Source organism: Microtus oregoni, unplaced genomic scaffold (assembly GCF_018167655.1).
Source record: "Microtus oregoni isolate MIOR12 unplaced genomic scaffold, Mior012 000004F_ref0000308, whole genome shotgun sequence".
NCBI lineage: Eukaryota > Metazoa > Chordata > Mammalia > Rodentia > Cricetidae > Microtus > Microtus oregoni.
Genome location: NW_024543063.1, coordinates 5,213,498 through 5,335,301, shown reverse-complemented (window position 1 = coordinate 5,335,301; position 121,804 = coordinate 5,213,498). Strand labels below are relative to the sequence as shown.

At 47.9% G+C, this 121,804-nt stretch overlaps 3 protein-coding genes across 7 annotated transcripts; all 3 read left to right on the top strand.

Moving 5' to 3' along the window:
• Positions 1 to 14,233: 14,233 nt before the first annotated feature.
• Positions 14,234 to 70,431, top strand: Ube2f (ubiquitin conjugating enzyme E2 F (putative)). Of its 5 annotated transcripts, XR_005974143.1 has the most exons (11): positions 14,234 to 14,379; positions 18,636 to 18,769; positions 34,521 to 34,550; positions 39,681 to 39,746; positions 50,908 to 50,975; positions 52,119 to 52,189; positions 53,860 to 53,917; positions 55,363 to 55,395; positions 57,944 to 58,006; positions 61,290 to 61,847; positions 69,275 to 70,431. XR_005974143.1 is itself a non-coding variant. In XM_041649716.1 (10 exons), the coding sequence occupies exons 2-10, from the start codon at positions 18,652 to 18,654 to the stop codon at positions 61,338 to 61,340; spliced, it is 558 nt and encodes a 185-aa protein (XP_041505650.1). In that variant the 5' UTR covers positions 14,234 to 14,379; positions 18,636 to 18,651; the 3' UTR covers positions 61,341 to 61,866. The 5 variants fall into 5 exon arrangements, 4 of the variants coding, with proteins under 4 accessions (XP_041505650.1, XP_041505652.1, XP_041505651.1 ...); XM_041649716.1 differs by lacking the exon at positions 69,275 to 70,431 and having other exon boundaries at positions 61,290 to 61,866; XM_041649717.1 differs by lacking the exon at positions 69,275 to 70,431 and having other exon boundaries at positions 14,241 to 14,379; positions 18,639 to 18,769; positions 61,290 to 61,866.
• Positions 70,432 to 72,480: 2,049 nt separating this feature from the next.
• Scly (selenocysteine lyase) lies at positions 72,481 to 94,704 on the top strand. The gene is made up of 12 exons (XM_041650987.1): positions 72,481 to 72,599; positions 74,745 to 74,857; positions 77,941 to 78,041; positions 81,107 to 81,287; positions 83,798 to 83,925; positions 84,129 to 84,293; positions 85,220 to 85,326; positions 89,480 to 89,516; positions 91,143 to 91,226; positions 91,649 to 91,748; positions 93,153 to 93,228; positions 93,977 to 94,704. The coding sequence occupies exons 1-12, from the start codon at positions 72,547 to 72,549 to the stop codon at positions 94,122 to 94,124; spliced, it is 1,293 nt and encodes a 430-aa protein (XP_041506921.1). The 5' UTR covers positions 72,481 to 72,546; the 3' UTR covers positions 94,125 to 94,704.
• A 1,497-nt stretch (positions 94,705 to 96,201) lies between these two features.
• On the top strand, positions 96,202 to 121,073 carry Espnl (espin like). The gene is made up of 9 exons (XM_041649412.1): positions 96,202 to 96,495; positions 97,595 to 97,785; positions 99,108 to 99,294; positions 103,028 to 103,210; positions 110,167 to 110,298; positions 116,180 to 116,297; positions 117,568 to 117,671; positions 118,252 to 118,446; positions 119,460 to 121,073. The coding sequence occupies exons 1-9, from the start codon at positions 96,202 to 96,204 to the stop codon at positions 121,071 to 121,073; spliced, it is 3,018 nt and encodes a 1,005-aa protein (XP_041505346.1).
• Positions 121,074 to 121,804: the final 731 nt, after the last annotated feature.

Genomic DNA, 121,804 nt, shown 5'->3' with positions numbered 1-121,804 from the left:
TACTGCTTTTCCTTTCGTTAAAATAAAAAGACTTGCCGGGCAGTGGTGGTGCAGCCTTTAATCCCAACACTCGGGAAGCAGAGACAAGCAAATCTCTGTATAGTACGAGGCCAGCATAGTCTACAGAGAAAATTCCAGAACAGGCTCCAAAACTACAGAGAAACCCTGTCTCAAGAAACCAAAAATAAAATAATAAAAAGACATTTCATGTATATGTGTGTTTGCTTGCATGCATGTCTGTGCACCATGTGAGTGTAGTACACACAGAGGTCAGAAAAAGACACTGGATCCCCTGGAAGAGGACCCAGCCCTGCGCTGTGAAGAGCAGCTTGTCAATCCCTACAAAGCTAAAATGCCTTTTCCCCGCCACCCAACCATTCTGTTGTAGGGACAGACTCCAGGAGGCTTCCAGCCTGCAAGTACAGCCATTTGTTACTGCGGACAATTAATGCAACCAACATATAACATACACAACAACAGTCTACAGGGAGTCTAAAGGCCAAGCTGTGAGTCCATTGCACTTGCCCACAAGTGGAACCGCTGGGCTGTCAAGGAAGCACTTGCTGGCCTTCGCTGGTAGCAGCGGTCTGTTTTCCAAAGCTGAAGACCCAATTTGCACCACCATTGGTAGTTAGCATAGCTACCCTTTTTGGCCTCCTGGTTATGCAAGAAGCGTGTCAACTTGTCCTTCCTTGTGACTAGTGAGGAGGTGCGTATGTCATGGTAAGCTTTTGTGATGTGCCCAGTACCATCTGCTGCTGGTTTTCTTTGGGAATTTGCCTGATAATTCATGGTCTCCCTAAGACCCAGTGGGGGCTATGCTCCGTACATAAATTCTTTTTTTTTTTTTTTTTTTAGTTTTTCGAGACAGGGTTTCACTGTGGTTTTGGAGCCTGTCCTGGAACTAGCTCTTGTAGACCATGCTGGCCTCGAACTCACAGAGATCCGCCTGCCTCTGCCTCCCAAGTGCTGGGATTAAAGGAGTGCGCCACCACCGCCTGGCTTCATAAATTCTTTCTACATGTATGTCATAGGCATCTCCTTCCACTCTGTCTTCTCTTTTAGTTTTCTTTCATCTGTTTTTTTTTTGAAGAAAAGACGTATTATTTTCATCTGTAGGCATGCTTTTTTATTAAGTGTGTGTGTGTGTGTGTGTGTGTGTGTGTGTGTGTGTGCATTGTGTGTGTGTGTGCTTAGTGCCCATGGAGCTCAGAAGAGGTCATTGGATCCCTGGAACTGGAGTTACAGTGGTTGTGAGTCACCATGTGGATGCTGAGAACTGAACTCCCAGACCTCAGCAAGAGCAACAAGTGCTCTTAATTTGCTGAGCCATTTCTCCAGACTCCTTTCATTTTCCAAACAATGTCATTTGGTCAAAAGAAGTTTTCTTTTTTTCTCTCTTTTTCCTTTTCTTTCTTCTTTCTTCCTTCTTCTTTTACTTCTCCTTCCTCTTCCTCCTCTTCTTCATCTTCATTTTTGGTTTCTGTTTGTTGCTTAAACAGAATCTCAGTGTCTCACCCTGACTTCAGCCTTCAACTTCTGATCCTCCTGTTTCCATCTGCCTGCTGAGTGCCAGTGTTATAGGCCTGTTCATGCCTGCATCATATATACTACAGATCAAGCCCAGGATGCTAGGCAAGCAGTCTCAATAAGCCACAACCCTAGCTCCAGAAGAGAAGTTTAAATTCAGTGTCCATGGTGTCCTTGTGCCGTGTGTGTGTGTGTGTGTGTGTGTGTGTGTGAGAGAGAGAGAGAGAGACAGAGAGAGAGAGAGAGAGACAGAGAGAGAGAGAGAGAGAGAGAGAGAGAGAGAGACAGAGAGAGAGAGAGAGAGAGAGAGAGAGAGAGAGAGAATATTTCTCTGGGGAATTCTCCGAGAGGTGAGAAACCTTGCTGTTTTAGGTTTCCTGCTTAGGTCTACAAACCACTTGGAAACTAAACTCTTTCCCCTTTCATAATCTCTCCCTTGAAGTGGTGAGCACAGAGAGTCTGGGCTGGGGGTTGAGGTTCAGACCGACAGAGCTCCACTGGCAACTTTAACTCCTCTACAAGTGAGTCGGTCCTGAGCTTTGCTTGGTATGCGTCCTTAGGATGCCCCCTGGAGGCGGGAGTTGTGTAGCCAGATCCTTTAACCTCAGAGGCATAGCGGGTCACACCTCTCCTTGGGACCCTGCAGGCTTTAAGAACCGCGGCCTGGGCAGCAGCTAGCCCTACAGGACCTAGGGACCAGGTAGACTCAGAGAATTTATTCTGTGCACCTCCTCCACACGAGCGCAATCCCCTCACTCCCGCGTTCTAGCCTGAATCCGGGCGAGGCCACCAAGATTCACCATCCAGAGGTAGAGAGAGGAAAGGGGGCCTCGAGCATCGGGCACACGGCAAAGTACGTCCTGCTTCAATCCAGTAAACCCAGCGATGTCCAGATCCTGGGCCACATGTGACTCACGTGATAACCTTGTTCCGGACAGCCACTAACTGTTTATACCCGCTGGTGGTCCCTTGCAACAGCGGGGTTGGGAGATGGGGTGAGAAACCTGTTTAACCACCTTTTCAGTCCTGCCCTTGTGACTGTAACTGTCTGCCCTTTGCAGCTATGCATTGTCCCAGGGAAGGATAGTCTGCAGGGTGAACTCGAGCCCCTCGGAACATCTCGAAGCAGAGCAGCGAGCTTGAAAGGGGCTCCTTTCCAGTTGAAGTGGAGAGGGAGGACCCAGAAGAAACAGTCACTTTTCACAGCACAGTGCAGGGCCAAACCTGCCTGCGCACTTGTAGAGATCTGAAATCTCTAACGCACCTGTGACACCTGGAGGCCGCCATCTTGATGAAGTCCCCTCCTGGTCCTGGCCTGCAGGTGTCTCTATGGGATGAGACGAGGTAGGGGATGACCATGTCCAGCTGGAGCTAGGGGTGATGGCTTCTCCATACTAAGGGTAGATGCAGCCAAACGTGAAGATCCTCCCCACAGGGCTAATCTGGCATGCTGCTTACTCTGTTTGTCCTCCATCCTGGTGGAGACTCTATAAAAGTCTCAGAATGAACAGACACCAACATGCAGGAGACAGAGGAAAGGGATGCCCACCCTAGGACCTTTGGTATCCCTGACCTCTTCCAGAGGCTTCTGTGAGATACCCACAGGATCAGGGAGTAGTGTAGCCAGCAGCCCCTACCTTTCTTGGAGTCCCACAGCTCTGCCATTTACACCTATGTCTCCCACTGGAGACTTGGAACTGGAGACGGGCAGAGGAGCCTCAGAAAGGTTCTTTGGCTGGGTGAGCCCCATCGACTTCTATCAGTCTTGATAGGTGTGACCAAACTTTGAAGGAGGTCCTTGGCACCTATCAATCACTCTTGCAAGCAAATCAGAATTATTCAGGGTTCTCCAAGGTAAAGAGACTGCTATTCTCCTCTCTCCCCTTACTGTTGCCTGAGGAATGGTTAGCAAAGGAAGATTCCACACATGGCTTATGATTTGAACTGTAGCCCCCACTCTCCATTTGTATGTAGAGGCCCTCGCTCACAGAACCTTGGGAGGTAATCTTACTTATAGGGTATAAGGTCTCTGCAAAGGTAATCAGTTAAGTTGAGGCCAAAAGTCTCATCTGCAAAGTGTATTTAAAAACTAGAGGATTTAAAAAAAAAATTGAGGGTATGCTAGGACCAGTGCTCAACTACAGTCTTAAGCTCCTAAACTAAGGCGACCCACCCAGAGCGGTGAGTGCCTGCCAGCCAGGCAGGCCTCAGGGTCCCCTGTAAGGGAGCTGGGCACCTCCAGCTCCGGCGCCAGGCTTCCTGCGCGCTCCTGGATACCCCCCCCCCCCCACTTGCTCCATTCATCCTGTTGGCCCTGGATCATTGGGCTACTGGCGGCCCTGCTTAGTTGCTGAGGAATCCCATCAGGACGGTTGCTGAGGAATCCCATCTGGACGGGAACGGTTCCTGCTTCTACACTGAAGAGATATACCCTGAGAGTCAATCACAGCAAAGTCTGGACCAAGAGACCAGGCCTCTCCTGGCTCCATTTGAAGGAAGAGATGGGAAGGCGCCAATACAAGAATTCCTCCAACAATCTGAAAGGCAACATGACACCACCAGAAACCAGGGATCCCGAAATAAGAAGAATTGTACACCCTACCCCTGAAGAAATAGAAGAAATCGACTCAAAAGTGAACTATATGAAAATAATAGAGGACCTTAAACAGGAGGTGAAAAACTGCCATAAACAATTAGAGATTACAAACAAAAAGGTAGAGGAAATGAATAAATCGCTCAAAGACACGCAAGAAAACCAAGAGAAACAAGAAAAAGCAATCAAACAGGTTAGGGAAGCGGTTCAAGACATGAAGAATGAAATGGAAGCAATGAAGAAAGCACAAACCGAGGGAAGAATGGAGATGGAAAATCTGGGTAAACGAACAGGAATGACAGAAACAAGTACTAACAACAGATTACAAGAGATAGAAGAGAGAATATCAGACACTGAAGATACCATAGAAAAAATAAACACACTGATCAAAGAAAACAGCAAAACCAACAAATTCTCATCACAAAACATTCAGGAAATCTGGGAACAATAAAAAGACCAAACCTAAGAATAATTGGAGTAGAAGAAGGAGAAGAAGTGCAGCTCAACGGTACAGAAAATATACTTAATAAAATTATAGAAGAAAACTTTCCCAACCTGAAGAAAGAGGTACCTATGAAGGTTCAAGAAGCATACAGAACACCAAATAGGCTGGATCAAAAAAAAACATCCCCTCGCCATATAATAATCAAAACACAAAATACACAGAATAAAGAAAGAATATTAAGAGCCACAAAGGAAAAAGGCCAAGTTACTTATAAAGGTAAACCTATCAGACTTACACCTGACTTCTCTATGGAAACCTTGAAAGCCAGAAGGTCCTGGATAGATGTACTGCAAAAACTAAGAGATCATGGATGCAAGCCCAGACTACTATATCCAGCCAAGCTTTCGTTCACTATAAATGGAGAAAACAAAATTTTCCAGGATAAAAACAAATTCAAACAGTACGTAGCCACAAATCCAGCCTTACAGAAAATTATAGAAGGAAAATCACTAACCAAGGAGTCCAACAATGCCCACAATAACTCAGTCATCTAGAGACCTTTCACCAGCGCAACTCAAAGAAGGGAAACACACAAACCCTACAACTAAAAAAGTGACCGGAGTTAACAACCACTGGTCATTAATATCACTTAATGTCAATGGGCTCAACTCACCTATCAAAAGGCACAGGCTAAGGGATTGGATACGAAAACAGGATCCAACGTTCTGCTGTCTACAAGAAACACACCTCAACCACAAAGACAGGCACCTACTCAGAGTAAAGGGCTGGGAAAAGGCTTATCAAGCAAATGGTCCTAAGAAACAAGCAGGTGTGGCCATACTAATTTCTAACAAAGTTGACTTCAAACTTAAATCAATCAGAAGAGATGGAGAGGGACATTTTATACTCATAACAGGAACAATTCATCAGGATGAAGTCTCAATCCTGAATATCTATGCCCCGAATATAAAAGCGCCCACGTATGTAAAAGAAACATTACTAAAACTCAAGGCAGCCATCAAACCACACACACTAATAGTAGGAGACTTCAACACTCCTCTCTCACCAATGGACAGGTCAATCAAACAGAAACCTAACAGAGAAATTAGAGAATTAATGGAGGTAATGAAGCAAATGGACTTAACAGACATCTATAGATTATTCCACCCGAAGAGGAAAGAATATACCTTCTTCTCTGCAGCTCATGGAACCTTCTCGAAAATTGACCACATACTCGGTAACAAAGCTAACTTACACAGTTACAAAAAAATATTAGTAACCACCTGTGTCTTATCAGATCACCATGGATTAAAGTTAGAATTCAACAACAATGCTACCCCCAGAAAGCCTACAAACTCATGGAAACTGAACAGTCAACTTCTGAACCATACCTGGATTAAGGAAGAGATAAAGAAAGAAATTAAAGTCTTCCTTGAATTCAATGAAAATAAAGAAACAACATACTCGAACTTATGGGACACTATGAAAGCAGTGCTAAGAGGAAAGTTCATCGCACTAAGTGCCCACTTAAAGAAAACAGAGAAAGCACATATTGAAGACTTAACAGCCCACCTGAAAGCTCTAGAAAAAAAAGAAGCAGACTCACCTAGGAGGAGTAGAAGATTGGAAATAATCAAACTGAGGGCTGAAATCAACAAAATAGAAACACAGAAAACAATCCAAAGAATCAATGAAACAAAAAGCTGGTTCCTGGAGAAAATCAATAAGATTGATAAACCCCTATCCAAACTAATCAAAAGGCAGAGAGAGAATACGCAAATTAATAAGATCAGAAATGAAAAGGGGGACATAACCACAGACACAGAGGAAATTCAGAGAATCATCAGATCATATTACAAAAGCCTGTATAACACAAAACTGGAAAATGTAAAAGAAATGGACACTTTTTTAGATAAATACCATATACCAAAGTTACACCAGGACCAGGTGAACAATCTAAACAGACCTGTTGGTCGCGAAGAATTAGAAGCTGTCATCAAAAACCTCCCTACCAAAAAAAGCCCAGGACCAGATGGTTTCAATGCGGAATTCTACCAGAACTTCCAAGAAGAGCTAATACCCATACTCCTTAATGTATTCCACAATATAGAAACAGAAGGGTCATTACCTAATTCCTTTTATGAAGCTACAGTTACTCTGATACCAAAACCACACAAAGACTCAACCAGGAAAGAGAATTACAGGCCAATCTCACTCATGAACATCGACGCAAAAATCCTCAACAAAATACTGGCAAACCGAATCCAAGAACACATTAGGAAAATTATCCATTATGATCAAGTAGGCTTCATTCCTGAGATGCAGGGCTGGTTCAACATACGAAAATCTATCAATGTAATCCAGCATATAAATAAACTGAAGGAAAATAACCATATGATCATCTCATTAGATGCTGAAAAAGCATTCGACAAAATTCAACATCCATTTATGTTAAAAGTCTTGGAGAGATTAGGGATACAAGGGTCATACCTAAATATAATAAAAGCTATATACAGCAAGCCGACAGCTAACATCAAATTAAACGGAGAGAAACTCAAAGCCATCCTGCTTAACTCAGGAACACGACAAGGATGTCCACTCTCTCCATACCTCTTCAATATAGTACTTGAAGTTCTAGCAATAGCAATAAGACAACATAATGGGATCAAGGGGATTCGAATTGGAAAGGAAGAAGTTAAACTTTCGTTATTCGCAGATGATATGATAGTGTACTTAAGCGACCCCCAAAACTCCACCAAAGAACTTTTACAGCTGATAAACAGCTTTAGTAATGTGGCAGGATACAAGATCAACTCCAAAAAATCAGTCGCCCTCTTATACACAAAGGATAGGGAAGCAGAGAGGGAAATCAGAGAAGCTTCACCATTCACGATAGCCACAAACAGCATTAAATATCTTGGGGTAAATCTAACCAAGGAAGTGAAAGATCTATTTGACAAGAACTTTAAGGCATTGAAGAAAGAAATTGAAGAGGATACCAAAAAATGGATGGATCTACCTTGCTCTTGGATTGGGAGGATCAACATAGTAAAAATGGCAATTCTACCTAAGGCAATTTATAGATTCAATGCAATCCCCATCAAGATCCCATCAAAATTCTTCACAGATCTGGAGAGGACAATAATCAACTTTATATGGAAAAACAAAAAACCCAGGATAGCCAAAACAATCCACGTCCAGCTTTCCGGGTGGAATGCAGGTATTTTGTTTCCTCCATTGAGGAGACACCCAGTGTGTGTTTAACATCCTGATTTCCCTGGTGCTCATCTGTGAAGACAAGAGCCTGGTGCCCTCTACTATGTTTCAGATGCCTGGGGAAACCAGAGAAAACACTGGGTGTCAGCATTCCTCAGGGACTGTCTCTTTTCGTTCGTTTGTTTTTCAGGATCTTTCACTGATCTGGAATTCAGCAAAATAGGTTAAGCTGGCAGCCAGTGAGCCTAAAGGAGCCATCTACCTCTGCCTCCCCAATGATAGGATATTATGCATGAGTGGGTGCTAGCATGTGTGGCTCTTTTTATTTTTTCTTAAATAGATTCTGAGATTGAACTTTTGCCCTCATGCTGGCAAGGCAAACACTTTACCAACTGAGCTATCTCTCCGGCCTTCCATCTTTCTTCTTAATGAGACAGAGTCTCAGTATATGTAGCCCGTGGTAACCTTAAACAACCTAATGCCTCAGCCTTCCAAGTACTGGGATTACAGGTAAACATCACAGCACTGAAATTCTACTTCTTGTTGTTGTTGTTGCTGCCGCTGCTGCTGCTTCGAGACATTGTTTCTCTGTGTATCCTGGGCTGTCTTGGAATTCACTTTGTAGACCAGGCTGGACGCAAGCCACAGAGATTGGCCACCTGCCTCTGCCTCCCAAGTGCTGGGATTAAAGGTGTATACCATTAAAGGTGGGGCATGAAATTGTGCTTGTCACGAGAACTGTGCTCTGCTCCTGGTTAAAGATTGGCCTTTTTTTTTTCCATAACAAGCCCCCCCCCTTTTTTTTTGACAGGATTTCACTGTAGTTTCGCTAGAACTAGCTCCTGTAGACCAGGCTGGCCTCAAACTCACAGAGATCCGCCTGCCTCTGCCTCGCAAGAGCTAGGATTAAAGGCGTGCGCCACCACTGCCCAGCTCCTTTTTTGTTTTGTTTTGAACCCAGAGCCTCTTCCCAGCTAGGCGAAGGGCCCTACCACTGAGCTATATTCTCAGCTCCGTCACACTTTATTTGTTTAATGTTTTCTGAGGTCAGACTGGTCTGGAACTCACAGAGGTCCTCCTGCCTTTGCCTTTGAATGCTGGGATAAAGATGTGTGCTACCAGTGCTGTTTAAAATGAACCCTAAGTGTCTTTATGAAGACAATATAAATAAAAGTTTAAAAGAATACAACTTTGGTTCCTAGAACCCATGTCAGCCCCAACTGTCTGTAACTCCAGTTCCAGGAAAGGCCTGGTCTACATAGTTCCAGGACAGCCTACCTCAAACAAAAATCTGCGCCAGACCCGTGGATATTGGGCAATGGTAGGTGGTGACACATACCTTTAATCACTGCACTCAGGAGGTAGAGGCAGGCGATGTAATGATTCCTGCGCGAAATGGACCAAGCCACGGGTGGGTTCAAACCACGACCACTGAGAGCCCAGGCGATTCTGCGAGCAAGAGACCTTGGCAGGTTGAGAGCCAGAGGCCTCACGGTCTGCAGACAGAGTTTAGCTCCTGTAGACCAGGCTGGCCTCAAACTCACAGAGATCCGCCTGCCTCTGCCTCGCAGATTGGAGATTGACTGCCTCCGGCCTCCATGGGCACCTGAATTCATGTGAACATATCCATATATACACCTATGGAACTGGGGGTTTCTCTCTGACCAGCTAGCTCCCGAATAACCACTCTAAGGCTTAATATTAATTATAAATGTTTGGCTGATGGCTCAGGCCTATTACTAGCTAGCTATTACATTTAAATTAACCCATTTCTATTAATCTAAGTATTTCCACATGGCCGTGGCATTTTCTGTCTGCTGACATGTTGTTCCTTGAGTGGCCAGATGGTGTCTCTCAGGCTCCACCTTCTTCTCCCGTGTCTCTGCTTGGATTTCCTGCCTGCCTCTATCTTGCCTTGCCATAGGCCAAAGCAGCTTTATTGATCAGCCAATGAGAGCAACACATATTCATAGCATACAAAAAAAATTCCCACAGCACACCAACATATAACACATATTAGAAATAATTTTTTAATGAAAAGAGAAAATTCACCCCAAATGTCCCTGCCCTACACAAAAACTGAATTCATTTTTGCTCATTGTCTTCTAGTCTCTGATTTGCATTTGTCTTTTTTAAGTTCTAGTCATTGTATGCAGTTTGAACGGTGCTGTTTCATTTAATAAGCAAGTCTGTGGCTCCACACAGTCTGCATAACCATCGAGGCGCATGGCTCAGCAGTGCTACCACAAGGAAACTTGAGGTGGCTTAGTTAACTATTCCCAGTGCTCCACGAGGCAGCTTCCAAGTTGTCAGCATTACACAATGGGCACCTTCCCACCAGGGTTGTCCCTGTCATCGGACTACTTCCTCAGGATAAGAGTGAAATCACTGGACCAAAATTTCAAAGGGTCTGTGTGTGTGTGTGTGTGTGTGTGTATATTGTGTGTTTGTGTATGTATGTGTGTGCATTGTGGATATGTATATGTAAGTGTGGATTGTATGTGTTGTATGTGTGTATTGTGTGTATGTGTTGTGGGTATATGTGTGTATTGCATGTATGTGTATGTATATGTATGTGTGTGTTGTATATGTATGTGAGTATTGTGTGTGTTGTATATGTGTATTGTGTGTATGTGTTGTGGGTGTATGTGTGTATTGTATGTGTGTGTTGTGTATGTGTGTATTGTGTGTGCTGTATGTGTGTATTGTGTGTATATGTTGTGGATGTATGTGTGTATATTGTATGTATGTGTGTTGTATATGTGTATATATGTATGTGTCATGTGTGTACTTGTGCGTGTGTGCATGGCTTGCATGTGGAAGTCAGAACAACTTTCCGAAGTGAGCGCTTTCCTCTCCCCATGGGTCCTGGGAATCAAATTCAGGTCATCGTGCTTGGTGGCAAGCACCTTCAGTTATGGAACCATTTCATCCTCCCTTTTAAAATTTGGACTTATTTTTTTAATGTGTTTTGTGTCGGTTCATGTGCACGCCATGGTTTGAAGACAACTTGCAGTGGTCAGCTCTCTCCTTCCTCCATTTGGGCTCCAGGTACTGAACTGGGTCACCAGGGCAAGTGCTCATTCCTGCTGAGTCATCTTTCCGGCCCCTCCCTCATTCTGTGGCAGACATTTTGTTTCTGCTTCAGGAAGCTGAGTAGCAATCTCCTAAGGGACTGGACAGAGTCTCCTGCTGCTCACACATGCTCGAAGAGAGGGCCCCTCCTCCTCACGGAGGCCACCTGAGCGGTACTCCATTCTCAGTCAATTGACTTGTGACTGTCAGAGTCACTTCACCTGGGCTGTCACTTCTTCCCCCATCTCCAGTGACAACAGCAAGTTCTTTATGGACTATGTGAGGGAGTTTCACACACTCAGGACCAGGGATGGGCATTCATGTTCCTCTTTTGTTCACTGAAGTGTTTCTCTCCCACCTCAACCCCAACGACCCTACCTCCAAAGGAAATCCAAAGCAAAGTCCCATTCTGATAGAGAAGACACAATTCAGGCCACAGCAACAGAGTCAAGTTCCTTCTGAGGCTCAAGAAACTCTGGTTTAACTTTCAGAGGCTACCTGCACTCCCCTTAAACTGCCCACCACTGTTGTATCTTCATATCAGCTCCCCACCTCCACCTCCGTCACACTGACTGACCACTCACCTGCCTCACACAAGAACCCTAGAGGTGACATTGGACCCACTTGGATACTCAAGACAAACACTTATTTATACAAACACACAACACGCATATATACACATACACCATACACACACAACAAATATATATGAGAGAGGTTCATTCTATAAGTTCTGCTACTCTAGAGAACCCTGACTAACAGTCATGCAGAGATTTGCCAGCTCCATTCCGAGCCTGGTCTGATATGCAACCTGAGAGGAGCAAGAACCTCCATGCAAGCTATCATGTCTCTTCCAGCCCTCATGAAAAGGTATCCTTTGTCCTTTAAGGTACATGATGACATTCTCAGTCCCAGCATGTTCAAAACATCACCCTGATTCAGTCTGTGTCCAAGAAAGAGTCCTTTGTCCCTTTTCTTGCTGTTGGCATTAGCAGCCTGTCTAGGACAGCATGCCAGAGACAGATGAGCTGGATTCATATTCCTGTTCTGCCACGCTGTGCAACTACGTAACTCTGTGCTTTGGGGCTCTTCCAAGCTGGAGGGGACAGAATTCCGTCCACTAGGATTGCTGTGGGCACCTGTATAAACTAACAACACAGTAGGCTCTCGGTAAGTCTTCGGGGACACATGAGCTAGAAGTGACTCACTTCCATGCACTGTAGAGGCTCAGGTCTATTGGTGAGACGCTGGGTCAAGCCACTCCAGTCTTGTCTGCCTTTGTACATGTTCATGTAGCACTTGCTCAGCAAATGGGTTCTGAACACCTGGCATGGGCCCCAGATGTATCTGAGTTCAGTCAGGGAAATAGGTAAAGACTTCTACAGTAGAATACCAGGAAGGAGGAAGTGCAGGGCTCAGAAAAGGTGGGGCAATTAAGGAGGGGGGCAGGAGTTAGCTGAGCAAGGAACAGATGTTACTGCTCATGAAGAGTTCTCTTGAAGAAAACCACCGCCTGGAGTGTTTTTGGTTTTTTTTAAAATTTATTTTGAAACAGGGTTTCTCTGTAGCCTTAGCTGTCTTGAAACTCTAGAAAGACTGGCCTCGAACTCACATATCTGCCTGTTAGGATTCAGACTTTAGGCTGGCCGGCCTTGTCACCTGGCAGGATGCACTCAGGCAGTACACTGGCCAGTCCAGGGTCCTAAGGCTGCTATGTCCCTAAGAAGTCTGTACGCAGGTGCAAAAGGTCCCTTTAAGAGATAAACTCCAGGCCAGGCGGTGGTGACACAGACCTTTAATCCCAGCACTCTGGAGGCAGAGGCAGAGGCAGAGGCAGAGGCAGGGGGATCTCTGTGAGTTTGAGGCCAGCCTGGTCTATAGCACGAGTTCCAGGACTGGTTCCATAGCTACTGAGAAATCCTGTCTTGAAACCTGACCACCCCACCCCCCCAAAAAAAGAGAGACAAGTGTTTAATTGGGGGCCTTCACCCCAGCCCCTGGCACCCGTTTTTTTGTTGGGTGGAAAACTCCATTCCAAGTCTCCTCCCCTGGGAGTGGCCACAGTCCAGACTCCACCTCCAAGAAAGCTCTCCAAACAGTGATCCCTCCCCAGGGAGGGTCAAGACCACTCCCACAGGCTATTTAAATTGCCCCCCAGGGAGTGAACACGTGGTCTTCTGTTTTTCTCTGGTCTTTCGTTTCTCTGTTCATCTCTCCCTGTTTTCAGGACGGGGGTGGGAGGGGCATCCGGGATTGCTGGCACCCATTAAACCTGGACATCTTCTAATTTGGTCTGATTGGGATTATTGCATTGGCAGAGAGGGTTGTCGGCCAAAGAAAAATACTTAACAACAAGCTCCACCTGTCCCCGCTTTCTTCCCTCTTTTTCTGAAGAAGCAAGCAGGTCTCTGTCTCTCTCTTCCCTTTACCCTTTACTCAATAAACTCCTCACTTAAGCTCTGTCTGCAGATTGTGAGGCCTCTGGCTCTCAACCTGCCAAGGTCTCTTGCTCGCAGAATCTCCTGGGCTCTCAGTGGTCGTGGTTTGAACCCACCCGTGGCTTGGTCCATTTCGTGCAGGAATCATTACATCGCCTGCCTCTACCTCCTGAGTGCAGTGATTAAAGGTATGTGTCACCACCTACCATTGCCCAATATCCACGGGTCTGGCGCAGATTTTTGTTTGAGGTAGGCTGTCCTGGAACTATGTAGACCAGGCCTTTCTCTGTCCTAGAGGACTGAGATTTAAGCCGGCCTGAAGCATATTTTTTTTAAAGATTTATTTATTTTTATATACATTGGTGTATTGCCTGCTTGTGTGTCAGTGTGAAGGTGTCCTCAGATCCTCTGGAGCTGGAGTTACAGACAGTTGTGAGCTGCCATGTGGGTGCTGGGTATTGAACCTGGGTCCTTTGGAAGAATAGCCAGTGCTCTTAACTCCTGAGCCATCTCTCCAGCCCCTGAAGCATATTTTTACAGCATCAAATAAAAGACATTTTAAAAAATTAGGAGCAGGAAGAGTGCCTCTAAGTCCATTGGCCACGTGGTGTAATCTACACCTCTAACTACCCGAAAGCCCTAGTGCATGCAGCAGGCAGGTCGGGTCATTTACATTCCGTCACGGTGCAGGGAATAGGCACCGCGCACTAGTACTTCTGACCCTCAAGTGCCCAAATGAACGGAAACAATCCGGTTGGCCGCGCGCCAGACCCGGGACACAGACCTCTCTTGGCCCGCCCTCAGGTCGTCGTCTCCCCCCCCCCCGCCAATGAGCGACGGCCGCCCAGTCTGGCCCGTGCGCTCGACTGTATGCACATGGGGCTGCCAATAAAGTTCTCCGCGGCTTTGAATTTTTTTTTTCTTAAAGAGCCCGCTACGGTCACGGCGCAGGCCCCGCCCCGCCCCTTCCGGTGCCGCCGCCGGGAGCCGGTGCGGCTGTGAAGGCTGGAGCTTCTTGCTGCCGCCGCTCCTCGGGCATGGTGTTGGATGCCGGCCCGCCTCGCCTGACTCGCGGTGCTCAGGTGAGCCGGTCGCGCGGGCAGAGCTGCGACCGCGGCTCCTCTCGCCGGGCGCCGGGCGGGGGCCGCGAGGTCGGCGGCTGACGGGAAGCTCTGGGCGGGCAGCGAGCCCCCGCGGCTCTGCGGGCCGGGGCGGACCCCGTGCCGCCGCCGGCAAGGTCACGGTGCCGAACTCAGGCCCCACCGGGAGCCCGAGGCCGCGCCGGGCAGGCCGCTGCTCCCGGAGGAAGGCGGACGCGGCTGGCGACCGCGGCAGCGGGGAGGAGGGGCGGCCGGTCCCGCCTGGTCCGGTTCGGTCCTTGACCCGGTTCCGCGGTGTGTTGTCTCGGGTGTGGCCTTCTCTCTGGCGGGCTCAGTTTCCTCTGTCTCGGGTGGGCACTGGACCCTCCCATCGGCCCTGCTGGTGGGTCAGAGAGGGCTTCGCTTGGCCTGTAGGTAGAAATCGGCTCTCCATGGGCACCTTGGTAGGGCTAGATGGTGAAGTGAAGGAGGGCATCCCACGACCTGGTTGTCAGGTTAAGCAGAGGTTCCAGAAATGAGCAGGGTGGTGCTGTACAGTGAGGCAGCTGTTGGGCCTGCTACCCGGGCTTCCTAGCTGGTGGGGCAGGAGCTCGGCAGTGGGAGAGAGAGTCGGTGAAAATGAAGAGCGCTACTAGTGATGGGGGAGCTTCAGGAACCTCACCTGGCCGGAACTACCAGGCATTCGGTATCCGAGATCAGAGATGGGCTCCAGAGGTGCTCAGTCAATAAATCTGGTAGGCGAGAGACCCCTGGGCACTGCCATGCTATACTGTACGGTACTGGGGTGTGGATCTTTTGATCTCCTCGTCTGTCCTTAGGCTGAGGAGGTTAAATAAGTGTCCTAGTGACCTGTAGTTCTCACTTAAATGCCTGCATTGGGACTTGGATTGGAACGGTCAGTGAGGAGTTAGCCTCACCTTGAGCTGACTAGCCCCGTGCAGGTGACAGGGGCCTGATTTCACCAGAGCACGTGCAAATGCTGAGTAAACAGGACTTGATGAGACTGGTAAATAACAGGCTGGAGTCTTCTTTGGTGGAGAGCCTGAAAGCCGGTCCCACCCAGAGGAGGAACTAACCAGGCTCATTACAACTTGTGGAATTTGGAGACAGAGCACGCTGTTCAGAATAGCTGGTCTGTTCCCAGAATACTGCCTTAGTCACAGTGGGATTTTTTCGAGAAACGGGAAGTTTGGGTAAAACTCAGGTTTTACCCAGAGGTGCGACATATTGAGGAGAGAAAGAATTCCGGGGCCACTGCAGGTAGTCTGCCAGCTTTTAGGTGGTATGAGTAATTATTCTTGTTTTAACTTTCTGATTATGGGAAGATTTCCGAATTGAGCCTGGTTGTTCTCCCTGTGGCATGTGAAAGTGATACAGATCCTAGAAAAATTGGTGGCTGCTCTAGTCTTATGGGCCTTAGACTATCAGAAAGCATGCTGTGTTATCTACCCTGCATGGCCTTGGCACGGGTTTTATTATAAGTCTACAGTGACTGAGGATTACACCTTGCAGAGCAGAGCATACCCACCCTCTGCCTCAGAGAAGGCCTCAGTGTAGCAGAGGGGTATGGAAGCGTCAAGCACGGTAGCCCTGTGTGGGGAAGGCCTGCCTCTTGCCAGGCCTCTGAGCAGTGCAGCTCCTCCGTGTGGGGTGGCTTGTGCTCTGGCTTCATTTTCCACAATTCTCTTGTGACTATTAGGGGACTGCCTACTAAACTATTGATTGCTACTTTTAGTTTTCCCTTTTCACCGTTGGCCTTACTGACACTGAGGTGAGGATCTGCTGATCCACATGGGGTGCTTCCCGCACCCCTCCCTGACCCCCAGGGGTAGGTAGGCCTATAATCCTGACATTGTCAGGCACCCCTAATGTCCCCAGGGCTGAACACATCGCTATAGTGATTTCACTTGTATTTTAATAACTAAAGCTTGCCTGAAGATCAGAGAGTAAAACAGCTGCAGTGGTAGCGCACACCTTTAGTCCCAGTAGCCACACTAGTATGTCATAGAAACCGGGCGGTGCACGCCTTTAATCCCAGCCCTAGAGAGAAATATAAGATGGGAGGAGACAGCTCACAAACACAGGCTCTTTTTGAGATTCCTGGAGGCAGGATTGCCATTTTCAGACTGAAGTCGAGGTTAGAGCCAGTGGGTGGCTGTTTAGCTTTTCTGACCTTCAGATTGAACCCCAATTTCTGTCTCTGAGTTTTTATTAAGACAAAAGGGTGTCTTTTAATAAATGAGACTTGCCTGAGGATCAGAAAAGTAAAACAACCACACTGGCTAGCCTTACTGATCAGACAGCAATGGCATACACTTTTAATCCCAGTAGCCACACTAGTTTGCCATAGAAACCAGGCAATAGTTGTGCACACCTTTAATCCCAGGGTCATAAAACGGGAGGAGACAGCTCTCAGGCTCAGTCTCATTCCGAGATTCCTGGAGGCAGTATCTCCATTTTCTGACTAAGGCTAAGGTAAGAGTCAGTGGCCAGCTGCTTTGCTTTTCTGGTTTTCAGGTTGAACCCTAGTTTCTTTCTCTTGAGTTATTATTAATCTTGCTTCACATAATGATAGACTTGGACTTGGCCAGGGTGGCGAACACTATCTCATGACCCTGTTTAAGAAATTCCTGACAAGTTCATTCCAACTGGGGGCCAAGGTAGCAAAGCATTGCTATGTTCAGCTGTTTGGTAGCTTGTGGGCTGAATGAAGTCTCCCTGGGGGAAGTGACTTAGCGGTTGAGCCATAGCTCTATGCCTGAAGTAAAAACTTGAAGATGCCTGTGTTCATAGTAGGCTCATCTCTTCATGTAGGTAACCCTGAGAAGGCATCCTGTGTTCATAGTAGGCTCATCTCTTCATGTAGATAACCCTGAGAAGGCATCCTGTGTTCATAGTAGGCTCATCTCTTCATGTAGATAACCCTGAGAAGGCATTGTAGAGTGGGGCTGAAGAAACGGGTGCTAATGTGCTTTCAGATGTCTGCCAGCTCTGTTGAGGTGTGGCTGAACTGCCCCTGCCCCTTCACTTCATGGTTGATCAGTGTGTAAACCTGACACCATGTCCACACTTAGCACATCTTCCGGAGGTTACTGTGGTGAGTGCTTCTTGTAGCTTAGTGACTTGGACACTCACCCTCCACACCTGTTGTTCCAGGGTCCATGTGGGCATGCACCTGTGTGGGGGGAAGATAGCGTGAGAACGAGCAACCTGTGTTAGGAATCTTTCCCAGATTTCAATGCTATGAGTTTATGCATATTAACATGCAATACAAGAATTGTTTGGTGCATTTAGACAAATATTACTTTTTGTTTTAGTATTTTAGTATTTAGTATTTTTGTTTTAGTATTCCTCTCTGAATGAGGAATTCTGACTGCTGGAAGTGTGTGATAGAAACAGAAGGCAGACTCTGGAGGTAGGAGTTGCTGACATCTTAGTGTGAATTGTGCTCTGGGTGAAGCCTTTACACAGGTTCAACAGTTAGAACACATAAAGCCTCTTAAAGGGAATGCTGGTCATGGCAATGGGAAGAGGAGTGCATGGGAAGTGCCTGTACCTTCTGCCCGACAATTCTGTTGCTCCAGTGCTGCTTTTAGAATAAACAATTGAAGGCTTAGGGAGTGGGTGGCAGTTCTTTCATCGTTTATGCAGGCAGTCGGGAGCATTACCTCACCTGCCTTTGGATTTTGCTGTCCTTCCTAGGGAGTTTGCAGCAGGAGAACCTGAAAGTCACAGGGGCTGGAAGCAGCCACTAAAGACAGTCCAGTTTGGGGTATTATAATTTTCACTTCATGTTGACATTGCAAAGCAGTAAATGCAACAGTCCTTTGAAGGCTCTGTACACGTCCCTCTAAGGGAGGAGGAAAGCAAAGCATCAGATGTCACTTCTGCCCTAGAGACTTCTGCTCCCAGGCTACACCTGGATCCCATTGCCGCGGGGACAGTTACTTCATTTGACACAGTGGGGTTAGTGAATGAGTGCCAGCTGGGAAGCTTGGAGATGGGTGGGGCTAGATTGTGATTGAACTCTGTGCCTAGTGAGTATGAAACTCGTGGCTTCCCTAAACTTACAAAGAATCACATGGCTTATTCAGATTTATTGTGGAGGAATCCAGTTTTGTTAATCTGTAGAAATTTTCTGCACATTTTAGAGAAAATAAACACCTGTCTATCTCTCCTGTCTAGTTGTTGTCTGGAGACATGGTCCTTACTTAGCCCTACTCTTGCCTGTCTTCCAGAAGAAAGGTGGCAGTAATGCTAACGCTGGCAAGCAAGCTGAAGCGGGATGATGGTCTCAAAGGATCCCGGACATCTGCCTCCACATCTGACTCTACTCGACGGATCTCTGTGAGAGACAAGTTGCTTGTAAAAGGTAAATCATCCTCCATGGAAGCTGGCTTTATACCCTGGAACAAAGCAAAGCTTGCCCAGAGGCTCTTTAAGGATGGATATAAAATAGCCTGTTAAATGGAAATATTTCTTTAAAATGATTTGAACATATGAGTATCAGGTATGTTTTTAATCCCAGGACTCTGGAGGAAGAGGCAGGTAGATCTTTGAGTTTAAGGCCAACCTGGTCTATAAAATGAGTTTCAAGACAGCCAGAGTTGTATGGAGAGACCCTGTTCCAAAAAAAATAAATTAAAATGAAATTGTCACTTATAGAGGCAGGATGTAAACCAGACAAAGGATAGGATTGTGATCGCAAGGAGATGGTGTTAGAACTGTGGTGTCTGACACACCAGGAATATTCTTTGTTGGCATTGCTGCTGTGCTGTGGAAAGAAGACACAGTAGAAGTTGGCAGGCCTGAGGCATGTGGGTGCTGCTGGTACTTTCCTCTACTGTCCTCTTTCCTGTGGAATGCACAGCAGTTTCCATCCTGGAACAGGTAATGTCTTGAGATCCTTTCCTGGTTCATAGAGCACAGCCTAAAGAGTCTTGTGAAAAGCTGGTGTCTTCACAGAATTATCATCGTGCACCTGCACACCAACACACACAAGTATTGTATGAACTGGTAATAATGCATATTGTAATTTTGTTATTAGAATTCACAGAATTGTTATTAAAATTGTGTCTATGTTTGTAAAGGAAAACTGTATGATAAAGGGTTTCCTTTTGTGTTTGTGGGGGGGGAGGGGCGGTATCCGTATAGCTTGCATGTTCCTGTGTGCATGGGAGGGGCAAGGAGTTGTGCACTTAAATGGAGGTGCTGAGGTTGAAGGCCGTGGGTTTGTGCAGGTTTAACAGAGTCGCTTATGTACTTCCTGGACTTAAATCTTGAATTAGCTTAAATCATGACCAGCTATGGATGATTGGTTAAAAATGTTTTAAAAGTAAAAATGTTTACATCTCATTCTTGTCTCTAAGTCTGGAACAACCTAGATTGCAAGTAAGGTGTCCTGGGGCACCTTACTTACTTGGGTGAGCCTGATGACATTTGACTTTTCAGAACCCTCGAGGTTCCATCTGTAGAGGCAGCCCAGAGATGGGAGAGCCAGGTTGAGGAGTTTGGGGGTGTAGTTGCAGTACAAGCAGAGTTTTTTATTGCAGTAAAGAAGTCTTGACTTACCTTCTAAGATTAAACTGTCCCTTCTTCACATTGCCACCATCATGGTTAATAGCAGCTGTAGTACACCAAGCACTTGAGGCCAGACCCTGATTGTGCTGTTATAGCAAGATTCTATATTCCTTGTAGGCAATAGCATCTTTCTCATGATCTGGAGTCTGGAAGACTAAGGTTAAGAAAGCAGTGTTGGCTCACTGATAAAGGCACTTGTCTCAATGTACCAGGCCCTGGGTTCCATCCCCACTGTCACTAAAAGAAAAAAAAAAAAAGAATAGAAAAAAAAAGTTAAGTATTGGTTTCTGGTGAGGATTCTTCTCAGCTTCCAACTGAGGTTGTAACCAGGTTGCTATATCCTAGGAAGGAAGGACACTGGTCTCTTCAGGAAGAGACAAGAGTTTAAATGGCACTAAATCATTTATGTGAATAGAGTCGTCATAACTTATTCACTCCAAGACACCACCTCTTAATACTGCTACATTGTGGATTAGGTTTTAATACGAATTTTGGGCACCTCTGGACCATAGCAGGTATTGTGAGTCAAACCATAGCAAGTACTTTAGGGATAATTGCCAGGATGGTGCTTCATTTTCCACCTGAAGAGCTGAGATTTAGGCTAAGAAGTCTGCAATAGTTGCAGCAGGATGGCCAGACCCACATCTTAGGGGTGAGGCAGGCTCTAGGATAACAAATTAAACACTGTGGTTCAAAGAGCAGAAATGCAAGTTAACATTGAGAAAAGAGAGTGTTGGCAGTCTCCACCCATCCAGTGTCTAGAGACTCACCTGGGAGTTTTCAAATAGCTCTAGGGTGATCACAGTGAAAAACCTTTCCAGACAAAAATCCCATTAGGACTTTGAAAGTGTCTGAGTTTAGCAAGATTGCTCTAATTGGGATTGTTGTCCTAGGTCATAAAGTAGAATTCTGTGAAGATGTCTTTCATGAGTATGGACAGGTCCTAGGAAACTGATTGTGTCTAGGACTTGATACTAAGTATCTGGCAACTAAAACTGCCTTGAGACAATACAGTAGAGGGAAGTGAAGAAAGCAGGCTGAGGGATAGTCACACTTGAAGGAGAATGTCCCAGTATAGTCTTTGCTCAGTTCTTAGAGCTGTCACCAGGCTGGCAAAAGGTCAGGTGGGGGCTGTCTTAGAAGGTATGTAGCCTTTGGCAACAGTCTGTACAGCCATAAAATCTAGAACAAAGGCCATATGTCCGTAGCCGCAGTGAGAGGGCGCCTGGGCAGTGTATCACAGAAGACTGTCCTACACTGGCATCCCAAAGAGCCAAGAGAAAGATTGTAGAAACTAACAGGACAAAAATAGGTGCTTTTATAAATAGGGGAGGGACTCATGGGGTCCTGCCACTTACTGGTAAACTATAGGCTGGGTGTCCACTCCTGCCCTCCTTGAGCCCACCAGGCATCTTAGAGCATCTTAGGGATAATGTGTCTATGTGTGATTGGGCTCTCACGACCCACCAAGACTCCCACGTGCCCCTGTGCTAATGTGGCTCCTGATGGGGAGAGAGGTCCCCAACTCTGTTCCCAGTGCTAGCCTTCTATTCTAATCTCTGGTGAGTAGGTCAGGGTTCAACTTGCCACATTGCCAAGGTTGTCACAGCCTTTGACAGCATGTGAATATGTGGGGTAACCTAACAAGGAGTCCTGCTAACAGTCGACTAGGGGGGCAGCTATCTAAGCACATATCGCCTTATGTGTTCTGTTGAAGGGTAAACACCAGTAAGGCTATTCAGGGAACCTGGATAGCCATCACAAGTATATCAAACAGCCTAACGGGGCAAGAGGGCCCGTTGAAGCCATAGATAGGTGCTCAGCTTTTATTTTCTGTGCTCATGTCAAAAGTAGGTGGTATGAAGTCCAGAGCTACATTCTTAGCAATACTAGGCCTTTGTTAGAGGAACTGTTTTTTCAGAGTTGTAGCTTGCATTTTAGAGTGGCTCTAGAACACCTTTGGTTAGCTATATCTGTGCTCTCTAGGGCCTGAGACCCATGTCCTGGGAATGAAAGGCTCAGCTTCCTATACTTGCTGAAGTCTGAAACTGAAACTCAGTTCTGCTAAGAAGCATGTGCGTCTGACTAGACTGGCTGTTTATCTTAACTTAGGCCGCTATAACAAACCATTGCAGATTGGGTAACATAAGCCACACATTTCTCATAGTTCTAGAGGCTGATTTGATGCCCAAGATCAAGTCTTAGTGAGGTCTTCTTGGTTTGTAAACAAATGGCTCCTTGCTTGTGTCCTCACCCAACAGAGAAATGAAGGAAGTGCCTGGGGAGAATGCTTCTACTGAGGACACTGACCTCATGTGGGAGGTCTGCCAAGACGGCCTAATGACTTCCAAGTGCCACTTCATTAGAGCATAGAGCTTCAGTATATGAAGGGAAAAGGGACACAAATTTAGGCCATAGTATCTTTGGGATTCTTTCTCAGTCACAGGCCACATGAGGAGAAAAGTTCTCAATATCTCAAGATATTCACATACAGCGGGGGCCCTGCAAGTGTGTTTACATGCACCACGTGAAGGTAGCAGATCTGGAGGATACAACTAGAGTTCAATGTTGTGAGCTGCCCAATGCAAGAGAAGGTGAGTGTGTGAGGTATGGGGGCCATTGTGGTAACTGTGAATTTTGTAATCTGGTTATGATCATACTTCCAGGGGACTCTGGTTTGATCCTTACATAGAGAGGAAAAGAATTTAATTTCTCAGAAGGAAGTTATGCAGCCACTGAGTTACGTAAGGTGCTAGTTGCCTCCCAGAAATGCTAAGCCACCTAGCAAAAGAGGTGTTGTTACCTTGTTAAAGCACTGTGCAGATTTGAAGGGGTGTTTTATCTTCTGCACTGGCCTAGACAAAGTGCCAGGCGTCTTTATTGAAATCCTATGTCCCAAGGATTCTATTCCTTTGCCTGCTCTGAGAGGTAGGACAGAGAATTCCTGATATGGTCAGGAGACTGTGTTTGGGGCTCTCTTCAGCCCTCTTACTTTCTTGGGTGAGTTACACTGAACATGATGAAATAAGCAGAACCTTAAATTTGTTGATGTCATGTAAAATTAGAACTTTTTACTAAGTTTGTATAATGATATTAGATCATCTTTTTATGGGCAGTAGTCTAAAAGCAGTCTGAATGACTTGACCTCAAGATTCATATATTCAAATCTAAACATTTGGGTGATATTAGGAGAAAAATTATTTTTGGAGGTAATTCATGGAGGTGGAGTTGCTACAAATGGAGATCCTTTCCTACCATTTGCACATACAACAAGAATATACTATCTATGAGGGCCCTGAGCCCTCACCTGATTCAGAATCTGCTGCTGCTTTTGGTCTTGGCAGCCAGCTTTCAGAATTATGAAAAATAAGTGTCTGTTTACAAACCACCCACGCATAAGATATTTTTGTTATAAAACAGACCAAGAGTTAGAGAACAACACTAATTTAGGAACCTGGGCCTACTTAGGATTTTTTTTTTTTTTGATTTTTCGAGACAGGGTTTCTCCGTAGCTTTTGGTTCCTGTCCTGGAACTAGCTCTTGTAGACCAGGCTGGCCTCGAACTCCCAGAGATCCGCCTGCCTCTGCCTCCCAAGTGCTGGGATTAAAGGCGTGCGCCACCACCGCCCGGCCTACTTAGGATTTTTAATGGTACTGGAATGATTGAGTGTAGTAATAAGAGCGGCGGGGCTGCATCCCCAGCACCCTGGCAGCTTGGCTAGCTTATGCCCCGAAATAACAACACACAAATTGTATTCATTTAAACACTGCTTGGCCCTTTAGCTCTAGCCTTTACTGGCTAATTCTGATATCCGGATCAACCCATCTCTAATAATCTGTGAGCACAGGTCTTACCGGGAAGATTCTAGCTTATGTCCATCCTGGGTCGGAGCTTCATTGCATGTGTCTGCCCGGGAGCGGGGCATGGCGTCTCTTCTGAGGCATCTGCTCCCAAGAGGAGAGCTGTGGAATCTGAGCTCACTTCCTCTTCCTCCCAGCGTTCTGTTCTGTTTACTCCTCCCACCTATCTTCTAACCAATGAGGGCCAAACAGTTTCTTTTTATTTAACCAATGACCTTCCTCCATCAATTGAGGACTGGGGCATCCAGTGTTTTAGAATCCCTATAGCTACTGGATTGTGGGGATAATATATAGAACTCAGATTATTTAAAAAATCGCTAAATCCTTTACACAGCAGTCTTTACAGACTAATAATGGACAACTATTTGAGAAGATCAATGTTATGGAGAGGGATAACATCAATTTGACAAAATTATCTGAAAGGATTTGTGCTGTTGAATTTAATAATCAGAATCTGAAAAGTTATGATAGATTAATGTATAAGATATCTCTCCAGGAAGGTAATATGCACACAATCAAAATTATGTCCAAGGATGAGACGTTGTCTTTATTGGACAAGTTTCATACCTTGGAATCCTCAGTGAACATTAGAACAGAACACTGGACAGGAGATTTGGACTCTAAAAAAGGCAGTAGTAAAAAGATACCCCTGGATGACTTACATAGAGTTTCAACTGCATATTCAGTAATTTCCTCAGAAAGACCATCTGGCACAAAGTACCCTAAGGTAGTCAAAGAATATGCATGGGAACCAATACATATGAGTGATCTAAAAGAAATAAAACAAGCAATAGTTTCTTATTGACTACATTCATCTTTTGTCTGGAAAATGGTGAAAAACGTGGGCTTCAGGCTACCCTAAATGATGAACTTCAGTTAATCTCAGTGGTCCTAGAAGAGGGACCTCGGCTGCTTTGGAAGTGTTATTGGAGAGAAGAGGCAAAATTTTTAGAGCAACAGAGGAAAGCAAAAAGATTTGAGACTTCCCAAGATCAAATTCTTGGTGAGGGTCATTACTCTGATCCTCAGGAACAGGCTCACTATGACAAATGCACCCTGTCCCTATATAGCACAGCAGCTTTAGATGCTTGATACAGGATTCAGTAACTAAGAAAGAGGATTGAGTCATATATTAGGGTTAAACAGGGCCAGAGAGAATCCTTTAGTGACTTCTTACAAAGATTAACTGAGGTTGTACAAGTAGGAATGACAGACCCTGGAGCTAGACATGTACTAATTGAATCTTTGGCTTTTGAAAATGCCAACTTAACCTGGATGGAGGTGGGCGGTCCTTGGACTTCCCACAGGTCAGGGAACCCTGATTGCTCTTGGAGTTGATGAGGGAGAGGGACTTGATCGGGGGAGGGGGGGAAATGGGAGGCGGTGGCGGGGAGGAGGCAGAAATCCTTAATAAATAAATAAATTTAAAAAAAAAGAAAATGCCAACTTAGAATGTAAGACGATCCTTTGGCCTTTAAAGGTTATCAGCACCCATAGATGAATGGATCTTGTATACAATGAATGTTGAACTATTTGACTATAGTACTGAAGCTTGGGTAGGAGAAACAATTTCCAGTGGTAATGATGAGGAGACATCAAAATGCCAAATGTTTTAATTGTGGTAGAATGGGATATCTATGAAGGGACTGTAGACAAGGAATTTCTAGAATCATGTCTCTAGGAATGGCAAGAATAGGAGGACTCAGCCTTCTGGTATATGTAGGAAGTGTGGCAAAGACTGACATTAGGCTAATAAATGTAGGTTGACAAGAGACAGACAAGACCACCTGATACCACTGGGAAATTCTTTTAGGGGCCTCTCGCAGGCCCCCATGTCAAACAAGGTCCAATCATTCCCAGCCACTGTGGAGAACATGTCTCACCAGGAAAATTAAACAATCCAGTGCCTACTGGAAAAAAAACATACTGTTCTAGATGATAGAATAGACATGGAGGATAAATCAAAACTCCAGTAGGAAATAGGAAACGTATATTTTGGCAGACTTCTATAAAATGATCAAAGACCAAAGCTGCTAGTGCGTATAAGTGACACATGGTAATTGAAGGATTACTAGGCATGGGTGCAGACACGAGTATCATTACTCCAGAATCTTGGCATCCAGATTGGCCTCTTCGAGAGGCAGATATTTAATTCCTGGGAATTGGAACCCTATCTCAAGTGAAAAAAAAAAAAAGCACGAGGTGGGTTAAATACATAAGGCCAGAAGGACAGAAAGGAAGGCTGAGGCCATATGAAGCTAATATAGCAGTGAATTAATGGGGTCATGACCTATTGCAGCAATGGAATGCTCAGGTTAACATTCCTGCAGTCCCCAAAACTCATATTTCCGGGAAGGATATTATAAGATATTATAAACAAAGGTCACCAACCATTCAGGCTGTACAAGAACACAAAGCAACTAGCAAACCTTCAGAGGTACTACTGGCCTTGCCTTTAAAATGGTTAACTGAGAAACCCATGTGGGTTAAACAATGGCCTTTAATGGAAGACAAACTTTAGAACAGCTGGTACAGGAGCAACTAGATGCTTACCATATTATAGAATCAACCAGCCCTTGGAATTCTCCTGTGTTTGTTGTTAAAATGAAATCTGGAAAATGAAGAATGGTGACAGATCTAAGAGCTGTCAAGAAGGTTATTCAACCTAAGGGCCCTTTACAATCTGGAATTCCTCTGCCTTCTCTATTACCAAAAGGATAGCCTCTTGTAGTTATTGATTTAAAAGATTTTTTTTTCTTCACTATACTTTTACAAGAAAAGTACATAGAAAAATTTGCTTTCACAATGCCTATGCAGCCTACTAGGAGATACTGGTGGACTGTCTTCCCACAGGGAATGTTCAGTCATCGCACCCTGTGCCAATACTTTGTAAATCGGCCATTGGAAATAATATGCAAGCAATTTCCTAAGTCTATAATTTACCATTACATGGACGATATTTTGTTATCTGAGTCAGATGCAGATACTTTAAAAAGAGTGTTTGAAGAAGTAAAGAAAGTTTTGCCTAAATGGTGATTATAGATTGCCCTGAAAAAAATACAAAGAGGAGATTCTGTCACTTACCCAGGTTACAAAATAGGTTTACAGAAAATCAGAACACAAAAGGCACAAATCGGGAGAGACTAATTGCATACTCTTAATGACTTTCAAACGTTGTTAGGAGACGAAATCAGTCTACGACTTACTGTTGGGATAACATCTGATCTAATAGTTCACTTAAGCAAAACCTTAGATGGTGAAAAAGACTTAAATAGTTTCAGAGAATTAACAGCTAAAGCAGAAAAGGAATTTATGGTTGTTGTAGAGAAATTACAGGAGGCACATGTAGATGGAATGAATCCAAATCTTAATTGTGTTATAATCATATTGCCTTCCAGAATTTCCCCTACAGGAATTTTAATGCAGAGGGAAGATATTTTTGATTGGATTGTTTTACTGCATAAACCAAGTAAAAAATTAAAAACTTATGTGGAAAAAGTCTCTGAATTAACTATAAAAGGAAAATTGAGACTTGGTCACCAAGCAGGGATTATATAGTTCCTTTTACTGCTGATGAAGACAATGAACCATGGCAAAGAGCTTGTGCTATTTTTGGGGGCTGGGGATTAATAGCAATTATCCCCAAAGTGATAGAATTAACCTTATAAAGAGAAATACTTAAATTCTTTCTCAAATTGTACGTGATGCACCAATAACTGGAGCCTGTACATTTTATACTGATGCAAATAAATCATAAAGGCAGGTTACAAATCAGAAAAATTAAGTAAGGTAGAACAAATTTATAATTCTATCCAAAAGGCAGACTTATGTGCTATTCTCATAGTACATAACCAAGGGATTTTAAAGAACCTCTCAATAGAGTTACTGATTTGCAATATGCAAAAAAGAGTTATCTTGTATATTGAAACTGATGAATTTATTCCAGATGATACAGAATTGACTTCATTATTCATTCAGGTTCGAGACATAATCAGAAATAGATTTTTGTCCCATATACATAACACACATCTGATCCCATACAGGTCTGCCAGGTCCTCTAGCACATGGTAATGCATAAATTGATCGATTATTGATTGGAAGTGTGCTGAAGACCTCAAAATTTTATAAGAAATATGTCATTAGCAAAGGTTTAAAGAAAGAGATTTCTATTACATGGCAAGAAGCTAAGGAGATTATAAAGAGATGTCCTACTTGCTTTTTCTATAACCAAACACCATACCTGCAGGGAGTAACCCAAAGGGTACTCAAAGGAATGAGATCTGGCAGATGGATGTGTTCCACTTTACAGAATTTGGAAAATTAAAATATGTACATCACACCATTGACACTTATTCAGGTTTTCAATGGGCGATTGCTTTGAGCTCAGAAAAGGCTGATTTGGGTAATCATGCATTTATTAGAAGTTATGGCCATCATGGGTATACCTACACAAATAAAGACAGACAATGGTTCGTCATATGTATCTAAGAAAATGAAATAGGTTTTTTTTTTTGCTATTATAATATAAAGCATATTACAAGTATACTAACAATGCTACAGGTCAGGCAGTTATAGAAAGATCAAATTGAACTATAAAAGATATGCTAAACAAACAGCAAGGGATGGAAAATATTCTCAGAAGTAGATTGCATAATCCCTTATTAACCTTGAGTTTTCATATTGCTAATGAAAAACGAACTGTGGCAGCAGAGAGATTCAATAATAGGAAAAAAAAATGTCTGAATTAAATCAGCTGGTGTATTTCAAGAATATGTTGACCTCACAATGGAAAACAGGAGATGTGCTTCATTGGGAAACAAGTTTCACTCTTGTTTCCACAGGAGAAGAAAAGCTATGGATACCATCAAAATCATTAAAGATTTGGTTTGAGAAAGAAAAACCTCTTGACAGAGGGTAAAAGGTTCGCTTGTTGGTTCCTGGCCTCCCATCTACTCAGCCCTGAAATACAGAAACTATATTAATTATATCACTGTTTGGTCCAATTTCTTATTGGCTAACTCTTACATATTAATTTAACCCATCTCCATTAATCTGTGTGTAATCACGAGGTCCCGGCCTACCAGGAAAGTTTCAGCACATCTATCTCTCCCTAATCCTGCCTTTCTTTCTCCCAGCATTCAGTCCAGTCTTCCCCACCTACCCTAAGTTCTGCCCTATCAACAGGTCAAAGCAGTTTCTTTATTCATTAACGGTACTTACAGCACACAGAGGGGACTCCCACATCACCTCTTCTTTATTGTTTAAACAAAAAAGGTTTTAACTTTAATATAGCAAAATTACATATAACAAAACAGGTATCAAGCAAGAATTACAGTTACAATATTTTTATTTACTTTATCTTTTATCATAACTAAGGAAAACTATAACTATTCTTTAACTCCATTAAAGACTGAAGAAAGAAATATTACCTAAGTAAACACTAAGTGCATTGTAAGCAACTTCCAAAACTCTAGAAATGATAGAGACATCTCGCCACCTGGACAGTCACCCAAAGTTCTTCTGTACTGTTGGGGCATCTATCTTCAGCACCATTGGGGCATCCATCTTCAGCCTACAGGCCCATCGTATCCAGCAGACTTTCCATGAAGCAGGAAATTTCAAAGACAATTCGGTCACTTTCTTTTGTGTCCTGCAGAATGTCTTGCAGACTCTCATGAAACAGGAACCCCAAAGGACCATCTCACCTTTAGGCAAGTTCAGCAGTCATTTCTTTGCAAGTCCTACATGTCCAGTGAAGCAGTCCAGGCAAGAGCAGTTTCTTGCCCAAATGGCTAAGGAGCCTCTCCTATGCCCATCCTCCTCTCGAAGTAATTGGTGCTGCCAGGAACAGACGTGTCTCATTGTCATGAAAAGTCCTAAGTTATGAAAACATTTAGAAGCCATATTCTGAAGGGATCTGAAAGATTTGAAGACTATTTATCTAATTGAATTACATATCTAGAAAAATCTAACTAACATGACTACAAGCTTGACTATTATAGATGTTTATCTACTAACTTATATTTCTTAATTATACATTACATTTTTAAATGAACTATAGTCACAATACCTTAATCAAGAGCAGAAATATATATATATATATATCACAAGATTGACCTTAAATTTGTATCAATAAAACAAGATTCATACCAATTCAAATCTCGATAGCTTATCCCCTGTTAAATGTAAACAATTATAAACAATATTTGGGAATATGGGCATAGTTCTGTCCATACTATTTCCTGTTGTTTGGGGATGCTGTTAATCAGGTCTTTCATGGTGTATCCTGTATGCTAGGTTCATCTCAGTCAGCAGTTGGGCAACATATTTTCTTTGTGGGGGTGTTCACAGCAACCTTTCAGGGAGTCTTGTTCATTGAAACCATATTGATCTGGAGGCAGTCCACAGGTTCTCATCTTCTATGGAAACAAGAGAAGAATGTCTTTTCCAAAGCAACATATCCTGAGACCCAAATTTGGAAGTCATGATCCCTTTATAATGTATATGCTGCTTTAGCTTAGCAGCCCATACAATGAAATGTCTCTCTGTACTTAGCTGCTTCACAGTCAAAAAATTCAAGGAAAACACTATAATATACACAATCCAGACTCTGTGTATAGTCCATCTTTATGTGGCTTATTTTTCTTTACTCCTTATAATCTGACTGTACTCTGAGGTAAGCCAGACCCAAAAAGAGGAACATGGGATGTACTCACTCATATTTGGTTTCTAGCCATAAATAAAGGACAATGAGCCTATAATTAGTGATCCTAGAGAAGCTAAATAAGAAGGAGAACCCAAAGAAAAACATATAGGCATCCTCCTGAATATTAACCTTCATCAGGCGATGAAAGGAGACAGAGACAGAGACCCACATTGGAGCACCGGACAGAAATCTCAAGGTCCAAATCAGTAGCAGAAAGAGAGAGAGCACGAGCAAGGAACTCAGGACCGCAAGGGGGTGCACCCACACACTGAGACAATGGGGATGTTCTATCGGGAACTCACCAAGGCCAACTGGCCTGGGTCTGAAAAAGCCTGGGATAAAACTGGACTCGCTGAACATAGCGGACAATAAAGACTTTTTTTAATGATTTACTTTTCCAACTGTCTGTACTCTTTTTCTTCTTGTTCCCAAGCCTATGTACATTTATCCAGCACTGACCCATGTAGAGTTCTTTTATGTCTGAATCTGTCTTTATTGCATTTTCTGTAATTCTCTACTGTCTTGAAGAGCTTTTAAAATGATAAGCAGCTTGGTTGCAGCAGCTCTGGTTGCTGGCTCCGCCTCTCGCCAGTTTTAAAATGGTGGGGGTACCTACCATTACGGCCAGGTAGGAGCTGCACTCAGCACTCTGAGAGGGAGCATGCAGCATATTTTTATCTGAGTAACAGCGAAATCTGCTATGCAGATCACTGTGCAGCCTGGAAACATCTCTGTGTATGGAAGCGGGAATCCACTGTGCTCCCCTGCCAGTGCAAACCTAGTAGACCTGATCCTGCCACCTACCCAGGCAGAGAGCACCAAGCCACAAGCACGGTCTCAGCCAATTTTCTCCTGACCCCGAGTGGGTACACGAACACCCAAGCCCACAAATGCTTTTCAAAGGGCTCCATAGCCAGAGTTTGTGCTGGCAACATGGCCCAGGAGTCACGTTTTAAAACTACACGGCTATTTTTTTGTTGGTGTTATGGCTAAATCACGAAAACCTGTCTTAACGGAGCTGCAGCAAGCTCTGGGAAAGAAATGTAGTCAAACTTTGATTTTTGTGTCTAGAATTCCTTTTAAGCCCTCTCAGGTTTTACATGTCCACCACATTTGTGCCAAATTGTTGCAAAGAGCAGCTTGTTTGTCCCAGCCACCCAAAACCAGAGGTGACAATCATACAGGCGGTAAGAAAACTTCATAAGGATTAGGGCAGGGTTCTGTTCTTGTGTTTGCTGGAAAATTTCTTCAAAGAGTTGAGAGACCTTGGACATCTAGGTGCCTAAAGACGAAAAGATAGCTATCCAGAAAGAATCAGTAAGCAAAGAGAAATCTGACTTACTATGCTGTATTATCTGCATGGTAAAATTTGATTATCTGGATATGTATACATCTCTACAGATGCTTTAGATACATCTAAAGAGCTTGCTTTAGAGTTGGATGATGGCTCTATCCTTCTCTAAGCATGTTAAAAAAAATTTCAGAATTTTCGTCTCAAGTCAGGAGCCATCTGGTATGGGACAGAAAGAAAATAGATTTAAAGGAAATATTTTTCTCCATGCCCTTTTTGTCTATTTTGTATCTTTTGTTGAATATATGTCTATATGAATAATGCTTAAGTTTTTAGCAATGAACAGTAGATTTTCCTGCAGTAATCTTTGAAGCTTCCAGGAGAAGATGGGGCCCCACAACAATGACCCCAACTGGTTGATATGACATCATGATGCTGATAGTGCTACCATGAGACTGGTCTTTGGGTATCAGCTGTGGAAATGGTGAACTTTTTTACAATGTTCTGGCCAGAAATCCAAATAAGAACTTCAAAACAAATAACACTATTGACTACTCAGAGACCATTTGCAGTTATACAAAACAGCAAACTTAAAACTTAACCATCAGGGGCTGGAGAGATGGCTCAGTGGTTAAGAGCATTGCCTGCTCTTCCAAAGGTCCTGAGTTCAATTCCCAGCAGCCACATGGTGGCTCACAACCATCTGTAATGGTGCCCTCTTCTGGCCTTCAGGCATGCACACAGAAAGAATATTGCATAAATAAATAAATAAATATTTAAAAAAAAAACTTAACCATCATTTACTTATACAGGATCCCATAGAAAGAAAACATCCCCATAACAGCAAGAAGCAATTCTAGAAGATAATGTACTCTTTCCCAATAAAATTTGTCCTCATGGTTAAGGACACCATTTAGGGGTTTATTATTGTATAGGGTTGGGGACTGGGGTGGAAATTTTGTAGGCCCAGAGATCTCAAAAAAGAAATAAAACTGAATGGGATGGTACAAGTTCAAATTATACTTGTTATATTGAATATGCTCCTATTTCTGTTTACAATGTTTGTACAGATATGCATAGTTATTTTGTTAGATTTTATGCATTCATGTTTCTACCTCTGTTTAAGACATTTTTTATATTGATACAATTTTTAGGTTGTATTTATCATATTGCTATATATATTTCTACCTCTGATCAAAATATTTATACGTTGTTTACATTTTGAGGTCATTGTCCTCATTTACTGCACAATTGTTTAAAGATTGTTTAATATTCTGATATGAAGTCTTAATCTTTAAGTTAGATAGGTATTAAGTATTATAGGTCAGTAGTCATTCATGTTTGTTATACCTTTAGTCAGACTAATTTGGTCCTTTAGATACATAGAGATTGTATTCATAGATAGGTAACCTCCAACCACTTCAAAGATCTGTGGAACATGCATTTAAATAACTTAGGATTCTGTTGATGTGAGACACAATTACTCCTGGCAGCACCAATCTATTCCCTAGAGAGAACTAAGCACCAAAGACATTCCACTTGGAGTTTGTTTTCTTTTTGGCACAACTGGCCTTTGGGCAAGGAACTGCCCATGCCTTGACCACTGACAAAGTACACAATGTCCAGACTGGACCCAGCAGGATACAAGGAAAAAGACTGCCAAACCTAGCCAAGAGAGGGTAAGACAGTTCTGAATATTTTTCTGCCTCTAAAAATGGTCTGTTAATTACTCAAGGCCTTATCCAAACATTGCAAATGAGACTTTGGGTGATTGTGCAGTCATTTACTACACATTTTGGAAGCTGCTCAATTGCACTTTCTGCCTACTCAAGTAATGTTCCTTCTCAGGCCTTTGATGGGGTTGAAGATTAGATAGTTGTAGTTATTATCCTCTTATGATTTAGCCAAGTCATTTCCAATACAAAATTTAGACTACTTAGAACAGATTGTTTGTTAAAAAATTAGGATATGTTCCTTGCTTAATATTGTTTATTCTGGTTGTAATTCTAACTTTATACTTGATATCTGTTCCTAGTGTACATAGTTTTATATTGCGTTTGTAACTCTCTTATTTAAACAAAACGGGGAGGTGCATTGGGAACTCCTTTGGCCAATAACCTTTAAGATGCCAGCCCACTTGGGTGTGGTCTCTTATACTATAAATGCAGCTGTAAAGCATGTGCTCATTCCTTGTGACTACTAGACTCGGTTCCTTTTCCCCATTTATGCCGAGGACTGTGATCTAGGACAGGTATCTGTGAGTCTCCCCTAAATAAATAACCCTTTATTATATGTAAATCTGTACTAGTGTGGGATTATTCTGTAACTTCCATCATTGGGTATCTGGAAGGTACATTTGAAAAGAGAAATAGTCACAGTTTGAAAACAGATCTGTTACTTGGGAGGAGTAATTTTTTAAAAGCACTGTAGTTACTGCTTACCTGTAGGCAGTTACTTTGTAGATGTGACATGATTTTTATTCTTATTAAAGTGAATTGTCTTTTTTTTTGCTTAATTTATTGCTGTTCTGCATGTTATCTTGTATATATGAAAACTAAAGGCTTCAAATATTAATTTTAGACCAGGTTTCAGTTAATCTAGCTTACTTCTGTAATCCTAGAAAAAAATGCCAATTTAAAATGAATAATATGAAGACTATTAACCACAGTCTCTTTATTTCTACAGAGGTTGCAGAACTTGAAGCTAATTTACCCTGTAAGTATAGCATGCTGGTCAAATTGGTACTATATAGTGATGACATGAAAAAATTTGTTTTAATCACTTTGAATAGCAGAAAGCCTATATTGTATATGTTGGAAATGAATTATAGTTTTGGGCAAGAAGAATTTTTTTTTTTTTGCAATATCTAATAAAATGAGGTTCTAGCTGGGTGTAGTGTCACGTGCCTTTAATCATAGCACTTGGGAGACAGGCAGGCAGATGTGTGATTTCAAGGCCAGACAGGTCAACAAAGTGAGTTTCAGGATAGCTGTGGCTATGCAGAGGGACCCTGTCTCAAAATACAAGAGGTTTTTTAGTCCTTCTGAATAGCACATGTAGAATGCTGTCTAAAACATTTTGGAATTTTGTGGGTTGACCTTAGAGTTACTTCCATTCAGAACTGAAGGTGTTGTCGGGGAATTGTATTGAAAGGTTGATTTTGAAGCTGGGGAATGGCTCAGTAGCAGAATACTTGCCTAGCATTTGTAATGCTTTGGTTTCAGTCTCAGACATGGGAGTGGGGGTGGAGGGAGTATTTCTGACCACTAAGGGAAAAGTAAAAGGATATGCTTTAACTAATGCACCTTTAATTCCCACATGCAGGAGACAGAGGCAGGTGAATCTCTTGAGTTTGGGGCCAACCTGAACTACAAGTGAGTTTCAGGACAGCCAGTGCTACACAGAAAAAGAAACCCTGTCTCTCTGTAAGAAAAATGCCTAGGAAAGTAAATGTGCATGGGCGTGATAGACAGGCACGAGGGCAGAGCCCTGCAGCCAGGTGATAAGCTTGTGTGCCTGCCTCCCTGCCTGTGGTTAGGACATTCCTATGAAAAGGTACCACATGGTGATTTTGTTTTTGTATTCTAGTCCAGTCCGTCTTTCCACTGTCTGTGACTCACAGTGTGTTTTCATTAGAGAGCACAGAGTTTCCACTTAGAACTAGCTTGTGTTTGATGTGAGTCTTGCAGGATTTGGAAAAGATGTGGTCTGTTTCCCATTCTGTGGCTTAAACATCAGATAGCACACATTATTTGACGTGCTGCTTTCATTTTCTGCTCTTTCCCCGTGCTTTCCACAACACAAATCTTCCACTCATCATCCTGAAGAAGAAACAGGCCACCACAAACTAATTCCTTGCTGTCTGTTTAAAACCTTGTCTAAAATATTTACAGAGCCATAAGAATAGCTTTCTATGTGGCAGTGTAATTAGTAACTGCAGAATGAACTCAGAGCTCTGTATGAACAAGCGCATAGAGGCTTCTCTGGAAATAGACACCTCCTTAGGTCCTCTCACACATAACAAAAACTAATTCTAGCGTTTTAAGCTTTGCACACTCTCTCTCCATATGTAAACACACACATGTATATATCAAAATCTATCTATCTATATATATGAAGCCTTTTTCTCTATATATTTTTTTCTTTTTATTGATACTTATTGAGCTCTACATTATTTTGCTCTGCTCCCCTCCCTGCCTCACCCTTCCCTCCTGAAAAGCCTTTTATATATTTTTTTAACTTGACTTTTCTTGAACTTTAAGCTTTGTTATTGGATTTTGGTGGTTTCATTAATTTTTAAAACTTCTTTTACTATGTATTTTTTGTATTATTTTGTATGTTTTGTGTTATTTTGTATTTTTGGAAGGCTAATCCATTTCAGAGATTCAACATTTAAACTCTTGTTAAAAGATAAAGGGTGCCAGGTCTTAAAAACAAATGGAGAACACCAATCTCAAATAATGATTGAAGTATTTACTAAGCCTTCATTTCTTCTCACTTGTATCTTAAAGATTGTTTCTATTTTAAAAAGACAAAACACTTCAAGGTAGCATAGACAGGATTCTCTGGAAAGAAGTCCAGTAACACAGGAAATAATCCTAACAGTTAACATGGGGTTGTATCAAATTAGGAAGTTTCTCCATAGCAAAGGAAACAATCACCATTGAGAAGAGACAGTCTACAGAATATAGAGAATTCTTTGTCATGGGCCCATGAAATGGCTCAGAAGGTGAAGGCAGTTGTCATGCAAGTCTGGAGACTTGAGTTAGATCCCTGGAACTCAGTAAAGGTAGAGGGAGAGAACCAACTCACTCCATAAAGTAAGTTGTCAGCTGACCTTCACACATATGTGCCATGAATGTGCACCCACATGCATCATGTATACACACACTAATAATTTTAGATGGTTTAGAAAATCTACCATCTATGCATTGGACAGGGGATTAATATCCAGGCTATATAAAGAACTGTAAAAATTAAACAAAAACCTAGATCAATCAATAAACGAATTAGCAAATTTTAGACAGTTCTCAAAAGAAGAAATAGAAATAACCAGTAAGTTCTTGAAAAAGTGTTTATCATCCTTGGCCATCAGAGAAATACAGATTAAATTAGTTTAGTGCTATAATCTCAACCCAGTTGTAGTGGCTGTTGTCAAGAAAACAAATGACAAGACATCCTACAGAGGATATAGGAAAAGATGATCCTTATTCATTCTTGATGGGAATAACCTTGCGTGATCACAGAAGTCAATATGGAATTCTCCCCCCCCCCTAAAATAAAGAAAATAGAACTTACATATAACCCAGTTATACCAGTCTTAGGTATACTCAAAGGACTCTCTTCAGTAATGAAAATGCACATATACACAATAGAATTTTGTTGGTTTTTTTGCTTGTTTTGTTTTGGTTTTGTTTTTCGAGACAAGGTTTCTCTGTGGCTTTGGAGCCTGTCCTGGAACTAGCTCTTGTAGACCATGCTGGCCTCGAACTCACAGAGATCCACCTGCCTCTGCCTCCCGAGTGCTGGGATTAAAGGGGTGCATGCACCACCACCGCCCAGCACCATACAATAGAATTTTATGTAGCTGTAAAGAGAAATGAAATCCTGGCGTTTGCAGGAAAAGGAATGCAGCTGGAGGTCTTTATGGTAAGAGAAATAAGTGTGGCTCAGATAAGCTCCTTTTTTTTTTTAAAGATTTATTTATTAATTATGTATATGACATTCTGCCTCGATGTATGCCCGCATGCCAGAAGGGCGCCAGATCTCAGTACAGATGGTTGTGAGCCACCATGTGGTTGCTGGGAATTGAACTCAGGACCTCTGGAAGAGCAGCCAATGCTCTTAACCTCTGAGCCATCTCTCCAGCCCCTCCTTGTTTTTTTCTCATATGCAGAATCTATGTAAAATGATACGTAGATGTATCTGTATGGGGAAGCTAGCTCTAAAACTAGGAAGGGGGATCATAAGACAGGAAGAGACTAACATGGAAAAGGTAATATATTTATTCTTTGGAACGGGAAACTGGCAGTAACTCGAGGAATAGAAAAGCAGCTTGCCAGGGGAATAGAGGGAAAGTTAGTGGAGAAGGGGAATGATTGGGTGTGATGAGTAAGGATGCGTGAAGATGCCATGGTGAAACCCAATATTTTGTTAGCTAACCTAAAAAAAACAATTTTGAAAAGATAAGGGAATGAAGCCTGTTTTCAGTATATATAGTTCTAAGTGTGATTTTTGCAGAAAATCTTTGAGTCTTTTTATTTTCTTTTTTTAAAAAAAACTTACTTTTTTAAGATTTATTTTCATTTTATGTGCATTGGTGTCTCACCTGTCTTTGTGAGAGTGTCAACCCCTGGAACTGGGGTTACAAACAGTTGTGAATTGCTGTATGGGTGCTGGGAATTGAACCTGGGACCTCTGGAAAAGCCATCTTTTTTTTTTTTTACTTTATTTAGAAATAAAGTAAAAATAAAGTAAAGAATGTGGTAGTGTGTTTCTGAAACTGCTTCTTAACATGTAGACTGAGCCCCCAACACCACCACCACTGTAAAAAAGAAAGTATATCTTGGTCTTAAATTGCTCTGTGTGTTTTATCTCAGTGTTTTATGTATGGCATGCTTAGTAAATAGCAAAATGAGTGTGAACTCATTGCTACTTTGAGGCTAACCTTGTTTTCATGAATAGCCTGTGATCTCATACCAGTCACTGGACCCATCAGAACCTTCTTGTCATGTGTCCCAGTCAATAACAATAACTAGCTGGTTTTCCAGGACAGGCTCCAAAGCCACAGAGAAACCCTGTCTTGAAAAAGCAAAAACAAAAAAAAAAACAAACAAACAAAAACAAAACAAAACTAGCCGGTTTTTAAGGTTATTTCTCACTGTATTTTAATCATCCTATTTTTGTTAAATTTTATCAATGTAGAACTGAACAAGTGGGACTTCTATAAGCAATAACCTTAGTAGATACACAAAGGAATTTATACGTGTATCTTCTGAGTTACATGAACATAGGAAGAGATTTCCTAAGTATTGTTTACAGATCTGAACGGCGTTTCATAAGTGATAGCAGTCCTCCTGTATCCTTTGTGAAGGAGGCAGACAGTGCAATAGACAACTTCCCTTGACTGTGATGTCTCTTCTCAGTGTGGTAGCCAGTAGACCCAGAACATTGCTACTGAGCTCAGTGAAGCTTCGTTCCACAGAGCAAACTGAGTTACCAGTTAGGGTGTGAAGTTTTTGGTTTTTTGCTTTTCTGAGAAAGTGTGTCACTATGTAAGCTAGGCTACTTTGTTTGGCCTTGCAATCATAGAGGTCTGCTTGCCTTTGCTGCCCAGGTACTAGAATTAAAGATGAGCATCCTGCACTCAGGAGGCAGAGGCAGGTGGATCTCTGTTTTTGTTTTTGTTTTTTTCCTCCAATGTTATGGTAAATGCTGGGTGGCAGCTAACTCTAAGGCATCTCCTTTCTAACTTGACTTCTGATGGACATGCATGTGAGACTCTTTGGTACAGAGTAAGTTGGATAGACGCTTAACCTGGTTCTTCTGATTTTTCCATGTTTAGTTAACCTTTACCCACTTGACGTTAATGCATTTGAAGGATAGTTTCTTTCAGAGTAAATATCAAAATTCTCTAGTTAATAAAAAGAACTCTTCAGTGACCATTTCAAAGTTGAAATAAATACCTTGGTTTAGAATTTAGTAAGATGAGAATGGGAGGAACAACAACAAAACAGTTGAGTGTAAGGACCCATTTGTAAGTCAACACTGCTGACATCTATGTCCAAGCTCAGCATGTGGATAGCTGCTCGTGCCAGATCTTCCTAATGGCTGTTTCTTTTGCAGGTACATGTAAAGTACACTTTCCTGATCCAAACAAGCTTCATTGCTTTCAGCTGACTGTAAGCCCAGGTAATAAATTCTCCTGCATACTTCAGTGTTAATGTAATTTTCAAACAGCAAGTGTAAAGGTCTGTCCAAGTCTGTTTTTCTGTAGCATATAAAAACTTAGTTAGATCTCCCATTCTTTATGATAAGGCCTATGTCTTGCAGCCAGATGGCAAGTGAATGTGAGGCAGTGTCCTGATGACTTCATAAAAACCAGACAGCTAATGCTACTTGCAGCCTACTGTTGAGTGTGGGCTTTGAAGTCATGAGTGGGCTCTGATAATGCTCCAGAAGAGCCTGGCCTGGATGAAATTGCTTAGCTGCTCATCTGCAGCCCCCATCTATAGAGTGGGGGTCAAACAGGACAATATCAGGATTAAATGGATGCACACCACTTGGGCCCAGGTTCTAGCAGACAGATTACCATCAGTCCTCCTTAGGACTGAGTCAGTGCCTAGTCTCCAGGCAGCAGCATATCCCCTTGGTCAGACTTGTTTAGTGAAGATACTGGAATAGGAGTGGCTGATCACCAACCGATGTTGGCCTCCTGGAGCCAACCATGCAACCAGTTCGTGCTATTTCCCAATAGGTGGGGTAGGAAGAGTCAGGGAATCAATTCTCAGGGTTTGTCCAAGAAAAGCAAACCATAGGTATTCGTAAGGAACCACTGGAGTGGGAGCTGCATCAGCTGTGTCCCTCAGCACTTGCTGTCTGAAGTGAAAGTGGTGAAGTGCCCAGAGGAGGACATTATACCAATGACACTATCAGCAAAGAATTATGGTGCAGAGAAAGGGGAGAAGGACAGTGGGGTGATTTGTGTTCAAGTCATGCTGACAAAATAGGGTGACACTTGTTAAGGCTAGAGTGAGCTGACCTTTGGGGTTTGCTGGCGAGTAGGTGTCCAGAGCTGGGGCAATTAGTCCTCGTTTGCCAACTTAAAGTTCATATTGTTACTTGAGCTGAGGCGCACAGAAAAAGAAGAAAACAGATGGGGAGTTTTGTTGTGGAAATAGAGGTGTTGTCTTATTTGGGAGAGGTGGGGAAATGAGTGAGGACTAAGAATAATGAGTCATGAACTAATTAAAATATAGAGGTACAGAATTTTGATATGTGATAATGAGTCCATGAATAAACCATGGGCTTGTCTCTGCAAGGAGAATGTTTATAATAAGTATCCTGTTTCAAAATGTTTTTGCTAATTTGTAATTCCATGTACATCTAGCTGCAGTGGTGCACGCTTAGCACTAAAGAGGCTAAGGCCATTTGGGCTACCAAAAAAACCCTACTTTTAAACCTATGTGAAGGTTTTACAAAATGCTCTGGGACATACTTGTAACTTGGGTGTGATATTAGTTGCTTACGCCATATTTAGATGTGGGATGCTTTGCATGCCTGGTATCTTTGAGTGGGTGTGATGGTGAAGTCCCTGCCCATTCTGAAACATCTGTGTTATGTGTTATGGGGCACTGAATACACAAATGCCTTCTCTCATCCCAGAGTCACCATGAAAAATGTTGTTTACTAAGTACTCACAGAAGTTTGGTTTTTTTTCCAGACTGGTTAGTGTCATTTGGTTGTGTTTTCTGAGTGTTTCTCCCCTCTTCTCCTTGTTTGCCTGTTTGTTTATTTCTAAGTCCTCTGAATGTGATTACTGAGATAACATGACCACGCCTTTATCCTATTGTAGGTTCTGTATTCACCATTCCAGCAGGTGATAAAACTTTTATTTTGGTGCCTGGGAATACATTGAACTGTTTGTTTAGCATGCTCTCTGTCTGGTAACTGAATGTAGGCTCTGATTGTGAAAACCAGAATCAAGAACAGAGAGCTTTGCTCTTGATTGGATATGGCTATGGCCGAGATCTGCCCATTCTAAAAATGTGCCTAGAATTGTGATGGGGGGAGCGGATTACAGTCATGCTCCTCTTAATGCTGAAAAGAAGTAGAGATGCCAAACGAGGAAGTTATAGCTCTGTGCCTACGTATGAAGGCGTGACTCTAAAGCTGGCTAATTTGCAGGCCACAGTCTTACAACTAGATGTAACAACTGAATCCTGCATGAGATTAGGCCTTCGATGATGGAGGACTACACTATTTCCAACATCTGTCCTCGCTTTCTGTAATTTTATGTTGTAATGGCCCTTCATGCTTAGGAATAGATACATTTCCAGAGAATAAAAATAAAAGTAATTTAATGGTGAGACAGAATAGTACTAGTAAGTGAGCACAAGTCCAATGGAGCAAATCAAGGACCCAGACACTGGCCCAGCTCCCAACATTTGGGCCATGGAATTTGCTTCAGCCCTCAAAACATGGTGTTGGAGACTTTAGACTAACAGGGCCATAAACTTAAAAATAACTGGGATTTATTTCCCTTATTTTTGCGATTGTTTAAGACAGAATTTGCATGTAGCCCGGACTGGCCAGGGGCTTACTATACAGAACTCGCTGCCTCAGCCTCTTGAGTTAGGATTGTAGACATGAGCCACCATTCTTGTCTTACCTTTTATGTTTTGTTTGGTTGAGTCAGGGTCTTGCTATGTAGTTCTGGCTGTCCTCTGCCTCCTGAGTACTGGGATTGAAAGTGCATCGCTACACGCTGCTTAGCTTTTACCTTTTAAAAATGAGTTTTACCTAGGAATAAAACGATAGTAAAATGTGCTGACCTGAGTTTACTGTGTCACCTCCATAACCCTAAGATGAGAAGCATTACTGCATCCTGAGTCCCCTCTGCCTCCCTCCCTCCCCATCACTGTTTTTTTCTGATTTTCTTACCGCAGTTGAATTTTATTTGTGTGAAAACTTTTTAAATTCATATATTGTTCCCTTCATTTCTATCTGAGTGGAATTTCCCAGTCATATGAGAGATGTGTCTTCTGTTTGAATTGTAGCGTTTTGTTGAGGCAAAGGTTGTTTGGAATGGTTGTTTATCCTGCTAATGTCTAGGCTATGTGGTGATCATGCAAAGCCTTACATGTGATTTACCGTGATGTATCACAGTTTCATACATGAGATTTAGAGTCTCATTCATACTTCATCCCTGGTTCTTCTAGTAATTTGTAATTTCACTGTGAGGTTAACAACTGTGAGAAAAGGGTAGATTTTAAGAACAGATTTCCCCCCCTTGGAGACTCTTTCCAAATAACCCTAAAAATAGATGGCATTTCCCTTCTCTGTACTAGAATCGTGGTGTGAGCTGTTTGCCAGCAGTGTCTTCTGACTGAAGAAACACTCATGCTCTTTTCTTCACCCCTTCCGAGAACTCAACTGCTGTGATGCTTGTGATGGAACTCAGTGGACCACTGTCTCACCTAATGGACACACAATGGGTTTTTCCCCTTCCTTAACACACAGCTCCCAGCTGCATTCTCTTTGAGAATTCTCAGGCCATTCAGTACCATTGTTATAAATAGCATCTGAGCTGAGTTGTGGCTCAGGAATAAGAGTGCTTGCCTAGACATTCTAGTGGTCCCTGAAAAGGTATACAGAGAGGGCCAGTGAAATAGCTCATTGGGTAAAGGCACTTGCTGACAACCTGAGTTCAATCCCTGGAGTTCATATTGTAGAGGGAAATTCCTACAAGTTGATCTGACTTCCACATTCACATTTCTTTTTTTTTTTTTTTTTTAAGATTTTATTGCCGGGCGATGGTGGCGCATGCCTTTAATCCCAGCACTCGGGAGGCAGAGGCAGGCGGATCTCTGTGAGTTCGAGACCAGCCTGGTCTACAAGAGCTAGTTCCAGGACAAGCTCCAAAGCCACAGAGAAACCCTGTCTCGAAAAACAAAAAAAAACAAACAAAAAAAAATTTATTTATTACATATACAATACAGTGTTCTGCTTCCATGTCAGAAGAGGGCACCATATCTCATTGTAGATGGTTGTGAGCCACTGTGTGGTTGTTGGAATTGAACTCAGGACCTCTGGAAGAGCAGTCAGTGTCCTTAACCTCTGAGCCATCTCTCCAGCCCCCCACATTCACATCTCTATGTGCATTTGGACATACTAACACTAAACCCTCAACACACTAAGATAAGTAAGTAAATAAGTAAATAAATGCAATAAAAATTAATGTATTCAAGGCATGTTAAGTGTCCAAAATAGTATGGCATTTAACTGGTAAGTTTGGGGGAATTTAAAAAAATAAAGCAGCATTCTGTTTTTCAGTTCCATGTGTATCTTTTTTTTTTGTTTGTTTGTTTGTTTTTCGAGACAGGGTTTCTCTGTGGCTTTGGAGCCTGTCCTGGAACTCGCTCTGTAGACCAGGCTGGCCTTGAACTCACAGAGATCCGCCTGCCTTTGCCTCCCGAGTGCTGGGATTAAAGGCGTGCGCCACCACCGACCGGCCCATGTGTATCTTTATGTAGCATAGATTTTTTTCCCTTGCTTTATGTTTTTCAGCAATCATGTTTAGCTCTAAACCCTCACTTGCTCTCTACCTCATCTCTTTCTTATGTCTTGCCCTCACCCAGAATCCTCTCTAAAATGCACCCCCCCCTCCTTCTTCCTATTGTTGTGGTCACCTTCACTGTCCTCTTTTCCACTGGAATGTAAGCTTCCCAAGGGCAGACATTATCCCTTCTGTCCCCAGTGCTTAAAGCAGTGTCTGGCGTGAGGTAGACATTTACCACCAAGTCTTGCTGGAAGAAGCAATATGTTACAGTGTTTTATGCTAGAAAACATTTTATGTATAGTGATCTCTGGCAATGAAGATTACTATTAGTGTTCTCCCCAGTAGAGCTGGAATTTGTGAATGACTATTTATTTGGGGGGTTTGGGATAGGGGTTCTCTGTGTAGCTTAGCCATTTGGAACTCACTCTGTAGACCAAGCTGGTTTTGAACTCAAAGATCTACCTGCCTCTGCCTCTCTAGTGCTAGAATTAAAGTCATGTGCTATCACTGCCTGACCTTATGAATGAATATTAATTCAAGCCAGAAGCAGAAGTTCATTCAATACCAGGTTTCTTTCATTTGTCTTTATAGCTATAATTACTTTGTTCATGTAAGTTGACTGGCATGTTATAGTTACATCTTTTTGTCTTTGTACTTCAGAGGTGTCAGTCTGTTTTCTATTGCTGTGGAATTCATTACAGGAAGAGGTTATTTGAGCTCTGTTTCCAGAGGATAAATAAGAGTCTCACCATCACATCAGGGAAGCAAGGCAGCAGGCAGGCACAGTGGCAGGAATAGCTCACGTCTCAAACATCAAGCAGGAAGCAGAGAAAGAATGACCTGGGAATGATGCAAGGCTTTGAAAGCTCAAAGCCACCCCAATGATGTACTTCCTTTAGCTAGACCATACCTACTATCCCCCGCCCAAACAGTGCCATCAACTGGGAACAAGTATTAAAATGACTGAGACTATGAGGGACATCTCATTCAAACTACCACATTTCATGGCCCAACCAAGCTTCCTTGTGAAAGGAAAACCTAAGCAATTTTCTGCTCCTAGAAAAGAACAATCAAGTTGGTAGCCAAACTTGGCAGTGACGTCCATAGGGTGCTGGCTTTAGAGTCGTGAAGGATGCAAGGCTATTTAAAGGGGTTGTAGAATCTTCTTCCGTGGTTTCAGAGAGCTGCTGAAGCCAGGTGTGTGGCAAAGGAGGCCTTGCATGGAGCCCCTAAGAGGCCATTGCAAGAAGCTGTGGAAATGAATCCTGAGCTGAGATGTTGAAGATGTCAGAGCCATGGGATTTCTACCGAGGATTGCTGCACACAGAGATTGGAACTAGCTCAGAAAGAGGTAGGCAGCAAAGCCTACAAGGCAAACCCGTCTGAACCCTCTAACATCAACTGTGGAGCTATAGGATTTGGGGTTTGCCCTGCTGGGTTTCAGTCTTACTTTGTCTGGTGTTAGCCTGCTGTAGCCGGATTCCTCCCTTTTGGAATGGAAATGTATACTCTCTGCCATTGTATGTTGGAAGTATGTAGTTTGTTTTTTGATTTTATAGGGGGCTTACAATGAAGAGACTGCCGAGTCTCAGAAGAGACTCTTGAAGTTGAACTAAACACATTTTGCTTTATGATACGACCATGAGCCTATGAAACATGGGAGTGAAATGTGATTTGAAAGAAAATGCCTTGTGCAGGTTCAGTCGTTTTAATTCTAGGTCCCAAGTTGTTTGACATTGTGGGGGGAGGCTTAGGAGGTGTGGCCTTGCTGGAGGAAGTATTTCACTTGGGGTGGACTTTGAGGGTTCACAGCTTCTCGCCATTCAATTTGCTTTCTGCTTGTGGTTTAAGATGTCTTAAGCCTGCCTTCTGCCATATTCCCTGCTATGATAGTGGTGAGTCAAATAGATTCCTCCGTAAGATACCTTGGCTACAGTGTTTAACACAGCAATAGAAAAGTAATACAAAAGATAAGTTCAAAGTTAAAACCAAAAATCATAAAAGTATTTTCATGATCTTGGAATTGATTGCTAGATCTAGTATATTTTTGGGCAGTGGTGAAAGCAGATTAGAAGAGGCTTTGCCAGCTAGGTACTGGAATACTTGGTAAAGTTTCTGAGTCCTAATCCTGGCTTGCGCTGACTACCGTCACAGCTGCCACTCATCCTGCAGAACGTCTTGTTTTACATTAAGTACTCAGAAAGGAGAATTTGAAGATGAATCATTTTAGCGTGCTTTTGCTGGCACCATAATGAAAAACCTTACCACATTCTTTGTACTTCATCTAAATCTTGGTGCTGCAGATTCATCTCATTCTGTTCAGAATTGCCTGCCAAAGTACATTAACAGTCAAAGGAAGTAGTCTCCTGCTCTCTGGGAAATTCTTCCTTCACTGTGTCTACTTTGAAGCTCCTGGGAGCTTCATTACTTTGGAGCTGTGACTCTTGCTGAGTAGAGAACGTAGGGCGAGACTTTAGGTTTGAGACAGTCCCTGGTGATTGCTTATTGGCACACTGCTTCTTGCAAGGGGAAGTAATGTATTCTTTCACAGTAGCTTAAGGTTGGAGTTGTCTTTTTGTTTCTTGATATTTTTTTTTTTTCAAAACAAAGTTTCTCTGTGTAGTCCTAGCTGTGCTGGAGCTCACTTTGTAGATCAGCCTGTCCTTGAACTCACCAAGATCCTCCTGCCTCTTCGTTCTGAGAGCTGGAATTAAAGACACGCACCAACACTGCCTGGCATTTTATATTTTTTTTCTTTTGTTTTTATTTAAGGTTATCTTGGCTTATCTCTTACTATGAAGCCAAGAATAGCAAGCTTCTGTTCATTCTGCCTATACCTTTTTAGTGGTGGGATTACAGGTCATCCAGCTTGATACTGAATTTTCTTTTTTTTTTAATATTTATTTATTTATTATGTATACAATATTATGTCTGTGTGTATGTCTGCAAGCCAGAAGAGGGCACCAGATCTCATTACAGATGGTTTTGAGCCACCATGTGGTTGCTGGGAATTGAACTCAGAACCTTTGGAAGAGTAGGCAATGCTCTTAACCGCTGAGCCATCTCTCCAGCCCCCCGATACTGAATTTTCTAAATGAAACTTTAAGCATCTCTGCATAGTATCTGATCCCAAGGCAGGAACTGGGATATGGTATATAAAGTACCACTCTGGCCGGGAGGTGGTGGCGCATGCCTTTAATCCCAGCACTCGGGAGGCAGGCGGATCTTTGTGAGTTCGAGGCCAGCCTGGTCTACAAGAGCTAGTTCCAGGACAGGCACCAAAAACTACAGAGAAACCCTGTCTCAAAAAAATTCAAAATAAATAATAAATAAATAAATAAATAAAGTGCCACTCTGCCTTGAAGAATCACTATGCAGATGGGAGACATAATGGGCTCCTGCTGCTTCTTTCAGCCCTCTGGACCTGTTTTTACGATTTGTGTGTGTGTGTGTGTGTGTGTGTGTGTGTGTTTGCGTATTTTAAAGTAGGGAAAGGTGGTGAAATGCAAGGAGCAAAGTGGAGCTGGTGTGACCTCTTGTGCCTCAAGAGCACCCAGTAGTCATTGTAGGGTAGGGCAAGTGTGGAGTTGGTTCTGTTCAAGTGTTAGTGTCCCTGAGTTACTCATTATCTGTGTGATTTCTTGAAGGCAGGAGGGAGCAGGTTGCAAAGCTCCAGTAGAAGGAAGTGTTAAGTTCTCTTAATAACAGTGGGTAGAGAACCAGGATTCAGTTCCAGTTGCCAAGAAGTAAAATTTGGTTAGCTTCAGCAACTGTGGCTAGAGTACGAGTTGGCACACTATGCTGGTCCATGGTACCCTACAGGTGTAGTCTTCAGCCTGTCAAGTCTATAGAAGAGGAGGCCTCCTTCGCCTTGGGCATGTGGGCTGTGGAGCCAGGAAGGGAGTCACAAGAGCTCACCAGCTGCGGTCATCATTCTAAAACCTGGGGCAGAGCTGAGCTTGGACCTTCTGCTGTGTAATCCACTCCTTGGCTGCACTGTGTGCTACAAACCAGTGTAGTAAAGTGAAGGGTCAGGCCTGATGGCAGCTTTGAATAGGGAAGTGCTAAGAAGCAGGTCGTTTCCTGGGAGGAGTTCATTAAAGAGGAAATCAAATGGAGATAAATCTTAGTTACTTAAGACATTCTAATTGTTAAATAAAAGCTTTGCTGGGACAGAAGGAACATGATGAAAGAAGAAACACATTAGAAACACTAACATTTGTGTGACTGGTAGACAGCAAAACCAGAGTAATTGTAGTCAATGAAATAGGAAGCCAGCTAGAGAGAAGACCGTATGGTCAGGGAGGGGGTGTTGTCTCAGCACAGCCTTGTACTGGATTACTGTGGGAGAACTTAGAGTGGCTCTGGTCTGGAGTGAAGAAGCCTGACGTAAATATTCTGTACCATGGTGGTTGAAGTTAGATTACAAGAGAACAAGGTCAGCCAAACCTTTGGGTCACATGGATGTACTGTATATAAAGATGCCTCCTACATGAGAAGTTCTTATTTGTAGCTAAACTTAGCAAGCAAGTGTCTTTCTCCAAGACTTGTTACTATGTCACAAATCCAGGTGTATTTACAAAAAGTAAATGACCTAACAGAGACATTTTAAAAAGAGGAATGATTTGAGTTGCTCAACATTTAGGGGTGGCAGTCCATTATGTAGGGAGGGCATAGTAGATCTTACATCATGCCAAACAGAAGAAAAGCAGTATTGGAAAAGGCCAGGGCAAGAACCAACCCCCAGAGCTTCATACATAATGTGGCCTTTACTCCAGCCAGGTCCAACTTCCATAGTCATAACCAAACTGAATGGCTCCTTAGGTCTGAGTCCTCACAATTTGTTTCTGGAAAGGCTCACAGACACTTCTAAAGCTGTGCCTTATTTTTTTTTTAAACTTTTTTTTTATTTATTTACTTAACTTTATTATGTTTGTTGGTGTGAAGGTGTCAGATCTCATGGAACTGCATTTTCAGACAGTTGTGAGCTGCCATGTGGGTGCTGGGAATCGAACCCGGGTCCTCTGGAAGAGCAGTCAGTGCTCTTAACCACTGAGCCATCTCTCCAGCCCCAAAGCTGTGCCTTATTATCTCCTAGGCTGTTCTCAACTCGGTCAAACTGACATCTGATTAATGTATCAAACAGAGGAAATAGCCAATTGGGAGTGGAAGAAAACAAAATACATATTCTGTGAACCGAGTGACTGACATCTATCTAATCTTTGTGAAAGACTGAATCCATGAAGTAGAACTTCTTAGAAATGGAAACCTATCTAGGTGTAGCCAAGCTGTGAGTTTGAGGTCAGTGTGGTCTACAAAGTGAGTTCCAGCACAGCCATGGCCGTGCAGAGAAATGCCCCTCTCAATATGCACACCCCCCAGATAAATAACTGAACTGGCTAAGGTGTTCTAAATCAACAGTTAAGGGTGTGTAGAGTTGTTGCTGCTCTTCCAGGTGATCACAGCACTTACTTCAGGTTCCTATTGCGTGTAACTTAAGCTCTGCGGAATGGGGAAGGGGGCTCTTAGACTCTGTAGGCTTCTGTGGACACCCACACAAATTGTGCACCTTAACTAAAACATTAACAAAAGCAAAGGCAAATCTTGTAGGAGCTTTTTACTTGAGTGGCCCCAAAATATTCCTTTTGCTAACAAGAACTGTACACTAATTCTTTGGGAAGAAGTAGAAATAACCAGCTATTTCAGCCACACTAACAGTTATCAAGGACTGTGAAAACTAGGGACAAATAGTGCCAGAGTATGAATGCTAAGATCGGTAATGGCTTTTTAATTGTTGGATAACATAGTGCTGGCCTCAGATTTCTTGAGTGGAGGTCAGAGGACATTGAAGGAGTTGGTTCCCTTGTGGGTCCTGGAGATTGAACTCAGGGCTTCAGGTCTGGCAGTAAGCACCTTAGCTTACTGAGCCGTCTTACTAGCCTACAACATCAAAGTTCTTTAAGAAAAACCTGCTTTTAGTGACATTTATTTGATGCTGATGACTTCCTTTATGTATCCAATATGTTAAAAAAATAATAATAAATGAAGCAGTTGGCCTTGGTGTTGCATCTTCATGATGAGGTCTGTGCTAGTCATGCCACAGGTAGACCGAGAGGCTGTGGCACCCTCTGCTGGCAGCAGCCCCTTCAGCCCCTTCTTGAAGCTAGGTTGGGTCCAAATAGGCAAGAGGGTCTGTGCTGTGCAATCTGTAGACATCCTCCTGGGTTCTTGCCAGCACCTGTCTCCTAAGGGCCTGTTTTCTCCTGGAAGCTTCACCAAGCACTCACTGAGGCAGTGGTTATAACTCTCGAATTCTCACTGTGCCCTGAGTCCTGAGCCGTCTTGGGGGTAGGGTGCTGAGTAAGCATGCGTGGAGTGATTGGAAGTTGTGCATAGGTCTGGAAAAACAGCAGTCATATCTCATCAGTCTCCCTATGGAAATGGCATCCTCATAGGGAATCCGGAGGCCGACCAGTAAAACTCATACATACAGGAGGTGTGTTAAGAGGATGACACTAACCATAGTGCCCTGCAAAAAGAGCCAGTCTCCTGAAGGACACCCTCCCCTTCTTTGAGAGCACCTTTGCCCATGAAACAGGTCGTAATGGTGGCAGTGTTGGGACAGGACAAGGCTCTGCAGTGTGCAGCTTTGCTAAAGGAACCTGGGGACTCTGTGGTCCTGTTTTTAACCTCTTCATTCTCTGTTTGCCACATCCTAACTTCATGTTTGCTTTTGTTTCCTTTTTTTTTTTTATTTAAAGCTTTTTTTGTTTTGTTTTGTGTTTTTAATAGATGAGGGTTACTACCAGGGTGGAAAATTTCAGTTTGAAACTGAAGTTCCTGAAGCCTACAACATGGTGGTGAGTAGCCTGTGCCTAAACCTCACTCCACACCTACACACCAGGGACAAGGCATGGAGACATGTGGGCACTGCCTTGGGAGCTGTGCTTTCAACGCAAACTCACTGTGTTTTTCTTGTGGCATTAGCAGCAGTATGAGACTTTCAGCACAGAAACTCATTTGTCCAACAGCTATTCATTGTGCAGGTGTTCTTGTGTGTTTCATGTAAATTTTTTAAATGGGGAGGGCACATTTTTTTAGACTGATTTTATTTAATGGTATAATACCAAAGCTCCAGGGGCCAATAATATTAGAATTTCAGGTAATTGATAGCCTATAGCTACATATTAGTTCCTCAAAGATGATATTACAAGACAGTGGTGACACACACCTTTAATCCCAGCACTCAGGAGGCAGAAGCAGGCAGACCTCTGAGTTAGAGGCCAGCCTGGTCTACAGAGTGAGTTCCAGAACAGGCAGGGCTGTACAGAGAAACCTCATCTCGAAAAACAAAACAACAACAAAAAGATCATATTCCATACTAACTATACTCGAGACTGACAAAGGACTTTGACTTTTGAGGATAGATCATCAGGGAGTAAGGTGATATATAGGCAGTTTAAGTGATAAAAATGGTAAGTAGCTAGACAGATGGGTAAATGGCTGAAAACGGATTTATCGGGATTCCAAAAAGAAAGTGAGAGCACCAGCTTTGGAGCGTGGGGTGGGGTGGTGGCCACATCGTTTGGTTTTGAGCCAGGGATTAGGTGGCATGGGCCAATCAGAGCTGTAGTTGAAGGTGTGGAATGAGAGCACATATTGGTAAGTCCAGCTCTGAGGGATCCTACACCACACTTGCATGCAATGTGCACATATATTCATGGACACATACACATGCAAATAAATAAAGACTAAATAGACTAACCCTGGTCTAGGAACTGTCGCACTAGAGTCTGCAGACACATCTGACTGAAAAGGTGATTTGTTCTGTTTGAAGCAGTAATGGTCAGGTGTGAGTCTGTGACTTAGCATAGCAATTTGGGTTCTTGGTTGGAGTTTGGGACCGAAGAATGGGGGTGGGGGGGGGGGGGTGCACGCGCACACGTGCTTACTTACATTGCAGATGTAGATTGGGAGATTTGTGACCTTTCTCTATGTTGCAGCCTCCCAGGGTGAAATGCTTGACTAAAATCTGGCATCCCAATATCACAGAAACAGGGGAAATATGTCTAAGGTGAGTTTCTTCCTCCCTTCTGCACATCTGTGAGCCTCTTCAGATTCACTCCCGCAAGGGGGTCTCTTGGCTACAATTCAGACATGCCTGGGCCACACCTTACTATTGCTATAACGAGGGCCCTTATTATGCAGCATCCATCTCCTTGAGAGAGCAACCACAGTCCCGGTTTATGGCTGATGTACGCTAACAAGGAGAGGATGGTGGTGGGGTAAGAATAAAACTGCAGGAGCCTGGCGTCAGTGATCTCAGGCAGGCACTACTGAAGACGCTTTCCATAATGGATCTCGTCAGCTGTAGACTGTGTCCCAACTGTCCCTGGAAGGTTACTGCTCTCTGAGAAAAAGCTGGAAAAGATAAAGGGGGGCTTATTTTCATAGTAGGCAGCATTTGAGTTTTGGTTTTTGTTTTTTTTTTTTTTACCTGTTTGGACCATTAGTCTAGTAGTTCAGGGTATTAATGGTGGCTGTCTAGTCTAGACCAACTGCAGGTGATGCTGAACCTCTCTGACAGTAGGACTGGGGTGGCCTCATGTTTGGCCACCTGGGAAGCAGGCTTCTCATGTTAGTTATAAAGTGTTAGAACCTGAGGCTGCTCTTAGCGTACCTCTGTTTCTCTATTCTCCTCCCTAAGCATTAGCATTAGGTAAGAAAGATGAACTGTACCTGGTGCCTCTTGTTTGGTCTTTTATTTTTTTTGTCTGGGAAATGCAGTCATTGCCATCAAACCCATACAGAAGCTTTAAAAATACTGTCAGGTAGGATACACATGCCTTTTGGATCTCTGAGTTCCAGGTCAACCAGGGTTTCATATTCATTAGTGAGACTCTGTCTCAAAACAAATGATAAACCGTAAACACAAAATTGAAAGAGGATCCCTGAACTACTTATCCGTGTGTGTAATCATTTTGAAAGCACGGACACTGGACAAAGGGTCTCAGACTACAGGAGGATACCATTCATGCCTGTAATCCAAGCACTCAGCCTGTGAGGCACTCAGCCGCACTGATCACCAGGAAACATGCATGAGCCCCATGAGGTTGTGGCTTGCTGCTCTCCAGAGTTGGGGGTGTGGGTGAGAAGAGAGACCAGCCTCTCCCACATTGGAGGCTGTGGATGCTCACTTTGGGCAAATGGTTCCTTCTTCATAGGTAAAATGGTTTCCTGTTGGGGGATTTTTGTTTCGGATTATTTCTGACAGATAAATTGTAGATTCTTATCATTTTTATTGCTGTCACTGTTCCTGGCTATTAAAAAACTTTTTTGTGTGTGTATGTTGTTTTAATAATGCTTTTTTGATGGGACATGCCTGTAATCCAAGCACTCAGATGGCAGAGACTGGAGAATTGACACAAGCTTGAGTTAACCTCAAGTATGTAGCAAGTTTTAGGCAGGCTAGGACAACATCTGACACCCTGTCTCAAAAACAAACAAAAAACCCCATTTCCTTTCCTTTGCTTAGACTTCCATGTGAAGGACTAATAATATTCCACAGAGTCACTAGACAGAGTAACAGGAGACATTGTAACTGAAATACAGCTTTGGAGGTGAAGACTGTCCTCAATAGGACAGAAGACTACACAGTCAAGAAGAGACAGGCTTCGTAGTACAGTTCATTCCTTTATGGTGAATAGCTGCGGCTCCTCATTAACATGTGTTTTTGTCTTTCAGTTTACTAAGAGAACACTCAATTGATGGCACTGGCTGGGCTCCCACTAGGACATTGAAGGTGAGAGCATTCCTTCTGTAGTCCTCAGGCAGCTGCTCTCCTGTAAGATTTGCACCCTTTTTTCCTCTTTTCAGAACTACACACCTGGGTCTGCTCCACCAAGTAACCAGTTCTAATTGGATCAGAGTCCTTGTTGACCAATATTGTACCACTCAAGAGTCAAGCTGTAGGTTTCAGAACCACAAGAGAAAGTCTAGTGGTCTTGTTTATTCACTGGAGCTATTTTGAGCCTTTCTGGGTATCTGGAAGAGCTGCAAAGTGTGTAGGTTACTTCCTGAGTCAGAAGGATTGTGAAGTGATGGGTAGATTATTACTGAATAGCCTCCACAGGGGAGAAAATTTGACCTTTGATTCCATGTCAGAATATGTAGACTTAATATAGTCCTGTTCCTTCTAAACTGTGTTCTGACGGTGGACCACCCAGCCATTTCCCGTGTCCTGTCCTCAGGATTTAACTGCCAGATTGTCCCATTACCTAGAAGGTAGTCTCCTCCAGCCATCCACTCATGACATCTGCTTCTTTTGTAATTCTCTGGGATGGCTGCCATTTCCTCTAGTGTCTGTACTACTTGGGGCAGTAGCCTGCTGTCAGCTCAGATGTCTAGCCCCCTCTTTCAGGCTTAATGCATGGCTTCACCTCCAGTGACAGTCACTAGCTCACACCAGAAGGTCAAATTTGCCAAGACAGATAGGTGGAAGAGATCAGAACAGTAAATAAAATTAGCGCTAGCACGTAACAATGGGCTATCCTTGAGAATCAGCTTGAAAGAACAAGACTTTGGAGTTGAAATATCAAGTAGAAGGAGTCTGTGGTTGCCATGGCTCTCATCTGAAGATCAAATTTGTGAACACAGATAAACAGTGGTTTTTAGTGGGAATTAGGTTTCTTAGAAGGGAAAGTCTCCCTTAATTCTTGAAATAACTAGAGACGATCAAGAAGATGTAGTGGAGTGGGGCTGGAGAAATGGCTCAGCGGTTGGGAGCATTGCCTGTTCTTCCAGGGGTCCTGAGTTCGATTCCCAGCAACCACATGGTGGCTCACAACCATCTGTGATAAGGTCTGGTGCCCTCTTCTGGCCTGCAAGCAGACACACAGACAGAATATTGTATACATAATAAATAAATAAATATTTAAAATGAAAAAAAAAGATGTAATGGAGTGATTTCTCACTGAACTGTAAGAGGGAGTAATGTTACAAAGTAGCAGGCTTTGTTTTGAAGGTAAATGTTAGAATTCCATTCTGTAACTACAGGAGGTCAAGCATGGCCTGTGGTCCCTGCATCTTTCTGAGCATGAAAGGCAGTGGTCAGAGGTTAGACTTGAGTACAGGGCTCCTGTGTTCTGTCTGGGAAAAGCACTATCATGCACGTTTGATAGCTTATGATGCATATTTCTTAGTGGATAGGAGCCTGAGAATTGTTCTCTTTTTTTTTTTTTCTTTTAGGATGTTGTTTGGGGATTAAACTCTTTATTTACTGTAAGTATGTTATTAGCCACCTCTCCCTTTTCTTGGTTTTCTGGGTGCTGGTTTGAAACACAAGTTTAAAATCTATGGAAGCTTCTAAGCTACCCATCCTTTCCATTTTATGACCAGATTTTACACTGTAATGCAGGAACTTAGGGGCCTTTAAGAGTGATATATTTGGAGATTTTCTGCCTTCTGGAGCATATCTGCGCCTCTTCCTCCTTGTCATCTATGACATAGCATGTTTGTCTTTAATCATCAACTAAAGGAACTTCCACTAACCTGTGAGGCCCTGCCCTATGTTGCGGAGTTTCTGGGAGCCAGTGTTTTAAAGGCATTTCAGGTTCCCCTGTCTCCCTGTGAATACGCTATTTGGAGGTCAGGCCTGGATTCCAGCGCTCAGTTTTCCCTGCGTGCTCAATCATTGAAGTTGGCCTTGGCGTCTTAGGTGACATAACAGTGTTTGTAATCCCAGAGCCTTAGCCTAATTATTCTCTCCAGAAGTTGAGTTTCACTGCGTTTTTAAAAGGATTTATTTATCTTCATGTGTTTGGCCTGTATCTTGTCTGTGCAGTGCGTGTGTGTCATGTGTCCACAGAGACCAAAAGAGGGTGTTGAATCCCATGGGGCTGTTACAGCTGGATAGCCACTGTGTGGGTGCTGGAAATCAAACCAGGTTTTCTGAAAGAGCAGCTGGTGCTTCTCTTCAGCCCCTCCCTCTGGGCTTCACTGTCTGTTGACCCTTCATGTTTTCAGTTTGACTGTGAGCCAGTGAGGACATGAGCTAAGCAGGCCTTCCTCTGTCACATTTGCTCAGCCCGGACAGAGCTGTTCTGGAGTCTATCTTGTCTGCCCAGTTGTGAGTGTGTGTGTGTGTGTGTGTGTGTGTGTGTGTTGTGTGTTGGTTGTTTTGACTAGCAATTGTTTAGGGAATTAATGGGCAGAAGTACATTGAATTTGAGGCTTTTTGTTTGTTTTTAACATGTTTTTGTCTTAATTTATGAAATAGCAGGTTTTATTATAATCTTTGTTTTGGGATGAGGTCTCACTCTGAAGGCCTTGACCCAACTATGTCACCCAGGCAAACCACGAACTCATGTCGATCCTCCTGCTTCAACTTCCTGTGTCCTGGAATTAGCATGTGCCACATACCCCACTTGATAGATTCATAGTCATAGCTCTGTTTTATCCTAGAGAGGAACGCTGTACTGCAGGTAATATTTCTGCAATAAGCCATTTTCAGTGCTCTTTGAAAAGCAGTGACTCAATGGGCTGATTTTCAAGAAGATTGAGTGTTCTTTGAGAGGTGGAAAGAGTCTGTGCTCCCCTCAGTTTGTGGGTACCAGATATTGTTCCCATTGGATTTTTGAGTGATTACCTTTGAAAGAATGTCAGAAAAATAAGAATATTAGTCAAGGTCAGAAGAAAAACTGTATACTCTGAGTGAGGAGATACCGCAGACATTAAATTAGGAGAGAGAAAGAAACTAATGCTTTTTAAAGGAAATGGAGAAGGGTGTGGTGGTGTTAGTTCCAGCATTTGGGATACAGAGGCAGATGGATCTCCTGAGTTTGAGGCCAGCCTCATCTATATAGTGAATTGAGGCTAGTGCTGCAGAGATACTATCTCCAAAAGAAAATAAAGAAATGAAGAGCCAGTGGCATGGCTTAGCAGATGGAGGCGCCAGTCCAATGACCCGAGTTAAATCCCACAGTTGTCCTCTAAACACTTGTGCGTGCAGCATAACACTGTCACATACATGATAATAATAAGAATGTGAACAGTGAAGCTGGAGAGGTAGCTGAAACAATAACATGCTTGCCGTACAAGCATGATGGCCTGAGTTCAGTTCACAGAGCTGATGTGGAAAAGCTGGGCATAGTGCTGGAGATATGGAGATAGGATCGCTGGAGGTTGCTGGCCAGCTTAGCCTAATTAGTGAGTTCCAGGAACCAGTAAAAAACCCTATCTGAGAAAAAACAAGGCTCCCTAAGGAGTGACATTGACCCCTGGCCTCTAGATATACCTATTACCCACCTGTACCCCTACACTCAGGAACTATCACACAAATAATGACATTCTATTGAAGAACCCCATTGTTAAGAATGGTTATTCAAGGCCAGAGAAATGATTTGGTGGTTAAAAATACTGGCTGATCTTCCGGAAGACCCAGCTCACAGCTTCCTATAAACTAGTTCCAGGGGATCTGGTGTCGTCTTCTGGCTTCCATAAGTATGTGCACTCATGTGTGCACACACAAACACACACACACAGGAAAACACTCGGAATGGTTGTCCATCACCAGTTATCAGAAAGCATCAGATTAATGTGATTGCTGTCTTCTCCAGTACCTCAGAATGGCATAGTCTGTGTAAACATACTCTTGACATTTTCTCAACTGCCATTCACCATTTTGAAAATCGCCCGCCCTTGACACTGTGCTGTGAGGGATTTTGAGTGCTTGGGGCGGGGCGCTGTCTAGGTTGCTGTACCATTCACTGCCGGACAGTGGGAAAGCAAATTCTTCCCCACACTCATTGTGAGTTGCTCTCTTTTTAAGGATCTCTTGAATTTTGATGATCCACTGAATATTGAAGCAGCAGAGCATCATTTACGAGACAAGGTGAGCTGGCAAACGGGCTGCTTCTAGGTAGACTCATAGGTAAAAGGAGCCTCTGCATTGGGTAAGTGAGAACTTAAGTGGTGGGTGTGGGGTAGCCATTTAAAGCATCTGTGTCTCAGTCAATGTGTGGTTTGATCATAGCAAAAGTGGCTTTTATTTACAGGTAAAATCATAATAATATTTCCGTGTGAGTAATATAGCAGGCACATTACCTCATTAGCAGTAAGGTAGAGCTGGGGTATAACTCTGTGGTAGAGCACTCACTGTTGCAAGACTCACTGTTGAGGAACATGGAAGGAAGGATGGGTCACATCAGGCCACCTGCCTCTTTCCACACCCTTTGCTGAGATCTTGTGTGTTTGCTTTTACCCAAAATAATGGACTCTAGTCCATTCCACTTAATCTTCAGTTTTTTTTTGTTTTTGATCAGATCAAAAGCTCCTTCCTGGGCTGTTTTCCCCACAGGATGTTTCCCTGCTGTAAACTGCATGTCAGTAAACACAACTACATCTTAAATATACTGGATTTGGTTTAGTCCTACAGCCGGATCGCTGGATCCTTGATTTGAATAGTGGGCTGGCTTTTAGGCTCATTAGGGCACAAGTCCATGCCTGATAGGTTGATGCACTTCACTGCACGCTGCTCTGGAAGGCTACTTTTGCCCTCTGCTTTTAAACTTCTTTGTAGATCAGGTGTGACAGTGTGATTACTTAGTTCCTCTGAATAGTTTGCTTTTATTTTTGAGCCACTTCATAGAAGATGGTTTGTATTTTGATTTTTTTTTTCTGATGTGTCTGCTGAGGGCCTGACTCTGGCTAGTCATTTGCACATCAGGGACAGAGCTTTTTCTGTACATTGAACACTTTCTGTCTTGCCTACTTCAGATGGGTATGAAGTGCTTGTGATTTAAAAAAAAAAAAAGCCCCCTGAGAAGCCAGCGTAAGTGTACCAAGCTGATAGAGTTGCCATCATGCACTTGTGACTGTACTGTGGGGCCTATGTGTGGGTCCATGACAGAGCACTGCTAGACAAAGGGATTCCTACAAAGGACCAGCAGCAGTCCTGTGTAACCTGAGTAGGAATGTAGAGAAGTGTCTAGTGTGATCTGGTTGAAGTGACTCAAGTTGTTTGGCTTCAGTAAGCAGCAAAGAGGCTTGCCTGTTTAATTGTTTGAGATAGGGTCTCACTCTGTAGCCCTGGCTGGCCTAGAGCTCTCTATGTAAATCACTGCCTCTTGAGTCCTGGAACTAAAGGCGTGCGCCACCACACATGATTGAGATTTGTTTGTAAATTCATTTTGCATTGCTAGGGGTTGAACCTGGGGCCTTGTGCATTCAAGCCAAATATTTCTAAAACCCCATCTCCTTTTCTCAGAAATGAGGTCTTGCCAGGGTAGCCCTAAAACCTGTTCTTGGGATACACTTCCAGACTTGCTGAGACTAGACAGATTTGCTGCCACACCTGGCTAGGAACACTCTCTGATCCTTTAGTGACCTGTGTGGCTATTGACCATGTGTCCTGTATTACCTCCTCCAACTGGGTATACTTACTTAAATTAGTCATGGGGCTACACTCTTGGGCTCCAGCATCCATGGCCTTCATTTAAAGTCTTGTGTTCTTAAAAATGAAAGAGGAAGTTAGAGGCAACAGGAACTGCAGTAGGAAGCCTCCTGTGGACCTGGCACTGGGTTTGCCCAGAAATGAACAGAACAAAAGGAGTCAAGGTGGAAGAGAAATCTTTTGTCCTCAGTTAACATTCTAAGGTAGTTTCTGGTAAGCGCCAGCATTGCTCAGCTCTGGAAACTAGAAGTGATCTCGAAGGCATTTTGAAGTTTCTGCACAACCTTCCGCAAACTCCTGTATCTCAAGTGAATGGCCAGTGTGGCATACAACCGTGTGCACAGATGTGGAGAGGCAGCAGCAGAGTCACCTATAGTCAGGTCGCCACTTAGACTGGAAGCAAGTCTCTGACCTCCTCATAGTGTTCAAACTGAGAAAAGGTTTTGAAACTTTTGGCCTTAAGAATAAGCAGGAGCTGGCTAGGGTGGGGCCCTATTGCAGAGAGGCTGTTATAGGTAGGCACACTTTTAAGAGAGCACAGCAGCCTCTCAGGATGTACCAGGTCTTTGCCTTTATCCTGCTCATTTCTGTGAAGAACAAACAGGGGAACCCTCCATGCTTCAGGCCTTAGAAAACAAAGCTTATAGCTGTGCAGTGGGGACAGTAGTGACCTATAGCTAAGGTGTTAGAGGAAGCTGTTTGAGAGCTTCAGCCCCATGGGAATTGACTGCTAACCTTGAAGAGAACAGACTAGGGAAAACCTAGGGCACTGGCCCAGATCTCAGAAGGCTTTTCCACTCAGACTGTGCTGGGTGAGTCCTAGAGACTCTGCTGTGTTTTATCATCTCGGGAGCCCCAGTGTGCATTGTCTTTGATGTGAGAGGATGGTAAGCTCTGTGGCCCATTGCCTTTCTCCGGGTATGGTGGGTGCAGGTAGGGTGGGACCCCTCCTCCATGGTCCATTGGCCACTGGGCCATGGGGGCAAAGGGAGCAGAAGTGGCAAGCATGGCCTTGTCTAGCTTGTGAATACAACAGAAATAGCCCTTCAGGAGATTAAACTTCAGTGAACCAAAGTATAGGGGATATATAGAATTGGGGTGGTAGCTGGGGAATTGCTTAATTTACGTAAACCAGTACACTCCTGTCGTAAAGCTCCGTATACAAATCTTTGGAAGCATGGTCCTAGTGTTGTGTTCCTAGCACAATGTCTGATTGCCTTATCAGCAGCAGGGGGTAGCTTCAGGGAATTGTGTCCAGGGTCATACTAGGGTCGGGCATCTGGGCCTAGTAGCAATCTCCAGATGAGGTCAGGTAGAGAACAGGGCTCCTTCTGCCAGGGGAAGGGAGTTGTCCATGTTTCTGAGCTTACTCAGAGTTGCCAGGCCAGGGTAGACTTCAGCTTCCGACCATCAGGGCCTCCCAGCAAAAGAGCAGCCGTGTAGAAGAGTGTTGGCATTGGGACCATGAACATGCTTTTTCAGACTTGATGTTCCTGTTGGCACGAGTGAGGGTGTGGGATGAGATGCCCTCAGGTTCTCCACTGCTCTGACTTGTGCTGTGCCCCTCCCCGCCGCACACTGCACTGTCCCCTGCACAGTTCGTACTAGGGTTATGGAGAGATGGCACCGTTGGTGACATGAAGCCAGGCTTCTCCATAGAGTCCTTCACTTCAAGGAGACTTTGCTCTCTTACTCTTCTCTGCTTTATCTTCTCCCCCTGCAGGAAGATTTCCGGGACAAAGTGGATGAATACATCAAACGCTATGCCAGATGATAAGAGGGGAGATTGCAGTGCTGAGGACTTTGTCACAGTTGTCTCTGATGTGAAACAGCTAGAGGTAGCCCTCCTCCCCATCCTCATACTCCCTGTCAGCCCCTTGGGCTTGTCCCAGTCTTGCGACCTTGTCCTGAAGAAGACCATCCTCCTGACTACACAATACAGCAAGAAAGTGTCTGGGCTTCGAGAGCGTTGTCCGCTTCCCTTAACATGTTTCCTGAAACTCTGTCTAGGCTGTGGGATTCCTCCGAAGTTGTAATGAACTCACCATTGAGGATAGCACTTGCTTCCCTTACCCCCAACAAAATCGGTGTCCTGCACACGTGATGTAATGACATGTTTGGTGTGACTGGCAGATTGGCAATAAGAAACCCGCTATAAACTGTGATTGGATGCACATTCTCTTAGCTTCTTCCACGAATGTTGGCCCTGCCTAGATGTGAAGCTTCCCGGAATGCATAGTCATTCACTGTAGATCTTACTGAAATGCGTATTTTATTTAATGTAAGTATATTTTGGAACAGATTTGTAATTTGTACAATTTGATGCTTTAATTATTTTTTTCTATTCTCAATTAGTTTGTATTTTCATTGTATAGAGCAGACACAAAGATACTGGGTCAAGCAACTCTTGAAGAGAAATACAAAGGGACCGTGAAAGGCACATTACTCAGTTTCTCCAGATGTAGCAGGAATCCAGCTGCTGGGTATCAGCTCTTCCTTCGGCTCCGCATGTGGCAAGGATGTTTTGGAGACTTAGTACCTAGAGCTCGATGATCCAAACCAAAGGCAGGGAATCTTCTCTCATATGCTACCCAGACACAGCAGGCTGAGCTCCCTAAGAAGGGTGGTGGCTGACTCTGCAGTTGTCATAGCATGAGCCAGGGCTTCTTTAACAGAGCTCTGTCTTTGCTTTCCAGCAAGAGGAAGTATCTGGGGAATGAGCTCAGTCTCTGGTGCTGCCAGGCCTGCACTGTGGCTTCCTTCTGACTTGCCAGTGGTTCCAAGCCCTCATAGGGGAGTCTCACGGGCCTTGGCAGGCTTAGCAGCAGCAGTTACCATACTTCCTCAGGGTAGAGCCCTTGAGGGTCGGACCTGTCGAGAGAGGCTAGTAGACTTATTCTAGTTTTTTTAGACACTTAAACTAGTGAGATCTAATGCAGAATAAATGCATGTCTGGTTTTATTCACTGCCTGCCTAGTGTTCGCACTCAAGTGCCAGTCTTCCTGCCTGTCATCCTCTGGGTTTGGTGACCTTTGCAAGGTCAGTCTTGCTTCCCACTTGGTATCAGAAATTGGGTCAGTTAGCCACAAGGGGTGACCTCATCTGACAGGCCACAAACCTAAATGAACAGAGCAGGAAGGATGGGGCCCAACAGAGTGAATGGTGGTACCCCAGTGATCCAGGACTTGCTCAGGTGCCCCAGCATTCTCCTCTCAGAGCCTGGGGGAGTGCTGAGACAACCCTCTGCCAGTGTTGGTGTTACTGGGTACTCAGCAGCCAGATACTAATGCCACCATACACTCGTCAGCACTCTCGGTGCCCAGTGATCCTGGTGCCTGATTGACAGTGCTAGCATCAATGATAGGACTCCTCACAGGAGTGCTTCAGTGAAGAAATGACACTAGTCCCTGTCAGTCAGATGCGAGACCAGCCTGCCTCAGGCTGCGCTGAGACTGGTGCTAACCTCAGGGCATTATACAGTAGCATTTTATTAGAGGTCAGATAATTTGTGACTTGACATTTCCAGATAGCCAATACCCTCTCATTCTGTTAAGTGGAAATCCCTTAGAAATAGTTCTAGAACCCTTCACCTCACTCCTCCCAGTGAGCAGTAGCTTGTGCCTGACCTCCAGGCTGGTAGCTTCTTGATCTCCCCACCCAGGCCAAAGCAGCATTCTAACAGTCCTTGGGACCCCAACAAACTGAAATTTTAGTTCTGCTAAAGAAGTGTGATTCCCCAAGCTTGTGAAGAGGCCAGGTCTCAATGGAAAACTGGTAGGAGTGGTCTGGCCTGGGGAAGGAAGGAAAGCTCTTGGGCAGCTTGAACACACTATCAACCTCTGCCTCCTGGGTCATGGCTCTGCTTGGGAGACTGCTGCTCAGACTTTAGTCTAAGTCGTGTGTTCTCAAGAGCTCAGAGAATGAAGCACCTTCAGAAGGAGGGTCGCATCTCTGATTATTTCTTAAACACCCCACCCCAGCAGGTCACTTCCTTTTACAGTCTTTCTAAGGAGCTGAGGCAGAGTCCAGGTCTTGGCTGTACACCGCTTTGCCTCTTTTCCTCCCAGTCTCCTGCTCTTGCTCATTTGTTTGCTTTCTGTTAGTTTTGTGTGGCCCAAGCCTTCACCCCAGTCTCCTCCATTCTAGGATGATGTGCACAACACTCAACTCATCTTGGTGTTTCTACCCACTGTTCAGGGAGTATGGGAGCGGGGTCTTCCGATGTGGGTGACCTCCCTTTTTGTTATGTTCAAGTACTGAGAACCTTACAGCCACCCTGTATTCCTACTCAACAGGCAGCAAGGTATGCACCTGAAAAGCAGTCAGCGCTGTAGAGCAGCTCTGTGGACTGACTGCCTTCCAGCCTACTCCACTCACTTCTGTGAGTGCACTGCGCTGAAAGCTCTCGGAGCAACCTAAAGCCACCCTGGATTTCCTCCCCCTCCCCCTGGCAACTCTGACGGGTTGTGATTTGCTTAACCTTTAGTTGAATCGCTTTATTCTTTCCTAAACCTAAAATCTCCAAGATTCCTGTGGACAGAACAGTCAGGGTTTTGTTTGTTTGTTTATTTATTTATTTTAAGTATTATGAGTGTTGTGTCCGCACGGACTCCTGCTTGCCAGAAGAAGGAATCAGATCCCATTATAAACAGTTGTGAACCACCATGAGTTTTGGGAAGAGCAGCCATCAGTGCTCTTAACCACTGCGGCATCCGTCCTGACATCAGGGTTTTTGCTGACAACCCAGCAATAAATTTTTATTGTAAAAATACCACTAATGGGCCGGGCTGTGGTGGCGCACGCCTTTAATCCCAGCACTCGGGAGGTAGAGGCAGGCGGATCTCTGTGAGTTCGAGGCCAGCCTGGTCTACAAGAGCTAGTTCCAGGACAGGCTTCAAAACCACAGAGAAACCCTATCTCGAAAAACCAAAAAAAAAAAAAAAAAAAAAAAAAAAAAAAAAAAAAACACTAATGTAATGGGCTGACAATACAGTTCAGTGGCAAAGGTGCTGTGCACAAGCCTGGTGACCTGAGTTTGATCCTCAGAACCCATGTCAAAATGGAAAGAGAATGACTCGAGTTTTCCTCTGAGCTCCACATGCTCACACTCCTCAATAACAACGTAAGGTAAAACAATAGAAGGCTATCCACCAGCAACCATGGTCTGTAGTAGGCACTTTTTCATTGTCTGTCCCAGAGGTGATTTTCACCTTCACCTACTTAAAAATACCCCATCTAAGAAAGATCCCAGATTGCTACAGATCCACTGTTCTCAACGTGCTTAATAAAATCTTAGAGTATGGTTACATGGCTAGGAATACTTTTGCCAAAGAATTTGAAAGATAAAGCCTGTGACCCCCTCTTCCTTCCTATGACCTGTATCACACACTAGACAGCACATGGGCTGATGCTGAGGTCACACTGCCTGTCCGTGAATCACAGTTTTAAGTACATGGTGGAGGCCTTGTCGAGAATGTTTGTACATGTTGAGTGGCATAAAGACTTCTCTCAAATCTCAGCTTTGGACTCATTTGCTCTCATTTTCAAATTTCCTGAGGCCGCCAGAGTTTCCCCAAAAATTTTCCTAGGCTTCCAGCAGAACTGTGGTGAACAGGGTTTCTTGCGCAGCCTTTGACAGGATCACCTGCCAGGCAGGCATCCACACGGAAAAGAGAGGAGCTAAGACGGCTTAGGTTAAGCAGTGGGCTCTGGATGTGTCTGTGTTGTGTTTCTCCACACTGCGTCTTTAGTGGCCTCCTCTTGTTTTTGTTGCGCTTTCTAGCCACTCCTCACAGGTGATTAGGTATCAAGCCAGCCATTTGTGTTAGCAAACATTTCTCTTTAGAGAAGAAAAGCCTGGTTCTAATAAACCCATGTCCTACCTTCCTTCACTATGGGAACTGAGGGTCCATGTTGGGCAGAGCTGTGGTGAACATGAGGGCAGAGCTGTGGTGAACATGAACAGCCTTTGCCCATTCCAGAAGCTTTCCCTCATACTAGTGTCTAAAAAGATAGGGCCATGTCCTGGGAGGACTGGTAAGGAGTTCTCGAACTTGGGACATAGGCCAAGGTCCAGTGATTCCATAGATCCTGTTGCCCTCAATATGGGTGTCAGACTGGTAATGGTGGTGTATTGGTAGATTAAAAGAAGCAGCCTGAAGTTCATGCCGTGGCAAAACCCTGGGTACTGAAGCAGTCTTCCCACATTGTTTTCACCCGTAGAAAGGGTTGTAAGACATCCTTGGCCACCTCACAGCTTCCCGAGTCCTTCAAAATAAGTCCCCCTATACCCGGCATGCAGAGCCCACTATGCCACCCTTACCAGAAATCGCCATTTAGGGCCCTGGCCTCAAAATCGTACCTTCATGTCCTGAGATGACACTAGTCTAGTTAGTCGAGTCTCAGCTTTCCTCTCTTGGGGTCTGTCCAGATTCAGTTCACATGTTCTTAAGTGCTCTGACGTCTTCCATGAAGATAGGCACTTGTGAGGACCCCTCTCTTTCTCTGTCGTCAGGAAACACAAGGTAGGAATGCCACTTAACCGTATATGATTGTCCCTCTGGGAGCTGCTGAGCACCTGGAGCCTCATCTTGGCCATTTGCAGTAACCTGGCGGGTTATAGTGTGACTCTTCTCTGTTGAGCAAAGTAAAGAATACGGAGTGTGTACCAGAGGCAGTCGCCCCAGGAACTGTCCAGAAGCTGGGTCCTCTGGCCAACCAGGCAATGACTGGCAGGTTATGCCACCAGCCAGGGAGCTGTCTGGTCTGTACAGTTTGCTTTGCCTGAGTGAGGAGCCTAGGAAGAGAACAATAAAATCTTAGCCAGACGCTCAGACTTGGCTATCGGTATGAATAGAAGTGACGTGTAGGACTGAAAACATTCAAACGTCCCAACCCCCAGTAAATAGCATGTTAACTCAGACTAAAAATGTAGGGGAAAACTAGGCTAACGTGAAAGGCAATGGAGGAAGCAAGCCAGAATGAGAACCCATATGGTAAAGGTAGGACCGGTGACATGGAGACAGTGAGACCCTGGAACATGCAGCAGACAACACAGGCCCTCAGGATGAGGGTTGCAGAGAAAGCTGGAAAAGAAGATTAGATGGACTGATTGACCAAGCTGGGTGTATACCTGGCCATGACACAAATTGCCAGACAAGTGTGACAGTGCCCTTAAGTGAGACCCAGCAGGTTCTGACTCATGACAGCCATAGCTTCTCTGCTTGTAAGGGAACTGAATCTTTGGTTCTACAACTCAGAATAGAGCCTACCCAGAGGGTCATTTGACCTTAACAGTTCCTGCCACACCTGTCCCTGAGATCGCTGAAGCTGGCAAAGAACCAGCCAGGAAGAGCAGAGAATGCGCCACTGGGGTTCCCACAGGCCCAGGAAAAGGCCGTGTTTCCATGAACTGTTGGAGGAGGGAAACCTTGCCATGCAGCATACTGGGCAGAGGTTAGGGGCTGGTACCTGCTCAGCAATGGGGAAATAAATCTAAAGGCTATGTTGGTCAAGATGGCTGGGCAGTTGAAGGCACATGCCAAGCCTGGTGACCCCTCGGGACTCAGTATGGGAGGAGGGAATCATTTGTTAAGTGCTCCAGGTGGACCTGCAAGCAAGTGCTCAGACGTCAGAGTTGAAAAAACACCCAGAATAAAGCTTCTAAATGTAGCGCTGGAACATCCATACCATGCCACCATAAGCCACCAAGCCTGCTGACATACTAGGCACCAGGCTGGCTACAATGCTATCCTGGAAAAGGAATTTACTACTGTCTTAAACGGCAGTCTCTAACTCGGGCACTGCTGGAGAGGGGTGGAGAGGAGTCTTCCAGATGACTTCCCAGCCAGGCATAGCTCTTGCTTTCCCTCATGTAAACCAAAGTTGCTCTTCCAGGAGAGACAGACCAGGTCTCCAGCACTAGCACAGCACCAGACTTCAGATCCCAGTTTCCGAATATAACGTGTCCAAGAGCCTCAGAAGCCATCTGTCAGAGTTAAGGTTTCCATTGTGGTGAAGAGACACCATGACCACGGGAATTCTTAAAACATTTAATTGGGGTGGCTTGCTTACAGTTTCAGAGGTTCAGTTTGACTTCATGACGGTGGGGAGCATTGTGCCATGCAGGCAGACATGGTGTTGGGAGAATAGCTGAGAGTCCTACCTCTTACAGGCAACAGGAAGTCAACTGCCACAAACTGCAGTATCCTGATCACAGGAAACCTCGAAACCCAGTCCTACAGTGACACACTTTCTCCAACAATGCTGTGCTCCACCAAAGCCAGACCTAATAGTATTATTCCCTGTAAAGGTTATGGGCGCTAATTACATTCAAACTACCACATTCCATACCCATAAGCTTGAACAATATGATGCAGAATGCATTTAGTCCAACTTTAAAGATCCTCATAGTCTATCACAATCTCAAAAATGTTTTAAAAGTTCAGTCTCTTCTGAAATTCATACAATCTCTTAACTAGTACCCTCTAAAATAATCTCATGCTTCAATACTTAGTTGATTGGATATATATATCACCATTTCAAAACATAGGGAAGGGAACATTATGAGGAAATAAATGGACCAAAAACCAGTTGGGCAAACTCCAAATTCTTCATCTCTGTGTCAGCTGTCAAAATGGTCTTCAAATCTCAAATTCTGTTCTGCTTTGTTGACTGCAACATACTTCTTTCTTCTGGATGGTTCCACTCCTTTAGCAGCTTTCAGCAGGTACCCATGACTCTTGTCTTCTCTAACGTCTTTTGTTCTCCAAGGCAATCCAGACTTCAACTTCAAAACTTCACACAATGGCCTCTCTAGTAGGCCTTCATTCAGGACTCCACTGATACACGCTTGGCTTCAATGGCTTTCTTTAGGTGTGGAAGCCAATCCCACAACCTGTTTCTCCTATTAACTCTAAAGCCAGAACTACATGGCCAAAGATGCTAAGTTCTCTGCTTGCTAGGGCTGGAACATGGCCTCCTCATTCAAATACATCTTCACCAGCTTTCTGTCTTTCACTAGCTAAGCTTGGCTGTCCTGAAACTTGCTCTGTAAACCAGGCTGGCCTCAAATTTAGAGATCCACACCTGGCTCTAAGCTTTTCTTTAGATCCTTTTCAGAAGTTGGGAATTTAGCTTCTGGGATAGTGCCCTGAAGTCACCTCTCTATCCATTTCTTAATCCAGTTATCTTCTTGAACACAGGATTTAGTTCCATTTCACTTTCTGGTGCTCCCTGCTTGGCTTCCTCCTTTTCATTATAAATCTTCATTAGAGTCCATACTAGGCTGTTTGAAGATATCTTCTGCCAATGGAATTAATTGTGAACTTTTCAGTTTAGCCTCAGGCAGATTCTTCACCAAAATATCACAGGAACGATCTCTAGGCAATATACTAAAATTCTCTGAAACCTCTTGAGTGAGCCCCTGACAGTTCAAATAACTCTTAGCACATCTGCTTCCATGTTTTTCCTAGTATGCCCCATGTAAAAGGCCTTAAAGCATTCCACTTCTTTCATAACCCAAAGTCCAAATTCCTCCAAGCAAACACATGGTCAGGCCTATCACAGCAATACCTGACTCCTGGTACCAACTGATGTCACAGTAAGGTTTTTGTTGCTGTAAAGAGAGCCCCATGACCATGGCAACTGTTACGAGAACATTTAATTGGGGTGGTGCCTTACTTACACTTTTCATTATTGTCATGACAGGGAGCATTGTGCCATGCAGGTGGATGTGGTGCTGGAGTAGCTGAGAGTCAACAGGAGGGTGATGATACACTTGGCAGTATCCTCAACATAAGAAACCTCAAAGGCCTGCCCAGCAGTGGCACACTTCCTCCAACAAGGCCATCCATACCCACGCCAATAAAGCCATACCTCCTAATGGTGCCACTCCTAATGAGATTATGGGGCCAGTCAGTTACATCCAGAATACCACGTTCCACTCCCTGACCCCAATAAGCTTGTAACAATATACTGCGAAGCCTGGGAGCGGATGGGCATTGCCTATAGAGTACCCCAATTTGAATGACGGCTGGTTTCAGAAACCATACAGGCCGGAAGAAAGATGCATGGTATTAAAGGCTGAAAGGCGCACGTGGCAAAAATCTGGTTTCTGGAAACAAAGTGAAAAGTCAGCTTGAGTCTTCAAATGCTGTAGAACAAAGAATCACTGCCCTATTTGTAAAGGTTGACTAAAACCTTCAATATGGGTGCAGTGGGGCATGCCTTTAATCCTAGCACTTAGAAGACAGCCAGGTGGATCTCTGCAAATCCAAGGCCAGTCAGGGCTATGTAATGAGACTCAAAAATTATGTAAAACCAAAGTTCTAAAATGGAAGGATGGGGCCTTTAGAAGTCATAGATGGTGGTTAAATAGAAATCGCCCATCTGATGCTCAAGCATAGTGATGCTGAAAGTCAGCAGTGAGGAACAGGAGTCATCAGAGAGGACAGAGACTGAATACTGTAATACTATAAATACTTGCAAATACTCAAGTATTGTTAAATTTTAATTAAAAATGGGGGTGGGGTGTAGCACTTAACCTAGCACGTGTGAGGTCCTGGGATTATGTCTAGTACTCCCACCCCTTGTGCCCCCCAAATGGCAAAGAAACTAAATTCAGGTAAGATTCCCTCCGTTCATCAAAAATGGGTAAAATGATGCTAGGGAACTGGAAAGAGATTAGTCAGTAGCTAAGGACACGAAGTGCTCTTCTGGGAGACCCAGGTTCCATTCCTAGCACTCGTGGGTGATTCGCAAGCACATGTAACTCCAGCTTCAGGGGATGCCAAGCCCTTCTCTGGAATCCACGGACAACTGTACTCATGTACATACACGTGTAATTTAAAAATAAATGTTTTTAACGTTGGTACTAGTGAACTTAATTCACATGTGTGTGTGTGTGTCATAATACCCACAGCAGCCACTGACAGCTGCACAGGAAGATACACTGACAGCCCCAGCAGATGTGACCACAGCTGCAGCTGCATGCTACCACATCTGGCTGATGGCAGTACGCACCTGAAAGGGTGCTCAACATCACTCGTTGGCAAAGCACTTCCGAGACCATTCTCCATGAACGTAACAGAACTGGCAAAAGGAAAAAGGAGAGGCAACGGCTTTGGCCAACCTGAGGATCCCCCAGACTTCAGTGAGAGCAGAGGTGTGGCATCTTTCACTAGACTAGCCCACACCACAGTATTGTTAGAAACATGCAGCCAGAGTGGGCAGAACACGGTGGGTGCTCTTTGAAGCTTACCTTCCCAAATCTTCCATCCCCGTGATGAGTCCATGTGCATGGTTTGAATCAGAGTTCAGGAAGGACAGCGGTGCTTTCCCTGTGTTGCAAAACACGTGACTGGCCAATATACAAAACACCAAGAAAAAAATGGCTGAAAGACACTTAAGGAAATGTTCAACATCCTTAGTCATCAGAGAAATGCAAATCAAAACAACTCTGAGATTCCATCTTACACCTGTAAGAATGGCCAAGATCAAAAACACTGATGACAACTTATGCTGGAGAGGTTGTAGGGGAAAAGGGAACACTTTTGCATTGCTGGTGGGAGTGCAAGCTGGTACAGCCCCTTTGGATGTCAGTGTGGCGATTTCTCAGAAAATTAGGAAACAACCTTCCTCAAGACCCAATAATACCACTTTTGGGTACATATCCAAAGGATGCTCAATCGTGCCACAAGGACATGTGCTCAACTATGTTCATAGCAGCTTTGTTTGTCATAGCCAGAACCTGGAAACAACCTAAATGCCCCTCGACCGAAGAGAGGATACGAAAAATGTGGTACATTTACACAATGGAGTACTACGACATCTTGAATTTTGCAGGAAAATGGATGGAGCTAGAAAACATCATTTTGAGTGAGGTAACCCAGACACAGACACAGAAAGACAATTATCACATGTACTCACTCATAGGTGGGTTTTAAACATAAAGCTAAGAAAGCCAGCCTACAAACCACAATCCCCGAGAATTTAGACAACAATGCGGACACTAAGAGAGACTTACATAGATCTAATCTACATGGGAAGTAGAAAGTAGAAAAAGACAAGATCTGAGTAAATTGGGAGCATGGGGACATTGAGGGAGGATTGAAGGAGGAGGGGAGAGGCAGGGAGAGGAGCAGAGAAAAATCTAGAGCTCAATAAATATCAATAAAAATGTATAAAAAATTGTGTTTGTCTGCATGTATGCAAGTTCACCATGTGCGTACCCAGTGGCTGTAAGGGTCAAAAGAGGATCAGATCCTCTGGAATTGGAATTACATAGATCGTTTGAACTGTCTTGTGGGTTTGGGAACTGAACCTGGTTCCTCTGCCTTAATCTTCTTCCAGAATTTTAATACCTCCCACTCCTACATCCCATCCCCCCCATATCCCCCCCCACCCCCCCACCCCCACCCCCCGGTTAGCTAATGGCTTTCTAATTTCGCTCAATCAAATCATCCGGGCAGGCGGACCTGGGGAATCCATGTCTAGCGGGCATTTAGGTCCACATGCACTGGCCGCCAAACCCTCTAGGCGCACAGTTTCGTCTCCTGCGGAGCCCCTCTTTGCTCCGCGCATTCTTGTGCTTTTTGTTCCACCAATTTTGCGGCGACAGGTGAAGCTACAGGTTCTCCTAGCATTGGCTGACAGCTCAGGAAAGGTGGGCTCTCGAGACGCGGTACGAGGCCAGTAGCAGCCTATCCGAACCCCACATCCCGAGTGTCGCGCGCTTTGTGGAGGCCGGTTAGTCGTACTGGCTGCGGGGCGGCCACACAACTGTCCCCAGCTCCGCCTCACGGCCACCTGGCCCAACACAGCCAATCAGCCACTCAGGGGCGGAGGCCCCGTGCGACTCGCGGATTGGCCGGAGTGAGGCGCGCAGCCAATGCTGATACCATGGGCCTTGAGGCTCCGCCCCCTGCGGAGACTTGGGGCCGCTCTTGCTTGGGGTGACTGGACAAGCTGGCGATCAAGGGATGGACTCGGTGAGGAAAAGCGCGCGGGGCCGCGCGGAGAGCCCACCCGACAGGTGCGTTCTTCCCTCCAGGATCTAGGAGCCTGGAGACACCTGGGGGACCACAGTGAGGGACTGGTGAGGCCGATGGGTAGGAATCCGAGGGATAAGCAGACGAGTCGGGCCATAGGAGCCACCGCCGAAGCCGAGAGAAGGGCGCCTGCGGGTGACAGTTGTGCCAGAGTTTTCGCTCTGCCCTCCCGGGTTCCGGCATCCTTCCCACAGGATGGGGTCTTGGAGGCTGGAGCGGGAAGTCGAATCATATTAATCTGCATTTTAAAGGAATCGCTGCTGCTTAGAGAGTAGGGTAGCATGGGTGTGGGGCAGAGGAGGACTTTGGGGACAATCTATTAAGGCCCAGATGACCGCCCCGAGGGGAAAAGTGAATCTTGGGGTGTGAGCCCAGGAGGCAGCTGGCCGGTGCTGGAGACTGCAGGCTCTTGATGTCCACAGTGCTGCGGAGACCTCCTCCCCTGGGGCACAAAGGAGCAGGGTGCTGTTAGGCTTTGGTTCAGTCTTCTCTCACCCAGGAACGGGTCATACTCCACCCCCTCTTTTACTCTCACCCCATCTCTTTTTCTTTTCTTTTTAAGATTGTTTGTTTATTATGTATAAAGTGTTTTATCTTCATGTATGCCTGCAGGCCAGAAGAAGGCATCAGATCTCATTATAGATGGTTTGTAAGCCACCATGTGGGGGCTGGGAATTGAACTCTGGACCTCTGGTAGTAACAGGCAGTGCTCTTAACCCCTGAGTCATCTCTCCAGCTCTTTTTCCTCTTTTTCTTTATTTTTTCCCTACCCCTGACAAGGGCCTTGTGCCATAGCCCTGACTCTCCTGCCTCCTCCCTCTGGGATTACAGGCTTGCCCTCTCTATTTTTGTTCTCATCTTCCGTGCCGGTGCCGAGGATGTAAAATATCTGTCTCTCTTCCAAAACCTGAGTCTCCCTGGATGTGTTGGAACATGCCTATAATCCCAGCACTGGGGACTTAGACAGGAGGGTTGTGATTTGGAGGCCAGCCTGGATTGCTCAGTGAGAACCTGGCTCATAAAGGCCTACTCGTGGCTTCAGCCTTCACTAGACATTCATTAAGTAGTTTCACTTTCTCCAGGAAGCAGCCTCACTGATGAAATGCCAGCTATAAAAATAGTTCAGCCAAGCTACAGATGGGAGAGCCACAGTCACTCAGCAGATCAGTGGGTGTGCAGTGCTGTGGGGTCTTTACTTACAGGAAGGAACAGGCTTGGGGCACAGGCAAAGCCCTTGCAGCATTGGAAAGTTCACTGATCCCAGGCCCAGGGAGGTCAGCCTCACTTTCCAAAGCCCCAAGGCCTGCAGGGTTGGGTTTAAAGCAAAGACCGAGGATCAAAAGAACCCGTTCTGTTGTCCCCTTTGGCTTAGTGGCGCAGTTGGTTATTGTGTTTGGGATCACAATTGAGTGCATTGGCATGAGCACTGTTTAGATTTTTAAATCTTGTGAAATAATTACTGTTTTCAGGCCTGCTAGCTCACCATAGAGCTCTCTGAACATCTGTGATCCTGGTAAGAACACAAGCAGATAACCCTTCTTAGGGTCTCTGGGGCTCAGCACTCAGTTGTCATCCTAGGAATGAAGCCCCTGTTGTGCGGCAGCCTTGTTAGGGTTCCAAGGACAAAGCCTGCCTGTTCACGGAGCTACTCTTCTCTCAGTCCCTGGGGATGACACTAAGCACACGTGACTCTTGAGTCAGATGATGAATGGGGCTGCATGGGAAGTGGGGAGCACAGAGAGAGAGCCAAGCTGGGGCTTGTGGTGGCTTCAAGCAAAACAGTGGAGCCTCACGCAAGCAGATACGTTGAAGCAAAGACTTGAAAAAGTTTAGGTAGCGTGGGGAGCAGGGCAAAGAAAGTGCAAGCCTGTCCCGGGGAGAGGTTGCCTGGTGAATGCCAAGAAGGAGCGGGAAAGCCAGAGGGCGTGGCGCTTAGAGGCCATTCCAGAAGCTCAAGGCTAGGAGTCCGCAGGAAACCCCCAGGGGAATGTGCTGGGGTGAGATCTCGCATTAGTGTGGGCCAGGCACTAAGTGCTCCACCTGGGCCTTCACTCTGGATGCAGAGGACACCGGCTGTGAGCCCCCAGAGGGCTGCTGCCCACACCCTGCCTCCCTTCCCTTTCTTCCAGGAAGGTTTATATGGACTACAACGCCACCACACCTCTGGAGCCCGCAGTCATCCAGGCTGTGACAGAGGCCATGAGAGAAGCCTGGGGCAACCCCAGCAGCTCCTATGTAGCAGGTAATTCTAGAGGGATCCGAGGCAACAAAGGGAGCCAGAGTGTGCTTAGACTTTCTTTTTTTTTTTCCTTTGACATTATAGACCATATTTTCTGATGTGTAGAGGGACATTATAGGAAATGCAGGTACTACGCTGCCTGCATTGCTTGACAGAATTCCCAGGAGTTTTGTTAAAGCACACTTTTAAAACACAAGCAAAAGCCAGGTGTGGTGGCGCTCACCTTTAATTCCAGCACTCAGGAGGTGGTGGCAGGCGGATCTCTGTGAGTTCAAGGCCAACCTGGTCCCTAGGGTGAGTTCTAGGACAGCCTCCAAAGCTACAGAGAAACCCTGTCTGGAAAAACCAAACAAACAAACAAATAAAAACTGAAGCAAAATAATTACATTATAATCTTTAAATATACAAATGTCACTAAAGTCTGCATAATGTGTTCTGTGTAAATCAGCACCATGTTACAATAATATACCTAATCTGGTTCTCGTTCGCTTAATTTGGTTTTATTTATTTGGTTATTTGTTTATTTTTCTTTATTTTTCTTTTTTCTTTTCTTTTTTTTTCTGAGACAAGGTTTCTCTAGAGATCAGACTGGCCTCAAACTCACCAAGATCCACCTGTCTCTGCCTCCCGAGTGCTGGGATTAAAGGTGCGCGCTGCTGCCACCACCTGGCCCCTCTCTGATTCTTAAGCCTTCTGTCCCTGTATGATACTCAGGCTGCGAACCACATAGCTGATCGTTTTTTACCCTCGTTCATTCATGTGTGCATTCCACACTGCACATTCTGATGGCACAGGACAAGTTGCTTGAGTCGGCTTGTTCTTCCCAAGATGAGACATACCTTGAGCAGCCATTGCTGAGTGTATCTTGAGCTTGCTGTCACCACGACAACTATAAACGTTCAGGCTTTAACCCCTGAAACACTCCCACATGAATATCTCACTGAGGTCTGTTTATAAGCCTGTGCCTCTCAAGCCCCTTCCACATGGCTAGCGGTCTATCCTATCCCTGTGCATTTTGCTAACGTGCTTTTAGCCGTCAAGGCCGCATGTGTGTCTTGACCTTTTCCACGAAGGAAAGTTGCAGGGCTTAGGAGCGCTCAGTGGATGAAGCGCCTGCTGCACAAGTCTGAAGATCTGAGTTCGGATCCACAGAACCTGGGTGAAAACCAGGCTGGGGTGGCAGGCTGCCCGTAATCCCAGCACTCAGGAGGCACGGACAGGACACGCCCACTAGCTAGACTAGCTGAGTCTGCGGGCTCCAGACCCTGCCCCGGGTTCAGCAGGAGACCCTAAGTCAAACAGACAGCCCCAAGGAAGACACTTAACCTCTGGCTCCCACACATGTGCACCCGCACACATAAGAGCATGCATGCACAGCACACACATGCAAACGCGTGCACAGTCACGCAAACACGTGCACAGTCACGCAAAATAAAGTAAAATAAATGTGAAAAGAGTAAAGGCAGAAAAGGAAAGTTTGAATTTGCTAAGGTTGTATAAACTCCGTTCTTTCTAGTTTGAATTTGCTAGGGTTGTATAAACTCCGTTCTTTCTAGTTTGCTTTTGTAATATAGAGTTTTAGATTTGAAGTTTTGGATGATAATTTGCTTCAGGCCAGTAGAGAGAGGACAGCATTCCACAAGATTTTACAGACTTAGAGGCCGATGCCTTGTCTTCCTGGTTAATGTTTATCAGTGGCGATGGCAAGGGCCCTGCCCCCGGCCCTGCCTGTGCTGGATTAGGGGGACTAAGAGGAGCCACATTAATGGTGCTTGATTAGGATCTAATTGCCATCTAGGGGACTTCAGATGACCCACGCCAGCTGACTCTGTCGCTCAGGTGATCCGGGTCGTACTAATGCTGTGTTCCTTCTCTGGACTTTTAGTGGGTTTTGTACCAATGCTTCTTAAAAAAGCTCAGAAGCAACTCGGTGACACAGACTCCCAAGTCAGACGCTGGCCACTCATTAACTTATCTGTTGACTCATTTCGGGACCTGCGTCACCTGTGCTATAACCACACTTCTGATAGGATAACTGATCTGATTCAAGAAGACGGGGGTGGGGGGAGCAGGGGAGCTGGGCGAGCAGTTGGGAAACTCTTCCTGGCCCGAGTGACGTCCCCGATGCTTTCCGTTGACATTTGAGTAGAAATGCCCAAAAGGGAAAGAAAAGAAAACTGAAGATCATTCACGACAGGTTTTTGTCTGTTAGTTTCTGAGATAGGGCTTCTCTGTGTAGACCTGGCTGTCCTGGAACTCACTCTGTAGACCAGGCTGGCCTCGAACTCACAGAGATCCGCCTGCCCTCACCACCACACCCACACCCCATCTGGGATTAAAGGCGTGCACCACTACCAAGATGTTTCACAGTACTAGGTTTTAAAACCTAGAAGAGCGTGTACTGAGGCTCCGTGGGCAGAGTGTGAGTGCTCCAGATGTATCCTGGCCTGACTGGTAACAGCCAACAGCAGCCGGAAGTGAACTGGGGAAGTGGGGAGGAGTTTGGGCCAAAATGGCTGCACAGCATGGGGAAGCTGCCATGGACCCAGCATCAAATTTGGGAACCACTGGTGTGGAACTGGGCAGCAGCTAGGACACCTTATTGAAGGCAAATGCCCTCAGTCTCTCCCTTGTGTCTCCCACGGCTGGCCTGCAGTGTGAGAGAAGGCCCTGACTGGCTTGGTGTGTGACCAAGTCTCAAGTTGGTTTTGCTTACCTCCATTGTCCTGCACCTCCTCTCCTGGTCCCGTCTTGAATAGGAAGGTGGGCAGCGAGCCAGAGTCACGCTTCTAGCATCCAGTGCAAGCGAAAGCACAGCTGTGCCGGAGGAGCTCACAGCTCCGTCACTCCCAACCGGGCTGTCCTTGGCTCTCACTGAGCTCCTGAAGTCTCAGTGGTGGCCACTGACTTGCTAAGTCTCAGTGTGGCCCCTCTGCTGAGGCCCTGCCAGGGGGTAGGATAGTACTCACCCGGGTGGATGTGTTTCCCTCTAGAATGGCCCCAGTCTCAGCTCCCCTGTGTGTGGTTGCCCTGCTATACATGGAATTGATAGTAATGAACTTGTTGTTCTTTTGTCTCTCCTCAAGGTAGGAAGGCCAAGGACATTATAAACACAGCTCGGGCGAGCCTGGCCAAGATGATAGGGGGGAAGCCTCAGGACATTGTCTTCACTTCCGGGGGCACCGAGGTAAAGTTGCAATCCCTGCTCGCTGAGCTTTAAGGCGCAGTGGAGTATGGGAGGGGTTTGTTCTTGTCATTTTAGAATCAGCAACGCTCGACTTTCTCTCTCATATTGCTCCAGGACTCTCCTGCCATTTCCTAGGTTGTTTGTACGACAGAGTTTGAGGTTTCACCCGTCCCAAAGGAACTCATTCTTAAGCTTATAGAATGTACTGGAAAGAATTTTGGAAAGAAGCCACTGCAAGGGGCAGGGACAGTGACTGGCTGTGGATCACAGTTTGTGTCAGCCATAGCAGGTTTTAGATTAAAAATGAATTGGGTTTTTTGATGCCAGCAATGAGCTTTTGCCAGGCCATAAAACAAAACGAAACAAAATGTCCACTACTAAGGAAACAGATGGAGGAGAAAAGAATGGGTGACGCCTCCCAGGGAGGTTAGAGATGTTACCTGCTACCTTTAAGACCTTCTGAGTAAGAGGCAGTACACACACTTGCAGACTGGGGGACGTGGGCTCTTCTCAAAGCGATCTGTAGACTCCGCGTAGCCTCCGTCAAAATCCTGACACCCATCAGTGGACTGTCCCAAACTAGCTTCTATGGAAACCGAGAGTCAAGACTGCTGGAAGACTGGATAGTCTCCAGACCGAGTCTGTGAGAGCTCTGGAAACTAGGCAGACGCATTTGGCAAGGACAGACAGCTGGTCAGAAACAGTGTGCCAGTGCAGAGTGGCACTTGCCCCATGACTAGGGCCACACACCCTGCCTGCTCAGCACAGGCTTGGACAGTGGTCGTTGGCACAATAGTAGGGTGTAAGATTGTCATGTGACCGAGGGGGCAGTGCGTGGAACTAAAGAACATGTGACTGTAGAGAACTCTTCCGGACTGCTCAGTCGCAGGGACCAGGCGATGACTTCCGCTTTCAGCTTACAGAGACAGGCTTGAGAAGTGACACTGGAGAGCTTCCAGCTGCTGCCTCAGCCCCCTGCCAGGTCCGGCAGTGCAGGATTTCTCAGTGCAGATGCTTGGGGAGCCGAGGCAGGAGGATCACGAACCTGAGCCCAAACTAAACAGAAAGACAGTGAATTCTGTCACAACAAAAGTCACAAATGGCCAGGCGATGGTGGCGCACGCCTTTAATCCCAGCACTTGGGAGGCAGAGGCAGGCGGATCTCTGTGAGTTCGAGACCAGCCTGGTCTACAGAGCTAGTTCCAGGACAGGCTCCAAAGCCACAGAGAAACCCTGTCTCGAAAAACCAAAAAAAACCAAAAAAAACAAAAAAACAAAAGTCACAAATGGCAGGCGGATCTTTGTGAGTTCGAGGCCAGCCTGGTCTACAAGAGCTAGTTCCAGGACAGGCTCCAAAACCACAGTGAAACCCTGTCTCAAAAAACTAAAAAAAAAAAAAAAAAAAAAAAAAGTCACAAATGAACTTTGAATCATCCAAGAACACCCTGAGCAAAGAGAAGGGGCAGCAGGGAAAGGTGTTTATCACACAGCTGAAGAGTGACAGGTGCCTGGGACAGTTGGGGACTCGCACAACTTACTCACAGGCAGATAGTACAGTCAGCAAATGAGTCAGAGATTTGAACACACACAGCACAAGAGAAGCCTACGGCTTTGTCTTGACAGCCATTCGGGGACTCAAGTGACCAGTGCAGAAGTGTGAACAGCAGAACGCTCCTGCAACTAGCAGCCAGTTCACACCGGGGGCCACTGTGCCCAGTCAGCCACCGGCAGCCAGCTCACACCAGGGAGGGACCACTGTGCCCAGGCTTCAGCCACCGGCAGCCAGCTCACACCAGGGAGGGACCACTGTGCCCAGGCTTCAGCCACCGGCAGCCAGCTCACACCAGGGAGGGACCACTGTGCCCAGGCTTCAGCCACCGGCAGCCAGCTCACACCAGGGAGGGGCCACTGTGCCCAGGCTTCAGCCACCGGCAGCCAGCTCACACCAGGGAGGGACCACTGTGCCCAGGCTTCAGCCACCGCCAGCCAGCTCACACCAGGGAGGGACCACTGTGCCCAGGCTTCAGCCACCGCCAGCCAGCTCACACCAGGGAGGGACCACTGTGCCCAGGCTTCAGCCACCGCCAGCCAGCTCACACCAGGGAGGGGCCACTGTGCCCAGGCTTCAGCCACAGGCAGCCAGCTCACACCAGGGAGGGACCACTGTGCCCAGGCTTCAGCCACCGGCAGCCAGCCGCACCAGGGAGGGACCACTGTGCCCAGGCTTCAGCCACCGGCAGCCAGCTCACACCAGGGCCACTGTGCCAAATGTTCCCCGAGCATGCTGCCCTCTCGAGTGGACGTTGAAAGTTACTGTGAGACATTCGCCCACTGAGATCAAACTGCAGGCCTTGTTAGACTGCCATTCCACACAAAGGTTAACAGCCCAGGAAACTGAGGCAGTGTACAAGGATTCAGAAAGCATTCTTGGTAGTTTAGCCCAAATCTGGGGAGCCTAGCCTCTTCCAGAGCTACATCCCCTAAACGTTGATCACTGGCCTAATGTACCCCAGAACTGGACAGGTGGTGGTTGAGAAAAGAAAGTCACAGGGGCGCTGAGTGTGTCGTTAGGCCCCTGGATTCCCTGCAGGTCACTGCCACCCCACCCTGCCCTGCTGCCCAGTGGGGTCTCCTGGCCTTGATCTGGGGCCAGGTACTGTGCAATGACATGAGCTCGGAAGGCAGGGGTAAATTTTAATTTGACTTTTGATTTTTACTTTTTTTCTTTCATCTTGTTTCTGTTTGTGCAAGTGTGTCCTCCAGTTTGTCTTTCTCCCACCAGGCGGGGAATTCCCCTTCCTGACAGGTTTGTCTAAGATGAAAGTTTGTGCTTACTAAGAAAACAGGCATACTTGAAGTGAGTTCTAGCATATTTGGAGTTTGGAGACTCTCCGAAGGTACAGGCCTGTCAGGAGGTTGGTGCTCTGGCCTTTTCCTTTTGAGTCAGGCACAAAAGACAGAGAGGCTCACTGTCTCCACTGGGAGCTTTGGTGAAGGCTCTCTCTGCTCTCGCCTCCACTGGGGCTCTGGTGAAGGCTCTCTCTCTCTCTGTTGTGTCTCCACAGTCGAATAATTTAGTAATCCAATCTGTGGTGAGATACTTCCATGACCAGCAGACCCTGAAGAGGCACGAGATTGACCAACACAGCCCTGAGGAGAGGGCCAGGCCCCATTTTATTACTTGCACAGTGGAACACGACTCTATCCGACTGCCCCTGGAGCACCTCATGGAAGAGCAGATGGCGGGTGAGTGGCCATGGGGACTGGCCTAGTCCTCAGTGAGGAGGACAGAGAGGCCGCACAGAGCCCGGCTCACTCCTCCTATGGATGAGAAGTACTCTGATCTGGTGTGCTCTGAATGGTTTGATGGGCCCATTCAGAAGCTAAGGGCCGTTTGCTCGCAGCTAACGTGAAGAACGCTGCCACGAGCTACTCTGTGGGAGTGGGTGTGTGGGTAGTTCCTGCTCAGGGGCTTATGCCTAGGGGCAGAATTCCTGGGCCACACAGAAACGGAATTTGACAGATTCTCGGGTAGACGGGATCAGCCTTAACCTTTGCTTTCCAGCGTCGCCATCTGACACCACCACTGGCGATCTCCCGTCCCTGTCAGAGCTTCTGTCTCTTCTGTCATCGTTGTCACGGACTCTGCCTCTGTGGGGTTCTGGTGCCTAGCATCTTCTCATGTTGTCTGGCTCTTGGTGTAGATCTCTTCTGTAGGAATGTCTGTTTGTGTTCTTGTTTTGGGGTTTTCCTTTTGGTGTATAGTGTTTACCAGAGATTGATAGCCCGCCAGTGCTCCGCCCTAATGGGTGCCTCTGTCCCCTTGCCCTGATTTTTATTGGAGTACCTATCATTTTATTGACTTACAGGAATTATGCATACGTTTGACACAAATCAACAGTTTTGATGAAGTAAAATTGTTTGCTTTTATTTCTGTTTTATCTCTGTGTCACATCCAAGAAGACTTCACCCTGCCCCAGAGCATGAAGATTAGTCCTGTTAGGAGGTTTTCAGCTTCGGTTCCTACAATTAATTAAGTCTGTGGTTCACAGTGAGCCAGGAGGACTTCGTTTCTTTGTATGAGATTGACATTTTGTTTTCTATTTCGAAAATTTTATTTTATGTGCGGCAGTACAGTCTACATACTAATGAACCTGTAATAGAATGATTTGAGATAGCGCTAATTAACCCCTTGCTTCCAATCTTTATGTCCTTGGATCCGATAAATTGCTCAGAGATGGGTGGTGACCGTGATTAGTGACGGTCATACGGCCCACCTAGACATCTTACGGGACCCATCTGTGTGTCCCTCTAGTGTAATGGAAATTGGCTTGGGTATTCCCACAGCATGATAGGGTGATTCTCTCCAAACCCTCAAGCCGGGAATGTCCTTTGGGAGCACCCATCAGCTGTCCCCAGATGGGAACAGAACGGGGAGGCAGCTCCAGCCTCTGGGAGTCGCCTTCAGAAGGATTCCTTTGCTGGCTTTCGTCTGCTGTCTGACTGTATCTGGCCCATGAGCACTGGCCTGCTGCCTGCTGTCTGCTGTCCATCCAGCTTTTTACCACACTAGTTTATAGGAATTAGTTTTTCTGGTGTTAGTGTTCTTTTAAGTAATTTTCCAAAATATGAGTGAATTTTCCTACAAATTTCTGCTGAAGGAAATTTAATGAATGTGTCTCATGGAAGAACAGGACATATTGAAGAGGGCTTGCCTTTTCTTTCTTTCTTTCTTTTTTCTTTTTGGTTTTTTGAGATATGGTTTCTCTGCATAGCCTTAGCTGTCCTGGAATGAGCTCTGTCGACCAGGCTGGCCTTAAACTCACAGAGCCCTCCTGCCTCTGTCTCTCAAGTGCTGAGAATAAAGGCATGCCTTTTTGAGGGGGGACATGGTTGGTGTCATATCTTTTTTTTTTTTTTTTTTTTTTGGATTTTTCGAGACAGGGTTTCTCCGTAGCTTTTGGTTCCTGTCCTGGAACTAGCTCTTGTAGACCAGGCTGGCCTCGAACTCACAGAGATCTGCCTGCCTCTGCCTCCTGAGTGCTGGGATTAAAGGCGTGCGCCACCAACGCCCAGCTTGGTGTCATATCTTGCACATAGTCATGGCAATGCAGAAATCTGTCCCAAGAACCAGGAGTTATAAAGAGCTTGCTCAGGTTGACTGTCCTTGTCCAGGTTCCTCTAAAGAGTGTTTGTCTGACCAGGCGGTGGTAGCATATGCCTTCCCAGCACTTGGGAGGCAGAGGCTGGTGGATCTCTGTGAGTTCAAGGCCAGCCTGGTCTACAAGAGCTAGTTCCAGGACAGGCTTCAAAGCTATAAAGAAATCCTGTCTCGAAAAACCAGACAAAAAAAATTAGAAAGAAAAAGAAAGAGTGTCTGTTTGCCGATGGGACAGCCAGCTATTAGACTCCACTGACTATGGGCAGTGTTTGGCTGGAGTCTATTCCAATTCTCTGTGGAACTTTTGTCATTTGTCCCTGGAAAGTCCACTCTTTGCTATCTCTGCCTGGGCGTGTCTGCTAACGCGCCTCTGAAGATTTTGCCTGTTGCCATGGCACTGCCAGTCTCCTGCAGCTACTCACCACCCGAGCCCCGCAGTTGGGAGGACAGCCTGAGACCTGAGTTTCTCATTGGCAGCGCCTGAAATTCCTCCTCTAATATTTTCTGAACTTGGATAGCACATTCTTTTTTTTAAGAAATGTAATTATGGAGTTATTTGCCTGGCTAACCTTAGGGTATGTGTTTTGTATCTCAGAGGTCACTTTTGTCCCAGTGTCGAAGGTGAGCGGGCAGGCAGAGGTTGAGGATGTCCTGGCGGCTGTCCGCCCCACCACGTGCCTCGTGACCATCATGCTGGCTAACAACGAGACTGGCGTCATCATGGTGAGTCAGCCCTTTCCTTTGCAAGGAGGCCTTGGGGAGAAGGTGCTTGATGTGGGAATTTCCCTGTGCCTCCACTTGGCCTGTTCTTTTCGTGTCCTTGAGTTCTGCGGCTTCACTCCGTCTCTGCCGCTCCTGTAATTCATTCCGCCCCCATCAAATCAGAACCACACGCTCATTCAGCGGCTTGCCTCTTCCCGCTCCAGCCTGTCCCTGAGATCAGCCGACGTATTAAGGCCCTGAACCAGAGCCGGGCTGCCTCGGGGCTGCCCCGAGTCCTCGTGCACACAGATGCTGCCCAGGCACTGGGGAAGAGGCGAGTGGATGTGGAGGACCTGGGTGTGGACTTCTTGACTATCGTGGGGCACAAGGTATGTGTGCAGGGGCCCCTGCCCTCCTCCTCGACACAGCGGAGTGGAGCCCTCAGCTGCGCTGTCCCTTCCTGCTTAAGTCACGGTGGTCATCTAGTGAGCTCCAGGTGCCTGTCAAGGACCGGGTGCTGAGATGCCATGACAACCGCTCAGGAAGGGCTTTGTCCTCAGAACTTTCAGTGCATGTGTCGGACAGGACCAGTAACAGCTAGGATGACGCCTGGCCAGCCAGGACACGGGTGGCAGGACACCCCAACCACAGGGAGCCGAGGGAGGACATAGCGGGCTCTGTGGAGGATTGGAAGGCAGTAGGTTTGGTACACAGTGAGTGCTGGTTGCCGGGGGCTCATCTGCCCACGTGGAGGTCCCCACCAGCATGGAAGAGGTGGGGCCAGGAAACTGTGACTTGGTTAAACTATGGCTTCTCAGCAGGAAGGTTTGGTCTTAGTGGCTCTTGAAGGCGCAGTACAGGGACAAGGTCACAGCAAAGACCTTGGCTTTCTGGCAGCTGCGAGAACCAAGACATTGTGTGTTGTTTGGCAGCATAGTCCTTAGCTGGTCCCTAAAGGCGCACACAAGCTGGCCTGACACCGTGACCCTTAACCCTTTGCCTCATATCACTGGGGGGCATAGAGACATGTATAGAAAAAGCCCTTGGCCGCCTCTTGTTCTAGCCCCTTCCCTTCATAATCCCGTTACACCAGAACATGAGTCCAGCACCTGCCCCTTCCCCAGGCTGGGGCTCTGCCCTGCACCTGGGGGTTCCTGTGACTCTAATATACCACAGTGGTGGCAGATAGACAGCCAGGCCACAAGGAACCAGCAGGATGGCGCTCCTGAACCTTCTGAACCTCTGACACTCAGACACAAGCGGAACAGGTCACCAAGCAGTTCCCACTGAGTAAATGACTGGCTTTCCCTTCCAGTTCTACGGTCCCAGGATTGGTGCTCTGTATGTACGAGGGGTCGGTAAACTTACCCCCCTGTACCCCATGCTGTTTGGAGGTGGACAAGAGCGGAATTTCAGGCCAGGGTAAGGTTGAAAGCCTAACAAGCTTCTGCCCGGCTGGCCACATTACTGTCCCGTTTCTTCGCCATTTCTGTCACCCCGAATCAGAATTGCTGCTGACTGATTTCTACAGTGGGTCTCAGTCCTGCAGTCTCTCGGGGTGACTCGGAGCACGTGATAGGAGTCGTCCTCTCTCATACCTACTTCAGGGTGTTGGATTCCCTGCATGCTGCGGCGCTCTGTTGTTCTCTAAAGTAGGGGCTCAGTAGGTACAAAAGGGGCCATTTTCCTTTGTGAGAACCCCGGGTCTCCATTGCATAACCCCAAATCCGTGCTAATACCACCTTTGTTAGAACGTCTAAGAAGACGGGGAGACAGAAACAATGCCACGGCGGCTCCCTGGCAAGTGTTCCATACCCAGAACCAGCCTGGAAACAGTGGTAAGGGAAGGCAAGAACTGCCTTGCTCTAAAGCCTGCAGCCAGCCAGCCAATCAAAAAGAAACACTAGGCAATACCTGCTCTAGGCCATCCACATAGGACAGTGTGCTGTCCCACACCAGCGATCACCAAACGGACACTCGGGCTTCTGTCCACATGGGCTGTCTGGGGCATCCACAGTCCCACAGTGGTGTCAGTAGAGACTCTAAAGAGACCCTGGAGTGTCCACCCATCAGTAACAGAACACATCCTCTTTAGATAACAAGAGAACACAGCCCAAGGGAGAACTGTGGCTTCTCCATCCTACCAGCAGCATTTGGGATACACGTTCTTTCGCTGCAGAGCAGAGTCAGAGCGAGCCAGGAAGAGCAGAAAAGTTAACCAAGATGCAAAGTCTCATGACATGTGAAAATGGCCAGGTTTCATGCCAAGGACTAGAAAGAGCTGAAAGCAAAGGGAAGAAAACATCTGTGGGTGCCAACCCCAAGAGAAGGACGTGAGACAGCAAACACTGAGATCAGTGAAGCTTGGGCACACTTGGAATGCGCGAACCGGATGGAAGTCGCCATGTGAGGATCCATCCAGAAACTGCAGCAACCCGAGTGGATATGTGGACAGACTCGCCAACGGGAAAGTGAGAAAAAGGAAAGGAACCTGCACTGGAAGGGAGAATAATAGACAGGAGACACCAGGAAAAAGACAGAGCGTCGGGGACCTCTGAAGCCATCAAAAATGGTGTGACATACTTGTCTGTCAACCCCCCACAGAGGAGAAGACAGAGGACAGGGCTTAAAGGGTCACCCGAGGAGATGGTTAGCCCTGCTGGCGCACGCCTTTAAGCCCAGCATTCAAGAAGCTGAGGAAGGTGGATCTTTGTGAGTCTGAGTCCAGCCTGTTCTACATAGTGAGTTCCAGAACAGCCTTCTATATTTCTATATAGAATATATATATATATACATATATATGTATAGATATATATATTTCTATACAGAATGAGACCCTGTGTTAAAAAGAATGAACTCCAAAATAATAATAATAGACCAGTTTCTCAAATTTAGGAAGAGACATAAGCACAGATTCAGAAAGAGAGGGGCACAAAACAAGCAAAAAGGCAAAAAAAAAAAGTCAAATAAACCCAAAGAAATGTATGGCAAGGCATTTCAAAGTGGAATAATGGGAGTCGTGAAAGCAAACAGAAAGACAGCATCTGATGCACAAGAGGAAAACACTTTGATTGACATGGCTTTTACGTTTGAAGCAATGGAGACCAGAGGAGGGTTGTGCACACAGCTGAGAGAAATTAGAATCCCACACCTGGGAAACAGGTCTTCAGGGCTAAAGAGGAGATCCAGGTGTTGCCAGATGAGGAGAAACAGAGAAGCTGAGGCCAAATACAGTAGGCAGCCCTTCTCTTGGGCTTTTCTGAAGCTTAAAAAGATCGTTGATAGTTTATGAAAGATTAGAACACTGTCTGATATGGTTACCAGTATATATAAAGAGAACATTTAAAATGACTGCATAAAGGCAGAGCTATAGAAAAAGGGACATTCCTATATTTGTTTGTCATATTTAGACAGGTCTAATGTGGCTCAAGCTAGCCTTGAACTTCTGACCCTCCTGCCCCAACCTCCCAGGCTCTACAGGGTATATTCACCATGCCTGGACTCGATGTCTCGCTTAGCTGGTAAAAGGATAAAATCAATAGGCTGAAAAGTTTATTAACACATAGATATATATGTATCTTAGTCAGGGTTACTACTGATGAGGCAAAATACCATGACCAAAAGCGAGTTGGGAGGAAAGGGTTCATTTGGCTAACACTTCCACATCATAGTCCATCACTGAAGGAAGTCAGGACAGGAACTCAAGCAGGGCAGGAACCTGGAGGCAGGAGCTGATGCAGAGGCCATGGAGAGGTGCTGCTTACTGGTTTGCTCCCCATGGTTTGCTCAGACTGCTTGTAGAACCCACTACCACCAGCCTGGTACCACCCACAATGGGCTGAGCCCTCCCCCATCAATCACAAATTAAGAAAATGCTTTACAGCTGGATCTTGTGGAGCATCTTCTCAATGGAGGCTCCCTCCTCTCAGATAACTCTAGTGTGTGTGTATGTCGAGTTAACATAGGACTAGCCAGCACAATACAATATAGTAATATAATACATAGAGTTAATAGCCACAGCCTCTGGGAAAAAAACTTTACAAAGAGATGACTAGGTATATTCCCAAATTAAAATTTAAAAAGCATGCAGTACCTCACAAAAGCAGAGTTTATAAAAACAGGAGAGTCTGGAAGTTATAGCTCAATGGTAGAACACTTGCCTAGAATAGAGCTCATCACAGCATACAGTCGGGAACAGAAATGCATGCGTGCGCAGTGCTCAGAGAGCTTTCTCCCTCTCTCTCTCTCTCTCTCTCTCTCTCTCTCTCTCTCTCTCTCTCTCTCTCTGTCTCTCTGAGACAGGGTTTCTCTGTGTAACAGTTCTGACTGTCCTGGAACTTGCTCTGTAGACCAGGCTGGCCTCGAACTCACAGAGATCCACCTGCCTCTGCCTCCTGAGTGCTGGGATTACAGGCATGTGCCACCACCTCCACATTTAGACAATCCAGGACCCAAATCCAGGGAATGGTGCCGCCCACTGTGGACTGAGTTTTCCCACATCAATTACATAATGAAAACAATACCTCCCACAGACATGCCCACAGGCCAAGCTGCGCTGCTCAATTCCTCAGTAAGATCATCTGCCCAGATAATTCTAGGTTGCAGTCAAGTTGACAATTTAAACAACTCAAGAATAAAGAACTCCCCAAACTCAAAAGACAATCAGAAAATGGGCCAAAGACATAATGGGTAACCTCCCCAAGAAGTTAGTCAGCCCAGCTTCTAGGTGTGCAACAAAGTATTCAGATTGGAGGTTTAGGAAAATACAAATTAGAACCCTCTTGTGTCCCTTGCCTGCCAGAGTGGCTAGGATAAAAAATGACACGGAATACTGGTCAGGATGCAACAATGTCCTCTGGTGATAAACAACCAGCAGATGGCAGCTTTAAAACACACTTAGAAAAGTTTAAGAAAATTTTATTCAGCAATGGTGGCGCAAGCCTTTAATCCCAGCACTTGGGAGGCAGAGGCAGGCGGATCTCTGTGAGTTCGAGACCAGCCTGGTCTACAGAGCTAGTTCCAGGACAGGCTCCAAAGCCACAGAGAAACCCTGTCTCGAAAAACCAAAAAAAAAAAAAAAAGAAAGAAAGAAAAAAAAAAGAAAATTTTATTCAATCAAAACTTTAAAAAAATTATTAATAGCCAGGCAGTGGTGGCACACACCTTTAATCCCAGCACTCAAGAGGTAGAGGCAGGCAGATCTCTGTGATCTGGCTTATAAGAACTAGTTCCGGGACAGGCTCCAAAGCTACAGAGAAACCATGTCTCAAAAAAAAAAAAAAAAAAAAGTTAAAATGTTAACATTGTTTTTTCCTTACTCTCTGGGCAAATACTCTCTGGGTTGGAAAGGGTCCAGGTGGAATTGTCACTGTGGAGAGCCAGCATGTGGTTCTTGCAAAGGACCATGGCTGTCTAGGCTGTGTGTGCGTGCACACGCACGCTGTGGTCCAGGGCTGCTCCTGAGCACCTACCTGAAGGCCCTCTTTTAGGAGGACAATGTAAGGCACTTTAGAACAATGGCATGTAGCCCTCCGAGGACATTCACTGACATCACACCATGCATTGTCTTCTGCAGGACCGAGAACACGCCTATGATTGCTGGCCTCGGGAAGGTAAGGCTGGCGGCCTTGGCCAGGTGTCGTGACCCCAGGAGTGCACTGATTAATGAAATCCCAGAGTTTCCTGCGTGAAGCTGGAGAACTAGAGCCAGGCGTCTGAGCCCTTGGGAGGTGGGGGCAGGAGGATTGGGAGTTCCAGGGACCTTTGTTCTTGGTGGACCTTTGAGCAAGAAAAAACTGGGCCAGTGAGCCAGCTCTGAGGTAAAGGCCCCGAGCCTGATGACCTAAGTTTGTTCCCTGAAGCCCCTTTGTCCTCTGACCTCCACGTGCGCTGTGTCATATGCAAATGCACACACACACACACACACACACACACACACACTAAGAGAATACCTTTTAAAGGAAAAAGTCTGAGTCTCTTCTAGAAGGAGAGGTAGCACCCTGGCCTCGCTGCAGGCAGTTGGGCTGGTCCCCTGTTGAACTGCGGGGTGTGCGGTGCCCGGGTCAGGTATGGGACTGTTGACTTGTCTCCTCTGGAGCCTGAGCTCCGCTCACTCTTCAGAAACTGGGCTGTGTAAGGGTGGTCACATTGCACCCACAGGAGGGAGAGACAGAGAGAGACAGAGACACTGGTGATCTGCTCACTTTCTTTTGATGTAGTCCAGGACCCATGGGGTGGTGTTGCCCACATTCTGGGTTGGTCTTCCCTCCAAAGTTAAACCTCTCTGGAAATACCCTCACCGGCATTCCCGCAGTCTGTTGCCATAGTAATTCTAATGCCAGTATAGTTGATAATGAAAAATAAACACCATTCTTAGCATCCCAAACTGTCCAGGTCCCTCTGCTTTCTCTGTCGTGCCTCCCACTTTCCAGGTCCTTGCTCTCAAGGCTGGGAGACCTCCTGGGGCACCTGGTCCTCACCCATGCACCTGAAACAGCAGCTGTGACCGTCTCCTCCTCTAGTGCCAAGGTGTCTCTTGTCTATTTTCAAGGCCCACAGCACTAGATGAGGTAGTTCTTGTCCTTTGTTGGGCATCTGCCATGATTTCTGTGGGCCTCTTGTGTAGCAGTTAGCATGATCCTAACACGGTACAGCATGTCACCTCAGTCCTTACCAGGCACTTACTTTCTTTCTTTTTTTTTTTTTTTTTTTTTTCGAGACAGGGTTTCTCTGTAGCTTTGGAGCCTGTCCTGGAACTAGCTCTGTAGACCAGGCTGGCCTCCAACTCACAGAGATCCACCCGCCTCTGCCTCCCGAGTGCTGGGATTAAAGGCATGCGCCACCCCTCATCCCCAACCCCCAACCCCGGAGCTCAGGCACTTCCATTCTCCTGCCTGGCTGGGGCCTGAAGGCATCACCTTCACCAAGGCAGGCAGCTAGCCAAGAGACACACTGTCTTCCCTGCAGGTAGAAACAACCTACCTATTCTTTGGTGACTACCTCCTTCGGGGGCCTGTGTGGTGTCCTAGTTTTGTCCCTCTGTGGAATGACAGTCCTTAGGGCCTGAGATTCTCTTGGGGATTATTTGCTGTGTTGCCTGTGACACCTGGAGCCGGTAGGGAGCACCTGGTGATCCTGCTGCTCGAGCACCAGGGGCAGCTGCAGAGGCACAGGAGTGGTTATGAAAGTTCTCTGCAGCTGTCTGGTGTCTTGATTCTCACACGTCTGTGTGTCCCCAGGCTGCTGAGCTTGTGAGTGAAAACTGCGAGGCTTATGAGGCCCACATGAGAGACATCCGGGATTACCTGGAGGAGAGACTGCAGGTGAGCAGGACCTGCCCGCGTGGGAGAGTGCTGGCGGCATAGCCGGGACCAGCCACTATCTCCCTCTGAAGGAAACTCTGGGGGAACCTGGAGAAACAGTAGGTCCTGGAGAAAGAAGGAGCAGAACTGGGTGCTGGAAGTTAGCTGGCATCAGACACCCCAAAGAGAGACCTGGACCAACCAGGAATGTATCTTTCTTGTAGACACACGGTTGTGTGTAAAGGGTGGATATGTTTAGTGTGTTTACTTGTTCTAGCTTTGGGGTCCATAGCCTATCTGTCCCCATAGCTATTACAACAAAATAAACACAGGCTGAGGTTCTGTTTCCAAAGAAGTCTAGATAGCAAACAGTTGTTGGGAAAGGGTGACTTCAAAGGAATCACTGACCATTTCATGGTGTGTGTGTGTGGTTTGGTTTTTAGGCTGAATTTGGTAAGAGAATCCACCTGAACAGCCGATTTCCTGGGGTGGAGAGGCTTCCCAACACCTGCAACTTCTCCATCCAAGGGTCCAAGCTTCAAGGTGACTACCAATCTAATCCTGGTCCCTGTGTGTGTTGGGGTCTGAACCTGGACCTGCCCCTGCCGCCAAGTGTTCCCAGAACAGTGCAGTTGATGTCGTTAGCAGGCATTTTCCCAGGCGACTGGTGAGCTTGGCTAGGATTGACAGCGGACTACGCAGGCCAACCTGTCTTAGAAAAGAAAGAAAGTCAGCCCAGGTTAGACAAGCTGCTCTGCTCAGGATTACAAGAGAAGAATGCAGGGGCCGCCATGACAGCTGACTGATGACAAAGTGCAGGCAGTTCGGGAGACGTCTTCTCCAGAGCAGTCAGGTGCCTCCCCCCCCCGCAGGGGGTAACACTTCAGTTCCCTGAGAGCCTCAGGCCAGGGCCCCAAACCTGTGGTTCATTCAGGGGCTTCTGCAGGAAGCTTTTGACTTTTCCCTTTCTTTCTTTCTTTCTTTCTTTCTTTCTTTCCTTCTTTCTTTCCTTCTTTCTTTCTTTTTCTTTTTTTCCTTCTCTCTCTCTCTATTTTCTTTTCCTTTTCCTTTTTATGTTTGTTTGTTTGTTTTTTGTTTTTGGAGACAGGGTTTCTCTATGGCACTGGCTCCGGAACTCACTCTGTATAGACCAGGCTGGCCTTTGCCTCTTGAGTGCTAGGATTAAAGGCATGGGTCACCACCAATGCCCAGCAAAGATTTATTTGTTTGTCTATTTGTTTGTTTAAATGTATTTAAGTGCTGTTACATGCTGACTGCCAGCCAGAAGAGGGCATTAGATCCCATTATACATGGTTGTGAGACACCATGTGGGAGCTGGGAATTGAACCGGGTGTCCTCTAGAAGAGCAGTCGCTGTTCTTAATCACTGAGCTGTCCCGGCTTTTGACTTCTTGGAAGAGGGTGTCATACCTTATCTCCCTGGGTCACAGAGGAGCCTGCTGTCCTGATGGAACATGATGGCAGCTGAAGCAAATTTGCTTGCCCTCCTCACAGACCCCTAATGGAGGAAGCCATCTCCGCCTTTGCCAGGGGGCAGCTGTGCCCAGTGATGACCTGTGTTGATTTAAGTGTGGCAGTCCTGGAGTTTTAGGGTTAATCCTGGACTTGTGAGAAGGAGGCAGTGTGTCCTGGGTGAACACAGCAGTAGGGGGTTGACCTCAGTGCTACCTGGCACTACCCCATGAGTAAGACAGTCTGTCAGAGTGCCCGTGAGGTGGGTGGCTAGAATACCATTTTCTAGTCAGTCTTAGGAGGCAGAAGAGGGTTGGCGTTTCTGTAGCTGGAGGAAAAAGGAAGTCATTTTCCTAGAATTCTGCTTGCACTGAGATTCAGCAGGTGGTGGCAGGGAACCAGATACAGAAGGCTGGGTGGGGGTGGGGGGGAGATGACCCAAGTCCTGATCTAAGAACATATGCTGTCTTCATAGGATACATGGTGCTTGCACAGTGCCAGACACTGCTGGCCAGTGTGGGAGCTTCATGCCACTCAGATCATGAAGACCGGTGAGTATTCTCGGCCACACCCAACTCTCAGGGCCTAGTCCCTGAGCTGCAGACTGTGGCAGGGGAGATGGGTTCTGCTCCTGGCTGGGAGACCATACGGGTGCCTGTGGATGGGAGTGGAACTGGGTGAATGGGCTTGGCAGCCAGCAATCAATACTGGATCCAGAACTGGTGGGATGGTACGTGGGCATGTGAAGGGAATACAGAGGGTGCCTGTGCCAGCCAGCAGAGGAGGACAAGGGCCAGGCTTCACAGAAGAGAGAAAGGATCAATGGAGGGCAGACAGACAGTGCCTGGAGTCCAGCACCTGGTGGCCCAGGCTCCAGCAAGAGCAGAGAGACTGAGGCCAGCTGGAGACTGGCAAGTGGGAGGGATAGATGGGAAGGGCACAGGGACTGCCCCAGTGAAGCCCTAGAAGGCATTGTTCGGGGAACATCACCATGATCTCAATACAGGAAAGTCCAGGAGCCAGGGCTCGGTGCAGAGCTGAACACAGCTGGTGGATGCATGGGAGGTGGCAGTGTGGTTCCCCATCTGGGTACCAGAGAGAATGGGAGAATTAGTTTCCCACCTTAGCTTAGAGTAGGCTTGGAAGAATGTCTGGGAACAGGAGGTGAGTGTCAGCAGGCCATGTAGCTGGGCACTGGGTGGACACAGCACACCCTAAGCTTGAGGATCTGGCTGAGAGGTCAGAGCACAAAGGAGGGCAAGCCCTCAGCAGCAGCCGATAACTGTCCCTCTCCTGCAGGCCATCCCCAGTGCTGCTGAGCTGCGGGATCCCCGTGGATGTGGCCCGCAATGCACTCCGCCTCAGTGTGGGCCGCGGTACCACCAGGGCTGAAGTGGACCTCATTGTGGAGGACCTGAAGCAGGCTGTGGCCCAGCTGGAGAGCTAGCGCTAGGGCTCGCAGCTGCTCTGTCCCTCAGGGGCCAGCTGAACTCTGGCCACTCGATCCATAGGAAACACCCCTAAGCTGTCCCCCTCTCAAGAGCTACAGTCAGATGAGTGTCCTGCTCGGGTACAGAGGAATGAGGGCCGCCTGTCACACAGAACCCCACTCCAGCCCCATCCTTACAGGCTCAGGACCCCAGCACCACATAGGACTTCCCTGTCACCTCCTGCCAAAGGCTATGTGGGAACGGAAAGTGTGGGGCAGCCTGTCAGGGACTCCCAGAAATCACTTTGGCCTGAAGATAAAATCCAGTCTCCACTATCATTTAGCTGCTGTCGGGAAAATAGGAAACCTGGTTTTGTCTTCACCCATGGCCTCCCTTGTGCTCCCACAGAGCCTCCCCACTGCCGCCCTCCTCTGGCCTCCGGTGTCACTGCCCTTCTGTCTCCCAGGCTGAATGGTCCTCCAGATGAGGCCTCACACCTGGCAGGCCTTCCTTTTCCCTGGAGGTCACAGTGCACCTGGCCACGTGTTCTCTCCCTTCCTTCTGCTCAGGGATTTAACCAATGTGGCTGATGGTGGTGGCCGGGGGGGGGGGGGGGGGGGTCTGGTGTCTGATCTTAGTCTTGGCCAAAGTGGGAGATGTGATCATTTCTCACTCAACTTTAATTTAATTTTCCTTACAAAGGTTTCTGCCATCTTGAGAATGTGGCACACATTGTACCAATATTTACATAGGCATATCTTCTTGAATGTTCTTAGTATGTGGGTCTATGGTCCAAAGGATGACACACATGTGGAAATTAAATGAACTAATAAAATATGTCTGAGATGTCTTGGTTTTTTTTCTGGTAGTGGTGGGAGATTCTGTTTTGCTGTTCACAAGGCCAATGTATGCTTGTCTGTCTGTCTGAGCAGAAGGGAAGGAGGTTCCTGGTATATGATTGTAAAATGACACCAAGTGCTTGGAAGGGACTTCTGGTAGACTGAGAGAGGTCCCCAGTCATCTTCCACCTGTGACACCAGGGAGAGGCCATGCTAGTCCTCACTTCCCCAACAAGACCATGGGTGGTCCAGATCCCAAGAATGCTGTGACCCAAGAGGGCAGTGTGGAGCTATGAGGACATCACCTTCAGTATGGGGCTGTGAGGTCATCATCACCTTCAGTGTGGGGCTGTGAGGTCATCATTGTCACCTTCAGTGTGGGGCTGTGAGGTCATCATTGTCACCTTCAGTGTGGGGCTGTGAGGTCATCATTGTCACCTTCAGTGTGGGGCTGTGAGGTCATCACCTCACCTTAGAGGTTTTACCATCTAGCAGCCTCTGCAGGCTCACCCGCTGTCGGTGCTGAGAACAGCCAAGGACCAGGGTTCAGATACAGAGTCCAGTCAGGCATAGTGGGGCGTATCTTTAATCCCTACTCATGAGGTAGAGGAGGGTGGAACTCTGTTCTCTGCGAGTTCCAGACCCTTAGTGAGACCCTGTCTCAGGTAAACACACACACACACACGCACACACACACACACACACACACAGAGAGAAAGAGAGAGAGAGAGAGAGAGACCTGGGGTTTCCAGTGATGGTATTTAGACCCTAAGTGGATCTACCACAGTGGATCTACTCTTAAGGAAAATTGAGACCCCTTCTGGGTGGCCTGCTAGTCTCTCACTGAAATATTTGCTGGCGCAGGTTCTGAGCCATGGCTGACTGTAGTTGCGAACACCTGGCTGCTGGAGACCCACCCCAGGCCCAGAGCCCTGCTGAGGCATCCTCTTGCTTCCCTCTGCTCTGCAGGTGAAAGGGCTCCAGCTGCTGAGGTACACCCACTGCCCTGACTCACATATCCCTTCCTCCAGGGCCGCACTCTCTCTCCATGCTCAGAAGCTCCAGGCACTGAGCCAGGCTTTGAGGGCCAGCCCCCAGAGCCTGCCCCCACCACCCGCGACGCTGCTGCCTCCCATCTGCCTAGCGAGCCGCTTATCAGGTAACCAGAGCCCTCAGCAGCGTCCACGCCTGAAACAGGAAGCCCTGCTGGGCCTGCACACAAGCTCACAAGCCGCCACTGAGAATCCGACTTAGGATGGAAGAGCAGCAGGCGCTGGCGGCCTCCAAGGATGGGGATGTAGCCGCCTTGGAACGGCTGCTTGAGGCGGGTGCCCTGAGCCCAGGCATCACTGATGAGTTGGGGGCTGGCCTGGTGCATCATGCCACCCGGGCTGGCCACCTGGACTGTGTCAAGTTCCTGGTGCAGAGGGCCAAGCTGCCTGGCAACCAGCAGGCACACAACGGGGCCACGCCAGTTCATGATGCGGCCGCCACTGGCAACCTGGCCGAGCTGTGCTGGTTGGTCCGCGACGGGGGCTGCGGGCTGCAGGTAAGCTAGACTAGGGTGGCTCTATGCCTGCTGTCCAGAAGGTCTGGTCCCTGGAAGGTCCTAAGCTCTGTCGCAGTCAGAGATGTGTGCCTCCGCCTCTCATTGCCCTCCACCACCCCCCCAAAAAACCCAGAACAAACCCTTGAACACCAAGGCCACATCAGTCACCCTCATATGTATACAGAAAAGTCACCTGGGCTTTTCCACCCCTCCCCTAGCAAGGAACACCTAGGGCCGCCAACGATGGCCTTGCCTATGTTCAGGATCCCATCTCTGATCAGACCTGATCAATAGGACCTATTCCCCAAAGAGTCAAGAAGTGGAGTTGTAAAGAGGCACCTTGGGCTCTCAGGATCTTGGAGCCCTGGGGACACAGGCTGACAACTATTCTAGTGAGAAGGTTCTCAAGTCGCGTGATCATCCTGCTAGAACATGTCTATTAGAGCTACCAGCCTCGTCGCTGCTTGCATGCCTCTACCTGCTTGGTGCAGGTAAGGGACAAAGGCTGTCAGCCATGCTACAGCTTGGGAGCACAAGGAAGCCGTCAAGTTGGACGGAGACAGAGACACCAGTGGCACAGGGCTTAGAACTGCTCCAGCCTCCATGCCCTTTTTTCAAGGGTTCTTCCAAATGACCCCTGAGGGCCGAGGGCAAGCACTGGCCCATTTCCAGATTCCCTTTGGATTATGGTACCCTCAGGGAATGCCCAGGTCTGCCAGATGCCTAACACCTTCAGGAGAAATGCCTTGGGGACCATCCTAGGGTGGGATGAGGGGCAGAGGTTTAGAGGTCTCTGTCCCGGAACACCTGCAGCGAGAATCCCTGTGTTAGCTGAAGCTTTTCCAAGCACTTACAGAACGTGCAGGGACTGAACTGATCAGAAAGGCTGGGAGCTGGAGTGGATGGGGAAGGATCCCAGTGGTCCAGCCCAGCTTCTTCCTTGATCAAGGTGGGGATGGAGGAAGTAGGAAGGGAACCAGCAGCAGGCGTTATAGGGTTCTCCAGGAGACCGGCCTCAGTCAGCTGGCCATACTGGTGGTGCCCAGCCAGGCTGCCCTGGGGCCTGCCTAGGCTCAGCATCCTGCTTGTGTCCTGGTAGGACCAAGACGCCTCAGGTGTCTCCCCGTTGCACCTGGCTGCCCGGTTTGGCCATCCAGCACTAGTGGAGTGGTTGCTATGTGAGGGCCATACAGCCACACTGAAGACACTGGAAGGGGCCTTACCACTGCACCACGCTGCTGTTAGTGGCGATCTGACCTGTGTGAAGCTCCTGACAGCGGCCCACAGCAGGTGAGAGCCCAGAACCCTGCGCATGGAGACTGACAACCGAGGGAACCCTCACAGAGGAGAGGGACATGCTGGTGACCTTTGAGGCAGGCCCTGTGATTCCAGAGCCAGAGGATAAGCAGGGGTAGAAGGCATGGATGCAGGCTCTGCATGGGGAAGGGAGAGCCTTTAAACATAGGTGCAGCAATGCACCGGTCTGGGGGCTGCAAGAATTGCACCCAAATGGTGCTTGGGAAAAACAAATGCCTTCAGTCATGCTGACCTGGGCTCATCCTCCACATTGGAAACACCTTGACTGGACCAGCCTCATCAAATCCAAGGCTTTGTGCCCGACCCTTTTAGAATTGGTGATTGAGGGAAGACAGGACCAGACCCACTGAGGCGAGTGGCCTCCAAATTTCTCTTCCCTCCTTCATTGTGTTCTGGTCTGAGCCCTTGTACGAAGCTCACCTTGTTAGAGCAAAGCAGGACAGAGGGGCTTTGAAAGCAAAGAGACCCAAACCCTTGCCCCTTGAGCAACTCATTCAGCTCTGAGCCTCAGTTTACCCTTTTGCCGGTTGAAACTTGTAAGGGCCCCTCTATGATGGAGTAGAGGTGCCCCTCTGGGGTGGATCAAAAGTCACTCAGGGAGCTGCAGGGTGTCCGTGGAAGCAGGTCATTGCTCCCCTGCCTCCCGTGCCTAAGTGGCATGCTGGCTTATGGGCCCCAGAGGTGAGGATGTGGGACGAGGTCCAGGCACTGTCAGAGCCTTAGAAGACAAATATGCTTCAGCCAGGAGTAGTCAAGAGCCAAGCCTTACTGCTAAAGAAGGCCACCTTACCCAGTCCCAGTGAGCGCGGCTCAGTGGATACAGAGGTTATGCCCATCAGGGTTGCTCGGTGGCAGCAGCAGACACTACCAGCCTCAGTGCCAGAGAGGCAGAAGGGATCCCTGGAAGTTAGGGGTCCATTCTGTGTCTTTACAGGGATGGCTGAGAAGGCCATCCAAAATGATTGACAGGAGTAAACTTGACCCAGGCAAGGAAAGAGAGAAAGGAAGGACCATGGCTGCAGGGGGTGGGGCACAGAGTCCACGGAGGCAGAAGCTGGAGGGAATTAGGGAAACTCAGACTATAGGGTCAGGGATCAAGGACAAGGACATGAAGGTCACCTGAGAATGATGTCAGCTTGGGGAAGGTCCCTGACCCTCCCTGCAGCTGGTCACTGGGAACCAAGGGTTCACACAGGCCCAAGAGTGACCTGCGGAAAATCCCCTCAGTGCGGGCCCCGCTCAGCCTCCCCGGGGCAGTTCTGGGTGCAGGCCTCACGAGTCTCCCTCCATCACAGTGGTGTGAACCAGCAGACCCGCAATGGTGCCTCTCCGCTCTACCTTGCCTGCCAAGAAGGCCACCTGCATCTGGCGCAGTTTCTGGTGAAAGACTGCGGGGCCGACGTGCGCCTGCGAGCCATGGACGGCATGAGCTCACTGCACGCTGCGGCCGCCCGTGGCCACTACTCTTTGGTTGTCTGGCTGGTAAGAGGGCACTGTGGGGGGCGGGACACTAGGAAGTCCAGGCCCTGAGCCAGCTGGAAGGGGGGCTGTCTAAGGCACTGGGGTAACACAGGTCACAGGTCACCCCGAGTATGGGGTGGAACTCCGAGGTGCCTGTGGAACCACAGGAGACACAGCAGCCCTCAGGGCTCTAGGGACCCCTTCCTAGGAGTTGGGTGCTTCCCTGGAGTCCACTCGGTGTTGCTGATTGTCCAGGTGCTCTGTCACAGATGCCAGCACCTGGCCTGAACCACTCAACCACACTCAAGCCCTAGTGCCCCAGAGCTCTGAGCCAGACCCTCACCTTTCCCAGAAGAGAAATCCCAAACTCCAGAGTGACTGGAGTTGGACCAGGGTGGGCCAGGGTCTTCTCACCTTCCCAACAAAAACCAGCCACCCCTGGAGGAGGTAGGCACTTCAAGAGTCCACTAGCGATTCCATAGTGCCCATGAGTGGGAGGTCCCCTCGGAGGAGGAGGCAGAGGATGGATAGGAAGTAGCTTGAAGTGTACAGTGGTGGAGAGTAGGACTCAAGGCCGTTTCTCGGAAGAGGATGCATCACACCCTGGCCTGAATGGAGTGGCAGACAGAGGGGGCCCTAGGTGGTGGACAAGGGCTCTATGCCAAAATTTGCCTACGTGATCGAAAGTCATTCTGGCTGCCCATGAAGGAGGCAGGGGCGGGGCTCTCCGCTCCTCTAGTGCTCCCTTCAGTCTCCCCTCAGGGCCTTCGTTCTTGCTGTGCCTGGTGCCTTTCTGAGATCCCTGGGTGTCCCCGGTACTGGCACCTGGCCAACAACACATCTGGCTGGCACTGTAGCCGTCATTCCCACCCGCCACCTGGAGGTTGGGTCCTGTCCGTCACCTGGATTCCCTGGGCCTGGCAGTTAGGGTGAGGAGACACAGGAAAGAGCAACGTTCCCTCCACCTTTGGTTTGACCCCCACCCTCCCAGGGGTCCTAGAGGTTGTGTCATTTGCCTTCGTTTTTCCTTGCGGCACCTGCCTGACCACTAGTGTGTCTGTCACCCGGCCACTAGGTGTCTGTCACCCGGCCACTAGTGTGTCTGTCACCCGGCCACTAGTGTGTCTGTCACCCGGCCACTAGTGTGTCTGTCACCCGGCCACTAGTGTGTCTGTCACCCGGCCACTAGTGTGTCACCCAGCCACTAGTGTGTCTGTCACCCGGCCACTAGTGTGTCTGTCACCCGGCCACTAGGTGTCTGTCACCCGGCCACTAGGTGTCTGTCACCCGGCCACTAGTGTGTCACCCAGCCACTAGTGTGTCTGTCACCCGGCCACTAGTGTGTCTGTCACCCGGCCACTAGGTGTCTGTCACCCGGCCACTAGTGTGTCTGTCACCCGGCCACTAGTGTGTCTGTCACCCGGCCACTAGTGTGTCACCCAGCCACTAGTGTGTCTGTCACCCGGCCACTAGTGTGTCTGTCACCCGGCCACTAGGTGTCTGTCACCCGGCCACTAGGTGTCTGTCACCCGGCCACTAGTGTGTCACCCGGCCACTAGTGTGTCTGTCACCCGGCCACTAGTGTGTCTGTCACCCGGCCACTAGTGTGTCTGTCACCCGGCCACTAGGTGTCTGTCACCCGGCCACTAGTGTGTCTGTCACCCGGCCACTAGTGTGTCTGTCACCCGGCCACTAGTGTGTCTGTCACCCGGCCACTAGTGTGTCTGTCACCCGGCCACTAGTGTGTCACCCAGCCACTAGTGTGTCTGTCACCCGGCCACTAGTGTGTCTGTCACCCGGCCACTAGGTGTCTGTCACCCGGCCACTAGGTGTCTGTCACCCGGCCACTAGTGTGTCACCCAGCCACTAGTGTGTCTGTCACCCGGCCACTAGTGTGTCTGTCACCCGGCCACTAGGTGTCTGTCACCCGGCCACTAGTGTGTCTGTCACCCGGCCACTAGTGTGTCTGTCACCCGGCCACTAGTGTGTCACCCAGCCACTAGTGTGTCTGTCACCCGGCCACTAGTGTGTCTGTCACCCGGCCACTAGGTGTCTGTCACCCGGCCACTAGGTGTCTGTCACCCGGCCACTAGTGTGTCACCCGGCCACTAGTGTGTCTGTCACCCGGCCACTAGTGTGTCTGTCACCCGGCCACTAGTGTGTCTGTCACCCGGCCACTAGGTGTCTGTCACCCGGCCACTAGTGTGTCACCCGGCCACTAGTGTGTCTGTCACCCGGCCACTAGTGTGTCTGTCACCCGGCCACTAGTGTGTCTGTCACCCGGCCACTAGGTGTCTGTCACCCGGCCACTAGTGTGTCACCCGGCCACTAGTGTGTCTGTCACCCGGCCACTAGGTGTCTGTCACCCGGCCACTAGTGTGTCTGTCACCCGGCCACTAGTGTGTCTGTCACCCGGCCACTAGTGTGTCTGTCACCCGGCCACTAGTGTGTCTGTCACCCGGCCACTAGTGTGTCTGTCACCCGGCCACTAGTGTGTCACCCGGCCACTAGTGTGTCTGTCACCCGGCCACTAGTCTGTCTGTCACCCGGCCACTAGTCTGTCTGTCACCCGGCCACTAGTGTGTCACCCGACCACTAGTGTGTCTGTCACCCGGCCACTAGTGTGTCTGTCACCCGGCCACTAGTGTGTCTGTCACCCGGCCACTAGGTGTCACCCGTGTGTGCTGCTCTACCACCCCAACGTCCCCCAGGAGAAAAACCTCATTTCCAGGCTGCCCATTTCCCCAACACCTTTTTGACCTCGAGGCCCTGGCCCTGGCCTTGCTTGCAGATCTAACTCAGTCACTGAGACGATGACCCTCACCTGTGGCCCCTGGTCTGAGCCTTGAGTCAGCTAGCCTGCCACCTGGAAATGAGCCAGCGGAATGTGTTGGAGAAGCAGCCACGGTGGTGGCTTGTGGCAGGGCACGGGTAGTTAATCCCCTGAGACCTTTGGATTGTGCTGAGGTGGGCACATGTTAGCCTGACAAACACCGTGGGCTATAGGTCTTGGGACAGTTCAGTGGTAAGACTTACCACAGAGGGGAACCTTGCCTTCGTGGAGAATACTGGCCCTATTGCCAGCAGCGGAAAGGGCAGAAACATCAGCCCTTAGCCTCTCCTCTAAGGAGCTTCCTGCTGACCCCACAGAACACAAAGGCAATCCTAGATGTCCACACTTCAGTAGGCAAGCCGGTGGAAGAGGGGACACTGCTTTTCATGGGAAAGCCTGAGAGGACGTCAGCTGGCCCCGAGGTGCCCTCACAGGGCTGATGAGGCCAGAGACAAAGGCAGGCCACAAGGCCCCAAACAACAGGACAGGCCCCAGGTCATGTGACCAACTCTGGGCCAGAGCTATGGGGAAGGTGCCATAGCACCCAGGCCTCTGGTAGCACCCTCCCAGAGGAGCTGAGACACCAGGGGATGCCTCTGCCAGCAGCCTCTCTGCCTTTCCTACTGCTGAGTGCCCATGTGGTGTTCCTCTCTTGCTGTGGCATTTAACTTGTGGGCTTCCAGAGTTAAAGTCCTGTGCTCATATAACCTGCCCCGGCCTGGGATGCCGTATGGGTCACAGGGCACATGGGGCGAGCCAGCTCTGCCCTAAGACTCCCTAGGGATATCTCCACTGCCCACTGAGGATCACAGGCGGGGAGTCCCGTTTCTGCTCTGAATGCCGCTGTCCCTCCTCCCCGAGTACCTGGCTACCCCGGGTCCATCTTCAGCTGATGGCTCTCTTCCTGGTTTCTCTTGCCAGGTCACGTTCACAGACATCGGCCTGACAGCACGGGATAACGAAGGAGCCACTGCCCTGCACTTCGCAGCTCGGGGTGGCCACACGCCTATTCTTGACCGGCTTCTGCTCATGGGTGCCCCCATCACGAGAGACTCCTGGGGAGGGACTCCCCTGCATGACGCAGCTGAGAATGGACACATGGAGGTATATCGCAATGGTGAGGGGGTGGCTAGGACTCTGAGCTGGCATTTCGTCAATGTGCCCTCGAGTCCTCCCAGGAGTCCTCTGAAACAGATGCCAGCACTACCCTTCTATAAGGGTAGAAGAGGTACGGCAGGCAGAGCACATGCCCTAGGTGCCCAGAGAGACCCAGTTCCCTGCTCTAGGGTGTGTGTGTGTGTGGTTAAAGGCTGATGTCGCATAACTTAGACCTGCTGGCCCAGGTGGCCCAGTTTCCAGTAAGGAACCCCCAGAACCCACTCCACGCAAGGGCGAAAGTGTCACACAGGTCAGGAGGTGCCCAGGTCTGCGGGCTGAGGCAGCTGGTGGCCTGTTTGGGTCTGGTCTCATGCAGGTTCCTTCTCCCACACCCTTCCTGCCCTGAGAAACCTCAGCTCCACAGCTTCCTGGATGCCTTTTATGTTTCTGAGTTTTGCCATGGTTGCCTTGCAATCTTCCAGGCAGACTGGGCTCCTCTGCGGGGGTTGTCCCTGGAGACAACATGTGTCCAGTGGCCCCAGTGGCCCAGCCTGGGTCAGAGTTTGGGTAGCTGTTCCCAAACAGGAACCCAGGCAAGAGAACCCCACAGTAACCCTGGCCCAGCCCATGGCAGCTACCCAGGGACCTTTCTCTACCTCCCTCACCTTCCAGGCAGAGACCCCTCTCCCTTGCCGGACTCTCCCGCAATCCCTGCTCAGCTCACTCCAGCTCCGTCCCCTACCTGGGCCAGGAGAGCCTGCCAGAGTCCTCGGGGACCCTCTCTGTTCTGTCTGGATGGAATGCCAGGTGGCAGTGTGCTAAAGAAGAGAGTCCCTCCCGCCCCACCCTGAGGGAATCTGCTGGGCCTACCGCTGGCAACAGACACTCTGAGCTCTGTCTGTTGGTCATCAAGCCCCAAGCACACCCCAGCTCCTTTTTAGGAGAAGGTGATGCAGGGCAGTGGAGTCCAGATATTATTGATATTATTTTCCCATGCAAGACTGTGTGGAAGCCCATGGACCCAGCGAGAGTAGCTATAGCTCCACGGGCTCCCTGGGAGGGGGCCCACAGAAGAGAGGGGCCCACAGAAGAGCGTGTCCTCCCTTTAAGTCTTACAGAATCCAGGACTTCCAAACGTGAATGTGCCCAGCAGCTCACAGATGGGCTCCTGCCTTCCTGCCCCCTGGCATATGAAAGCAGACCAAGGGCCAGGGTGGCACCAGACACCCTTGTGGTACACAAACATGCATGCTGGCAAGACACCCATACACATATACTTAGATGTGATGCGTCTGCTCTAGGCTCTGGCCTTCCCTGTAATGACGGCTCAGCTGCAGCCCTGCTTCACAGCTGTGCCCATGAGTACTTCCTGTTTCTGTTTTCAACCACCGCTGTCCCATAACAGGTGCCACAGATCAGGCTTCCTAAGACGGGATACCTGGGTGACCTGCGGCCCTTGGCCTGAATAGCGCTTCCCCAGCTTAGCTTAACCCTCAGAGAACTTCAAAAGGTGCCAGCAGCTCACTCCACCCTCCAACTCTGGTTTTAACTGGTCCTGGGTGGGCTGGAGGAGGACTATGGCAGAAACCCCAGGGGGTGCTCACCTGTGCCCGGTAGGAAGACCATGGATGAAGAGTATCAGCAAACCCATCTGCAAAGAGTTGCATGACCTGGGCACTCATGGGAAGGAGTGAGAGGGCTGGGTGAGGTCAGTGTGGCGGGGGAGGCAAGGCTGGTGGAGGAGAGAACTCATGGGCAGAAGGGCCATAGAGCAGTGTCGGGAGGCCACCGCAGGCTGCTGTAGGATGTGAGGGCAGGCATGTTTCATGCTGTCTGAAGAAGGGCACTGTGGTAGGAGGGCAGGACAAGCGTGCGTGCATGAGACCGCCTCAGGCCAGTTGTGTGCCTAAGACTATCTTAGCTCTCTACCCAACGAAATCCAGAAAGAACATTTAGAAACTTTCGGGGTACCAACTGATGCCCTATCCTGTGGAGGATCCGCCATCCACTGTGTCTTGTTCCCTGCAGGGCGTGCCCACACCCTCCCTTGTCCACAGTCATTCTCTCAACAGACACAGAACCAGAAGTGTTTGTCAGTCAGTGGGTTTTGTGGAGGTCATCCCTCTGTGGGTCCTGGAAACTCAGGGCTGGCTTAGGTGGTTACAGTGATTGGGGTTCTTTTAGGTTCATGATGGGGACAGGAATGTTGGCTCATGGTCCCACTCAGTGAAGAATTCACTTGCATCCAGTGGACCTCCTCAGGACTCGGGGCTCGATCTGCAACCATGAAAACCGTCTGTGACCCTCTGAGCGGGTGCCCTCCTCAGTGTGTCTCACTACCTCGGTTAGAACTGAGTGTGTGTGCACACACCTGGCTCGCTTGTGACCAGATTGTGTTTCAGATTCCTCTCTAGGAATGGCTCCACAGTGTACAGGAGGGAATAGGTATTTCGTTTCATCCTGCCTTTAAAAATGCTACCACTGACAGCAATTGCTGGGCCTGGTGCTGGAGCTTTACTGGCCTGGCCCTCTTTTTTTTTTATTATTATTATTATTTTGCCTTTTTGTTTTGGCACTACCCTTGTTCTCAGTTAAAATGCTGAGGAAAGATGCTGGCTTTGTTTTTAAAACAGTCTTGTATAGCCTAAAACTCACTATGTAGCCAAGGGTGGCCTTGAGCTTCTCATCTTCCTGCTTCTGTCTCCTGAGTGCTGGGACCTTGGGCATGCACCACCAAACCTGGTTTGTGTGGTACTAGTTACTAGTCCTGGTGATTGAACCCAGGGCTTCGGGCATGCTAGACAAGGACTCTATCAACTGAACCGCATCCCCGGCCACAACAGCCTGACCTTCTGGTTGTTAAATTTGTTATGGTTCTGCATATAGGTAAATCAAATCATCACCTATAACCCAGGTGTGGTGGTGCATGCCTATAATCCCAGCACCTGGGGGACACGAACAAGAGTACCGCAAGTTTGAGGCCATCCTCGTAGGGAGACCCTGTCTCAAAAAGGAAAAACTAAACAAAAACCAGCAACAAAACCCAAACAAGGACAACAAAAAACCTTTCATGTGATCTTGACACAACCATGAAGTGAACCTGTGGCCAAGACTGCTATTCAGCTTGTTAGTTAAAGAGGAAGCCATAATTCCCGGTGAGCCTGTGTGCACAGATAAGCAATGTTGAGAGCCGTCACAGCTGGGTAGAGTTAGCCACAGGTCATCTCCACCTACTCTCTCGCCTTCCTGTGAGCAGGAGTCCTGTTCAGGACATCTGAGCTGGAGGTCAGAGTCACAGACAGAGCAGGGAACCCCCAGGCAAAGTCCAACGGGACCCCTGGGGCCTTCCTCCCTTTCGCTACCTTTCTCAGCTGTGCAGGATTCAGCCATCTGGCCCTCCGGTTTCCAGTGCAGGGTTTTAATTATTTAGAAACGGCGTGTACGGGTCGATGCTATCGCACGTAGTGTTTGTGTTAGGATAGCGAGTGAGGTATTAAGACGCGCTGGGAACAGAAGGTGCAGGGTGTGCTGGGGCCGAGGCTTCAGGATGGTTGTCCTCAGCGACCCGGAGGTCCTGCTTGTCCACAGGACAGTCGTGGAGCCATCCAGGTGGATGGGTTGCTCATCATTATGAAGAGAAAGGTCTCTTCATGGCCTTGAAAGAATTCCTAACTTCTTCATTCCCCTCTGTAAACCTGAAGAAGCCGAGGCTCCCACAGTGGCTGGGAGATAGAGCTGGAGCCTGGTGCACAGAGGCCCCAGCTTTTCAGACAGAGGGCTGAGACGAGTGTGAAAAGCTGAAGGGGTGAGAGAAAGCAGTCACGGGGGATTTGGGGAGGGCCATCTTCAACAGTTCTGTTTCTTCAGTTCTTAAAATCCTACAGGCTTTCTCTTTTTAAAAAAAACAAACTCGCAAATCTATGCGTTCTTCCCACCCTGTGCAGATCGAGCTCCCACGTGGAATCGTGGGATGGCTGCCCTGCAGTCTGGTGTGTCTGTTGGGGGCTCCCTCAGTGAGGCTTTGTGGCTGGCAACCATCCCTTCTTTTTGTATGTTTGCCTCCAAATGTCATTATGTCCTCGTCAGGAGTGAGGGATGTCGTCGTCAGAAATAACCTGGCTCTGGGAGCCAGCTGTGGTGTGCTGTGGTGTGGTGTGATGCAGACCTGCAATCCCAGGACTTGGGGGGATAGAGACAGGAAGATCAAGAGTTCAAAGCCAGACTCAGCTACATAACAAATTCAGTCAGCCAGGGCTACAGGAGACCCCGCCTAGAGGAAGAAAAAACCAAAATCTTTGTGATTCCCAGCCTTTCTCTTTCGTGTGTGCTTTAAAAGGTGCATCCCAGCCCTTGTCCATGGGAAAGCCAGGGGCCTGTGTTCTGAAGTTGTCCTCCTGTCTACCATGAGGGGACAGTAGGCAGGTGGGCCTTATTTCCGCTGCCTGGATTGGCCAAACTGCTAGATTTGTGCTCTAGAATTTGCCGTCGGTCATAAGAATCTCAACCCTGGCCTCTCAGACAGCACCCTTGCCCTATTTTGTCTCTCCTCTCCATCTGGGGTTCTTATTACACGTATGCTAGACATTATTGTCCTGCGTTAGTCAGCTTTCAATCATGAAGACTGCTTGGCTCACAAGGAGGAAAGGTTTGTTTGGCTCACAGGTTCAGAGTTTTCAATCCACGGTCATTCTGTCTTGTTGCTGTGGGCCCAGGGTCACACCGAACTTTATTACAGGAACTCGTGGGTTGGGGCTCAGCTCTGTGTACCTCACCTCTGTGAGAGGGGGTGAAGGAGTGAACAGGGATTAGAGTCCCAGTATTCCCACTGGCCTAAAATCCTTCTGCTAGGCCCAACCTCCTCCAGGTCCTACTGTATCTCAGTAGGGCCACAGACTGGAGACGAAGACAGGCCCCTAAAGGATGCTATCCTGATGATGGCGCATGTCTGCTAGGTTTCCTGTTTCCTTTTTGGGTCTGCAGTATCTCGGTTACATTTTTTAAAGTTAGATTTTGAAATTAGCTCACTAACCAGCAGGTTTCCCTGAGACATCTTCGTGCGTCTTAGCTTTGGTTGGCTCCACCTCTCCTCAGCCCTCCACCCTCACTTTCTGCTTCAGCTCCCAGAATGCCCCTCTTCTGGCATGCCGCAGGCATTCTGCTATCCCTGCAACTACATTTTCAACTGGCTTGTGAGGTGTCTTCCACATGGTTTCCACATGCCATCCCTCAGGGTTAGCCTTCCCCTGTTTCCCCGCTTACCCCAACACGCCTCCCTGTTTGTCTTTCAGTTCCCAGTGTTTCAATATTTTGCTTTGATTTTGTCTAGCCTGTCCCCTCCCCTGAATGTGGGTCCTCCTGGCCTCTTCTGTTTGGCTCCTACCTGTGCTTCAAGTTAGATACAAGATTTGAAGCTGGATCCATGTGGCCTTTGTTATTCTGGGCCTTGGTGACCTCATTCAGTACATTTTTTTTCCCCCATGGGTTCCTGCTGACCCGTGTTCTCTGTCTATTTCTTCTGTCTCCATTCCTAGTTGCATCTGGCTTTTGATGCCCTGTCTGTCGTATTCAGTCTGCTGTATCAGGTATTTGTTTTGTTTTTTTTTAATTTTGAGACAAGGTCTCATGCATCCGAGGCTGGCCTTGTGTTCACCAGATAGTTGAGGATGACCTCGAACCTCTGATCTTCCTGCTTCCACTTCCGTGTGCTGGTATAGCAGGTGTGCACAGCATACCTGTTTATGAAGGGCTAGGGGTGAAACCTAGGGTTTTGCGCATGCTCGGTCAGTGCTCTGCCGCCTGAACCACATCACATCTATTGCCTATAATACCATGTCTAAATTTTCACACTCCGGCTTCATTTCTCGGAAAGTCATGATCATGGTAGTTTTTACGTACCACGGAGTCAATCATTTCTCATATTTCCCAGAATCCTTCACTGCTACGGACTGGGTGCTGGACATTCTAATTGGGGAATCTCTCTGGGTGTAATTGGAGTGACTTCTTATTGCCCTTATGATAAGAAATCATAAGGTAAGAGCAAGAACTACAAGCCCAGGTCCATTTAAATCTTTATTCCGTGCTCGAGGTTCCTGGGCCACCTTGAAGCGTGAGGCAGTCAGCCGGCTCATAGGCGCCCTTAGCCTACACAGGGGTTTGCTAACTAGTGCCCTTCAGGCAGCTCCTGGTCTCCTTGGTTCCTAGTTCTTTAGGCTACTAGGATGGTCCTGTTCATCAGCACCTTTGTAGGGTGGGGTGGATCTGGGTGTTAGGCTAGCCCCTCTCAGGCCTCCCTCCTCTCCTGGGCTTGACCTCATCAGCCTTCCCTTCTTTATCCTCTTTGGTATGTAGAAGGCATGTGCGTGCCATCCTTCAGTTGCCCCACTTCCTTCCCTGTAGGGGACCCATCTGCTCACCCTGCCGTTGCTCATCTGCTCCTGCTGTGGCCTCCTCAGAGGTCCAGACTTGCTCCTTGGCCATGTCTCACCAGCCACCCCAGGCTCGCTGGTGTCAGCACCCAGGGCATCTTTTACTCCAGCAAAGTCCTTCCCGCACCATTGCCGCAAACCCGTCCAGGCTGTACCTTCTCTCTCCAGCACCATCTGGGGCCAGGCTTGGCACGCTCTCCCCTTCCTCTTCACTGTCTTTGCAGGTCCTATAACCTCCCCTCCAGGGCACCCCAGCCTCTCCTGCTACCCCAGAATCCCCCACGGTTTATCCAGCTTAGATGGCTCGTGTCTATGCCTCCGTGCGGTCTCGCTTCGGCCATGAGCTCTGGAGGGTCTGGTTTACCAACCTGAGAAAGATGCCTCATTCAGTTGTGGACGGAGTCTGAGAGGGAAAGACAGAGTCACTGGCAGGTTGCTGAGCGGCCAAGCCTGCAGCTGGGGAGGTGGCCTGAATGTTCCTGTTGACGGGCATGCGGTGAGCTACGTGTGTCATCGGAATATTCCATTCTCCCACAGTGCTGCCAAACCCTGCTCTCCCACCGTGTAGACCCCTTCCTGCGGGACGAAGATGGCTATACAGCGATGGATCTGGCAGACTATCACGGACACCAGGATTGCGCCCAGTACCTGCGGGAAATGTCTCGCCCGGTAAAACCTAGGGACCCTGTCTGTCCTGGAGAACTGGGGAGGTGGGCTTGGCAGCTGACTACGGTGCTCCTTTAACATATCTCTCTGACCTCAGACACCAGTGAGGCAGGAAGCCAGAGGAAGCAGAGGCCAGGCTGCCACACTGGTCAGGGCAGGAGCTGTCATGGGAAGGTCCTATGATGGGGATTAGTCTGTGAAGGAGGCTGAGGCAGTACGGGACGAGCCATGCCTGTCACGTGGACCATAGAAACTGTGTTTATGTCTTGGAGATGTTACTTTAGGCTGAGCACACTCAGGGGTAGAAGAAAGACCCCACCGAGGCTGAGGTCTCTCTCACACAGCCTATCCTTCTCCAGAGGTAGCTATGTGTGACTCTCCATCCCCTCACCTCTTGGAGCCGGGATCCTTGGCTATCCCTACTGGTCCCTGCTCCCAGCAAGGACAAAGTCCAACAGTTTACTAATTGAACAAAGAAGGGAATTCACAGAGGAGTGGGTTGGTGTGAGCAGAGGGCCAGGGGGAGGAGATAGGTGAGTGGGGCAGGTAGGAGGGTGTCCCTTGTGGGCGTTGTTTGGTGACTTGGATCCAACTCTCCCCGGTGCATCTCTTCCTACTCCACCCCCTCCCTCCGCATCCAGCCCAAGGCAGTGACCATGATGAGTCCCAGCAGTTCTCAATGGTGCCACCCCTTCAGGAAGGTAACCTGTCTCACCCCCATCCAGGTGGGGGCACTGAGGTTTAGGGGGTGAAGTCCCCCTGGGGCTCACTTGAGGGGATTCCATGTTTCTTCTCCTATGAGGACGTCCCCTCAGAATGCCAGGAACCAACTGAAGCAGAACTCTCCTTGGCTCTTCGGCCTGTGCTAGGTCCCTCACAGGGTCACACTCACATTTTACTGCAGCACACCCGATCCAGCGGGGTACAGTTCTAGGAGACCACAAGGACTCGGGTGGGGCTCCACCTGGGGTAGAAATCTCAGAAGCTGGCATTTAACTGTTTTGGAAGTAGACCAGGGACTATACACTAGGCTGTGGCTGTTGATGAAAGGTCCCTTCTCTGGCTGGGACTGAGCAAGCTACAGGCTGGTTTCTGGAAAGTAAGTGGGGCTGCACATTCTGAACCCAGGGATACCCCAACTGAACATGCTAGGCTCCTGTCCTCACTGGGATCGGCCCTGTCCTGGGTAGCTGATGAGATCACGGGGTGGGATGGGTAGCCGCTGAGATCATGAGGTAAGAAGGGGGGCTGATCCTGCCTCCCCATTGCAGGAGTACCTGCTTCCATGGACTTGGTCCCATCTAGCTTTCCAAAGTCCCTGACTAGCCTCACCCCAGGCATGATGTAAATTCCGAGGCCAGAATTCTCTGTCCATGCAAGTTCTCGGCTTTCCTTCTCTATAGCCTAGCAAGCCAGCCCCCACCCCCGGACCTTACCCCACCCCAGAGAAAGGGTTTCTGCTTATTCCCTTGTCCCTCTGGGCTGAGAGTCACAAGCCCATTTTGTCTTCCTGGGATTGGTCTGGTTCTATCTGTGTCTACGAAGTTACATAGGACCCAAGGCATCAGGACACCTTCTTACCTGGGGACTATGGTACCTGGCACTCCCAAGTCCACATGGAATCCCCATGGGCCTAACATGGTTCATCCATTTCTGGTACCCCAGTACCTTCCTTCTTGCTCATATGTGGGCACCCACTTAGGCCCTGGATGCCTGACCCTTGACCTCGCGGGGGCTCAGTGGTGTATATCTCAGGAAACATTTAGAACCTCATAGTTAGGGTTAGAGTTTGGTCACCATGGTGTCTTCTTGATGGTGCCTGGTGACGGATAGGGGAGCCTGACTCCACCACTGCCAGAGTTGTCCCCTAGGCCTCCCACCTCATGTGGGAGGGACAGGCTGTCAGCTGCAGGCCCGCAGCAGGGGGAGTGCGCCTGATGCAATATTGATGGAAATGCAATATGCAGAGGTCGCCTGCACTGGCTCTCTCCCGTGGGCCTGAGGAGACGGTGAAATCCATTATTCCCCGAACACCACTGGCCTGAGCTGCTCCCAGGGGGCCTGTGGGCCCAGGAGAGGCAACCTGAGTGCTAGGCTGTCATTATTCTCCAGAGCGGTCCCCTGAAGGGTGCACCTGACTGGTGAAGTGATGAGCACTTCACATCAGGGCTCTATGGGACCTCGGCACACCCTCTGCTGAGGGTGGGGCCTGCATGGAGTCCTGGGGAAATTCAGGCCTTGCTTCTGCCTGGATCTCAGTGTCCCTCTGCATAGCAAGAGATTGGGCCTCCTTTTCTAGGTGAGACAAAGGCCCTTCGGTTACTGAGGCAGTAGCCTACTGCCCACCCCTCCCTCAGTTGGCTGGTAGCCTGACTCCCTGGTGCAGGAGTCTGAAGGCTCTTCTGGAAGTGTCAGCTATCCACCACAGCCCTGGATGATGTGTGCAGACCTCCAAGCCCAAGGAATGCGGCCCTCACCCCTTATGGTCTAGGTTGCCCTGTTTGCCTACCTTATACTCACGCCCACCCGTGTAGTGCTGGATCCTCTTGGGCACACGGCACCAGCCTTGACTTCTTCATCCTCAAAGCAAGTCTGAAGACCTTGTCTGGGGGCAGAAGCAGTGTTCCTCTACTGCTCTGTCAGGATGTCGCCCTCTTCTCACTGCAGGGGGTTCCAGGGCTCCTTCACAGACCTGCGGGAAGACTGGGGCTAGAGAGGGCTGTGGACTTCCCCGGACAGAGTCTTGTCTGGGGTGGAGCGGAGGTGGCTGCCCACAGTAATGGAATCTCAGCTGCGGTGAATGGTGTCCAGCTCCGTCTGAGGTCATGATTTTCTCAGCCCGGGTGGCATTACAGGCCTGTAACCCAGCTCGCCACAGCTGCTCTCCATGATTAATGCATGGCAGGCTCAGTAATGCTCAAATCTCACCAAAAACAAGGAAAGAGTTGGTAGGCGATGGAGCCGGGGGGACTGTTACCCTCAGAACAGCTGTCTGGGCCATGGTATGCCCAGCCGTTGGGACCAAAGGATGCATGGAGTCTACACAAATGGACTACAATTTGTGTAGTCCTCCCCCCTTTATATACCCAGGATTCCCTCAGGGTCCACAGCCAAGACTGAGAGTCAAGGATGCGGGGGGTTCCCACTGCCTGGAGGGCACCCTCATTAGGCTTCTTCCTGCCCAGCTTCAGAGGGGTCAGCACTAGTAGCTTCCTGTATAGGTCCGATCAAATGTCCCCCATGATACCACACCTTCTCCAGCCCGCCTGTAGCCATAACTTCAGGCTCACACTGGCTTCCCTTTCTTGTGCAGTGGTGAGGAGGGCCCAGCGCCCAGCCAGCCCAAGGTCCTGGGGGCACTCAAGCTGTTGGTCTGTTCTAAAGTTGGGGTCAATTCTCCCAGACCAGGCCAACATCCCACCTGTTCTGTCCTAGCCTGAGGAGTCCGCTGACAGCCCCACTAAGCCCCCCACCCCTAATTTTTTTCTGAGTGTAGAAATTGTAATTTTTTTCTTGTCAGTAGATTGAATGGCAGAGAGAGGAGCTGAGGCTCCCAGACGAGGGTTCCCTTGCTCCCAAGTCCCATCCCAGTTGATATGTTAAAAGTCCAGATGGCTGCCATGTCCTCAGTGAGCTGGTGTTTCAGCCAAAGACCCCTGAGCCTGAGCACCCCATATCAGAGTGAACTGCATTCAGATTGTCCCTGTCCTGTGGGGTCACCCCTGCCACAGCCCTCCAGGGTCAAGCTCAGCATCCTTAGAGACATTGTCAGGTCCAGGAACAGTCCCCAGAGCTTGTGCTGCCCCTCCCTCAACTGTGTGCTGTCTCCATGAGCCCCTGGGAAGTCTCTCTTTCCCCCACTGTGTGCAGGGAGAGGTACTGCAGGTCGGGCTCCTCTGGGTAATGTCAGGTCCTCCACCTCCCAGAGGTCCACCCCAGACCTCTGCTGTAGAGTGCAAGGCTCCGTGGTAAGGGATCCCACACCTGGCCCCAGCCTGCTGGCCACCTGACACCTTGGCCTTCAAATATTAATGTGATACCTCCTACATTGGGGGGTACAGCTGCGACAGCCCCTGACAACTGGTACTGGGACAGCCACCGCTCCCTGCACTCGGCTGCCCCGCATTTGCCTCTGAGAGCCAACCAGGCTGGAGCAGATGTTTCAGCCCTGCGGTCCCACATGTGGGCTCCTGGGATTTGCAGACTTCCGGGATAAGTGAGGTGCACAGGAGGGCGTGTGGGGCTTCATGCTGCTTTCGTTTCTCTATTGCCTGGTGAGCTGAGGGTCTTGGGTGGTTTGAGACTAAAAGACAGGATGGATTCACCTTGGCCATGAGTGAGGCGTAGCTCAAAGAGGCCAAGAGTTTGCAGGTTGCCACATCATGGGGTGTGGGCAAAGGCCACCTCTGCAGATGGGTAAAATTTGATGGCAGATACAGCAGATCGGTAATCCAAGCTACAGCAGGGGTCCTGGGTTCCTGACACAGTTCCTGGCTCCAGGACATGTGTTCTGAATCAGGACTGGCTCAAACCAGAGATCCTGTTCTTCTTGGGGCGGGAGTGGGGTGGGGTGGGGGCCTTGCCAGCACCATCTTGGAGGCCTGACAGTTATGTTGTCTTCTACTGTTCCCTGGAAGGAAGTGCCAGGGCCTAGGTATGGTGAGGTGGATGCTCAGAGGGAACGCTATGTGTGCCCTGTTAGCTGCAGGCAGAAGCTGGGCATCTGCATGCCAGGAGGGCATTGATGTAATGCCAGTCCATTGAGCTCGGGTGCCCACCATCCTAAAGACATGGTCAAGAAGTCTTCCACATCAGCTCTTAGCCAAGAGGCACCAAGCCAAGCTTGGAGGGCTTGGAAGGACACAGGGGAGGTGGACCAGCACTCTGTGGGCCCCACATCTCTTCTCCCTAGCCAGAACCAGTAGGAAAAAGAACCCCCAGCTTCTCTGGGTCAGGAGCTGAGACTAAGTAGGGCTGAGCTGGGCTGCGCATTCAGGTCAATGGTTCATCCGGTGGTAGGGACCTGAGGACAGCAGAGTGGCCAAGGGCAGTCGGCTACCCAACCTAAACATGGAAGGGCTACCTCTCCAGGCTTTGATGGTCCTGTTTTGGTCTGGTTTGATCACTGGATGCAGGTCCTGGCTTACACCTCTGCCTGAGGTATACAGTCCTCCATCCCCACTTAGGGGTTGAAAAGAATTTTAAATATCCCATCTTGCCTCTCTGCCCAACCAGCATATCTGTCCTCTTAGGGGCTGGGCAAGCCAACCAATGGTGCAGTAGTTTGAAGAAGGGTGGGCAGCTCTGTGAGACAGCAGATCAGCCTGTACAAAATCTAGGGGTCTTGCTCAGACTCCCTGGACGCTATGTGGCCTGGGTTCAAGCTCTGACATCATCGCTTGAAAAGGGACTGATGGGCTTGCAGGAACCTGCCACTGCGCTCCCCCTCCTTATCAGTTCTCACCGAACCCCTTGTCCCCAAGTTGTCCTCATGCTCCTGTCAAGGAGGGAGCCAGGTGAGTCTCAGGAGTCAATCTCAACTGCAGGCAGGCATGTGTGCCTGCATGCATACCTGCTCCTACTTGGGTGGGGCTGAGAGAGGAGAATATAGCTCACCCGGCCTTTATCCCTGGAGTAAGGCTGCTTGCTCTCGGGGACCCTGAGCTGCAAATGCTAGGGTAGATTGTTGGGACACCCAGCCACCCAGCATGGGTGGGCAGGGAGATACTAGGGGGACAGGGGTCTCCCTCTTGCATACTTCTCTTCAGGCCCTTTCTGAGCTACGCATGCCCCAGGAGGTCCTCCATGCTTGCCCAGCAGTGCCAGGACAGACCCATGTCCAGACTCACCTGAGTCTCCACTGACCAGGCCTGTCCATCCCCAGGTGCCACCAGTCCTGATGACACCCCCACCCCCACCATTTCCACCTCCTCCACTCTTGACTGAAAGGATCTCCATGGAAGATGGAAGAAGAGGGGACTCGGGACTCAGCAGCCCCCCGTGTGAGTGCTGGTCTCAAAAGAACTGGTTTGGGCAAGGTGTGGAGGGCACCAGGACCCAAGTGGGGGGACTTTCTCTGAGGAGCTAGACTCGGACGACTGAACACATAGGGTCGCCCTTTCCCACAACTCCTTCTCCCTGGCTTCCTTTGAAGTCTCTGAGGTTGACATTTTCTGTCTTGGGTACATTATCATAGTAACCTGAACAGAAGTGAAAGCAGGTAGTCTCGGTGGGACCCAGGTCAGAGACCTCAGCAGGCCAGTGAGTATCCTTTGGAAGGATGGGAAGGGTGGGAAGCACCTGCCAACTGCAGGTCAACACCTTTAGAGGACTGTGACCAACCCTTATCAAAATGACGGGATGGTATTAAACTATCAGCAGATGCCACGCGTGGTGAGCTTTCGTTTTGACCCATGGACAGGTTACAGCCACATGCTCACATGTAGGAGTCTATGTCTGCCTGTGGGGCAAATGTGTCTGTGGGATCTATGTATCTCTGTCTGAATGCATGTATCTTCATGAGTGTGCATGGAAGTCTCTGTGTGTCTGTGTATGCACTTGTGTATCTGCACCTGTGTGTCTAAGCATGTCTATGTTTGTGCCAGTCTGCATGTGCCAATCTGTGTTTGTGTGTGTATGTGTCTGTGTTTGTCTATCTGCGTGTGTGTTTCTGCGTGTGAGAGCATGCATGTGCCTCTTGTCTGTGTGTGTATACTTGTGGCTGTATGTCTCTCTGTGAGCATGCATGTATCTATAGGCACCATATGTATGCACCTGTATGTGTGAGAATGCATGTGTTTGTGTGTATCTACCTATGTGTGTGTCTGTGTGTTGGTCTACCTGTGAGAGAATGGTTCTGTGTGCCTGCCTGGGGTGTGACACAGAGGTTTCTTTCTCAGGGTCGTGGCACGGTGTATGTTTATAGTGCACAGGGGACAGGGGTAGTAAAAGGACAGGTTTGAGAATCTGACAGGGCTGGTCTAGGTCCCTGAACCTTCAGATCTTGTGGACTCCTAGCTCTGTCCAGGCTGCTGAGAAGTCAGGAGGGGCTATGGTAGACAGAATCAGGCAACATATAACCTTTCTAGGAGGCCAGGCTGGGGCAAGCCTTCTTAAGGCCTCTATGAGAATCCTAGTGGTAAGAATTTTGCTGCTGACCACAGGGGGACTTTGGGGAAGGGCTGTCCTGGGTCCAGGAGCTCCAGGCTTGGAATCTCCTCTCCCGCACTCTTGCCCATCCGAAGTCCCTCTGACTCCAGCTGTCTTCAGCAGCTGTAACTCTCAGTCCAGCCTGGCCTGGTCAGCCTGTCCCAAGGGAGCCAATGGGCTGTGCAGCCCCTCTGAGGGTCACCACCAGTCTCCCAGCTGCCCTTAAGGTGAGTGTCTGCCCTTCACTCCCCACCTCTCCACCTTGAGGCTAACACATCCCTATGTTAGCTCAGCCCAGACAGCTCTGAACACCCCAAGTTTTGGGGAGTTGAGAATCTTGGGGCAGCAGAAGCCCAGGCCCCATTACAGGAAACACAGAGCCATTCTCTGTCATCCCAGAGTCCTGACCTCTGGATTTAGGGTTGGAAGCTACTGTCACAAGAGGCAACCAGACACATGCAGGAAGGTTCTGGAGCCTGTTCCTCTGCAGCTTCCAGCTAGTCCTCCCTGCCCACCCTCACTTTTCCAACCCCACCTTTCCCTGGGTCCCAGAGGACTCTGAAAAATGCCAAGAGGAGCTGGTCCTCTCTGAGCTCACAGTTTCGCAAAGGCTCTCTAAGCATTGCACTATGGCATGCTGTAGGTAACCTCATTTAAGTCATGTAAGACCACACCTGCCCCCTTGCCCTGCCCCCCCAGGAGGGAGGAGGGGGCTGCACATCCTCACCCTCAGGGCCTCACCTTTATTAGACTAGAGACTGGAGCGGTTGGGGAATCTCAGGACATGTAACCTACTTGTTGCTATAGGGCCCTGAGATGGAAGCCAGGGACTCCCATGATGGCCTGGCCACTCTGCAGCTGGATGGGCTGCCTTCAGGAGACCTTGATGTGCTGGTACCCACACAGGATGAACAGGGCCGGCCCATCCCTGAGTGGAAGCGGCAGGTGATGGTTCGGAAGTTGCAGGCACGCCTGCGTGCTGACCATCTTCCAGAAGATCAGGTGCTGCAAGGAGGAAAAGGGGAGGAGCCAGAGGTGCTGCAAGAAGGGGGAAGGGGAGGAGCCAGAGGAGAAGAGCCAGGCCAGAGGGAGGGCAGAGCCTTAAGGAGAAGGAGGGCAAAGCTCCAGGAAGAGGGTGAGGACTATGGTGTGGGGGAGGAGTGGGCGGTGTGGGGAGGAGTGGGCGGTGTGGGGGAGGAGTGGGTGGTGTGGGGGAAGGAGGAGACCTGAGGAGATTACAGTTGTCTAGAAAGCATCTGTGTCTGAGCAGAGAAGGGGTTGTGATTTGGCCTGGGCTTTCACAGGCTTCTGGATACTGATTAGACGAGCAAAACTAGACTCTTGCCCTAAAGGCTTGGGAATTGCACCGTGTCCAGGTTTAGAGCTGAACTGCCCTACAGCACGGTCAACAGGGACAGCCGGCAATGGTTCTGAAGCCACTCAGAGTAGGAACACTGCTGCGCCAGTCCCGTCTCTCCCAGGCGCAGGCTCTAAGGATTCCTGCCTGCTGCAGCCTGTCTCCAACAAATGTGTCTACTTCCTGCCCTGTCTTCAGAAACTGGAGGCACAGCGGCAGTAGTGGCGGGGCTGCCTCCGGGAAAACCCTTGGAGTCCAAGAGTGGGCTAAGGTTCTGCAGAGACAAGAGGCTCTGGGATATGGAGAAGGGTCGCTAAGGGGTTTGGAGGGATACCTTGCACGAGGCAGAGGTCTCTCTGCTGGCCCCTTACAAAATCGACACTGCATATCACAATGCTGTCCATCCCGAGGTTCGTGAGGAGGCAGGCAGGGCTGCTCAGGGTTAAGTGGATGCCCTGGGCATCTTGACAGCCAGCACCAGGAGGTGTGAGGAGGCCATGGGGAGCAGGCCGTTCTCCATGTGCTCTGGGGTAATCTTCCCCTAGGCTCCCATTCTGTAAAGCCAGGGGAGGGCCAGCTGCTGTCCAAGGGCTAGGCTGTGGGGAACCAGTGTGAGCTGTGGGGGCTTCTAACCCTGCCTTCCTGTGCCCAGGATCAGAGTCAGAGCCGAAGCTCAGGCCCCACCCCCGCAGAACAGGCGACCTGGAGGTACTCGCAGACGCATCAGGCTATCCTGGGTCCCTTTGGGGAGCTGCTAACAGAGGATGACCTTGTCTACCTGGAGAAGCAGATCAACGACCTGCAGCTCCGGCGGCGCTGCCAGGAGTATGAGAGCGAGCTGGGCCGGCTGGCAGCCCAACTGCAGGCCCTCCTGCCCGAGCCCCTGGTCAGCATCACCGTCAACAGTCACTTTCTACCCCGGGCTCCAGGCCTGGAAGACGAGGAAGCCCAGGTCCTGGCACCTGAACTCGAAGCCTCAGCCGAGCTGAGGAAGGTCGAGCCCAGTGGGCAGCCTCTGCCCTTCTGGTGCAGCCATATAGGTCGCTTGGTGCGTAGCATGTCCCTGCTGCTGAAGGGCATGAACGGGCTGACACAGGGAGAGGAAAAGCCGCCCATCCCCGTCCCGCAAGACCCGGGAAAGGATGCCATAACCGGCCCGCCTCGAAGCGAGGCCCAGCGCGAGATCCAGGAGTGCGGGGTGTCGGTGAGGACGCTGCGGGGGAACTTCGAGTCTGCACCGGATCTTCCCTGCGCCTCGAACTCCGGTCCTTGTGAAATAGGGGGGCGGCCTGGCCAGTGTCTGCGAGGCTGCTGGTCGGCACCGCCACAGCCCCGAGGCGACCCGATGGGCGGGGAGCCCCGGTCGGGCGACACGGAGGAGGCCAGCGATTCCGGCATCAGCTGCGAGGAGGCCCCGTCAGAAGCTGGCGCGGGGCCGGGGCTGGACCTGGCCAGCCTGCGCAAGGAGCGCATCGTCATGCTGTTCCTCGGCCACTGGAAGAAGTCTGCCTACACACCCGCGCTTAGGACGGCCGCCTGCAAAACCTTGGAGGCCCAGCGTGCGCGATCCAGGGGCAACGAGGCCACCGGTAGCTCCCGGTCGCCCTCCCCGCCTCCCAGCGATGGTCCCCGGCTCGGCCACCTGTGGCAGCAGCGCGGCATCATCACCCACCTGCTGGGCACCTGGAAGGCCATCATGGCGCACGTGCCAGCCCGGCAGCTGCGGAGGCTGAGTCGCAGGGCGCGCGGGCCCCTGTCCCCTGAGCAATTCTTGCCGCACGTGGATGGGGCGCCGGTACCCTACAACAGCCTCTCGCTGGACCTCTTCATGCTCGGCTACTTCCAGCTTCTGGAATGCGACCTGCCGGCCGAGGAGCGCAAGATGCGCCACTTACTGTGCTTCGAGGTCTTCGAGAACCTGGGCGTGCATGGCTGGGAGGCAGTGCGCGCCTTCCACAAGGCGGTAACCGACGAGGTGGCCGCGGGCCGACGTGCCTGGACTGACGGCTTCGAGGACATCAAAGCCCGCTTCTTCGGTTCCAGCCAGGTTCCATCCTGGGACATGGAACCTGGCCGCAAGCTGGGCCTGACGCCACTAGGATCCTTGCCCCACGCAGCCCTCCCTGGCAGCAGCCCCGAACCTGCGATCCCGAGGCTGGGGTCAGACTCTCAGCTGGGCAGCTTCAACAGCGGGGACATCTGTGGCTACATTGACCGCAGCTTCGCCTTCTGGAAGGAAAAAGAAGCTGAAATGTTTAACTTTGGAGAATGAGTTCACCCGGGGGAATGAATGGGACTCTGGGGGTTGGGTGGGGTGGGGTTCCTCTTTTTCATTCTCTTCCTTCCCTGTGAGTCACGTGAAAGTGGGCATGATGTTGGCTGACTCCAGTCTGTCTTCACGGAGACCAGAGGTCTCTTAAGCCATGGGTGTCCCTCTCTTCTGACTTGGGGTCAAAATCTTTGTCACTTGTGAGCACAGGCTTCAGACTCTCCAGTGGCCATGTGGGCGTGATGCTATGCAGTCAAGGAGCTGGCATCCCAGCACCGACCAGCTTCCCCCCCCCCCCCATCAGACTTGTTTCTAGCAGTCACCTGGCTGTCCCACTCCTGTTTCCATGGTGCAGATGGCCTCAGCCACAGCAACAGCCCCTCTACATCCCCTTCAGACCTCAGCCCTGCTTCTGCGTTTTCTTCTTTCTTTCTTTCTTTCTTTCTTGCAACCTCCTATCTGTAACTGGAGTGGAGCCATGTCTAGTTTGAACAGTCTCCCTGGCAGGAGAGAAGAGGAGGGCAGGAGGGCTTATGGAGGAGACTTCAAAGCCCCAAGGCAGGCAAATGGCCTTGCCCTGACGACTGTCCTGCTGGTCAGTCATAGCCTTCGCTGTCATGCAAGCAACATCTCTCCTCTGATACTGCCTGATCCCTGAGGGAATGTTCCAGGCTAGGCCTTTGTCTTCCAGCTGATCGGCCCCTCCCAGACCCACAAGTGGAAGCAGTAGCAGG

What these genes read in the sequence shown, in the direction of transcription:
- Ube2f (XM_041649716.1), top strand. Translation starts at nt 18,652, where the DNA reads ATGCTAACGCTGGCAAGCAAGCTGAAGCGGGATGATGGTCTCAAAGGA. An exon ending in CTCCCACTAGGACATTGAAG is followed by an intron (nt 53,918 to 55,362) that starts GTGAGAGCATTC and finishes TTTTTCTTTTAG; the next exon opens with GATGTTGTTTGGGGATTAAA. An exon ending in GATTAAACTCTTTATTTACT is followed by an intron (nt 55,396 to 57,943) that starts GTAAGTATGTTA and finishes TCTCTTTTTAAG; the next exon opens with GATCTCTTGAATTTTGATGA.
- Scly (XM_041650987.1), top strand. Translation starts at nt 72,547, where the DNA reads ATGGACTCGGTGAGGAAAAGCGCGCGGGGCCGCGCGGAGAGCCCACCC. An exon ending in TGATTGCTGGCCTCGGGAAG is followed by an intron (nt 89,517 to 91,142) that starts GTAAGGCTGGCG and finishes GTGTGTCCCCAG; the next exon opens with GCTGCTGAGCTTGTGAGTGA. An exon ending in CACTCAGATCATGAAGACCG is followed by an intron (nt 93,229 to 93,976) that starts GTGAGTATTCTC and finishes CCTCTCCTGCAG; the next exon opens with GCCATCCCCAGTGCTGCTGA.
- Espnl (XM_041649412.1), top strand. Translation starts at nt 96,202, where the DNA reads ATGGAAGAGCAGCAGGCGCTGGCGGCCTCCAAGGATGGGGATGTAGCC. An exon ending in TGCGGGAAATGTCTCGCCCG is followed by an intron (nt 110,299 to 116,179) that starts GTAAAACCTAGG and finishes GTCCATCCCCAG; the next exon opens with GTGCCACCAGTCCTGATGAC. An exon ending in GGGACTCAGCAGCCCCCCGT is followed by an intron (nt 116,298 to 117,567) that starts GTGAGTGCTGGT and finishes TGTCTTCAGCAG; the next exon opens with CTGTAACTCTCAGTCCAGCC.